This window comes from Apium graveolens, chromosome 11, assembly GCF_009905375.1.
Source record: "Apium graveolens cultivar Ventura chromosome 11, ASM990537v1, whole genome shotgun sequence".
NCBI classification, from domain to species: domain Eukaryota; kingdom Viridiplantae; phylum Streptophyta; class Magnoliopsida; order Apiales; family Apiaceae; genus Apium; species Apium graveolens.
In genome coordinates, this window is record NC_133657.1 from 39,943,662 (window position 1) to 40,087,840 (window position 144,179).

Genomic DNA, 144,179 nt, shown 5'->3' on the forward strand with positions numbered 1-144,179 from the left:
TAATGACTTATAATTGTGGAATAAAATGACTTGTGTTATTTTTGGTATTCATCTCTGAGACTATAACTTGTGGTGTGTGTGTGTATATTGTGGGGTCACAGTACGCAGTAGTTGGTTGACTGTTAAGATTAAGTATTGATAAGGGAAATGGAACTCGTGACAACCCGAATCCCCGACCCCGGATTTGGGGGTGTTACAGAAATGGTATCAAAGCTAAGCGTTATAAACCTCAGAGATGATATGACGTTAAAATAATAAGTTCACTAAGATAATAAGAACTCTTGCCAAGTTCATAGTCGGACTACCTAACGTAGTACTGACAGTTAAAACCCTTATGGGAACCCTTATAAATATCGTGATAGAAGCGTAGTTCGTTATCGTATATGGTAGCGGAACTCCAAACCCTGAGGTTGAGGAGCAACAGCACGATGATGTTTTATTACTTATTGGAGATCAGATTGTGGATCCAGTGGAGCACCCTAATGAGGGACCAAATGATGTTCATATTAAGGATCTAGCGGTTGAGGATGTTATCCCAGAAGGGATTGTTGCTGAGTAGGATCCCGTGGAGGATCTTGACAAGAATGAATAAAGGACCACTGAGGAATTGATGACTATGGTTAGGGCGACTACCAGAGGTAGGATTGGCCGGTTACTACCGGAGGTTCGTTCAAGTTCGTAAAGATAGTAGCCCCTTTAACGCGCTTACTCGTAAGACTGAGAAGTTCGAATGGACAGAGAAATACGAGAACAACTTTCAAAAACTGAAGCAAAGATTGGTGACGGCCCCTATGATGGCGTTGCCGGATGGAAAAGGAGATTTTGTGATGTGTAGTGACGCTTCGCATAAGGAATTAGGGTGCTTCTTATACAACATAACAAGGTAATCGCGTACGCGTCAAGACAATTAAGGGAATATAAAATTTGATATCCCCACCCATGAGCTTGGGCTCGTGGCAATAGTTTTGCCCTAAAGATTGGAGGCACTACTTGTATAGAGAAAAGTGCGAGATTTACATAAACCATAAGTTCTCTAGTACATTTTCATGCAGAAAGAGCTCAACATGCGCCAGAGGAGGTGGTTAGAGCTAATCAAGGATTACGATTATGAGATTCTTTATAATCCAAGAAAAGCCAATATGGTGGCTGACGCCCTTAGTAGAAAGGAGAGACTCAAGATGATAATGTCTTCGGAAGAATTGGTAAGAGATTACGAGAAAATGGAAATAAAAGTGAAGGTAACCAGAGCCAGTACCGAAAAGCTGTTTAAGATTGTACTGCAGCCCGAATTATCGAAAAAAAGATCATATTGTGCCAAGAAAAATTGATGTTTGAAGTAAATAATTAGTGGGTTCATGAAATGATTGTAAGAGGAGGGAAAATAAAAAGAAACTGAAGTGGAAAGGAATATAAAGGCAATATAGTTCGAGGTATGATAAGGGAGTTGGGTATGAGGAAACCCTAAAGACTCGTAGCAATAGAAATAGAAAAGTATGTAATCTTCAGGATGAGGGTGATTCACCATGAGTTAAAATTGATGGTTGAAGGCATAAGAGATACATATATTTTATTCCCTGTAAGTTGGGAGGATTCGAGGAAACCGTGAGATAGTTCGAAGGATAAATAATGAAACGCGGATAGACTGAGGGGACAAGGAAGTAAGAAATTAGGAAAATTGGATGAAGGAAGTGACCTTCAAGAATGTGAAGTGTAAGACCGGTGGCTTGATACCCAGAAAGGGAGACACCAGGTATAAAAGATATCCCAACATTAAGATGACTGTTGAGGTAGATAAAGAGGTAAATGAGTAGTTATAACTAAAAGGTTCACGTTGAACACGACCAATATCTTCTAGAACATCTCTGTTATCATTACTGAATCAGGCAAGAAAAGCGGATAACCGTTGTTATCTTTTGGAGGCCATATTGATTGACCTCATTTTGAATACATATGTTATTATGAAATTAGGCATATACTATCGAGGTGGGAATGATTGAATAAGACACTTTTATCAGGGATATATGACTTGATTTATCCATGGAAGAGTGTAAGTATCTTTTAAAGGTGGAATTAAGGATAAAACCCCGATAACTTGAAATGAATCCTAGGGGAATGCATAAAGGTTGGCATTTCACCCTTAATAGGGACAGCATGAGTTTTGACAGTATGAATTGGAAAGGATTAAGGTAACAACAACCTTTAAGGATTAGTGGAGAAATTTTTCAAAAGTATATAGACAATGGTTCTAGTATTAGTAAATGGTATTTTGATATGCCCTGTATCTAGGGAATACAGGAGGAACAATTCAAGGATAACCTTAGAGGTCTTACAAGGAGAAAAGGTAATATTCAAAGTTCTCAAGAATAGAAATTTTGATAAAGGAAATATGACGTAATTATAATAATGCCAGGTGGAGCACGTGTTGAACCATAAGAAAGTGTAGATCGACCCAATGAGGGTCGAGATTGGTGAAAACAAGAAGGACCCAAGATAAGAGACGTCCTAAGTATGATCGAGAGTTAGTCGTGGTAATGTTCACATCTAAAGACTAAGGCAATGACTTATGAAAAAAAATGGTGATTTTTTTTCTTCTCACCAGGACTTAAGAAAAGCATTTTCACACAAGCAGTGATTGAAATGAGGTAGAAAATTTATTTGGAGGTGGTTAAAAAATGACATTTATTGTAAGGAAATTTTACTATCAGGAAAGGTCAAAGAGGTGGCCGACACTTCAAGTGTAAGAGGACAATTATAAGCACACGTGCCAGAGGAATACAATGATGATGGTTAAAGCCGTGAATGTTGTATTATGGTTTGAAAGATTGACATTTTTTCTGATAATTGTATGATACTCAACCGTAATAGTAGTTTGGTAAAGATTTAATTCCTGTTAGCACTATGAGCGGGCTATCTATTTTAGAAGGTCCTATCTTGAGATAATCCAAGACCATGTTACGAGAGGACTAAATGAACCTTTGAGCTTCATGTCTCCTAATAAAGACATATGGTTAATAATGGTATTAACCTGCTATCGTTGCTTTCATTGAAACTCTTCTGAAATTTTATCTGCTTTATGTCATATGTGCGTCAAGTTCAGGAGTGTTCTTCATGAATCATGAGCGGTGATCATGTTACCTCCTTAGAAGAATTCGATACGACAGGTATGGACTCCGTATGGTTAGCTATTAAGATTTCAAGGAAAACGAATAACTACCATAGGTCCGTGGTGGACTATAGTAATGCATCAACGATTCTTTGAATAATGAGCCGATTACAACCGCGAGAGTTGTATGGTAATGAATGTTGAGATTAAGTACCACTAATCGGGTCGTGGTGGTGTATAAGTTATCATTTATAGGCTAATTAAGTCGATTATCTACCTATTGAATACTTATTCCTTCTTATCAATAGAGAGTCGTATTACTATACGAGGAAGGTTGCGGTGCAAGCATAGAATTCTAATAACGATGACGTCTAGAATGAAATCCCAGATTCGATTTTCGATGTCGAGGGAGTTTGAAAGGTGATTGTATATAAGCTCGAGCAAGAGCATAGGTCCATAGAATGATGGACAGAATAGAAAAAAATATTTAGGCATGTGAAATACGATGCTATAATACTTGATGTTGATTTATATACATATATGTTTTGTTCTCCAATGATAAACCTCTATAGTTCAGAGGTAGATTCCAAGCCAGATATTTTGTGGCAGTATATTTTTATATATACAATTCTCTTCAATTCGTTCTTTTCTCTCCTTTTCATTTCATGTAAGCTGAGAAGAACAACCCTTCCAGAAGGGGAGGTATTTCCGAATGACTATCTATATGTGTGATAGAAGCCTAGTAGGATACCACATGTTGTTTAATTGCTTGTCAAGTACTAAAGGCTGGCCACCTTCTGTACTAACTATGCGATATAACAAGTGTTCATGATTATAGTGATCTCTCAATAAATTAGTTTACTTCTACATGAAGGATAAAGCTTTTGAAGATGGAGGCAGCTAGAGATGAAGTGGTACCAAGTACGGTGGTATTCCGATTCTAACGCGTTCGTGATACTAAGGTTGACATGATTATTAAAAGGTTATAGAACGCTAACGAGCAAAAGTATAACCAGTATAATATTAGGAACGGAAGATAATAGCGATTATGAACTGGAAAAGAATGGGCATTGAGAAGCAAAAGCTATAATGCTAGAAGCTATGATGAGATTCTGTGCAATGGACTTGAAAGAATTTGGAATGATCACTTAGCACGTATCGAGTTTTCTTACGATAATAGATCGTATGTCAGTATCGAGATATCACCTTATGAGATCCTTGAGGGAAGACAATGTCGTTCTCCCTTATGTTAGGATAAAGTTGTAGAGCGCAAGATGCTCGGACCCGCAGTAGTCCAAAGGACCAAGGATATAATAGATCTAATTAGAGGACGGCTGGTAGTAGCCCAAGATGGACATAAGAAGTATGTTGATTTGACACGAAAGGATAAAGAATAGGAAGTAGGAGACCTAGTGCTGTTATAGGTATTCCCTTGGAAATGATGGATGTGGTTCGGAAAGAAAGGAAAGTTAAGCCCACGAATTGTTGGACCCTTGGATATATTAAGTCGTATTGGGAAGTTAACATATGAGCTAGCCTTACCTCGAACCTTAGCAAGTTCATAACGTGTTCCATGTATCAATGTTAAGGAAGTGTAATCCGGATTCCAGACAAATAGGGGCATATGAGCGCATAGACATGCAACCAGACGTAACCTATATGGAGCAACCAGGAAGGATTATAGATCAAAAATGGACAAGTGCTTAGAAGAAGGGTTATCATGCTTGTCAGGGTTTGTGACAGAACCACAATGTAGGAAAATTGACTTGAGAGTTAGAAAGTGCAATGCTAAGAAAGTATCCCTATTCATTTTCTATCTGATTCCGGGACGGAATCCTTTTAAGGAGGGGAGACTGTAATAACCCCAATTTTTGGAATTTTTGAAACACGGATGAATAGTAACTTTTGCTGATGATGCTGATTAAGTAAAATTATCAGACCACGCTATATAGGAGTACTGTTATGGAAATTCTAAGATCGTATTAGTATTCCATAAAGTAAATAAGTGTTTGTAAAGATCGTCAGAATCCAAATTCGAACACTTTGATTTTTCCCGAAAATCCACCAGATACTGAAAGAATTGAGTGTAAGGTAACATGATTAAAAGGATTTAATTCAAGGATTATAAGAGAGGATTATAAAAGGAATATAAAATATTGAGAAAGGTTTAGGGGAACCCAAGTAATAAGATCCCGGGTATGATCCCTCAAACGATAAACGTGAACGAAAGTTAAGCGAACCGTATAACAGATCAACGATCATTAGCCAAGTAATTAGGGGTTAATCAAAGAGGTTAATGGACAATGATGTCATCACACCAACAAGAGGAAGACAAGTGTAACAAGATGACATAAGCAGATGACATGAGCATGACAAAGTGGGAAGGATTGGTTGGTTGATTGTGAGCCACACAATTTTTACCATGGTAATAATTTAATTAACAAACAAAAGGTAGCAACCAAGCCAAGGCAAAACAAATCACAAAACACAAATTAGAAGTTGACTTTTGCTTTTCAAGAACAAAAGCTCTTGGCCAAAACCAGAGCAGCAACTTCAAACTACCATATCCCTTCAATACTCACTCAAATGTTGTGTTCTATAGCTCTCTGGAAAGGTATTAAGATAGCCTACAACTCTTGTTCACAAGTCTCGTCAAAATAAGCATGGTAAGACCCTCAGTTTTACAGTTCTTTAAATCGGACTTTTAGAAACTTCAAAACCTAACTTTGTGTTCTTGATTTCTTTGGAAAGATCAAGCTTGTAGGAGGTTAGATTAAGGCTCCCTAAGGCTTCCTAGCAACTTAACACCTACCAAGGAAGGTATCAACTTCAAACCCTAGCTTTGATTTTATGATTCCATTAAGTTTTATTGAAGCATTGTTAGTATTAAGGCTTGATCTTTGATTATAAGTAGTTTTGGTGGATTTGTATTGGTTTTGAATATTGGGTCTTTGATTGGTTGGATAAATTGGTAAAACTTGGAGTTGGGGACTGAGTTTGTATTATGATGGTTGAATATTGTTGTATTGGTGGTTGTGAGTGAATTGATGATAATTTAGAGTGTTAATTAAATTGGAAATCGCGTAAACATAAATGTCATAATGCCCGATTTTCCTTAACTGTTCTGTTCTTAACTTTAGGACCCGTAAACTCACTGAAAGATTCTAACCTTTGTCATGTTTAGATAGTTCATGTTACGAGCTTCGTTTTGATATGTGGTTCGCTTGATTCCGATGTACGGTTTAGGAGAAACGACCATTTTAAGTAACAACGTTTCGCGAACGAAACATTACCCCTGCCTTACTTTGAAACCTTGGTTAAGGCCCTTAAATGACTAATTGGAGTATGAAACATTTATGTAAAGTGGATTAGGCAGTTGGTAGGGTATTTGCGAAAGAATCGCCTTAAAATTCTTAATGGTCAATTTATTAAAAACGGTGGAGCCGAGGGTACTCGAATGACTTATGTGATTCGTTAAGCGTAGAAGTGACCATAAGCGAACGTTAGGGTCCAATTGGTTAAAGTCTAGTTTCTTAAGCGACCGGGGTTTAATTCCGACTTATGTTGTTGTTCATAGGTTATCGGACCCACTCTAAGCTTAAGTCTTTCCGGGAACACTCAGGCAAGTTTTCTACCTGTTATACTGTTGTTGTGATGTAAATATATGTATATGCATTATCTTGTGATAAGTGCATGATTGTTATTAGAAAATTTTACGATATATTGGAGCATGCTGATATGGTATATATGCATGCCTGTTTTGTAATGTTGATATCTAATTGTTGATTCAAATGCTTATAAGTTGCATAATACCTATGTCAGAGATAAGCAGTATTTGCGTATACCCTTAGTATAGGGGACCCAAAGGTGAACATTTTCTAAACCGGGAGTCGATGTTCCCGAGTATAATATATATATATATATATATATATATATATATACAGATATAGTTTTCAAAACTATTAATCGAATAAGGTTTATTCGATAACTTTATTTTATTTAATGAATATTATTTTGAATATTCATTCGAGGACTTATGACTCCACTTATTTTATTTAATGAATATTATTTTGAATATTCATTCGAGGACTTATGACTCCGCTTTTTTTATTAAATAATATTCTTAATTTTATTAAAGAATAATGTTTCGATTATCAAACTTATTTTCGATTATTCAAATAAAGATCGTACTTTCGTATAAGTATATCTTTCGTTATTTATTATTCATTTCAAGTATGAGTTTTAAAACTTCTACTTCAATTATTTTTATAAAGATTATCCTTTATGGGAATATTGTTTAAGTAATAATATTCAGATATTTTCTCCAATATATCGGGACTGATTTATTTTACTAAATCAGCGTTACTCTAAACATTCTTTAAAATGTTTTCGAGTCTTCAAAATGATTTTTAAAAGTTAGAGCGGATCCCAAAACTCATTTTTAGATTTAAGATCTTCCTTTCGAAGGGGATTTAAATACTCGCTCAAAATCTAAGGGATCCGGCTCTGTGGTGTATTTTATCTTCGCAACGAGGTTGCTGTTTTGAGAAAACATTTTGATTACTTGCCCAACGTTCGGGAAGTAAGTCCATCTATTTGAGTCGGCATAAGCAACATGGGCTCAGTGGGCGTCCATGAAAGTGTAAGTGGATCAGTGGGAGTCCATCAATGCGTAAGTGGCTGAGTGGCAGTCCAGCATAGGTCCTAATGCGGCCAGGGTGATGACCAGTGGGGAATTCGTCCATCTACTAGTAGAAAAGGTTACTTATTGGTATCTTTGCCTGATCAGCAAGATATCAGGTTTATGCCAAGGTTTTCGGTTTTCTTCTTTCCAAATTCATTGAATATTATAACTCTATTTATATTTTTTCATAACAGAGGTTTCCAAGGAAAGTATGAGATATATATATAGGTGTATATATATCGGGACTTAATGAAGTATCTCATAACTTCATTTCTTTTGAATGATATTTCAAAGATTGAATCTATTCATATCTTATCTTGTAGTCTCATCTATGTGATGAACTTTTGAACTGGTTATATCTTGAACGGTGGTAGTTCAAGTAGTATTTGGAAAAGATATAAGTATATTGGAGTATCTTGTAACTTCATATTTTCAACTTATATCTGGTTAATGATTATCTTATGCATGATAAAGATTTTCAGAAAAACGTTGAGACAAGGTTAGATATATGAGATCACCTTGAAACGATATTTTTATACAGTTATAAACTGGAACTCTGTGTACATTATACATGTCAGAGGATTTCAAAGATTTTGAGTAGTATATATGTATATATATACTGAATATTTTGTGACTTGTCGCGTTAAGCTATCAACTTGGTTCATTTCTTCTTGACCAAGACTTTCATGAGTACTATGAGAATGATCATATATTGTAAATTATTGTACATATTATTTCGGTGGGCTTGTTGCTCACCCTTGCTTTCTTCTTTAATCACAAAACAATAGATAGACAAGATGAACAGGATCAAGGTCCCAATTCGTGAGCGGATAGGAAACGCTCTGTAGTTTCCTGTAGGCGTTGATGCCGCCGTAGCTGAGGTAGGAACTACCAATAGGCTAGGTTTTCAACTATTGATGTACCAGACTTATGTATATTATGAATTGTAATAATGGCAAAGAATATGTAAATTTATTCAGAAACCCTTTTGAGGTGTAATGACTTATAATTGTGGAATAAAATGACTTGTGTTATTTTTGGTATTCATCTCTGAGACTATAACTTGTGGTGTGTGTGTGTATATTGTGGGGTCACAGTACGCAGTAGTTGGTTGACTGTTAAGATAAATTATTGATAAGGGAAATGGAACTCGTGACAACTCGAATCCCCGACCCCGGATTTGGGGGTGTTACAGCATTGGAGATACTCCGGCAAGAGAAGATGTATGCCAAGTTTTCTAAATGTGAGTTTTAGTTAAAGGAAGTTCAATTTTTGGGGCTTGTCATTGGAAATGAAGTAGTTAAAGTAGATCCGGAAAAGATTGAGGCGATTATGAGTTGGGAGAGGCCAAAGACACCTACGGAAGTGCGAAGTTTTCTAGGATTGGCAGGGTACTATAGAAGGTTTGTCAAGGATTTTTCGAAAATTGCCACGCCATTGACTAAGTTAACCAGGAAGAATCAGAAGTTCGAATGGAGTGCAGAATGTGAGGATAGCTTTCAAGAGTTGAAGCACAGATTGGTAACAGCTCCGGTGTTAGTACTATCAGATGACCAAGGAAACTTTGTGATATTCAGCGACGCTTCACATAAAGGATTGGGCTGTGTGTTAATGCAACACAGTAAGGTGATCGCGTATGCGTCAAGACAATTGAAACCGCATGAGTAGAAGTACCCGACGCATGACTTGGAGCTAGTCGCCATAGTGTTCGCACTTAAGATTTAGAGACATTACCTCTACGGAGAAAAGTGTGAAATCTACACAGATCACAAGAGTTTAAAGTACATTTTCACTCAGAAGGAGCTCAATATGAGGCAAAGGAGATGGTTGGAATTGATCAAGGACTACGATTGCTTGATAAATTACCATCCTGGAAAGGCGAATGTTGTGGCCGATGCATTAAGCAGGAAGGAGAGATTGAATATGAAGATAACACCAAAGGAATTGTCTGATGAGATTAAGAAATTTGGATTAGAACTTTGTAATTATGGAATAGTTGAAGAAGTTTGTCGTGCAATGACTTTTCAGCCAACACTAGTGGAAAGGTTAAGGAAATGTCAGGAAGATGTAATGGAGAAAGGGAAGAATCAGCTAACTAGAGAGGAGATTAGTACTCAAAAGGATGAGCAATGTATGCTAAGGTTTTCCTCAAGAATTTGGATTCCTCATGTACCTGAATTGAAGAATGAGATCCTACAAGAAGCCCATAATTCAAGATTTTCAATCCACCTGGGAAGCACCAAGATGTATCGGGACTTAAAGCAGAACTTTTGGTGGCCAAATATGAAGCGAGACGTAGCAGAATGGGTTGCAAAGTGTTATACTTGTCAGAAAGTGAAGGCAGAACATCAACGACCAAGCGGATTAACTCAGCCCCTAAAGATTCCAGAATGGAAATGGGAAAATATTGCTATGGACTTTATAGTGGGACTACCGCGAACAAAATCCGGACATGACACTATATGGGTTATAGTTGATCGCCTTACGAAGTCAGTGCATTTCCTTCCAATTAATGAGAAGTCGTCACTGGACAAATTGGTTCATCTGTACGTGCGTGAAATCGTACTAAGGCATGGAGTACCCGTATCAATAGTTTCAGACAGAGATCCCCGATTTAACTCGAGATTCTGGAAGCAATTTCAAGAAAGTCTTGGCACGAAGTTGAACATGAGTACGGCGTACCACCCGCAGATCGATGGTCAGAGCGAAAGGACAATTTAAACAATCGAGGACATATTGCGCAGTTGTGCAATCGATTTTGCAGGAAGTTGGGACGACCACTTGCCATTGATTGAATTCTCTTACAATAATAGCTATCACTCCAGTATTGGCATGCCACCATATGAAGCTTTGTACGGACGAAAATGTAGATCATCGACAAGTTGGGATGAGGTAGGAGAAGGAAGGATTCTAGGCTCGGAATTGGTACAACAGTTGCATGAGACAGTCAAGTTAATTCAGAGAAGGTTGCTTGCTGCTCAAGATAGGAAGAGGAAGTATGCAGATCCAGCGTGTAAGGATGTTAGATTCCAAGTAGGCGAAGCCGTTTTGTTGAAGGTGTCACCAAGAAAAGGGATGCTTAGATTTGGCAAGAAAGGGAAGTTAGCACCTAGATATATAGGTCCTTTTGAAATTTTGAGTCAAGTGGGGTAGGTGGCCTACGAGTTAGCCTTACCACCTCAGTATTAGCATGTGCATAACGTGTTCCATGTGTCATTGCTTAAGAAGTACAATCCTGACACCAGCCATGTGATAGAATATGAACCTGTAGAAATTCAGGCAGACCTGTTATTTGTGGAGCAACCTGGCAAGAAAAGAGTCTTAGAAACAAGTCGGTAAAGTTAGTGAAAGTACTTTGGAGGAACCCCAAGGTCGAAGAATCAACTTGGGAGTTAGAGTCTGATATGCGTTCCCGGTATCCTCATCTGTTCACTTAGATTCTGGGGACAGAATCCCTTAAGGGGGACAAGATGTTATGACCGGCATTTTATGTAATATTATCTGTAGATTTTGTGTGATATTAAAGCCGAAAGTAAATATACTTAATAGTTGTACCTTGTGTGAATGAAAATTTCTGCATTTTAAATTTGCTTTATGTAGTATATGATTTTTCAAAGCAAGAGTTTATTTATTTCCCTTATTTTTGATTTATAAGGAATATTCTAAACCTTGGAGAAATTTTCTTTTAAAAGTTATTTTGTTCACAAATTTCAAAAGTGATTTAATAAAATATCTAAAAATCCAAGTTATTTTATGGTATAAATTTTATAATTTCTGAACTTGTAATTTATTTTATAAAAATAAATCTTTACAAATTTTATTTATTATAATTAGCAAATTACATAGAAGACCTTGCATGCAAATCACCCTTCTATTCTCTCAAAGGGCAAATAAGACCTTTCCAACCCCACTAACTCATTTGTTGATTACCAAATTACCACACTAACCTTGCATGCAAAATGGCCTAACTTTAGCTAGAGGACATTTTTGTACATTCTCACTTCCACTCATCATTTTGTCAACCAAAAAGCATAAAACTAAAATCAAAGTGGGAGAAGTCATTCCACTCACTCCACACTCCAACACACCACATTTTTTTCTCTCCTCCCCCTCCCACCATTGTTCTCGGCCGAAGCCCCATTCCCCTACCCCCTTCCATTTTTCATTTCATTCTTCATCTTCCCAATTGTAAATCTTCTACCTACATTCATCTTATATACTTTCCAAGAGTTTTGTGACTTGGAAGTTGAAGTTCCATGGATGCATGTGTAGTTCTTATGTGATCTCCAAAGAGAAACTCTTGATTCTTGTGAATTCAAGAGCTCTCTATGAGATATATTTTATATATGTGCTAACTAAGTGTTTTATGGAGATATCATGCTTTAAAATCCTTTGCATGCTACTGAATTTTCATTATATATTTATGTTTAGCCATGCATGCTAGTTTTAAGATATTAAAATGATGATCAGCCATGTTTTTCATGCTACTCTTTTTGAAATCATGTTGCAAGCATTTAAACTTTATGCCTAGCCGAAATCTTGTTATGTGTTTTGCATGAGTTGCATGTTATATTTTTTAGTTGCATGTTGTTGATTCTTGGGCATGGATGATCTCCCCTTCTGTTGAGGCACTATTTTAGGACATTAAGATACTAGGTTTGCTTTGGAAAGAGTTGGATGCTTGGTTATTAAGTGGGAGTTAAGGTGGAAAGGGATTAGTTAGTGTTTGCATTTTTCCAGAGATGATGCACTGGTTATGGGGAAGTTTTGAATGAGAATTTGTTGTGCACTTTGAGACCCAAGCCACCAGAAGCTAGAACTAGGAGTATATAAAAGGTTTTAAGTGTTTGTTGGAGGTTTATAAGTCGTTTGGTTAGGTGCACGAGTGGAATCACAAAATTTGTCCAGCAGGGGACAGTTTTGTTGCAACTTAGAAATAGGAAGTTTTGACCATGTCATGGGTAGGCCCTCACTAGGCCCTATTGGGCCTTAGTTAGAGGGAATGTCAGAGGAGTTATTCCGGCCATATTTAATAGGATTTGATTTAGAACCATGTGTCACAAGTTAGTTCAAGTCAGGGCGTTTTCTGCCCAGAAAAACAGGGGAACCATAGACTTTAAGCTTAGGCCTAAGGAGGCCCAAGCTAGGCCCTTGAGCCACATCAAGTTTGGGAGATGCCTTAAGGTCAGAAGAGCCTATTGTAGAAGTTTTGGAGGTAAACTTGTAGTTTAAGAGTGTCTAATGCACTCAAGAAACCATAGATGTCATTCTGAAATTTTCCTTAGTGAGCACTTTCACTTATCACATAGTTTTAGAACACTTAGGAGTGAGACCTAGGTTGACCACTATGGTTGCAAGATAGTATAAAGCCATTAGAGTAAAATGCCCAAGTGAGGGTCAATAGGTTTTGGATAGTTAAGTAAAGGCACATTGAGTAAGGAAGCCAAAATTTGGAAACTTTATCTAGTTTAGCGACCAAGTGACTTAAGTTGGGGATCAAGATCATCCAAGCCTAGTGTTACATTATGGTGTGTGTGATATTATTTGGTATTAAAATATGATATGTGAGTATATGTGGCTATGTGTACAATTATATTTATAAGGTGAATATAAATTGCGTGCATATAGGCCTAAGTGCCATTTATGTTGTAAATAGGTTACGTTGGTGAGAATATATTATAATGAGGATTATTATTATTCATGTAGGATCTCGAGACGAGGGTAAACTTGTCATAAAGGTCGAGTGAAGCTTCCAGTTGCTCCTACCAGCCAGACCAGACCAGCCTTTCTCAAGGCAAGTGATTCAACCTGTATTTCATTTACACTGCAAATGTGTGATAATTAGTTCATATATATTGATGCGAGTATCCTGAGTTATCTTGATATACTTGAACCAAGCGATTCTTAAATCTATCTTTGTATTATATAGAAATGCCATGAACCCTCAAGTATATTGCAAGTAGATCAAAAGTCATATCACTCTAGTATATCAAAGTGATTGGAATGCCATGATAAAATAAAGATTTGATATAATACTTGATTGATCCTCTTGATTATCATGCTATTGATTCCTAAAATATTGACATCTCACCCTGATGCTTGAACCCCAATAGAAACTTTACCTTGTTACCTAAAAGCCAGATATTCTTTAAAGTTGTTCTTAATTGATTGATAACCCTTTTTCTTACCCTAAAGTTCAACAATCCTGATATACCTTAAGCTAAAGATCATTTTCTTCATACCTTAACACCCCTAGTATTCATGAAGCTTACCTTCTTGATGTTCTAGTACTTGTACCTTGTTGAAAACCATTGCTTTAAGCCTAGTTTGTCATTACTCTTTCATATTATCCAATAGCCTTGCTAAATCTCCTTGTCAAAGTTCTTGTATATGGAAACCTTTCAATTACCCTAATATAGTAAAGTCTAGTGGATCATGGCCCTGAAATTTGGTGACATATTTCCAGTATTTCAAAGATGATCTATAATCCCTTGATAAAAATGTTTACTACTTAAGAGATTTTATTATAAATCGGCATCAGTTTTTGAAATGATTAAAATGTGGATTTTCAGTCCCAAAGGGGGATAAATGTTTTCTTTGAATAGTGGATCTTGACTGAGATGCGAGTCCTTTCCACATTTATAATGTAGGGTTAAAAGTTGCCTAGGGATCCCATTAATGTTTTAGAACCCAGCGAGGTTCGGGATTACTTCGCGGCTGATCACCGGCTGTAATCCGTAGCGTCATAAAATGATTTTTGAATTAAGATATGATTTTGGAAATGTTTTGATACAAGCAAATGATGCCATCACCCAAAGTTTTATCTCTTATTATTATTGGTTATGTCTTCGCAATGTCATTCTTTTATATATATCTCGATTTATGTTTTGTATCATATTGTTTAGCACTTATTGAGCATTTGGCTCAGTCCTTGCTTTACCCTAATATTACAGGTAGCAGCTATGGTCAGGTTCAAGCAGATAGCACGTAAGACCTGTGACGCCGATGCGTATGTCCGAGCTCAGGTAGAATAAGAGATAGTTTTGTGTGAGGACTCGAATTTAAAATCAGTTGTAATAGATGGTAGTGTTGGGCTGTTCCAAACCCTAAACTGTAAGATCTTGGATTCGGTTATGTTTACTTTCTTCTAAATATTGTAATAGTTATATTTATTTTGTTTGTTAAGTTGGGGGTGTGACAGGAAAGGCTCATACAGTCTGATTCAGAGTCATCATATTCTGATGATGATGATTCAGAATCTAGAAATATATCTGAAGTGGATGTTGATGCAGAGATGATGTAACTGTGTGCTCTTATGGTGAAGGGTATCACAAAGATTGCCTACAAGAAATTCAAAAAAGGCAAGAAGTTTTCCAGGAAAGGTGGAAGTTCTGAAAAGAAAGGGTTCAGAAAGTCTGAAGGCAAAGGAGGAAAGTCTGACAGAGGAGACAACTTAAATGTCAAATGCTACAATTATGGTGAAAGAGGCCACATCTCTCCTGATTGCAAGAAAGGAAAAGGTGATAAAGGACAGGCACTTATCACAAAGAAGAAAAACTTGGCAGACACTTCAGATTCTGAAGATGAGGTGAACTATGCCTTAATGTAAAATGCTGATAGCAGTTCTGATGCTGCTGAATTGAAGGTACCTCATTCAACTCTTGCTTTTCATACTGATGATATTTATGAGCTAAGATTATATCTTAAAACCATGTTCATTAGTTTTAGAGATCAGACTTTAACAAATGAAAGATTAACATCTGAAAGTGTTGCTCTTAGAAACAGAAATGACTACTTAGAAAAAGAGTTGGTTATGTTTCATCAAACTCAGAAAAAAAAGAGATGAGGCTTTGTATGTTAGAGATGAACTGCTAAAATTGAGTAAATCTCTTAAATCTGAACTGGAAAAGGAAAAGGAGATAATCAAATCTTGGACTAACTCTGGAAGAACAACTCAGAAAACCTTAGAAAATGGAAATTGGAAAGAAGGACTAGGTTACCTAGATGATAAAGAAAAAAAGGAAACTGTGTCATCTAAACCAAACTTTACCAAGAAAGCTGAAAAGCCTAAAGTTCATCCTGTCAAGTTTGTGTCAAATTCTAACAAGTCAAAAACCGAAAAGATGAAAGACTCAAAAATAGAAGTTATAGAAAAGTCAACTTCTGAAAAATTAAAACAGGATAAACCAGCTGAAGTAAACATAGGTTTAATGACCAAGAAGCAGCTTAAGCATAAGCTGAAAGAGATTAGAAATGTGAACACGGTAAAGGAAGCTAGGAAAAATAGGAATGGAAAGGAAGGTGTGAATAAAAGTAATAATTATATGCCTGTTCCTAATGCTCCTAGAAAGAAATGTTATAATTATGGAAACTCTAACCATCTTGCTTCTTTTTGCATAAAAAATAAAGATATAAACTCTTTACCTCCTAGATCAGGAGTTAAGAGTCAGTATGTTAGGTTTAAACAATAAAATCCTTGTTTTCACTGTGGTAGTTTATGGCATTCTATTTATACTTGTAAGGAATATCATAGTTTGTACTATGATTATTATCAAATAAAACCTTCTTTGAAGAAAGTTAGTGTAATTCCTTCTAGTGTAAATTTTGATGCAAAATCTGATATAAAGTCTGATAAAAAGCATGTTAGCATAAACTCTGAAACTATGTCCGCTACAAATGCTAACAAACTTAAAAAGGCCAAAGGATCTAAGAAAGTTTGGGTCCTTTAAACTAACCAATAGTGGTCTTTGTGATTGCAGGGCAACAAGATAAACATCCTAGTTCTGGACAGTGGATGTTCAGGACATATGACTGGAAATAAATCCCTGCTATCAGACTTTATGGAGAAAGCTGGCCCAGGAGTTTCTTATGGAGATGGTAACATGGGAAAGACTCTGGGATATCGCAATATCAATCTTGGGAATGTCATAATTGAATTAGTAGCTCTTGTCTCAAGACTTAAACACAATCTGCTAAGTGTGAGTCAAATCTGTGACAGAGGTTATCATGTGGATTTCTTTAAAGAACACTGTGAAGTTGTAAGTAATTCTATAGGCAAAGTGGTTCTGAAAGGTTACAGACATGGTAACATATATGAAGCTAGACTTTCAACAAATTATGATGGTTCTGCAATCTGTCTGTTAAGCAGAACATTAATTGAAGAAAGCTGGAATTGGCACAAGAGACCCTCTCATTTGAATTTCAACAACATAAATGAGCTAGTAAAGAAAGATCTTGTGAGAGGACTGCCAAAATCAATATTTTCTCCTGATGGTCTATGTGACTCATGTCAAAAGGCAAAACAAAGAAAATCTTCATTCAAGAGCAAAACTGAATCCTCAATTCTTGAGCCTTATCACTTACTGCATGTTGATCTATTTGGTCCGGTCAATGTCATGTCCATTGCAAAGAAGAAATATGCTATGGTTATAGTGGATGAGTTCACAAGATACACTTAGGTGTATTTCTTGCATAAGAAGAATGAAACTGCATCTACTCTAACTGATCATGTCAGACAGCTGGATAAGTTGGTCAAAGATTCTATAATGGCACTGAGTTCAAGAATTCAATCATGGAAGAGTTCTGTAAAGAGCATGGAATAAAGCAAGAATTTTCTGCACCTGGAACTCCACAGCAGAATGGAGTTGTAGAAAGAAAGAACACGACTCTTACTGAAGTTGCACGAACTATGCTTGATGAAGCAAAGCTACCAACCTATTTTTGGGCTGAAGCTGTACAGACTGCTTATTTCACACAGAATGCTACACTCATAAACAAGCATGGAAGAACACCATATGAGATGGTGAAGAAAAAAAAAGCCAAATCTGAAATACTTTCATGTATTTGGATGCAAGTGTTTTGTTCTTAAGACTCATTCTGAACAGCTGTCAAAATTTGATCTAAAAGCTGATGAAAGAATTTTTGTTGGATATCCACTTTCCACAAAAGCCTTCAGAGTCTATAATTTAAGAACAAGGGTTGTCATGGAATCTATCAATGTATCTTTTGATGATAAAAAGATTACTGGACTTGAAGATTTCAATGATCATGATCAGCTGAGATTTGAAAATGAAGATTTAAATTCTGATTTTGTAAATTCTGATGACCTAAATCCTGATCCTGTAAGTTCTGACGGGTTAAATTCTGATGTCATTGAAACTATGGTAACTGCTCCAAGTGAAAATACACCAATTCAGGGGGAGCAAGCTGATGATCATACCACATCTCAATACTCTCAAGAAATATCAGAACCTGTCACTGGCTCTTCAAGTTCTGATTCATCAAGTTCTGATGAGCCAAATTTTGATAATTTTGGAAACTCTGATCCTTCAATTCCTGAAGGATCCAACTCAAATTCTGAAATTTCAAAGAGCATAACTTCAGGGGGAGCATCATAAAATACTGATGGAGACAACATGGATCATGGGGGAGAATCCAGTTCTAGAGATCAACTTCCATCTGCAAGGAAGTGGACTAAATCACACACACCTGACTTAATAATTGGAGATCCTGAAGCAGGTGTCAGAAGTAGAACATCAACATCAAATGAATGTCTCTATCACTCCTTTCTATCTCAAACTGAACCAAAGAGAGTGGAAGAAGCTCTTCAAGATACTGATTGGGTGCAAGCAATACAGGAAGAGTTAAATGAATTTGAAAGAAATAAAGTCTGGACCCTAGTACCAAGACCAAAGAACAGATCTATTGTTGGCACAAAATGGGTGTTCGGAAACAAAACTGACAGTGATGGCATAATTACAAGAAACAAAGCAAGTCTGGTTGCTAAAGGTTACTCTCAACAGAAGGGTATTGACTATGATAAAACATTTGCTCCAGTTGCTAGATTGGAAGCCATAGGAATCTTTTTGGCTTATGCTGCTCACAAGAAGTTTAAAGTCTTTCAAATGGATGTGAAAGGTGCTTTTCTCTATGGAGAATTGGAAGAAGAGGTATATGTTCAACAACCTCTAGGATTTGTAGATCCAAAATTTCCTAATCATATCTATAGACTTGATAAAGCACTTTATGGCCTTAAGCAAGCTCCAAGAGCATGGTATGAGACTTTAGCTCAATTTCTTTTGGAAAGTGGATTTACCAGAGGCACAATTGATAAAACCCTGTTCTACCTCAACCATGGAAAGGACTTACTTTTGGTACAGATATATGTTGATGATATCATCTTTGGTTCTACAAATGCCAAACTCTTTGAAAGGTTTGTAAAGCTAATGTGGTCAAGATATTAAATGAGTATGATGGGAGAACTTAGCTATTTTTTGGGACTTCAAGTCAAGCAAAATGAAGAAGGTACTTTCATAAATCAATCCAAGTACACCAGAAATTTACTCAAGAAATTTGGAATTCAAGATTGTTCAACTGCATCCACTCACTACAATCAAGTTAGATAAAGATACTGGAGCATCAGTCGATATTACTAACTACAGAGGTATGATTGGCTCTTTACTCTATTTAACTGCAGTTAGACCTGATATCATGTATGTTACCTATCTTTGTGCAAGATTTCAGGCTGATCCAAGAGAACCTCATCTAATAGCTGTGAAAAGAATTTTCAAGTACCTCAAGGGTACAGCTGATCTAAGATTGTGGTATCCTAGGGAATCAGATTTTAAGCTAATAGGTTACTCAGATGCAGATTTTGCAGGATGCAAAATAGACAGGAAAAACACTAGTGGAAGCTGCCAATTTCTTGGAGGCAGATTGGTTTCTTGGTTTAGCAAGAAATCAATTTCCACATCAACTGCAGAAGCAGAATATATTTCTGCAGGAAGCTGTTATGCACAGATTTTTTGGATGAAGAATCAGTTATTGGACTATGGGTTAGAATTTTCTAAAATACCCATTTACTGTGATAATCAAAGTGCTATTGCTATGATAGGAAATCCAGTTCAACACTCAATGACAAAGCACATCAGCATTAGATACCATTTCATAAGGGAACATGTGATGGAAGGTACAGTGGAATTGCATTATGTCCCAACAGATTAACAACTAGCAGATATCTTCACAAAACCACTATGTGAAGCTACTTTTACAAGACTAGTAAATGAACTTGGAATGGTTTCAGGTTCTTTCTCAAAATCTGTTTAGTTTTAGTTCTCATGCATCAGACTTTATGATCAGTGTTTACAGATTGTCTTATCTCAATGTAATATGTGCTTAAAATGTATCATATTAAATACTGATTGTTATATGATGTGATTCTATAAGCTCTGAAAGTGTTTTAAATGTTCTGTGACTATTCACTCCAATGAGGATTATTTGTTAGATGTTGACTTAGTAGTCTTTAACAAACTATATATCCCATGTTTGAATTAGTTGTTTATGTGGAAATCCATAACACAAGCAAACTCTGATTTTGATCTTAGTCAAATTTACTTCTTGTATCTTATTACTAAGTCACAAACTAGATTATTGTTTCTTATCTGTCAAATTCTGATGTCAGTAAATCTTAAGGATGAACTACATGCTTGATAAGCCTCACTTATCGGAAGAAAACAAAAGAAAAGCAAATTTGAAGTCAGGTACTCCTTTGAGATCTAGAGTAAATATGTGAAAGGGAAGACCCAAGTGCATTGCTGGTATTAAGTTATATGCATTAGAAAAGCAAATAAATTTTTCTTGGTGACTTTTCACATTCTCTGATTACTGGAGAAATATTCTGATAATAGCATAAATTCTGATAGCAGTTGTGACTCATTTACACTGAGAAGCCACTGTAAAAAGAATGTCAAAATATGCATAAAATGAGCACAAACAGTTGAGGTGGACTTTTGCATAAATTTATTCTATAGTAGACTTCAAAATTAAAGACAGATTTTAAGCATTTTTCTGAGTTATGCCTTATTTCTAAGATATATGAAGTTTATCAGACTTTAATCTTTATCTAGATCTTTTGCAAATGCACACACTCTCACTCCATATGAATGATGAAAATTACTGTGGTGATTAAGTTGTTTCTGACAAACAGTTAAGTATTATTTGCATAAATTCTGAGGACAAGTTCTGATGAAAGTTCTGATGATTAAACTCTGAAGAAACCAGTCAGTATTTGTGTGAAGAATCACGGGAACAGTCATTCACTTTTTGAGTACAGAAGCCATGTTTTGATGACCATTAAATTTTGATAATAGTCAAGTTCTGATGCAAATCCTGATGGAAACTCTGATTCTTACGTGGCATTATTTAATTACTTGACTTATTTTTGGTATTTACTGTAACGGTCATTTTTATCAGAAAATGATTAAGTGAGATAAAAACAGTGATAATCATTTGGTTAATGGGTTGCGTGTTTTTTTTGTAACAGCATGTGAGTAATAATTACTGCACGTTTATCGTGCTCACTCATTATTGTTTTGACTATTTCCATGCTGCCAGGTGTAAATAGTCTGTTCTGCTTCACAAAAATAAACGTTGTCACGTGGAGTGTATAAATAAGAGAGTTAAAATATTTTACAATCTTTTACCTACTATTCTTATTTTCTAATTTCTCTTATTCTCTCTCACTCTCTAATATTCTCTGAAGCTATTTCTTACAGGCATTTTATCAAACACCTTTCGTGCACACAACTTTTTACTTAATTTCTTATAGATATGGCACCCAAGGACATCATTTTTAATGGAGCCAAGTTCGTCCCCAATAACTACATGGCTATTCTAAGCAAGGATGATGCTCCATCAGATCTTCATTTAATTCAAGACTTTCTGGCTAACAGTGAGATTGGGTATGCTTTGACCCAACCACAATTACTCTCGGGAACACAGATACTGGAGTTTTGGAGGACTGGTGTTTATGATGATGGTGGTGAACATAGGTCCCCAAGCATTATTTTCACAACAGGGGAAGATGAGCATCTAGTTAACTTGTCAACTGTTCGACAAGCTCTACACTTGCCAGAAAATTGCACTTTCAATGCTCAGATTGAAGAACCACTTTTACAGGGTATGATGGCCAATCTTGGATATGAGAAAAGTCTGTCCAAGCTGGGACAGCTGAAGAGGCCATACATCAGAAGGGAGTTGAGCTACTTCTTTGACAGCATCACTAGAGCTTTTGCCAACAAATGCTCCAACTTTGATGCCATTCCCATTCTGAGTCAGCAAATAGGGTATGCACTTCTAAATCAAACTCACTTTGATTATGCTACTGCTATTTTGGGTTTTATTGGGGATAGGATGAATGAGGACCCAAATACTGTTTACTTTTCTAGATTTTGTCAACTCATTTACAGTTTTTATTGTCCTGATAAGTCACAAAACTTTAGTGAGACAATTCAACCTTTTAAACTTGCTAAAAGGGCCTTCACAGACTTGTTATCGACTGATAATAAGAAAGAGATACTAAGACCCCTTCAAATTCCTGACTCTGTAAAATAGTTCTTAGTAAACTCTGACCCAACATATACACACCCAAATTTCCTGAAGTTGCACCTTCTCAACCTCCACCAACGCAACCTTCCACTACTCAGAACCTATTTCTAACCAGCACAATCGTCTCAACTACAACCATCAGCACCTACTACCAAACCAACCTCTGGTACTTACCAAAAGGTGCCAATTTTAAGATCTGACACATCCTCTAAGCCCACAACCAAAAAAATTAAATCTGTTCCTAAATTTACGCCAAGGAGAAGAAGGATGATTCTTAGAGATGAATCAGATGAAGATGAGCAAGTCCAGGTTCATGCATCAGAACCTGTGACAGTAGCAGCTGAAGAATCAATTCTTCAGAATGAGATAGAAGCTGAAAAAGAAATTTTTCAGAAGGAGGTAGCAGCTGAAGAGGTAACTCCTCAGAAGGAGAATAAAGCTGAGGGTTCTGGTATTTTAAAAAGGAAAAGAACTTCAAGTTCTGATATTGCTCAAGCAACACCTTCACAACCAAAGTCCAGATCGAAGAAGATGAGAGCAGGAAGGCATATAGCACAACCTCAATCTGAGGATGCTAAAGAAGCTGAGGAAGGGGATCAGGAATCTATGATCTCATCAGAACCAATAGTGATTGAAGCTTTGCCACCTCCACCTCAATCTGAAGACACTGTTCAAAATACAGTGATCACACCTCATGTCACTCCAATAAAAGAAACTGTTACAGTTGAAGATTCAGGATTAAGTCCTGAAATTGACATTTATAGGCTGAACATTCCATCTGTCTTGTTTCTGGAACACCACAAGGACAAGTGACAACTCCACCTGGTTTCTCCATTAAATGCTGAAATACCAACTACTCCAATTCTGGATGTGGAAACAGATGAAGTTGTACCAGAATCTCCTACATCCACACACTCTTGTGTTGTCAGAAGATAATGAGTTTCTAGCAAGTTCTGTAGAGTCAGCTCCAGTAAACACCCCGGCTCAAATTCTTGGAAATGAGGCATTGCTTAAAAAGTTTGTTGAAGAAGATGTTCATGTTCCATGGGAAGAAACTCACAGAGGAGTTGAATGGACCAAGAAGTGGAATGAATCTGACTTCATTCCCAGCTCAAAAGTTCTGTCAGATCATATTGTAAAAGCTGATGAGTTGCTGACAAATTCTGATTTCAAAACTCCACTTAAAGTCACAGCTCTCAGTACTAAAAGTCACAGCTCTCAGTACTAAAAGTCTTTAAGGTCAACACTCCATTACTCATGCCAAGGTTGATAAACTACAGGAAAATGCTGATAAGCTGGACCTGATGCTCAAGCTAGACAAGAAGAGGTTTATCAGACCTATTCATGAAAAAGTATAGGCTATTGAGAAAGTTCAAGAAAAGCTACAGGCCCAACTGACTGAGGTCCTACAGAATCAAGCCTCTCAATAGACTCAACTGAATGAAATCCAATCTTTAGTGGAACTTCTTCTCTCACTACTCCTGCCAGATGATGCCAAAAAGGGGGAGAAGGTAGTTAAGTCCAAATGCTCTACTATTCGAACACTAAAGAAGAAGGATGATAAAGAAGATGACCAGGGACACCCTAGCAAGGGTAAAGGTCAAGGTCAAGGGCAAAACAGCAAAGTTTCTTCAAAGAAACTAATTTTTTATTCTAGCAAATCTTCTACACAGAAGAATACAAGTTCTGAAGTTGTGAATGCTCAAGTTCTGAAAGCAAGTTCTGATAATCAAAGTCTGATATCAAGTTCTGATATTCTCATTCAAGGAGGAAGTCAAGACTCTCAGAAGTTTTTACAAACTCTGAAGCTTAAGGGAAGGGAGACTACTGTCTACTATAAGGATCCCAAGATTCAGACACTTGATGAAGAGATTGCTAGAAGATTATTTCTCAAGCATAATCCTGGAATGGATTTAGAGACTCTAAAAGAGGAAGAAGCTAGATTTGCAGCTGAGAAGACAAATCTTAAATCTAAAGCTTCTAATGCAAAGAAACCTCCAAGGCCTAAGGCAAAAGGCATTGTGATCAAGGAAAGGTCAACTTCTGAGGCTTCAAAGCCCAAGACAAGATCACAAGTTGAGATTGATCCGAAAGCAAAAGGGAAAAAAAGGTTGATGAACCAAAAAAGAAGCAGGAGAAGAAGATTACTCAAATCCTGATGAAACCTGTATGCAAGTTGGTTCAGGTTTTTGATGATACAGCTGCTGAAGATGGAACTGTCGAAACTCTGAAAAGAAAGAAAATAACAGAAGAATCTAAGACAACCTCTAACATAGCTCAAGTTGATCTGAACAAGATGACAATTACTGATAAGAAGAAACTCCTATGGAAGAATGTTACACCATCAGATCCTAAGAAAAGTCAACTGCTATCTGATTTCATGACTGTTGGATTGAAAGCCACAGAAGTAAGAGACAGAGCTGTATTAGGTTTTGAAGAAGCCAAGATCAAAACAGGAGTTGAAGTATTTACTAGAGATCCATTCTTATTAACTGACAAACCTCTTGAGGAAGTTACACAGAAACACCTTGACAAGATTATATTCGTTAAAGTGTACTGGATGCTCATGATAAGAGTAATGTCAAAGAAAATCTGATTTTGTTTCTTGAAGATGGAAAAACATACAGAATGTCAGAATCAGATGTGCTAAACAAATCTCTGAAAGAACTTCAATTCTTTCATTATCTTTTGGAGATAAAGTCTAAGATTACCAGAAGATGGTCAAATTTCATCATGAAGACCATAAGGGATAAAGCCAGAATCTCTGGATCAAGGGTTACAGAATTTATTCCAAAGATAGTTGAAGATGATGGAAGTGAAATTCTAATGAAGAAAAATTCTGCTAAACTTGAGGTTATTCTGAAAGAGAAATGTTTGTGCTATAATGAAGACTCATCTCATCCAAGAGTAATCAGACTTGGTGATGGATTGGAAAGAAATCACATCTCAGTACTTAGGACTGCAATCTACCAGATTGGAAGTCAAGATGAAGAAATGAAGCAAGTCAAGGCTACATTAGCTCAAGTCCTGATAAATGCAGAAGAGAAGCTGATATCAAACTTTGTCAAGAATCACTTTGGATTCAGATTGACTCACTAAAATTGGTAAAAGCTACAAGGACTGTAAGTTATAGTTAGTTGTTTAAACAAACTCTCATTGCATTTTTACTTAAATGTTTTTGACATCATCAAATCTATTAACTTGTTAATTTTTCATAATTTACAAGTTGGGGGAGATTGTTAGATATATTTATGATGTCATGTCTAATCTGTTGTTTTTAGTTTCAGAACTTAATATCAGGACTTACTAGAAATCGGAACTTACTGAAGTCAGAACTTATATCAGAACTTAAGGCCATCGGGATTTATATCAAGACTTAAGTATGGGTACTTCAGATAAGGATGCAGCTGATTTACAGGAGAGGATCTGGACTAAAACAATAGAAGATATGCATGAAGAGTTGAACAGCTAGAAGACTTGTAGAAGATAATACCTGATTCATATATTTTAGGAGACAGGACTATATTCCATATCAATTAGAAGATATCTTGTAACTGTGTACTATATAAACACAGCTTAGGGTTTACACTATAAGTGTTATCATTCACGAGAAAGATTATACATTGTAACCTAGCAGCTCTTAGTGATATTATTCATCACTGAGAGAGTAGTTTAACCTACTTTGTAACAGAGCTTATTATATTGAATAAACTTGATTACTGTTACGTACTTGTGTTCTAAACCGATTTGATTGTATAAACACTATATTCAACCATCTTCTATAGTGTTGTGTGACCAAATAATATAAGTTGAAAAGTTAAAGTTACAAGATACTCCAATATACTTATATCTTTTCGGAATACTACTTGAACTACCATTGTTCAAGTTATAATCAGTTTCAAAAGTTCACCACATAGATGAGACTACAAGATAAGACTTGAATAGAATCAATCTTTGAAATATCATTCAAAATAAATGAAGTTACGAGATACTTTATTAAGTCCCGATATATATATACACCTATATACATATCTCTCATACACTCCTTGAAAACCTCTGTCATGAAAAGTATAAATAGAGTTGTAATATCCACTGAATTTGGAAAGAAAAAAACCTTGGCATAAACCTGATATCTTGCTGATCAGGAAAAGATACCAATTAAGTCACCTTTTCTACTAGTAGATGGATGAATCCCCCACCGGTCATCACCCTGGCCGCATTAGGACCTTGTGTTGGACCGCCACCCGGCCTCTTACATGTTAATGGACTGCCACCCATCCACTTACACGTTGTTAGACCGTACCCCAGCCTGTCGCTTATGCCGACTCATTTTGATTGGGCTTACTTCCCGAATGTTGGGCAAGTAATCAAACTCTTTTATCAAAATTAGCAACTTCGTTACGCCAAAAATATACCACGGAGCCGGATCCCTTAGGTTTTGAGCGAGTATTTAAATCCCCTTCGAAAGGAAGATCTTAGATTTGAAAATGAGTTTTGGGATCCGCTTTAACTTTTAAAATCATTTTGAAGACTCGAAAACATTTTTAAGAATGTTTGGAGTAATGATGATTTAATAAAATAAATCAGTCCTGATATGTTAGAAAATATCTGCATATTATTATTTAAATAGTATTCCCATAAAGGATAATCTTTATAAAAATAAATGAAGTAGACGTTTTAAAACTCATACTTGAAACGTATAATAAATAACAAAAGATATACTTATACGAAAATAAGATCTTTATTTGAATAATGGAAAATAAGTTTGATTATTATTCAAAACTATCGACATTTACTTTATTCGATTAATATTTATAGAAAACTATATAATATATACTCGAGAACCTCGCCTCCCGGTTTTAGGAAAATGTTCAACTTTGTGTAATAACCCCAAAAATTTTGAACTTTTTGTAACCCTTATGAATAGTGATTTTGCTGATTATGCTGAATAAGAAAACTTTTCATGCCACACTTTGTATGGGTTCTTTTATTGATATTCTGAGATCTTATTAGTACTCTATATGGTATATAAGTGTATGTAAAGATCGTCAGAATCCAAATTCGAACACTTTGATTTTTCCCGAAAATCCACCAGATATAGAAAGAATTGAGTATATGGTAACATGATTAAAAGTATTTTAATTCAAGGATTATAAGAGAGGATCATAAAAGGAATATAAAATATTGAGAAAGGTTTAGGGGAACCCAAGTAATAAGATCCCGGGTATGATCCCTCAAACGATAAACGAGAACGAAAGTTAAGCGAACCGTATAACAGATCAGCGGTCATTAGCCAAGTAATTAGGGGTTAATCAAAGAGGTTAATGGACGATGATGTCATCACACCAACAAGAGGAAGACAAGTGTAACAAGATGATATAAGCAGATGACATGAGCATGACAAAGTGGGAAGGATTGGTTGGTTGATTGTGAGCCACATAATTTTTACCATGGTAACAATTTAATTAACAAACAAAAGTTAGCAACCAAGCCAAGGCAAAACAAATCACAAAACACAAATTGACTTTTCATTTCCAAGCAAGAAGCTCTCGGCTTCTTTCTTTTTTCAAAGAAAACGAATTCCAAATTCAAGTTCCAAGCATTGTTAAATGGTGAGGTAATTATCCAAGGTTCCTTGTACATAGATATAGCTATCCTATGAATCTAAGCTTCCATTTCCTTCACAATCTCTTCCAATAATTCATGGAAGAAGAGGGTGAATAGTGTTTTCAAGATCTTGAAAAGTTTGATCTTATGTTTTTGTTTAGATATAGCTTTTGTAAGGATTTTCAAGGGCTGTTCCAAGCTCCTTAGTGCTCCTACTCACCAAGGAAGGTATAATCTTATAACCTAGCCTTACTTTTGAATGTTTAGAGCTTGTTATGTTTAGTATAGTTCATGAGAAGTATGATTCTTGTATATTTAGAGTTTGGATGGATTTGTAATGAGTTTGGAGTTGTAAATCTTGATTATTGATTAATGAACTTAAGTATAAGCTTTTAGTTCATGATTGAGAGTAGTATAAATTGGAAATCTTGAGATGTTGGGGCTGTTGTAGTAGATTATGGATGTAGTTTGGTTGTAGTAATGATTGTGGGTTGATCGTGGATTGATTTGGAGTGGTACAAATTTGGTAATCGCGTAAACATAGCCGTCGTAATGCCCGATTTATCTTAGATTGCTTTTGTTCTTAACATCAGGACCCGTGAAGTCACTGTTAGGTTTTGACCATTGCTATGATTAGATAGTTCATGTTACGAGCTTCGTTTTGATATGTGGTCGCTTGAATCCGATGTGCGGTTTAGGAGAAACGACTGTTTTAAGTAATGGCGTTTTGTGAACGAACCATTACCCCTCGCCTTACTTTGAAACCTTGGTTAAGTCCCTTAAATGACTAATTGGGGTATGAAACAATTATGTAGAGTGGATTAGGCAGTTGGTAGGGCACTCGCGAAAGAATCGCCTTAAAATTCTTAATGGTTAATTTATTAAAAATTGTGGAGCCGAGGGTGCTCGAGCGACTTAAGTGAATCGTTAAGCGCAAAACCTAACGTTAGGGTCTAATTGGTTAAAGTATAGATTCTTAAGCGACTTTGGTTTAATTCCAACTTATATGATGTTTATAGGTTACCAGACTCGCCCCAGGACTTTTATCACCCCCAGTCCCTCAGGCGAGTTTTCTATCCGTTATACTGTTGTTGTGATGTATATATGTGTATGCATTATCTTGCGATAAGTGTATGATTGTTATTAGTAAATTTTGCGATATATTGGAGCATGCTGATATGGTATATATGCAAGCCTGTTTCGTAATCTTGATATCTAATTGTTGATTCAAATGCTTATAAGTTGCATAATACCTATGCTAGAGATAAGTAGTAGTTGCATATACCCTTAGTATAGGGGACCCAAAGTTGAACATTTTCTAAAACCGGGAGCCGATGTTCCTGAGTATATTATATATATATATTTATATAGATATAGATATAGTTTTCAAAAATATTAATCGAATAAGTTTTATTTGATAAATTTATTTTAATTAATGAATATTATTTTGAATATTCATTCGAGGACTTATGACTCCGCTTATTTTATTTAATGAATATTATTTTGAATATTCATTCGAGGACTTATGACTCCGCTTATTTATTAAATAATATTCTTTATTTTATTAAAGAATAATGTTTCGATAATCAAACTCATTTTCGATTATTCAAATAAAGATCGTACTTTCGTATAAGTATATCTTTGGTTATTTATTATTCATTTCAAGTATGAGTTTTAAAACTTCTACTTCAATTATTTAATAGAGATTATCCTTTATGGGAATATTATTTAAATAACAATATTCAGATATCCTCCCACATATCGGGACTGATTTACTTTATTAAATCAGCATTACTCCAAACATTCTTAAAAATGTTTTCGAGTCTTCAAAATGATTTTAAAAGTTAGAGCGGATCCCAAAACTCGTTTTCAAATTTAAGATCTTCCTTTCGAAGGGGATTTAAATCTCGCTTAAAAATCTGAGGGATCCGGCTCTGTGGTGTATTTTATATTCGCAACGAGGTTGCTGTTTTGAGAAAACATTTTGATTACTTACCCAACGTTCGGGAAGTAAGTCCATCTATTTGAGTCGGCATAAGCAACATGGGCTCAGTGGGCGTACATGAAAGTGTAAGTGGCTCAGTGGGAGTCCATCAATGCGTAAGTAGCTGAGTGGCAGTCCAGCATAGGTCCTAATGCGGCCAGGGTGATGACCAGTGGGGAATTCGTCCATCTACTAGGAGAAAAGGTTACTTATTGGTATCTTTGCCTGATCAGCAAGATATCAGGTTTATGCCAAGGTTTTCTCCTTTCCAAATTCATTGGATATTGCAACTCTGTTTATAATTTTCATAACAGAGGTTTTCAAGGAGTGTATGAAATGTATATATATATATGTGTATATATATATATATCGGGACTTAATGAAATATCTCGTAACTTCATTTCTTTCAAATGATATTTCAAAGATTGAATCTATTCAAGTCTTATCTTGTAGTCTCATCAGTGTGATAAACTTTCGAAATTAATTATAACTTGAACGGTGGTAGTTCAAGTAGTATTCGAAAAAGATATAAGTATATTGGAGTATCTTGTAACTTCATCTTTTAAACTTATATCTAGTAAATGATTATCTTATGTATGTCAAAGATTTTCAGAAAAATGTTGAGACAAGGTTAGATATATGAGATTACCTTGCAACGATATTTTTATACAGTTATAAACTGGAACTCTGTGTATATTATACATATCAGAGGATTTCAAAGATTATGAAAAGTATATATATATACTGAATATTGTGCAACTTGGTCGTGTTAAGATATCAGCTTGGTTCATTTCTTTTTTACCAAGACTTTTATGAGTACTATGAGAATGCTCATATATTGTTAATTATTATACATATTGTTTCGGTGGGCTGGTTGCTCACCCTTGCTTTCTTCTTTCATCACACAACAACAGATAGACAAGATGAACAAGATCAAGCTCCCAATTCGTGAGCGGTTAGGAAATGTTCCGCAGTTTCCTGTAGGCGTTGATGCCGTTGTAGCTGAGGTAGGAACTACCAGTAGGCTAGGCTTTCAACTGTTGTTGTGCTAAACTTATGTATATTTATGAATTGTAATAATGGCAAAGAATATGTAAATTTATTCAGAACCCTTTGAGGTGTAATGACTTATAATTGTGGAATAAAATGACTTGTGTTATTTTTGGATATTCATCTCTAAGACTATAACTTGTGGTGTGTGTGTATATTGTGGGGTCACAGTACGCAGGAGTGGGTTGATTAGTAAGATTAAGTATTATTAAGGGAAATGGAACTCGTGACAACCCGGATTCCTGACCTCGGATTTGGGGGTGTTAGAGAAATGGTATCAGAGCCAAGCGTTATAAACCTCAGAGATGATGTGAAGTTAAAATAATAAGTTCACTAAGATAATAAGAACTCTTGCCAAGTTCATAGTCGGACTACCTAACATAGTACTGACAATTAAAACCCTTATGGGAACCCTCATAAATATCGTGATAGAAGCGTAGTTCGTTATCGTATATGGTAGCGGGACTCCGAACCCTGAGGTTTAGGAGCAACAGCGTGATGATGTTTTATTACTTATTGGAGATCAGATTGTGGATCCGATAGAGCGTCCTAACGCGGGACCGGATGATGTTCATATTGAGGATGTAGCGGTTGAGGATGTTGTCCTAGAAGGGATTGTTGCTGAGGAGGATCCCGTGGAGGATCCTGACAAGAATGAATAAAGGACCACTGAGGAATTGATGATCATGGTTAGGGCGACTACCTGAGGTAGGATTGGCCGGTCACTACCGGAGGTTCGTTGAAGTTTGTAAAGATAGTAGCCCCTTTAACGTGGCTTACTCGTAAGACTGAGGAGTTCAAATGGACAGAGAAATGCGAGAACAGCTTTTAAGAATTGAAGCAAAGGTTGGTGACGGCCCTATGTTGGCATTGCCTGATGGAAAAGGAGATTTTGTGATTTGTAGTGACGCTTCGCATAAGGAATTAGGGTGCTTCTTATACAGCACAGCAAGGTAATCGTGTACGGGTCAAGATAATTAAGGGAATATAAAATTCGATATCCCTACCCATGAGCTTAGGCTCGTGGCAATAGTTTTGCCCTAAAGATTGGAGGCACTACTTGTATGGAGAGAAGTGCGAGATTTACACAAGCCATAAGTGCTCTAGTGCATTTTCACGCAGAAAGAGCTCAACATGCACCAGAGGAGGTGGTTAGAGCTAATCAAGGATTACGATTATGAGATTCTTTATCATCCAGGGAAAGGCAAAATGGTGGCTAATGCCCTTAGTATAAAGGAGAGACTCAAGATGAAAATGTCTTTGGGAGGGTTGATAAGAGATTTTGAGAAAATGGAAATAGAAGTGAAAGTAACCGGAGCCGGTACCGAAACGCTGTTTGAGATTGCAATACAGCCCGAATTATTGGAAAAGATCATATTGTACCAAGAAAAAGTGATGAATGAAGGCAGAGAGCCAACAAATAGAGAAGAGATTAATACCGAGAAAGATGATAAGGGAATAATAAGGTATTCCTACAGAATTTGGGTTCCAAACGTTCAAGAGCTTAAGGAAGAGATCTTAGATGAAAGCCATAGTTCGAGGAATAAGATTGAGGGCAAACCCTGAATGTGATAGTCAGGGAGGTCGTCATTAAAAAAGAAGGAGCCCATAACATAATGAAGTGGAAAACAAGGATTTTAACGTATAAGATAACCCCAAGTATGGGAGAAGGATGAAACATTTCATACTAAGGAAACAGAAAGTCGAGTAAGGAAAGGAGACCCGAGACGGTACTCATATACGACAATTCATCGACCTGTCTAAAAAGAACTTAGACTATTATCCCCAACCACCACCCTGAGGAGACAATGTAGTGGGAAATTCTTTCAGGACCTTTAAGTCACTAAGCTCTCAGAGTTCCAAGGAACAAGTTGACCCAATCGAGGCAAGAGCCTGGCTAAAGGAAATAGAGGAATGGTTTTATATTCTAAATGATTGATGAAGCACAAAAGACTATTTTATCACTTACCTTCCTAAGAGAGAGGCCACCCGCTAGTGGAAGGCTAAGGAAGATAGAAATCTAGTGTAAAAGCTTTAGAGCCAGAACAAAGGCGGACGAGTATGATGGATTATGAATCTAAGTTGTAAAAGTTATAAAGATTCGTTCTGAGGACAAGAATCCCAGAATGACGTGATGTTTGAAGTCAATGATTAGTGGGTTCATGAAATGATTGTAAGAGAAAGGAAAATAAAGAGAAACTGAAGTGGAAAGAAATAAAAAGGCAATATAGTTTGAGGAATGATAAGGGAGTTGGGTATGAAGAAATCCTAAAGACTCGTAGCAATAGAAATAGAAAAGTATGTAATCATCAGGATGAGGGTGATTCACCATGAGTTAAGGTTGATGGTTGAAGGTATAAGAGATATATATGTATTGTAGCCCCTTTTAAATTGAGAGTATTCGATGAAACTTTGAGACAGACCGATGGATTAATAAGGAAACACATATGAGCTGAGGAGACAGGATAACAAGATATTAGGAAAATGGGATGAAGGAGGTGACCTTCAAGAATGTGAAGTGTATGTAAGACCAGGGGCATGATACCCAAAAGGGAGACACCAAGTATAGAAGATATCCCAACATTGAGATGACTGTTGAAATAAACAACAAGGGTAAATGAGGATTTAGTAAGAAGTTCATGTTGAACACGACCAATATCTTCCAGAACATCCCTGTTATCATTACCAAAGCAGGAAAGAAAAGCGGATAACCGTTGTTATCTTTTGGAGGCCATATTGATTGACCTCATTTCGAATAAGGATGCTATTGTGAAATTTGGTATAGACTATCGAGATGGGAATGATTAAATAAGATAATCTATCAAGGATATATGACTTGATTTATCCATGGAAGCATGCATGTACCTTTTTAAAGGTGGAATTAAGGATATAACCTCGGTAAATTAAAATGAATCCTAGGGGAATGCATAAAGGTTAGCATTTCACCCTTAATAGGGATAATATGAGTTTTGACAGTATGAATTGGAAAGGATTAAGGTAACAACAACCTTTAAGGATCAGTGGAGAAATTTTTTCAGAAGTATATAGACAATGATTCTGGTATTAGTAAATGGTATCTTGATATGCCCTGTGCCTAGGGTGTACCAGATGAAGGATTTAAGGATAACCTTAGAGGTTTTACAAGGAGAATGGTAACATTCAAAGTTCTCAAGAATAGAAATTTTTGATGAAGGAAATATGACGTAATTATAATAATGCCAGGTGGGGCACGTGTTGAACCATAAGAAAGTATAGATTGAGCCAATGAAGGTTGAGATTGGTGAACACAAGAAAGACCCAAGATAAGAGACGTCCTAAGTATGATCGAGAGTCAGTCGTGACAATGTTAGCCTCTAAAGACCGAGGCAATAACGTATGGAAAAATGGTGATATTTTTTTTCTCTCTCACCAAAGCTTAAGGAAGAGAATTTTCACACAAGCAGTGATTAAAAATGAGCTAGAAAATTTAGTTGGAGATCGTTCAAAAGATATTGATTGTAAGGAAATATTACTAATAGGAAAGGCCAATGAGGTGGCCGACCCTCTAAGTGTAAGAGAGCAATTATAGGCGCTCGTGCCAGAGGAATACAGTGATGATGGTTAAAGCTGTGAATGTTGTATTATGGTGTGAAAGATTGACATTCCTTCTGATGATTGTACGATACTCAATCGTAATAGTAGGTTGGTAAAGACTTAATCCATGTTAATCGCCGTGAGCGGGCTACATATCTTAGAAGGTCCTATCTTGAGATAAACCAGGACCATGTTATGAAAGGACTAAATGAACCTTTGAGCTTCATATCTCATAATAAATAATATGGTTAATAATGGTATAAGCCTGTTATCGTTGCTTTCATTGAGACTGTAACACCCCCAGATCCGGGGTCGGGGATCCGGGTCGTCACGGTCTTTCTTTCCACAATATCACTTCACTTAATTAATAATAAATAACCTTATGCTGTGACCCCACACTAACACACACCACAACCCGTTATAGTCTCAGAGATGAAATTTAAATAAGTACAAGTCTTTGAATCCACAATTTAAAAGTTATTACAACCCAAAATGATTACTTGATAAATTTACAGTTAATTGCCATTATCTGCCACAAGTTATAATTATACATAATTGATTCTCAAAAGTAGATGGTCTGATCTACAATAGATCTACCTCTGCAGCTATAGCAGCTACAACATCAACGGGAAGACGCGGGATGCTTCCCACGCGCTTGCGCTGGGTCTGCTGGAGTCTGGCCATCTTTCCTAACTGTTGTTGTGTGATGAAGAAATAAAGCAAGGGTGAGCAGCAAGCCCGCCAAAATAATATGTATAATGATTTACAATATATGAGCCTACTCATAATACTCATGAAAGTCTTGGTCAAAAGAAATGAACCAAGTTTGATATCTTAATGCGATGAAGTCGCAAAATATTCAGTATATATACATATATACTTTTCAAAATATTGGAAGTCCTCTTCCATGCATAATATACACAAAGTCCCAGTGTATAACTGTATATAAAAAAAATATCGTTGCAAGGTGATCTCATATATCTAACCTTGTCTCAACGTTTTTCCGAAAATCTTTGTCATTCATAAGACAATCATTAATTAGATATAAGTTTAAAAGATGAGGTTACCAAATACCCCAATATACTTATATCTTTCCTAATACTACTTGAACTACCACCGTTCAAGTTATAACCAGTTTCAAAAGTTCATCACATAGATGAGACTACAAGACAAGATTTGAATAGATTCAATCTTTGAAATATTATTGAATGAAATAAAGTTATGAGATACTTTATTTAGTCCCGATATATATATATCCACATATATATCTCTTTAAACATTTCCTGGAACCTCTGTTATGTAAAGAATGAACAGAGTTTGAAACATCCAATAAATTTTGGAAAGGAAAAGAATTTTGGCATAAACCAGATATCTTGCTGATCAGGCAAAGATACCAATAAGTAACCTTTTCTACTGTAGATGGATGAATTCCTCACCGGTCATCACCCTGGCCGCATTAGGACCTCGCGCTAGACCGTTACCCAGCCACTCACGCGTTGATGGACTGCCACCCAGCCACTTACACTTTCATAGACCGTACCCCGGCCTGTCGCTTATGCCGACTCAATCAGATGGACTTACTTCCCGAACATTGGGCAAGTAATCAAATTGTTTTCTCAAAACAGCAACCATGTTGCGAATATAAAATACACCACAGAGCCGGATCCCCAAGATTTTTGAGCGAATATTCAAGTCTCCTTCGAAAGGAAGATCTTAAATCGGAAAACGAGTTTTGGGATCCGCTCTAACTTTTAAAATCATTTTGAAGACTCGAAAACATTTTTAAGAATGTTTGGAGTAAAGCTGATTTAATGAAATAAATCAGTCCCGATATATTAGAAAATATCTGAATATTATTATTTAAATAATATTCCCATAAAGAATAATCTTTATAAAAATAATTGAAGTAGAAGTTTTAAAACTTATACTTGAAACGAGTATTAAATAACCAAAGATACACTTATATGAAAGTATTATCTTTATTTGAATAATCGAAAATAAGTTTGATTATCAAAACATTATTCTTTAATAAAATAAAGAATATATCTCAGCAAATAATCGGAGTCATAGATCCTCAAATGAATATTCAAATAATATTCATTAAATAATATAAACTGAGTCATAAGCCCTCGAATGAATATTCAAAATAATATTCAATAAATAATATAAAAGAGTCATAAGCCCTCGAATGAATATTCAAATAATATTCAAATAATAAAATAAAAGGAGTCATAAGCCCTCAAATGAATATTCGTAATAATATTCATTAAATAAAATAAAGTTATCGAATAAACCTTATTCGATTAATAGTTTTAAAAACTATATCAATATATATATATATATATATAAATATATATTATACTCGGGAGCCTCGCCTCCCGGTTTTAGAAAAAGTTCACCTTTTGATCCCCTATACTAAGGGTATACGCAAATACCGCTTATCTCTAGCATAGGTATTATGCAACGAATAAGCATTTGAACCAACAGATATATAAATCAAGAATACGAAATAGGCATGCATATATACCATATCACATGCTACAATATATCGCAAGAATTTGCTAAGTTAACCAACATGCATTTATCGCAAGATCATGCATATACAAATATATACATCACAACAACAGTATAACGGATAGAATACTTGCCTGAGCGACTGGGGGTTACGAATGGCTCGGGACGAGTCTGGTAACCTATAAGCAACAAGTAAGTTGGAATTAAACCAAAGTCACTTGTAAATCTATACCCTAACCAACTCAGACTCTAACGCTCGTTTTGCGCTCACTGATTCGCTTAAGTCACTCGGGTACCCTCGGCTCCACCATTTTTAATAATTTAACCTTTACGAGTTTTAAAGCGATTCCTTCGCGAGTGTCTTACCAACTGCCTAACACACTTACCATAAATGTTTCATACATTAATTAACCCTTTTTGGTCTTTAACCTATGTTTCAAAGTAAGGCGAGGGGAAAAGTTTCGTTCGCGAAACGCCGTTACTTAAAACGGTCGTTTCTCCTAAACCGTGCATCGGAATCGAACGAACTACATATCAAAACAAAGCTCGTAACATGATCTATCTAAACATGGCAATGGTCATAATCTAGCAGGGGGTTCTCGGGTCCTAATGCTATGCACAAAAACAGTCTAAAGAAAATCGGACGTTACGACGGCTATGTTTACGCGATTTCCAATATTTTAAACCATTCAAACCCATTCCAAATCAACCTCAAATCCAACCTCAAATCCATCATACAACAAACATCCATCCTTATCACATCATAACAACCCCAACCAATTCAATTTAATCATTCATACTTATGCCTAAACTTAACTTTAATCATACTTAAGTTCTTTTAATCAAAACCACAACATTTACCATTCCATTTCGCTACCATTTCAAATCCCAAACTCTAATCACAACAACAAGCTACCATAGCACCCTACTAATCAAAATCATCTTATATTATATAGGAATCTAGGGTTTGGAGATGGTATACCTTCCTTGAAGTGGTGGGAGGAGCTAGGAAGCCTTAAGAAGCTTTGAGAAGTCTTAAGAATGCTTGGATCTTCAAGATAAACAAGAAAAACTTCAAGTTAAAAACTTGAAAACACTATTCATAGTCTTCTTCTTTGATTAAATGAAGAAGATTGAGAAGGAATTAATGGCTTAAACTCATGATATAGTCCTAACTAAGCATGAAGATGATTAGGGAATTATCTTACCAATTTAGGAGGCTTGGATCTTGAGTTTTGAAATTCTTGCCCATTTGCAATAGTAAAAGCCGAGAGCATGATGAACCATGCCTTGGTTTCTTTTTGATTTTGATGAAAATGATTTTGCTTGGCTTGGTTGGCTTGATTTTTGTGTTTGATTTAGTAAATTACCTAGTTGCCCTTGATTTTGTGTGGTTAAAAAGTCACCACATCTCCTTCCTTTTTTGTCATGCCTATGTCACCTTGCACATGTCATAATGCTCCCACTTGTCCACACCTTGTGGTTTGATGATGTCACAGTCCCTGGCTTCTTGTACAAGCTTGTCTCTTGGTCACTTATTTGTTTTACGGTTCGCTTATCTTTCGTTCTCGTTTATCGTTTGAGGGATCATACCCGGGATCTTATTACTTAGGTTCCCTTAACCTTTCTCAATATATTGTATTCCTTTTATGATCCTCTCTTATAATCCTTTAATTTAAATCCTTTTTATCCTGTTACCTTATACTCAATTCTCTCCGTATCTTGTGGATTTCCGGGAAAAATCAAAGTGTTCGGAATTGGATTCTGACGATCTTTACATACACTTATATACCACATAGAGTACTAATAATATCCCATAAGATCAATAACAGAACCCCTACATAGCGTGGCATGAAAAGTTTTCTCGTTCAGCAAAAACACTATTCATAAGGGTTTCAAAAATTTCTCAAAAATTGGGGTTATTACAGTCTCCCCTCCTTAAAAGGATTCCGTCCCGGAATCAGATAGAAAACAAATGGGGATACTTTCTTAGCATTACACTTTCTAACTCTCGAGTCAATTTTCCCACATTGTGGTTCTACCACCAAACTCTGCCTAGTTTGATAATCCTTCTCCTAAGCACTTGTTCCTTTTCACTCTATAACCTTCATGGTTGCTCCATATAGGTTACGTTAGGTTGCATATCTATGCGCTCATATGCCTCTATTTATCTGGCATCTGAATTACACTTCCTTAACATTGATACGTGAAACACGTTACGACCTGCTACATGTTCGGGGTTAGGGCTAGCTCATATGCTAACTTCCCAAACGTCTTAATATATCCAAGGGTCCAACAAATTGTAGACTTAGCTTTCCTTTCTTTCCGAACCTCATCAATCCTTTCCAAGGGATACCTATAACATTACTAGGTCCCCTATTTCATCCTCTTTGTCCTTTCGTGTCATGTCCATCTTGGGCTACTACCAGCCGTCCTCTGATTAGATCTATCATATCCTTGGTCCTTTGGACTACTGCGGATCCGAGCATCTTGCGCTCTACAACTTCATCCTAACATAAGGGAGATCGACATTATCTTCCCTCAAGGATCTCACAAGGCGACATCTCGATAATGACAAATGATCTATTGTCGTAAGAAAACTTAATCCGTGTTAAGTGATCATTCCAATTTCTTTCAAGTCTATTGCACAGACTCTCATTATAGCTTTTAGCATTAGAGCTTCTGCTTCTCAATACCCATTCTTTTCGAGTTCGTAATCGCTACTACCTTTCGTTCCTAATATTATACTGGTTATACTTTTGCTCGTTAGCATTCTATAACCTTTTAATAACCACGTCAACCTTAGTATCACGAATGTGTTTCCATTCCGCATACTACCACCACTTTATTACTCCTTTTTCAGTTGCTTCTATTTTCCAAAATTTGATCAATCAAATAGAAGTAAAGGAATTTGTTGAGAGATCACTAAGATCATGAACACTTGTTATATCGCATAGTTAGTACAGAAGGTGGCCAGCCTTTAGTACCTGACAAGCAATTAAACAATAGCTGGTATCCTACTAGGCTTCTATCACACAGATAGATAGTCATTCGGCAATACCTCCCCTTTCTGGAAGGGTTGTTCTTCTCAGCTTACATGAAATGAAAAGAAGAGAAAAGAACGAACTGAAGAGAATTGTATATATGAAAAAATATACTGCCACAAAATATCTGGCTTGGAACCTACCTCTGAACTATAGAGGTTTGTCATAGGAGAACAAAACATATACGTATTTATATCAGCATCAAGCATTATAGCCTCGTATTTCCCATGCCTAAATATTTTCGCTATCCCGTCCATCATTCTATGGACCCACACTCTTCCTCGAGCTTATACATAATCACCTTTGAAACTCCCTCGACATCGAAAATTGAATCTGGGATCTCATTCTATACATCATCGTTACTAGAATTCTATGCTTGCACCGCAACCTTCCTCGTATAATAATACGACTGTCTATTGATAAGAAAGAATAATTATTCACTAGGTAGATACTCTATTTAATTAGTCTATCAATGATAACTTATACACTACCACGACCCGATTAGTGGTACTCAATCTCAACACCCATTCCAATACAACTCTCACGGTTGTAATCAGCTCAATACTCGCAGAATCATTACTGCCTTATTATGGTCCACCACTGACCTACTGTCGTCATTCATTTTTCCATAAAATCTTAATATCTAACCATACGGAGTCTATACATGTCGTATCAAATTCTCCTAAGGAGTTAACATAACCACCAATCACAATTCATGAAGAACACTCCAAACTCTGACGTACTTTCATGACATGAAGCAGATAAAATTGCAGAAGAGTTTCAATCAAAGCAACGATAACAGGTTAATACCATTTTTAATCATATGCCTTAAATAGAAGACTTAACTCAAAGGTTCGTCTAGTCCTTTTGGAAACATGGTCCTGGCTTATTCCAATATAGGACCTCCTAAGATAGATAGCCCGTTCATGGCGATTACACGAATTAAACTTTTACCAACTACTATTACGGTTGGATATTGCACAGTCATCAGAAGGAATGTCAATCTTCCAAACCATAATTCGACCTTCAAATTTTTAACCATCATCACTGTATTCTTTTGGCACACGCGCCTATAATTATCCTCTTACCTTTAAAGTGTCGGCCACCGCTTTGGCCTTTCCTGATAGTAAAATTTCCTTACAGTCAATGTCATTTTAACCACCTCCAAATAAATTTTCTACCTTATTTCCGATCACTGCTTGAGTGAAGATGTTTTCCTTAAAATCAGATGGGAAAAGAAAAAAAAATATCACCATTTTTCCATAAGTTATTGCCTCAGTCTTTAGAGGCTAATCACTGTCAAGACTGACTCTCAATCATACTTAGAACATTTTTTTTTTATCTTAAGTCCTAATTACCCTGAACAATTTCGACCATTACTGGTTCGATCCATACTTTTTCGTGGTTTAACACGTGCCCCACTTGGCATCATTATAATTACATCATATTTCCTTTATCCACATTTCTATTCTTGAGAATTTCGAATATTACCTTTTTCCTTATAAAACCTCTAAGGTTATCCTTCAATCGTTCCTCCTGTATTCCCTAGATACAGGGCATATCACAATACCATTTACTAATAGTAGAACCATTGTCTATATACTTCTGAAAAATTTCTCCACTGATCCTTAAAGGTTGTTGTTACCTTAACCCTTTCCAATTCATCCTGTCAAAACTCATACTGTCCCTATTAAGGGTGAAATGCCAACCTTTATGCATTCCCCTAGGATTCATTTTAAGTTACCGATGTTCTATCCTTAATTCCACCTTTAAAAGGTACCTGCATCCTTCCATGGATAAATCAAGTCATATATCCCTGATAAGGGTGTCTTATTCAATCATTCCCACCTCGATAGTATATGCCTAATTTCACAATAACATTTGTATACAACATGAGGTCAATCAATATGGCCTCCCAAAAGATAACAACGGTTATCCGCTTTTCTTGCCTAATTTGGTAACGATAACAAGGATGTTCTGGAAGATATTGGTCGTGTTCAACGTGAACTTCTTCTTAATAATTCCGTGTTTACTTTTGTTGTTTATCTCAACAGTCACCTCAATGTTGGGATATCTTTCATACCTGGCGTCTCCCTTTCTGGGTATCAAGCCACCGGTCTTACACTTCACATTCTTGAAGGTCACTTTCTTCATCCAATTTTCCTACCTTCTTACTTTCTTGTCTCCTTAGTTTATCCGCGTCTTATTATTTATCCTTCGAACTATCTCAAGGTTTCCTTGAATCCTCCCAACTTACTAGGGATAAAATATATGTATCTCTTATGCCTTCACCCAGCAATTTTAACTCATGGTGAATCACCCTCATCCTGACGATTACATACTTTTCTATTTCTATTGCTACGAGTCTTTAGGGTTTCCTCATACCCAATTCCTTTATCATTCCTCAAACTCTATTGCCTTTATATTCCTTTCCACTTCAGTTTCTTTTTATTTTCCTTTCTCTTATCGTTATTTCATGAACCAACACAACATAAGCATTGATTTCAAACATCCCGTCATTCTGGATTCGTGTCCTCAGAACGAATCTTGACAACTTTTATAACTTAGATTCATAATTTATCATACTCGTCTGCCTTTGTTCTGACTCTAAAGCTTTTACACTATCTCCTTATCTTTGGGAATTACTTTCCCGAAAACAATTGACTGGACTTAAATCAGTTTATTATAATCTCTTGCTCCGTGCCTTTCTTGGTCTTTCACCAGCGGGTGGTCTCTCTCTTAGGAGGGTAAGTGACAAAAACAGTCCTTTTGAGATTCGTCAATCATTTAGAATCTCAAATGATTCATATATTTCCTTTAGCCAGGCTCTTGCCTCGATTGGGTCAACCTGTTCCTTGGAACTCTGAGAGCTTAGAGACTTACAGGTCCTGAAAGAATTTCCTATCGCATTGTTTCCTCAAGGTGGTGGTTGGGGATAATAGTCTAAGTTCTGTCTAGAAAGGTCCATAAATTATCATATAGGAGTACCGTTTCGGGTCTCCTTTCCTTACTCGACTTTCCGTTTCCTTAGTATGAAATGTTTCATCCTTCTCCCATACTTGGGGTTATCTTATACGTTAAAATCCTCATTTTCCACTTCATTATGTTATGGGTTCCTTCTATCTTGATGGCGACCTCCCTGACTATCACGTTCAGGGTTTGCTCTAAATCTTATTCCTCAAACTAGCTTTCATCTAAGATCTCATCTTTAAGCTCTTGAACATTTGGAACCCAAATTCTGTAGGAATACCTCATTATTCCCTTCTCATCTTTCTCGGTATTAACCTCTTATCTATTTGTTGGCTCTCTGCCTTCATTCATCACTCTTTCTGGCACAATATGTTCTTTTCCAATAATTCGGGCTGTATTGCAATCTCAAACAGCTTTTCGGTACCGGCTCCGGTTACCTTCACTACTATTTCCAAAATCTCTTATAAACTCTCCCAAAGACATTATCATCTTGAGTCTCTCCTTTTTACTAAGGGCATCAGCCACCACATTGGCTTTCCCTCGAATGATAAAGAATCTCATAATCGTAGTCCTTGATTAGTTCTAACCATCTCCTCTGGCGCATGTTGAGCTTTTTCTTCGGGAAAATGTACTAGAGCACTTATGGCTTAGGTAATTCTCGCACTTCTCTCCATATAAGTAGTGCCTCCAATCTTTAGGGTAAAACTATTGCCACGAGTCTAAGCTCATGGGCGGGGATATCGAATTTCATATTACCTTAATTGTCTTTACATGTACGCGATTACCTTACTGTGCTGCATAAGCACGCACCCTAAGCCCTTGTGCGAAGCGTCACTACACTTCACAAAATCTCCTTTTCCATCCGGCAATGCCAGCATAGGGGCCATCACCAACCTCTGCTTCAGTTCTTGAAAGCTGTTCTCGCATTTCTCTGTCCATTCGAACTTCTCAGTCTTACGAGTAAGCCGCGTTAAAGGGGTTACTATCCTTACAAACTTGAACGAACCTCCGGTAGTGACCGGCCAATCCTACCTCTGGTAGTCGACCAAACCATGGTCATCAATTCATCAGTGGTCCTTTATCCAATCCTGTCAGGATCCTCCATGGGGTCCTCCTCAACAACTATCCCTACTAGGACAACATCCTCAATATCAACATCATCCGGTCCTGCATTAGGACATTCTATCGGATCCACAATCCGATCTCCAATTAGTAATAAAATATCATCACGATGTTGCTCCTCAACCTCAGGGTTCGGAGTCCCGCTACCATATACGATAACGAACTACGCTCCTATCACGATATTTATAAGGGTTCCCATAAGGGTTTTAACTGTCAGTGCTACGTTAGTTAGCCCGACTATGAACTTGGCAAGAGTTCTTATTATCTTAGTTAACTTATTATCTTAACGTCCCATCATCTCTGAGGTTTATAACGCTTGGCTCTGATACCATTTCTGTAACACCCCCAGATCCGGGGTCGGGGATCCGGGTCATCACGGTCTTTCTTTCCACAATATCACTTCACTTAATTAATAATAAATAACCTTATGCTGTGACCCCACACTAACACACACCACAACCCGTTATAGTCTCAGAGATGAAATTTAAATAAGTACAAGTCTTTGAATCCACAATTTAAAAGTTATTACAACCCAAAATGATTACTTGATAAATTTACAGTTAATTGCCATTATCTGCCACAAGTTATAATTATACATAATTGATTCTCAAAAGTAGATGGTCTGATCTACAATAGATCTACCTCTGCAGCTATAGCAGCTACAACATCAACGGGAAGACGCGGGACGCTTCCCATGCGCTTGCGCTGGGTCTGCTGGAGACTGGCCATCTTTCCTAACTGTTGTTGTGTGATGAAGAAATAAAGCAAGGGTGAGCAGCAAGCCCGCCAAAATAATATGTATAATGATTTACAATATATGAGCCTACTCATAATACTCATGAAAGTCTTGGTCAAAAGAAATGAACCAAGTTTGATATCTTAATGCGATGAAGTCGCAAAATATTCAGTATATATACATATATACTTTTCAAAATATTGGAAGTCCTCTTCCATGCATAATATACACAAAGTCCCAGTGTATAACTGTATATAAAAAAAATATCGTTGCAAGGTGATCTCATATATCTAACCTTGTCTCAACGTTTTTCCGAAAATCTTTGTCATTCATAAGACAATCATTAATTAGATATAAGTTTAAAAGATGAGGTTACCAAATACCCCAATATACTTATATCTTTCCCAATACTACTTGAACTACCACCGTTCAAGTTATAACCAGTTTCAAAAGTTCATCACATAGATGAGACTACAAGACAAGATTTGAATAGATTCAATCTTTGAAATATTATTGAATGAAATAAAGTTACGAGATACTTTATTTAGTCCCGATATATATATATATATATATATCCACATATATATCTCTTTAAACATTTCCTGGAACCTCTGTTATGTAAAGTATGAACAGAGTTTGAAACATCCAATAAATTTTGGAAAGAAAAAGAATTTTGGCATAAACCAGATATCTTGTTGATCAGGCAAAGATACCAATAAGTAACCTTTTCTACTGTAGATGGATGAATTCCTCACCGGTCATCACCCTGGCCGCATTAGGACCTCACGCTAGACCGTTACCCGGCCACTCACGCGTTGATGGACTGCCACCCAGCCACTTACACTTTCATAGACCGTACCCCGGCCTGTCGCTTATGCCGACTCAATCAGATGGACTTACTTCCCGAACATTGGGCAAGTAATCAAATTGTTTTCTCAAAACAGCAACCATGTTGCGAATATAAAATACACCACAGAGCCGGATCCCCGAGATTTTTGAGCGAATATTCAAGTCTCCATCGAAAGGAAGATCTTAAATCGGAAAACGAGTTTTGGGATCCGCTCTAACTTTTAAAATCATTTTGAAGACTCGAAAACATTTTTAAGAATGTTTGGAGTAAAGCTGATTTAATGAAATAAATCAGTCCCGATATATTAGAAAATATCTGAATATTATTATTTAAATAATATTCTCATAAAGAATAATCTTTATAAAAATAATTGAAGTAGAAGTTTTAAAACTTATACTTGAAACGAGTATTAAATAACCAAAGATACACTTATATGAAAGTATTATCTTTATTTGAATAATCGAAAATAAGTTTGATTATCAAAACATTATTCTTTAATAAAATAAAGAATATATCTCAGCAAATAATCGGAGTCATAGATCCTCAAATGAATATTCAAATAATATTCATTAAATAATATAAACTGAGTCATAAGCCCTCGAATGAATATTCAAAATAATATTCAATAAATATTATAAAAGAGTCATAAGCCCTCGAATGAATATTCAAATAATATTCAAATAATAAAATAAAAGGAGTCATAAGCCCTCAAATGAATATTCGTAATAATATTCATTAAATAAAATAAAGTTATCGAATAAACCTTATTCGATTAATAGTTTTAAAAACTATATCAATATATATATATAAATATATATTATACTCGGGAGCCTCGCCTCCCGGTTTTAGAAAAAGTTCACCTTTTGATCCCCTATACTAAGGGTATACGCAAATACCGCTTATCTCTAGCATAGGTATTATGCAACGAATAAGCATTTGAACCAACAGATATATAAATCAAGAATACGAAATAGGCATGCATATATACCATATCACATGCTACAATATATCGCAAGAATTTGCTAAGTTAACCAACATGCATTTATCGCAAGATCATGCATATACAAATGTATACATCACAACAACAGTATAACGGATAGAATACTTGCCTGAGCGACTGGGGGTTACGAATGGCTCGGGACGAGTCTGGTAACCTATAAGCAACAAGTAAGTTGGAATTAAACCAAAGTCACTTGTAAATCTATACCCTAACCAACTCAGACTCTAACGCTCGTTTTGCGCTCACTGATTCGCTTAAGTCACTCGGGTACCCTCGGCTCCACCATTTTTAATAATTTAACCTTTACGAGTTTTAAAGCGATTCCTTCGCGAGTGTCTTACCAACTGCCTAACACACTTACCATAAATGTTTCATACATTAATTAACCCTTTTTGGTCTTTAACCTATGTTTCAAAGTAAGGCGAGGGGAAAAGTTTCGTTCGCGAAACGCCGTTACTTAAAACGGTCGTTTCTCCTAAACCGTGCATCGGAATCGAACGAACTACATATCAAAACAAAGCTCGTAACATGATCTATCTAAACATGGCAATGGTCATAATCTAGCAGGGGGTTCTCGGGTCCTAATGCTATGCACAAAAACAGTCTAAAGAAAATCGGACGTTACGACGGCTATGTTTACGCGATTTCCAATATTTTAAACCATTCAAACCCATTCCAAATCAACCTCAAATCCAACCTCAAATCCATCATACAACAAACATCCATCCTTATCACATCATAACAACCCCAACCAATTCAATTTAATCATTCATACTTATGCCTAAACTTAACTTTAATCATACTTAAGTTCTTTTAATCAAAACCACAACATTTACCATTCCATTTCGCTACCATTTCAAATCCCAAACTCTAATCACAACAACAAGCTACCATAGCACCCTACTAATCAAAATCATCTTATATTATATAGGAATCTAGGGTTTGGAGATGGTATACCTTCCTTGAAGTGGTGGGAGGAGCTAGGAAGCCTTAAGAAGCTTTGAGAAGTCTTAAGAATGCTTGGATCTTCAAGATAAACAAGAAAAACTTCAAGTTAAAAACTTGAAAACACTATTCATAGTCTTCTTCTTTGATTAAATGAAGAAGATTGAGAAGGAATTAATGGCTTAAACTCATGATATAGTCCTAACTAAGCATGAAGATGATTAGGGAATTATCTTACCAATTTAGGAGGCTTGGATCTTGAGTTTTGAAATTCTTGCCCATTTGCAATAGTAAAAGCCGAGAGCATGATGAACCATGCCTTGGTTTCTTTTTGATTTTGATGAAAATGATTTTGCTTGGCTTGGTTGGCTTGATTTTTGTGTTTGATTTAGTAAATTACCTAGTTGCCCTTGATTTTGTGTAGTTAAAAAGTCACCACATCTCCTTCCTTTTTTGTCATGCCTATGTCACCTTGCACATGTCATAATGCTCCCACTTGTCCACACCTTGTGGTTTGATGATGTCACAGTCCCTGGCTTCTTGTACAAGCTTGTCTCTTGGTCACTTATTTGTTTTACGGTTCGCTTATCTTTCGTTCTCGTTTATCGTTTGAGGGATCATACCCGGGATCTTATTACTTAGGTTCCCTTAACCTTTCTCAATATATTGTATTCCTTTTATGATCCTCTCTTATAATCCTTTAATTTAAATCCTTTTTATCCTGTTACCTTATACTCAATTCTCTCCGTATCTTGTGGATTTCCGGGAAAAATCAAAGTGTTCGGAATTGGATTCTGACGATCTTTACATACACTTATATACCACATAGAGTACTAATAATATCCCATAAGATCAATAACAGAACCCCTACATAGCGTGGCATGAAAAGTTTTCTCGTTCAGCAAAAACACTATTCATAAGGGTTTCAAAAATTTCTCAAAAATTGGGGTTATTACAGAGACTCTTCTACAATTTTATCTGCTTCATGTCATGTATGTACGTCAGGATCAGGAGTGTTCTTCATGAATCATGAATGGTGATTATGTTACCTCCTTAGAAGGATTCGATACGATATGTATGGACTCCATATGGTTAACTATTAAGACTTCATGGAAAACGAATGACTACAGTAGGTCAACGGTGGGCCATAGTAATGCAGGAATGATTCTGCGAGTAATGAGCCGATTACTTACAACTGTGAGAGTTGTATTGGAATGGATGTTGAGAGTGAGTACCACTAATCGGGTCGTGGTGGTGTATAAGTTATCATTGATAGGCTAATTAAGTCGATTATCTACCTATTGAATACCTATTCCTTCTTACGAATAAAGAGTCGTATTACTATACGAGGAAGGTTGCGGTGCAAGCATAGAATTCTAGTAACAATGATGTCTAGAATGAAATCCCTTATTCGAGTTTCGATGACGAGGGAGTTTCAAAGGTGAGTGTTTATGAGCTCGAGCAAGAGCATGGATCCGTAGAATGATGGACGGAATAGCAAAAAAATCTTTAAGCACGTGAAATGCAATGCTATAATACTTGATGTTGATATATATACATATATATTTTGTTCTCCTATGACAAACCTCTATAGTTCAGAGGTAGACTCCAAGCCAGATATTTTGTGGTAGTATATTTTTTTCATATATACAATTCTCTTCAATTCGTTCTTTTCACTTCTTTTCATTTCATGTAAGCTGAGAATAACAACCCTTCCAGAAGGGGAGGTATTGTCGAATGACTATCTATCTGTGTGATAGAAGCCTAGTAGGATACCACATGTTGTTTAATTGCTTGTCAAGTACTAAATGTTGGCCACCTTCTGTACTAACTATGCAATAGAACAAGTGTTCATGATCATAGTGATCTCTCAATAAATTCTTTTACTTCTACACGAAGGACCAAGCTTTCGAAGATGGAGGCAGCTAGAGATGAAGTGGTACCAAGTATGGTGGTATTTGGAATGGAAACGCATTCGGGATACTAAGGTTGACGCGATTATTAAAAGGTTATAAAACTCTAGCGAGTAAAGGTATATCTAGAATAATATTATGTACGGAAGATAGTAATGATTACAAACTGGAAAAGAATGGGCATTGAGAAGCAAAAACTATAATGCTAGAAGCTATGAGGAGAGTCGGTGCAATAGACTTGAAAGAATTTGGAATGATCACTTAACGCGGATTGAGTTTTCTTACGATAATAGATTGTATGTCAATATCGAGGTATCGCCTTATGAGATCCTTGAGGGAAGACAATGTCGATCTCCCTTATGTTAGGATGAAGTTGTAGAGCGCAAGATGCTCGAACCCAAAGTAGTCCAAAGGACCAAGGATATAATAGATCTAATCAGAGGACGGCTGGTAGTAACCCAAGATGGACATAAGAAGTATGTTGATTTGACACGAAAGGACGAGGAGTATGAAATAGGGGACCTAGTAACGTTAAAGGTATCCCTTGGAAAGGATTGATGAGGTTCGGAAAGAAAGGAAAGCTAAGTCCACAATTTGTTGGACCCTTGGAGATATTAAGACGTATTGGGAAGTTAGCATATGAGCTAGCCCTACCCCCGAACCTGTGTCAAGTTCATAACGTGTTCCACGTATCAATGTTAAGGAAGTGTAATCCGGATGCCAGACAAATAGGGGCATATGAGCACATAGACATGCAACCAGATGTAACCTATATGGAGCAACCAGGAAGGGTTATAGATCGAAAAGAGACAAGTGCTTAGGAGAAGGGTTATCAAACTAGTCAGAGTTGGTGGTAGAGCCACAATATGGGAAAATTGACTTGAGAGTTAGAAAGTGCAATGCTAAGAAAGTATCCCTATTCATTTTTATCTGATTCCGGGACGGAATCCTTTTAAGGAGGGGAGACTGTAATAACCCCAAAAATTTTGAACTTTTTGTAACCCTTACGAATAGTGATTTTGCTGATTATGCTGAATAAGAAAACTTTTCATGCCACACTTTGTAGGGGTTCTTTTATTGATATTCTGAGATCTTATTAGTACTCTATATGGTATATAAGTTTATGTAAAGATCGTCAGAATCCAAATTCGAACACTTTGATTTTTCCCGAAAATCCACCATATACAGAAAGAATTGAGTATAAGGTAACATGATTAAAAGGATTTTAATTCAAGGATTATAAGAGAGGATCATAAAAGGAATATAAAATATTGAGAAAGGTTTAGGGGAACCCAAGTAATAAGATCCCGGGTATGATCCCTCAAACGATAAACGAGAACGAAAGTTAAGCGAACCGTATAACAGATCAGCCGTCATTAGCCAAGTAATTAGGGGTTAATCAAAGAGTTTGATGGACGATGATGTCATCACACCAACAAGAGGAAGACAAGTAAAATAAGATGACATAAGCAGATGACATGAGCATAACAAAGTGGGAAGGATTAGTTGGTTGATTGTGAGCCACACAATTTTTACCATGGTAACAATTTAATTAACAAACAAAAGGTATCAACCAAGCCAAGGCAAAACAAATTAAAAAACACAAATTGACTTTTCATTTCCAAGCAAGAAACTCTCGGCTTCTTCTTTTTTCAAAGAAAAGGAAATCCAAATTCAAGTTCCAAGCATTATTAAAAGGTGAGGTAATTATCCAAGGTTCCTTGTACATAGATATAGCTATCCTATGAATCTAAGCTTCCATTTCCTTCACAATCTTTTCCATAATTCGAAGAAGAGGGTGAATAGTGTTTCCAAGATCTTGAAAATTTTGATCTTATGTTTTTGTTTAGATATAGCTTTTGTAAGGATTTTCAAGGGTTGTTTCAAGCTCCTTAGTGCTCCTACTCACCAAGGAAGGTATAATCTTATAACCTAGCCTTACTTTTGAATGTTTAGAGCTTTTTATATTTAGTATAGTTCATGAGAAGTATGATTCTTGTATATTTAGAGTTTGGATGGATTTGTAATGAGTTTGGAGTTTAAATCTTGATTATTGATTAATGAACTTAAGTATAAGCTTTTTGTTCATGATTGAGAGTAGTATAAATAGGAAATCTTGAGATGTTGGGGCTGTTGTAGTAGAGTATGGATGGACTTTGGTTGTAGTAATGATTGTGGGTTGATTGTGGATTGATTTGGAGTGGTACAAATTTGGTAATCGCGTAAACATAGTCGTCGTAATGCCCGATTTACCTTAGACTGCTTTTGTTCTTAATATCAGGACCCGTGAACTCACTGTTAGGTTTTTACCATTGCCATGATTAGATAGTTCATGTTATGAGCTTCGTTTTGATATGTGGTTCGCTTGAATCCGATGTGCGGTTTAAGAGAAACGACCGTTTTAAGTAACGACATTTCGCGAACGAACCATTACCCCTCGCCTTACTTTGAAACCTTGGTTAAGTTAAATGACTAATTGGGGTATGAAACAATTATGTAGAGTGGATTAGGAAGTTGGTAGGGCACTCACGAAAGAATTGCCTTAAAATTCTTAATGGTTAATTTATTAAAAATAGTGGAGCCGAGGGTGCTCGAGTGACTTAAGTGAATCGTTAAGCGCAAAAGCGAACGTTAGGGTCTAATTAGTTAAAGTATAGATTCTTAAGCGACTTTGGTATAATTCCAACGTATATGATGTTTATAGGTTACCAGACTCGCCCCAGGCCTTTTATCACCCCCAGTCGCTCAGTCAAGTTTTCTACCCGTTATACTGTTGTTGTGATGTATATATGTGTATGCATTATCTTGCGATAAGTGCAAGATTGTTATTAGCAAATTTTGCGATATATTGGAGCATGCTGATAAGGTATATATGCATGCCTGTATCGTAATCTTGATATCTAATTGTTGATTCAAATGCTTATAAGTTGCATAATACCTATGCTAGAGATAAGCAGTAGTTGCGTATACCCTTAGTATAGGGGACCCAAAGGTGAATATTTTCTAAAACCGGGAGCCGATGTTCCCGAGTATATTATATATATATTTATATATATAGATATAGTTTTCAAAACTATTAATCGAATAAGGTTTATTCGATAACTTTATTTTAATTAATGAATATTATTTTGAATATTCATTCGAGGACTTATGACTCCGCTTATTTTATTTAATGAATATTATTTTGAATATTCATTCGAGGACTTATGACTCCGCTTATTTATTAAATAATATTCTTTATTTTATTAAAGAATAATGTTTCGATAATCAAACTCATTTTTGATTATTCAAATAAAGATCGTACTTTCGTATAAGTATATTTTTGGTTATTTATTATTCATTTCAAGTATGAGTTTTAAAACTTCTACTTCAATTATTTTATAGAGATTATCCTTTATGGGAATATTATTTAAATAATAATATTCAGATATCCTCCAACATATCGGGACTGATTTATTTTATTAAATCAGCATTACTCCAAACATTCTTAAAAATATTTTCGAGTCTTCAAAATGATTTTAAAAGTTAGAGCGGATCCCAAAACTCGTTTTTAAATTTAAGATCTTCCTTTCGAAGGGGATTTAAATACTCGCTTAAAAATTTGAGGGATCCGGCTCTGTGGTGTATTTTATATTCGCAACGAGGTTTCTGTTTTGAGAAAACATTTTGATTACTTGCCCAACGTTCGGGAAGTAAGTCCATCTATTTGAGTCGGCATAAGCAACATGGGCTCAGTGGGCGTCCATGAAAGTGTAAGTGGCTCAGTGGGAGTCCATCAATGCGTAAGTGGCTGAGTGGCAGTCCAGCATAGGTCCTAATGCGGCCAGGGTGATGACCAGTGGGGAATTGTCTATCTACTAGTAGAAAAGGTTACTTATTGGTATCTTTGCCTGATCAACAAGATATCAGGTTTATGCCAAGGTTTTTTCCTTTCCAAATTCATTGGATATTGCAACTCTGTTTATAATTTTCATAACAGAGGTTTTCAAGGAGTGTATGAAATGTATATATATAGGTGTATATATATCAGGACTTAATAAAGTATCTCGTAACTTCATTTCTTTCAAATGATATTTCAAAGATAGAATCTATTCAAGTCTTATCTTGTAGTCTCATCAGTGTGATGAACTTTTGAAACTAATTATAACTTGAACGGTGGTAGTTCTAGTAGTATTCGGAAAAGATATAAGTATATTGGAGTATCTTGTAACTTCATCTTTTAAACTTATATCTAGTAAATGATTATCTTATGCATGTCAAAGATTTTCAGAAAAACGTTGAGACAAGGTTAGATATATGAGATCACCTTGCAACGATATTTTTATACAGTTATAAACTGGAACTCTGTGTATATTATACATGTCAGAGGATTTCAAAGATTGTGAAAAGTATATATGTATATATATATATACTGAATATTTTGCGACTTGGTCGCGTTAAGATATCAGCTTGGTTCATTTCTTCTTGACCAAGACTTTTATGAGTACTATGAGAATGCTCATATATTGTTAATTATTATACATATTGTTTCGGTGGGCTGGTTGTTCACCCTTGTTTTCTTCTTTCATCACACAACAACAGATAGACAAGATGAACAGGATCAAGCTCCCAATTCGTGAGCGGTTGGAAAACGTTCTGCAGTTTCCTGTAGGCGTTGATGCCGTTGTAGCTGAGGTTGGAACTACCAGTAGGCTAGGCTTTCAACTTTTGTTGTGCCAGACTTATGTATATTTATGAATTGTAATAATGGCAAGGAATATGTAAATTTATTCACAACCCTTTGAGGTGTAATGACTTATAATTGTGGAATAAAATAATTTGTGTTATTTTTGGATATTCATCTCTGAGACTATAACTTGTGGTGTATGTATATATTGTGGGGTCACAGTACGCAGTAGTGGGTTGATTAGTAAGATTAAGTATTATTAAGAGAAATGGAACTCGTGACAATCCGGATCCCTGACCTCGGATTTGGGGGTGTTACACTTTGGGTCCCTTATACTAAAGGTATACGCAAATAGTGTCTATCTCTAGCATAGGTATTATGCAGTTTATAACAATTGAATCGACAATGAAATATCAATATAATGAACCAGGCATGCATATATATATATATATTATATCCACATGCTCAAATATATCGCAAGACTTGCTAATAATAACCATGCACTTATCTCAAGATAATGCATCAATATATTACATCACAACAACAATACAACGGGTAGAAAACTTGCTTGAGTGTTCCGGGGTAGGCTTAAGCTTAGAGTGGATCCGGTAACCTATGAATAACAAAATATGTTGGAATTAGACCATGGTCGCTTAAGAAACTAGTCAAAACTCACTCACACCCTAATGGTCGCTTACGGTCGCTTATACGCTTAACGATTTGCGTTAATCGCTCGCGTACCCTCGGCTCTACTAATTTTAATAAATTAACCGTTACAAATTTTAAGGCGACTCTTTCGCGAGAACTTTACTAACTGCCTTATTCACTTGACATAATTCTCTCGTATTTCAATTAATCATTTAAGGGTCTCAATTATGGTCTCAAAATTACTCGAGGTTTCGGGGTTCGCTCGCGAAATGCCGTTACTTAAAATGGTCGTTTCTCATCGCTCGTAACTCGGATTTAGGCGAACGACATATCAAAACCAAGCTCGTAACATGAATCTAAAAATAGCAAAGGTCATAATCTTACAGTGAGTTCACGGGTCCTAAAGTTAAGAACAAAAATAGTCTAAGATAAATCGGGCATTATGACGGCTATGTTTACGTGATTTCCTAAAAAATTTCCAAATCAATTCAACACCAAACCATCATCAATCAATCCCAATACAACCATATGACAATATCACTCATCAACCAACATTAAACCATTAAAATAAGCCCAAATCATACCAAGAATCATCAAGAACAACTAGTGTTACTCTTAACTCCCAAAATCAACAAAAACACTTAACAACTAAGATCTCAACATGACAAAACAACTACTATACTTGATCTATCATTCCATCATCATAACCATTTATACCAAACAACTTAATACTAAGATCATGAGGAGTTATACCTTTCTTGAAGCTTTTAATCAATGAAAGATCCTTGGAAAGACTATAGGAGACTAGATCCACCTTTAAACAACCTTGAGCTTTTAATCAAAATCAAGAAACATAAAGTTAGATCTTGAAGTTACTATTCACCCTAAACTTTTAGGAATTGTTTAACTAGGTAAACCTTGGAATCTTGGATCCAAACTTATAGCATAACTAAGTTATGAATTATGGAAGCTAAGGAAACAAACCTTACAATTTTTGAAGATGTGGAGCTTGGACTTTGAATTTCTAAACCTCCATTTTTCATGAAAAAGTCGAAGCTACAAGGTGGGGAGAGAAGAAAGGAGTTGCTTGGTTGATTACTTGGTTAAAAATATGATTAGAATACCTGGTGGAGGTTTAATCTTGGATAAATATCTTGATTAATGTTTGCATCACCATGCTTACCTCACCATCTAGCCACTTGTCTAATTCTAATGAGTGATGATATCATCTAGTTTCTACTCCACTTGATTAATCTCCTTGCTTCTTTTACAAGCTTGTCTCTTGGTCGCTTATTTATTTTACGGTTCGCTTAACTCTCGTTCTCGTTAATCGTTTGAGGGATCATATCCGGGATCTTGTTACTTGGGCTTCCATAAACCTTTCTTAATATTTTATACTCCTTTAATGATCCTCTCTTATAATATTTAAATTTAAATCCTTTTAATCATGTAACCTTATACTCAATTCTTTCGGTATCTGGTGGATTTTTGGGAAAAAATTAAAGTGTTCGAATTCGAATTCCGACGACCTTTACATAAACTTATTTACATTATGGAATACCAATATGATCTCAGAATATCCATAACAGTGCTCCTATATAGTGTGGTCTAATAATTTTACTCAATCAGCAAAAGTTACTATTCATCAGGGTTTCAAAAAATTTCAAAAATTGGGGTTATAACAGTCTCTGAGTTCTCTACAAGTGAACTTGACTTGTCGATTTCTCCAAATCTCTGCATGTAGAAATGACTTGTCGATATCTCTGAGATCTCTATAAGCATTTAGACTTGTCGATATCTCTGAGATCTCTAATGAGAAAATTGACTTGTCTATATCTCCAATCTTCATATCTTTATTTTGACTTGTCGATGTCTCTGAGTTCTCTAATGCAAAAATGACTTGTAAATATCTCAGAGATCTCTATATACATTTTGACTTATAGATATCTCTGAGATCTCTAATGATAATTTGACTTGTCGATATCTCCAATCTTCATGTCTTCATTTGGCTTGTTGATATCTCTGAGACTTCTCTATATGCTATTTTAGACTTCTCGATAAGTCATTCTGGAGTTCCCGAATGACTTCTCTATATGACTTGATCTGTGACTTGTAGATATCTTGACATATAATGTTTTTCCTAAAACATATTTATTCAACTTCAAACTTCTTCACAATTTCTCTGAGGTATGATCTTCTTGATCTTCTTCCAGAGTTTATTCTTAGGTTGGAGACTGTTTACATAAAATACTCCAGTCTAATCTTTCACATTTTTACAGACTCAAGTAATATAATATAAAATACAAATTAAGATTATCATACAACTAATTCTTAGGGTTGTCAATATGACTTAGTCTTGTTATAGTACAGGCATGTCTTGCACAACATGATTGTTCGCGATGGGACAGGATTGTATGTTCCACTATTGTTTCTGCTCGGTGTGTTCACCATGGTTGTTGTATTCTTCCCACAGACGGCGCCAAATGTTTTGAAATAAAAACTAGGGTGGGTTAGTAAATAATGCTAGGGTTTGTGAGTTTCAAGCTTTATTGGTTGTTCTCTTGTTTGGGACTGTCTATCCTCACTAGATGCCTACGTATCTTTGTGTTGTAGAGAGTCAAGCCAAAAATGTAGTTCTAGATTGAGGGGTAGAGCCCTTTATATAGAGATTAGTCTAGGGTTAGACTTGTATTGGGAGACTTCCAGCTTATATGGTAATTAGGATTCCTGTAAGGGAAGGAATTCCAAAACCTTCCTTGTAGGAGTTTGTGTTTGTTTTAGACACATGTCTCTGCTCTTCTAACAATTTATTTTACAAATCTGCTCAATATAACTAACAATAACTTACACCAAAGTTCAACATTTGACAACCTTGCTACACTTCATAATTTTCATGTTTAATTTTTATATTTTTTTGTGTTAATGAAATAAGAAGATCATTTTTTGATGTTTTTCATGTTTCTTATATGTATTTCGATGAATTCAAAAAAACACAAGATTTTTAATAGGCCAATTTTTTTTAAAAAAAAAGTAATGTGTGTTTTGGACTATATATATATAGGGTCACGCTCAAATGAGAAGCCTTATTATTATGAGATATAAGGTCCAATCATATCCATTCATTTCTATACCTTAAATATTTTATCATCATCTTCTTTCTAATTTCACAACTTACCACATCTAACCACCACTGAACTCCATTTCCGATCACCACCACTTGCAGTGACTACCAGTAATCATCACCGTTAAATAAAAATCACCACCGTCAAATCAAAAATCGCCACCGGGAAAATAAAAAATCATCCCACACAAATAAAAATTACCTCCATAATAGTAAAAATCACTAGATCTAACCATTATCTCTGCCCACCAAATCCAATTCGACAACCAACATTAAAACGAAAAATCACCAGAATTTGAACTACCTCCATCATATACTCGTGTCTCAAGTAAAAATCACCAAAATAACTAGTAGATCTGTGGCTGATTCACGGACACGCATCGATGACTCATGTATAAAGCGATGATCATTTGCATAACAGCGATGAGACAGGGAGAGTGGCGGGGATGGTCGACGAAGGGTAGGCAGCGCTGCGGTGATCCACGTCCAAAGATTGATGGTGACAAGAGAGAGAGAGAGAGATTATCCATGTCCAAAATTGATGGTGACAAGAGTCATGAAGAGAGAGAGAGAGAGAGAGAGAGAGAGAGAGAGAGAGAGAGAGAGAGAGAAAGAGAGAGAGAGAGAGAGAGTATATATGTTCGGCGTTCGGGGGGCGGAGGCTGAGGGTGGGTGGATTGTGTGTAGCCGATAGAAATAAAATATAAGGAAAAAAATTTAAAAATAAAAATTGTGTGGTTGTTATTTAATTTAGGGGTAAATAATGAAGGGATGAGATTGGGTCTTATATTTCACATTAGTAGGGGTTCCTCATTTGAGTAAGAGCATGCATATATATATATATATGTGTGTGTGTGTGTGTGTGATTACTCTAATTAGAACCCTCTTACATTGGGAATTGAGAACTAGCTTAATTAACCGTCAATAAGTAATGCCATTTTTTTAATTATACCAATATTATATCCATCTCGCTTTCAATTAATAGCCGTTATCTCTCATCATTAACACATCTTTTAATATATATTTTTTAAGTATTAACAAACTTATAAAAAATGATCTATTAATTAAGCAAATCTCCTACTCCCTCCGTCCCAATTTATCTGTCTTGTTTGACTTTTGATGGTCAAATTGACTCAACATTGACCGTAAAACGATCTATTAATTAAGCAAATCTCCTACTCCCTCTTTCCCAATTTATCTGTCTTGTTTGACTTTTGATGGTCAAATTGACTCAACTTTGACCGTAAATAAAAACTCATTCTTTCATTATTTTGAAAAATTAAATTATACATATAAAAGTAGATTAAATATACTTTGTAATTATATAAATTTTATAAGTATTTTCGATATTATACTATGTGAAATTTTCGGTCAAAGTTGAGTCAATTTGACCGTAAAAAGTCAAACAAGACAGATAAATTGGGACGGAGGGAGTAATTTGGAAGAAAATCGGCATATATTACACAAATCACCAATCCAAAATTTATGATACATCCTACTGGTCACCAAAACTAAAGTATAAATCATTAAGATTTCGACGTTAATCACCAAAGTTTGAAGTAAATTACCAATGCTTTGATATAAAGTACAAAAATTCCAAACATAAATCACTAAACCATATGCACCCAAACTTTGCAAAACAGTGATTCTCCACGTGATGAACCACCAAAAGCTATTAAATCATAAGCTTTGCTCAACTTACCATCTTCAGTGCCTTTTTCTCCCAAATATCTGACATGTTATTTATCAATAAATTCGTAATAAATAACAGAAATAACTAAATAATCGAAATGTTTGAAAAATATTATCGAAAACTAAACTGAAAGTTTATATTATGTTTAACCGAATCAAAATAATTTTGATTTTCGGTTTCGTTTTCGGTTAATCAAACCGAATGCACAGCCCTACTCGTGGGCCTATTTAGTTTCTCTAAATCAGACTGAACCTTTGACGCCACTTCACTTTAAATTTTTGATAATGTTGTTAGAGATTAGAGTAGTGTCTGATGAAATAAAAGAAATGGTAAAAAGAGAAATAAATCTGGTGAGAAAAAAGAGATTATGAAATGAGAAGAAGAGAGTGAAAAGGGAGATGGGTGAAAAGTTGAGAGAGAGACAAATAATTTATAAAAAAGAGGTAATAAGATGGGATCAAATAGATGAGTGGGTGGAAAAGACAGAGAAACAATAGTAATATATTATTGTGATTTTATCTTCAAAATTTAAATGAGTATATCTGGTTCAGATTACAAATCGTTTTAATAATGAGTGGCTAAGATTTAGTCTCAGTTCTCATTATAATATTGGTTCTCATTTGAGTACTTGCATATATATATATATATATATATATGTTAGATATATTTGATAATATCGTTACTAATATGATTTATGTTTAGTTTTCAGATCTTACTTAAACCGGACAAATCAATACTTAACTGAAATCAGCACTTATACTGAAGTCAGAACTTAAGTTATCAGTACTTAAGGTTCAAGAGATATTTATCAGGAGATAATATTAGGACTTAAAGGAAACGTTCAAATAAGGAAGGCTGGTCGAAAGGAAAGAAGATCGAGATAAGCGTAAGAAGAGATATGCATGAAGAAGGAATTCTATGAAGAATGAATTCTATGAAGAATGGAATATTTGGAAGAAAGGATATCTGATCGATATATTTTAGGAAGCAGCATTATATTCCATATCAATTAGCGATAATCTTGTAACTGTGTAGTATATAAACACAGACATAGGGTTTACACTATAAGTGTTATCATTATCGAGAATATTATTCATTGTAACCCTAGCAGCTCTCGTGATATTTGTTCATCACGGAGAGAGGACAGTTCCATATTGTAACAGAGTTTATTACTTTGAATAAAGTCTGCTTTCGGTTACTTGTGTTATTTGAATTCGATTTGATTGTGCTATACACTGTATTCAACCCCCTTCTACAGTGTGTGTGACCTGATAATATATATTATTGAGTGGCATTTATGACACTTTATAACGCTCCATTAAGCTTTAAATTGGTGTGTTTGTACTCAAGTTCTTGGGGTTTTAATGTGTTTTCTAGTATTTTTGCATTTCAGGCATTAATCCGGAATTCGGGTGAATTAACATTGATTTGATGCTAATATGGTGTTAGGATGGTGTCCAAAGAATAAAGTTCGGGAAGACCAACTCATTGCAGTAAGAAAAGAAGTAAATTGGAATTTTCTCCAGAAGGTCGACGCGCCCGTGCTGTCATAGCGCGCGCCCGCGCCCGAAGTACAGAGACACAGCGCGCCCGCGCTGATCAAGCGCGGCCCACGCCGGGTCGGGAAATTTAAATCCTCATTCTTGGGGTCTTTTGATTGGAGGACTTCTATTATGCATGGGCTGCTTTATATATATAAATAAAGATCATTTTTCAGAAGGAGACGTACCAGAGCACAAGGAGAAGGCCTAAGAAGACCGTTTTAGCACGATTCAATGAAGGCGAAGTAGATCTAGTTTATACTTGTGATTCTTTGTTCTAAGTTATAACTTTGGATACTAGTTTTCTTATTCGTGAACCTATACTCTTGTTTCGTACTTGGTTTATTATTTATTCAGTATAAAGTCTACATTTATTATACCATGCTTTCATCGGAACCCACGTTGATGATGAGTCTGATTATCGGTTAATCGTTATCGTGGGGTTCTAGCGGATTTATTTATGAATTTCTTTAGTTAATTTGTTTCGATGCCTTAGTGTGTGGTGATTGTATGATAACCTAGTATTGGTTGTGCTTATTCGTCTTATGAGCGTCACGAACTTATAAGATAGCATGTTAATCTTTAATGAAGTGACAGTAAATTTAAGGATTTAGAACTTGTCATGCTAGCATAGGTTCATGTGTTATTGTTATGTATGATTCGTAGGTAATTTTAACCATCTTACTTGCCCTATGTAATCATGATAGATAACTTGTGCATTAATCCATTATGTTGTCAAATTCTATAGACATATAGGGTCTCAATATAATTGGTGTCCCTTCAACTTCTATCTCTTTTGTGGATGTCTGGTAGTATGTTATTCGTGCAACGAAAGTTGTCGTTTGGCAGTTTCGTGTTATCTGATTAGTATCATCACCATTGCATGCTAAGGTTAAGATCAATAAGGCTATTGAATGAAGTATTTAATGAAGTTAGAATCCCATGTTTGTGTCTTATATTATTCGAATCTCTTTAATCTTTTAGCATAATTCTCAATAGTTAATCGTAGTTACAATCAACACCCAAATTGTTATTCGTCTTAGCATTGAATAATAGCCATATCATTGTTGCATAAATGCATAAATCACTAAGTTAACCTAAACCAGTCCTTGTGGGAATGAACTAGAAATAATTCTTTATTACTTGCGATCGCTTATACTTGCGTGAATTATTAGCGCGTGTTTAGCCCTAACAAGTTTTTGGCGCCGCTGCCGGGGAATTCCGAAAAAAAAATAAAAAGCTGGGAATAAAGAGAAAATCGGGGACTTCTTTTAAAAATCAATTCCTACCCGAATTTTACCCTTCCACATCCCAAATTTCCCTCTCCAAATCAAACCCAGTATTCCCACTATTCCCATAATCAATTCCCACTTCTATTCCATATCTAATTCTCTTCTCACCTCCTTTATATACATACACTTATACGCAAACTTCTCCACCACTTCTCAAATTCTCAAAACACAATTCTCTCTCAAACACTTATCTTTTATTCTCTCGTATTCAATCCCAATGTCACCCAAGAGACAAAGAACTCAAGTAAGCAGCAGCACCACCGATTCTTCGAGTGCAGGTGGTGTGAGGCCAAGGTTTTCAACTCCCGAGACTGAAGCAGAGTATACGAAGCTTCTCTCGAAGCCTATAGCCAAGGAGCGTGGTTTCCTGCCATCGGGGAAGGATGATAGGTTATTCGAGATGATCTTGGAGATGGGTTGGGTTGCTTTTTACGAGGCACCCGCTATTGTGCACATGAGTGTTGTTCGAGAGTTTTATGCTAATACGAAGGCGGAGAAGAAAGGTTTCACTGTGGTTAGGGGGATGACGGTGGAGTACAGTGCTGATGCGATAAGGAGGGTGATTGATCAGCCCACGAGGAAGTTCGGTCAGGACACCTGGAACGATAAGACTCCGGAGGACTTTGATTTGGATTGTATTGTTGCTACTCTATGTGTTCCTAAGACTCATTGGAAGTTCAAGATGGGCACGACTGATTATGCCACATTCCCTGCTTCGTGCATGAACAGGTTTGCACGCGCATGGAATTCTTTTATTTGTGCTAATATCATGCCATCTTCTCATATGCATGAGGTTACTGTGGAGCGTGCGTGTTTGTTGTGGGGTATTCTGCAGGGTGACTATGTGGACCTTGGTATGGTTATTCACCAAGGTATTCTGAGGTTTTTGTGAGGGAGTACTACGGGTTCTATAACGACTCGTATATTTTTATATTGTTTAAATGTGTAATTATTAAAAAAATGGCATAAATAAAATAATTTTGTAGGTTCTGTCAGCTGAATATTATTTTTGTTAATATTTTAATTAATTATGTGTGATTGTGGTGTTCGTGTATTAATTGTGTAATTCGTTGTGAAGCTGTGTTGTGTTACTTTTGTATGTAAAGGTGATTTTATTCAGGATTTATTTCCATAAATACTTGGGTTATCCCTAAAATAATTTTTATGGCTTCATAATTTTATTAATTATTTTTTTAGGAGTTTTTAAAATGGAGAAATCAATATTTTATTGATTATTTACCATTAAATGATTTTCTAATTATATTTAATTGTAAAATCAGTATTTAATTCTAGAATTCTTCAAAAAATACGAGACTCATATTTTATTAAGTTTGGAATATTACGAGAATTTTAAAATTTGTTTGGAGATTTTTGGGATCTATTCGCCCCGTGCGTTATTCCGTTTAACTGTAAAAATGCTGCTCCAGTGTACGTTTTAAAAATGATTTAAAAATCTTGAAAATCTTATTTTATTAATTCCTATTTATTTCGAGAAAATTTTTAGTTGTTCGGGGAATTTCCGGGTTATTTCTACCTGTAATTTTGTTCGTTAAATTGTTATATCGTGGAGTCGGGCTAGCTAGTAAAGGGAAATGGGACACGTGTTAATATTCTGGTTCTTTATTTTCTCAGGAGTCCAGCCCTTGTTTTTCAGTTTTATAAAACAAATTTTTTTTTTCTTAATCTCATTTATCTCCCTCAATCTCTCCAAAATTCTCTCCATGACTCTCAATCCCTCTCCTCTTCCCTGTCTCCTCTCTTCGATTGTCATCTCTGGTAATTCCCCTCCATCGCCGTTTTTTTTCTTCTTCTCCAGTGAGCTCCGCGATTCTGTTTTTCCGGCCTCCTGTTACTTGGTTCTCGTCTTGTCAGTTGTATATATATGCGTGCATATGTGCATGTTGTTATGTGTGTATCCCCTCTGTGTAGCCGTGTAATTTCTCGGCCCCTTTTCTATGTCTCTAGTTCTCTTCCTTTCCGGTTGCCGCCGGCTTCCCCTCTGGCGAGGTGACCGGGCTCGGATGTTACTTACGCCTGTGTGTATGTTATTGTTGTATCAGTTGAATTGGGTTGTGTATCTGTTGTGTTGGATTGTAATTCTGGATTGTTGTTGTTGAGTTTCAGTTTGAATTTTTGGAAATAAATTCGATGAGACTTTCGTGATTATCGATTTAATTATTTGGTTTTATAAATTATCGGTGAAACTCGTGATTGGAAACCCGATTCGGGTACCTCCGGGTTTTATTGCCGTCAGCAATGAATTTCGACGAGCTGACGGTGGACTATGATGATTCGATCTGAGTCCTACGATTTAAAAATACAAAATACGATATAAAACATAAAAACACGACTAATAATTAATAATTGAATTTAATTGAGAATTGAGAATTTTGGCACTGATATTGATGGCTGAAATCGGTGGTTGGGTTTGGATTGCGATTGATTGTAGTTGTGTTTGTTTGGACGTCGGGATGTTCGACGGGTTAGCGGATAATCAAAGGAGGTGCTGCCCGATTTCCGAAAAATTTAATTACGGAAATACGAGACCGTACTTAATGGCTATCGGAACGTCGATCGATTATATGTAATTATGTTGTACAAAATCTGATTAGGTGTTGTGATGAAATACTTTACGAAAATCGATAACCCTAATTTTATAAAAGAGATAAATATACCTATTTTCTGAAAATGAACACCGAACCGACTTTCGAAGACGTGAACCCTAATTGATATGTGTATTATTATATAAAGTATTACGAGTCGAATTTTGTTAACAATCGGGTAGATTGTTAGGGAGGATATGTCAAGCATAATCGAAAGTCTAAATTAGGGTATTTCGACTTTGTATGTGCTAGTTGGAAAGCCCAAGAATTGGCATTGGATAGCCTAGTGGACAACCGACGAGTTCAGTAAAGTTCCAATCGAAGGACCTGAGTGTTATAGTCAAATCCAGGGTAATCTAGTGGTTAGACGTTAAAGTCTGAGCGTCCGTGTCGGCTCAAGGTCAATCAATAATATTTGTAAAGCTCTGCAAGGCAAGTACCCCTGACCATATCTTTATGGTTCAGCATATATGAATATAATATTGTTTTATTCTCATAGTGGAACAGAACGATTTAAGTTACGTATCCCCTGGGTTTCAAATTATTTTATTCACTTGTGTTTTGGGGGAAAAGTAACTTCTGAAAATACCTATCTCTATGTTTTGAATAAAATGAAAATGTTTTGGAAAATGTGCTGTGTTATAATTGTTTTGACAAAAGATAGGTAAGTGATTTGGAAAACTGGATAAAAATGATCAAATAATTGGATGAGTGTGCGTAGAAGGCCCGTAACGACCTGGAAGTTAGCGTAAGAGGCGGAGTGGTTGCGCACCCTATTATAACCACCAGCCCAGCGTGACAGAGACCTAGCTAGTCTCTGAGTTCCGGAACAAGTTTCAGAGGATAGCCTGATCAGCTGTCTCACCAGGGATCATCCAATACTTTTATATCTGAGCAAGTGATTTTGAGGTTCCCGGAGAGGGACAAGTTTTCTAGGTCCTGTGATGGGACAAGTTTTATAGATCCTGTGATGGGATAAGTTTTATGGTTCCCGTAACGGAACAAATGATTTTGGGTCCCCGTAACGGGACAAATGGTTTTATGGTTCCTGCGATGGGACGAAAGGTTTGAAAATGAAAGAAGCATGCTAAAATTGAAACTGATATTTATGCACAGCACACAACTGATGGTTTGGTTTTATAGAGCATGCTAGTTTTGATATCCAGTTCATACATGTTTTACTTGTTTTCTAGCAAGTTATGATTTCTGTTCCTATAATTGTTTATCATAAACTGTTTTTGATTATTATTCATGTAGTGGTGCTGCTGGGCAATCTATTGCTCACCCTTGCAAAATATTTTAAATATGTATTGCAGATGCCTAGGGGATTCTTCCGCGATAGTCAGGGCAGGGTTCCATTTTCTTCCGTGTCAGGCTCCTCTGAGGTTGTTGTGTTGGACCAAAAGATGGTCTACTGAGTTGCTGTATTAAGTTAGTTGCGTCAGGATGGTTTGTTGTAAGTCAGTTTTGTAATAGTTGTGATCTAAATCATACTTAAACCTGGAAAAGGTCTTGGAAAGGAGTCGTGGTTATGTATTATTAATGAGTTGGACTGAATTATGATTGTTATTATTGTTGTTAATGACGTCAACTCCTGACCCCGGGGTTGAGGCCGTCACAGGTTCTATACCCTATGCGTCCATTGTGATGAAGTTGTGTGCGGCAGTTCGTGTCCGTTGGGCCGCACATGAGCAGCTTCAGCTTCCTAGTTCTGCTATCGATAGTTCGACAATATTAAATATGGTGGAGTGGTACGGTGTTAAGCCCGATACTAAGGGGTTTGGTTATTCATATTATCTTCTTTCGGGCAAGCGGCCATATGATCATATGTATGCTGGTGGTTCAAAGTATGCCCGCGAGGCGGGATGGAGAGCTCAGTTGGGTGAGGAAGTAGAAGCATCCCAATCATAGCAGCCATCGCAGCAGGAGCAGGAGGAAACAGGAGCGGATGTTGGAGTTGGTATGAGCATGGTGCAGTATAGGCGTCTAGCGAGGAGGATGGATGCGATGCATGACATCCATAGTCGGTTTGCACGTGATCTCACACAGGTGTTGGGGACAGTATTCAGAGCCACGGGTGTTGACATCCAGTGGCCAGTATTTGGTGAGGACTCCGTGTATCCACCTCCAGAAACGCCTGACACTCCACCCGTTGAGGGTGAGGATCCAGATTCTGAGTAGGTATGCCTGATTCCTTACTATAGGTTGCTTGAGTGCTAGATTATGGTTATGGTTTGTTTGTTTGTCGATGTTAATTCGCTTTTTTATACTTAAAATTTAGGATATTCTCTTAATGATAAAATAACATGGATTTTTAAAAATTGGAGAAAATTGGATTTATTTGCTAGTTGTTGTGGCTAGGTGTCAAATGTCTAGTAGCCGGCTCATATTTATATGAGTAATCTAGGGTTGAACGAGATGGAGCGAAACACACTCGTTCAGAAATTTGTGAAAAAAAAGAAAAAAAGAAAAAGAAAGAAAGAAAAAAAAAAGAAAAAAGAAGTGTTATGTATAATTGATCACGAGTGGGCTCTTTAGTACTCGATTATTAAGTTTTTAGGGGACTTTGTGTCTAGTGACTTAAGGCTTTTATAGTCTGGGATCCGCTAACCTAACGATCGCTACATGGGTACTATTGTATAAGTCTTTTATGAACCTCACTCATTGCATGGTCAAATAAGCATATTAGTGTTGTTTTGTTGTGAATAAAGGCATGAATCCATATAAAACTCCAATATAAAAATTGAAGTGTTATAAGTTATTTTGAGTCTAGGTTTTATTTTATTTATAACCTTGCGATTGCTTTGATAAGTAGTGAGTCATGATTAATGATCTAGTTACGATAGTATATCTGTAAGCATTTGCACACACGCACGTCTCTAGTTTGTAAGTTGATTTGTATGGTTTGATTGATCTTCATGCGAATAACTGTATTTGTTAAGAGGTCGTTTGTTGATTGGTTTAGTTATTCTATGGGGATCGTTACATTCATTTAGTTGCATTCATGCATTTTTATTTCTTGTTCTTTGAGTCTGTTTATGCTTGAGGACAAGCATCGATTCAAGTTAGGGGGTATGTTGAGTGGAATTTATGACAATTTATAACGATCCATTAAGTTTTTAATTGGTGTGTTTATACTCAAGTTGTTGGTGTTTTAATGTGTTTTATAGTATTTTTGCATTTCAGGCATTAATCCAGAATTCAGGTGAATTAGCATTGATTTGATGCTAATATGGTGTTAGGATGGTGTCCAAGGAATAAAGCTCGGGAAGACCAACTCATTGCAATAAGAAAAGAAGTAAATTGGAATTTTCTCCAAAAGGCCGGCGCGCCCGCGCTGTCATAGCGCGCGCCCGCGCCCGAAGTACAAAGACACAGCGCGCTCGTGCTGATCAAGCGCGGGCCCGCGCCGGGTCGGGAAATTTAAATCCTCATTCTTGTGGGCTTTTGATTGGAGGACTTCTATTATGCATGGGCTGCTATATATATATAAATAAAGGTCATTTTTCAGAAGGAGACGTACCAGAGCACAAGGAGAAGGTGTAAGAAGACCGTTTTAGCATGATTCAACGAAGGCAAAGAAGATCTAGTTTGTACTTGTGATTCTTTGTTCTAAGTTGTAACTTTGGATGCTAGTTTTCTTATTCGTGACCCTATACTCTTGTTTCGTACTTGGTTTATTATTTATTCAGTATAAAGACTATGTTTATTATACCATGCTTTCATCGGAACCCACATTGATTATGAGTCTGATTATGGGCTAATCGTTATCGTGGGGTTCTAGCGGATTTATTTATGGATTTCTTTAGTTAATTTGTTTCGATGCCTTAGGGTGTGGTGATTGCATGATAACCTAGTATTGGTTGTGCTTATTTGTCTTATAAGCATCGCGAACTTATAAGATAGCATGTTAATCTTTAATGAAGCGACAGTGAATTTAAGGATTTAGAACTTGTCATGCTAGCATAGGTTCATGTGTTATTGTTATGCATGATTTGTAGGTAATTTTAACCATCTTACTTGCCCTGTGTAATCATGATAGATAACTTGTGTATTAAGCCATTATGTTGTCAAATTCTATAGACATATAGGGTCCCAATATAATTGGTGTTTATTCAGCTTCTATCTCTTTTGTGGATGTCTGGTAGTATGTTGTTCGTGCAACGAAAGTTGACGTTTAGCAGTTTCGTGTTATCTGATTAGTATCGTCACGATTGCATGTTAAAGTTAGGATCAATAAGGATATTGAATGAAATATTTAATGAAGTTAAAATCTCATGTTTGTGTCATATATTATTCAAATCTCTTTAATCTTTTAGCATAATTCTCAATAGTTAATCGTAGTTATAATCAACACCCAAATTGTTATTCGTCTTAGCATTGAATAATAGCCATATCATTGTTGCATAAGTGCATAAATCACAAAGTTAACCTAAACCAGTCCCTGTGGGAACGAACTAGAAATAATTCTATATTACTTGTGATCGCGTATACTTGCGTGAATTATTAGCGCATCTTTATCCCTAACATATATATATATATATATACCCACCATCATCATCTCCCCATATCCACCGCCGCCCAGGCTACGTCTTCTTCGCGCTACTCCTCTCTCTCTCCATAGTAGTCAGATTTGGTGATTTTAATTTTTCGGGGGTGATTTTTCATTTTTTTGGTTGTGTTTTTTCTTTTTTCTGGTGGTGATTTTTGGTTTGACAATGGTGATTTTCTGGTGGTCACCGTAAATTGAGGTTGGCGGTAGTTGGAGGTTGAAGTTGGAGGTGGCAGGTGGTGGTGGTGATAAATATTGAAATATTAAAAATTAATTTGTGGTAACATTAATATAAGGTATAAAATGAGCGGTTAGGATTGAAACTCATATCTCACAATAACAGTGGTTTTTGTTTGAGTGTGACTATATATATATATATAGAAAGTTCTATGAAGACTGCTTTTTCATCGGAGATCTTGGAGACCACATATATTCTGCAATCAAAACACTTTAAAATATATTATTTTATGAAGTATGTTTTACAGGTATCATTAATTCATTAAAATTATTGAAACTCATTTAAGTTTAATAAGTAAAATTTGTATGTTCTGCAAGTTAAAGAAATGTTCTGCAAACTTAACATGTTTTGCAGAATAAAATATTTTTGTAATTTTTACATGCGGTACATATATGATATTCAAGATTTTGAATAAAATAAGGATCTTTGTAGAGCATGATTCGCAAAATAATATGTTTTGCAATATTTTTGTGCAATATTTTGCTTGCAGAACATAAGTGGTCTCCAAGGTCTCAAAAAAAAGTGGTTTCCGTAGAATTTAACTAATATATATATATATGAAAACTTTCAAATTAGTACTTATAAGTGGTAAAATTAGGCGAAAATGTCAAAATAGTAAATTCAAAAAATTTGTTTATAATGCTCTTTGTTGTAATTTTTGTGTGAATGCCATGCAAAACTATTTTGACAATTTCGCCAAATTTTACTACTTATAAGTACCAATTTGAAAGTTATCATTACATGACAAATTTAACTGGTGACCTGTCTGTTAAATATATTTAAATGTGTTCAAGCCATAAAACTAACAAAGTAAATGCATTTTTTATCAGTGTTTTTAATTTTAGATTTCCTAATTTAAGTACTTAAAAAGTACTATGCGTAAATATTGATCTTTTGTACCAATTTTTATGCTTGCACCTGTTTCTTAGATATATTGTAATTTGCTAATATCAATAAATGACAACAAAAATGCAACAACTGGCAAAAATAAATCTCTATTGTGTATTTTGGCTTTTTCGCCCAACTTGGCACAATTTTATACAATATCAGTTTTGTCTAATTTGAATCTCGATCATGTTTATCTTATATATTTGGATGTGTTCGTGCAAAAACATTTTAATACAATTTTCTTAACATGTTTTTCATTTTCAAGTGTTTCAGACATTTTTGCCCATACTAGCTCAAAACTACTTAAAGTTAAAAGTACCATTTTCAAAATTTAAGTTTTGATACCAATTTGAATGATTGTACATGTTACGTAAATATATGTAAATGTATACATATACAAATAACTGCACAAATTCATTATAAGATTTTATTTTTCTTTTTAATTTATTTTCTAGACCTTTGCCCCTTATTTATTTACTGACAATTTCCAGTTTTACAAATTTTGATTCTTAGCACCAATCTTAATGCTTGTAAATGTGTCTAAATTTAGGTGTAGATGTTTATTTAAAAAAATGACACATTTTCTTTTAACTAGACTTTTTTGGGTGTGTTCGCCCAATTTGGCTTTCCGGTATCAGTTGACAAATTTGTTTCTGGGAAACTTTAATTGCTCGAAAATGTTTCCTATGTATGTGCGTGCACAAATTGAGCACACAGATGTATTATAGGCATATGATTTTTTTTATTTTTTTTGTACATTTTCGCGTAATTTAGCTACATTTATGTGTACCGTGTAATTCTTAGACATTTTCCAATAATTAAGCATAATAATTGATTTTTAGACACTTTCTCATTATTAAGCATAAGAATCATGCATGCAATGTATGCTGTTGAACATGGTAGTTTTTATACAAGTCCCCTGACCCTGAGTGATAGAAATATAGAAATGAGCAATTAGTAAAAAAATGAGCAATTAGTGTTTTAAACTCAAATTGAAGCATTCAATTAAGCAAGAGCAAAAATTCTAACTATAAACTGACTTCACTAAAACACTAAAATATAACTTTGATTAATTACAGAGGGTAGTAAAGAAGAAGATACTCCATTACAATGAAGATGTAAACTTACTCCACATCACCAACTACTAGAGAGAATGTAACTAACCAAATGCATACTTACATCTGATGTGAATATTAGTTTGTTCAATTACACAACTAATCAATCGATATAATCTATACTAATACTAAAACAAACATGCTGACATCAGCAAACTACCGTATGGTGCTTTATAAATTTTTCCATCCACCTATCTTTGTCTCCACCTAACATTAATTACATATCTCTACCTCAGTCTATCATTAATTACTACTTCAAATAATTCATTCTCTTATCACTAACAAGTCTCCTCTCATTTTAAACTCCACTAATCTCTTTCTCCCGTGTTCTCGAATTTGGGAAAGAAAAAAAATTAGAAAATGATTAATTTCTCTTCAGTCCCAGTCTTCCCAAAATTGGAAGGAATGGTTTGGAGACAAATATAAAGAAAATTTCTTCCCTAATCTTTAGCTTTCTTTTCCCTTTTTTTTCAAAAAATATATTCTAGAACAAGTGGTGAAAAAATATTCTTCAACTTTTCATTTTTTCCTTTCTAAAATATGCTTCTGAAATCTTTTTCTTTTTTAATTTTAATAATATATATTACTAAATTTTTAAATATATATATACATATCTATCTATCGATATTATACTATTATAAGCAAAAGATAGGATAATTTGGTTGGTTGGGTAACATCTTCCAAAAAAGATTATTAACACTTTTAAAAAAATTGAAATATACATATAATTAATTTAAAAACACGTTAATTCCTTATAATTTAAGGTAAAATTACATATCCTACATAACTACAAGTACAATCCCATCATAGCCAAATTTTTACTAATGCAAGTCTTAGCACAAACCCTCCATATATTTAGCATGTTATTAATTAATATATTATAATTCAATTAAGTTACTATTATCAATCTCTTCACTATATTTCTTATATTTATTTTGTAGGAGAACTGTCTAGATGTTCATAAAGAAAAAAAAGGAGTAAACTTACTAAGTGAGGATATATAAACGAATTGTACATCTATACAAATTAAAGGGAAAATGAAAAAGAAATTCAAATTTAGTAAACTCAAATGTTGAGAATATATATGCCTTCTATAAGACTATACAACTATAAAAATGGAGTTTTTAGCAGGAAAAAACTAAAGCTTTTAAGAAAATAAAAAGTTTTGTTATTAACTTTTTTAATCTCTTAAGATAGAATAAAACAAATTAATTTTCAATCACAAATAACACAAAATGTCATTATAGTTGAAAAATTGAAATAAAAAAATTAAATATATAAAAAACAAACAATTTAATTTGAAAAAATTAAAAGACAAAAAATATTGATAGAGAAAAAAATATTGAAAGGGAGGCAGCAGTATTTTACCAATTTTATTGAAAGATAAGTTAACAAAAGTGTTTGTGACTCCTCCGAAGGTTAAGAAGTTTAACTCCAAATTATTGTCTATTAAAAAATATACAATTACATGTAATATTTTCATTTATGCAATTAAAGTTTGTAAAATATGTATTAAAAATTAAAGGCATTTTAAAATTAAACGCAACGAGTAATAACATTACACTTAAAAAGTTGAAAAAAGTTAAGGTAAATTGTGAAACCATTCTAACTTTTTTAGAATATTTTCAATGGAGTTGCTAAATTAAACTAACTTTATATCTTGTGTGATGCACGAGCATATTCTATTTTATGTGAATTGATGTTATTTTGATTATAATTATCGATGGTATATTCATGTTACTTCCTTATGGATCGGTTAATTAAATATCTCTTTTTATGAAATTGAGATCGATGACATATTTAACGTATTTTTTCTTAAAATGAATTGAATATGCGGTAATGAAATTGAAATATACGATTAAAATATAATACAAATGAAAACACACATTTCTCGTAAAACTAATTACAACTTATAAGAATGAAATATTATGGAGTTAATTAAAAAGTTACTATAGTTGTTTAAATGGTAAATTAGTGATACAAAATACAATGAAAATGAGATAATTCTTACTTTTTGTATTGTAGAAAATGTAATGATTGAATCTGAAAATCAACATATTGAATATAATATTGTACCATTGACAATATTAATACATTTTTCAATATACATTGTAACGACCGAGAAATTACGCTTGTATTATATTATAATAAAGATAAATTATGTGTTATTATGTGATTAAATGTGTTGAGTCATTAAAGCCTAATTGTTATGTGCTACGTGTTGTCTCTTTTGATCCGAACGTGTTTTGGATATTTATTGAATGTTTTATCGTAAGTTATATATTTTATATCAAAACTCGTACAACTCAAACAATGTTTTAAAAGCCCGTATTTCAAACAAAATCATTGGCCCTATTTTATCAAAAACAACATATACCATATCGCTATTTTGAACCCCTGCACGTTTTACAAATTTACCATTTTCGTGAAAAATGACTTTTTCGGACCCCTTCGAGTACCAAAAACCCCACAAAAATCACATTTTTATTTTTATATGATCATGAAATTGTCATACATCAATTTTATTTGCATTTTTGTAATATTCACAATTTTTGGGAATTTTTGACATTTATTTTGTATATATTGGATATTTAAAAATTCATTATTAATACCCAAAAATTATAAAAATTGGGGCCAAATATTTTTATTAGGAGTGTAATTAGCCCCTTAATTTTATTTGGGGGTATTATTTTGCATAAATATAAATAGCTAATTATTAGTAATTAATTAGTCAATTAATCATAAAAAAATCAGAAAATTAGGAATTAGGGTTTGTGGGTGAAGAACAGGGCAGAGAATCAAAGCACAAATTCGAAGTGATTCCGGCATCCAAATCGATCATGTAAGTAACCATTTTGAAGCTTATGAATCGTAGTTTCTGATAATGTAATCATTTTTGTTGATTGATATCTCGATTTTAATTTTGTGATTTTCGGATTTATACTCGAATTGGGGGTTCTTATTTGGTTGATTATTTGATGTTGTTGTTGATGGGAAAGTGTAGATCGTAGTGTTTGCAGTCGATTCATGTAGGTTTCGTAATTCTTGGGCTTCGTTTTGAGGTTGGCCGGAAAGCGGCGACGCCGCCGCTGTTCTTCGCGATTCCGGCAGGGTGGTCGACGATGACGAAGGAGAAAAGAAGGAGAACGTCGTGTGGCTGATGGTGGAACAAGAACGTGAAGAAACGAGGCAGAAATTGAGGTGTCGTTGGGTTCGTGGTCGATTCGAAGTTCGCCGGAATTTCCCCCCCGGTGTCGAGTTCCGTCCAGGCGGCCGTGTTCTTGGACGACCCGGAGTCAACCCGATTTCCAACCCGGTTTCGATCCAAAAACCCTGAAACCCTTCCTTGTTTTTGTGTTTCTGATTTTCTATTAATTTCTTTTATTTTATAAAATCAAAAATCGGATTTTAATAATTCTAAAAATCAATTTAAATTCTGAAAAATATTATAATTAATTTCTAAATTATTTTATTAATTTAGAAATTCGAATTTAATTATTTATTTAATTATTTAATTATTTATCTAATTATTTATTAGTTATTTAATTAATTAATAATTAGGTAATTAATTAATAAATAAGGATTAAAAGTAATTGATTAATATGAATAATAATTCATTAATTAGTTGAATATTGCGAGTAACTCGTACCTATACGAGTAGTATTTCGATAAGTTGAGATTAGTATTCGAGCGATAATTTTTCAAAGAGTGTCGTACTAATTATTCGTATCGATTAATTAAATACAGATAATTAATTAATTAATCGTATAAGATATAATAATAATAATAATAATAATAATAATAATAATAATAATAATAATAATAATAATAATAATAATAATAATAATAATAATAATAGAATGATAGTTATACGAAGATTGTGAGTAGCTCGTATTTATACGAGTAGTTAATCATTGAGTTAGATTATGGTGCGAATAATAATGATTTATTCGATAAATAGCATATCAATTAATTATATCGATTGGTTATTTATAAATAATCGATCTAATCGAGTAAGTGAGAATAATTTGTAAATAATTGTAATAAATTATAATTAATCCTAATAATTAGGGATTAATTATTTTAAATACAATAATTATTAATTAATTATTTAAAAATATAATTAAGGATTATTTAATTATAATTAATTAAATCTTGTTTAATTCGTAATAATTAAACCGTTAGTCCGATTTGAGTAAAACGAAGACCCCTAGACTCAGAAAAGTGAAACGAATCCAATAAAATTAATTGTAGGTCATAATTTCTTCTGAAAGAGAGTGGTCTTGTGTTAGTTAATTGTTTATATGCCCTAATAGGGGTAGAATCGAGTCAAATAAATCCCGAAAAATTATAATAAAATCATATAAGGTTAGTTAATACAGGTATGAGTCTAGTATCGATTCTAAAAATATTTATAAGTCCAAAAAAATCAATTATGTGCTTTATGTGCTATGTGCTTTATGTGGTTACGTGAACCTTATGTGCTATATAATTATATGTGTATATTTGCGAGTTAGATGAGAACGCATGGGTAGATTGATAGGGCTGTGTAGGATCAATTCGAGATAGGCGTATGTAATAAGTTATCTAAACGACTATCTTTCTATGATTGATTCAGTATCAGCAAGGCAGATCAAGCAGGAGACCGAAGGCGGTGAGTTAAACCAGGTTAAGTACGCGCAAGGCAAGTTTTTCCCCTATTCTAAATTTAGAATAGTGAATTAAACCCCATTTTCCATATTAGTTATACTTTGATAATTCTTGTTCATATACACTGTTACCCAAATATTGATTCTTGTTTCTATTTCATTTCGATTCTTAATTTCTCTCAATTTATTGAATCCCTATTCATATCCCAATACTTTTACCCTTGTTACATATACTCTGATATATCCTGATGTTGGGATACATCAAGAACATTCTGATTGTTCCGGATGCTAAACCTTGGACTGGATGGTTACGATACGGGCTGGGTTTTACTCAGACCTTTAATTAATAGGCCATAGTTGCCTGAGTACTCCTTATATTGGTTGGGTCTATGCAGTTGGGTATAGATCCGCACTGTATCCTGACTGATCAGCAGGTTATAGGGCATATGTTGGTTCTTATTTCTAGACTTGTTCATTTGGCACTCGCCAGTAATGGCAAATTATTATTCTTTACAAAAATAGATGGTTGTTCAAACCAACAGATTATCGGTTCATTTATTCTTCTCTCTTTATACTATATATTGTTGCAGGCTTGTTGAGCAATTTTGACTCATCCCCTTTTATTGTTATTCCTATTGTTTTACAGTTAAAATAGAGAATGAAACCCATCAGGACCTGCATAGTCAAGAAGCGATTCAAGCAGCGGGACCCTCTTATACCGAGAGTGTTCCTCCCTATCCCCGAAGAGAGTTTTGAGTTACCAGATCAAGTGTAACAGGATAAGTAGTATTATCATTTGAATAAAAGTTGTATGGTGAGAATGTAGATAGAATAAAGATTTGTAATAAAGAGAGTTCTTGAGACTGATTATTTTTAAATAAGTTTATAATAAAGTTAGTGTGTCATTCTTGTTTTCAACTCTTAACCTTAAAAGATCCTGAGTAGCAGTAGTTCATGGTAATTATTATATTTATATTCCGCTTGTGCAGGTTTAGTTTATAGTTGATATTAATAATGCCCCAAATCTATACCCCAGATTTGGAGGGTGTTATATACATCATTTTTTATGATAAATATATTAATCATCAGGTCAGTAATCCATGGCTATGGAAATTGAAAATAGGACTAAATCAGTTGAACTACCGATTTGCGATTTATCAAAATTCAGGAATTTATCGAAATGTTAAATCAAAATAAAATTGGACATATTTTTTTATATTCTTTTTAAAATATGTAAGTAAAATAATTTATAATTGAGATGTGTAAAATTGTCATGTTGTCATTTGTACATCCATACCAAGTTATAACATTATTTTGTGTGCATTATTTATTAAAATAATATGAGTCTTAATCATCTTTACGCATCTCTCTTCTTCTTCCCTTATATTTCCAGTTTTCATTCGGCGGTCGTCTGATTTCTTCATTTAAAATCGTCGTTCTTCACCAACTAGTATATTTCTTCTTCTTTTTCTTCTTTTTAGAGTCTCAAATCGTGTGTTTGATTCATCGAATTTTGATCGGAAAATCATCGATTTTGACCAAAAATGGGTTGTATGCTCCGGTTTTACTCTATAATATCGTTTGGTTGTCTTCAAGCAATTTATCGGTGAAATTGTCGATTTATGTAACACTGCAGTAATCTTATAACTCTTTTACTTATACCTTTGAAAAAATCTTTAAACTGATTTATGTAAGAAAAATGTTCATCTTACTATTGTAAAACTTTGATGTAACCGCAATGAACTTAATATTTTAATATTTGATCATATATATTCAAAATCTTCGAACCAATATTAGTTTATATTCGATTTAGCCATATAATAAGAATCTCAACTTTATTATACAAAGCCCTCATAACCCACTCATTTATTAGTATACAAAGTGAATATCTCTTATATTTCTTGGGTTTAATGCTTGATACACTTACATTGTTATTTTTAGATTAGCTAACATATTAAATTTATTTGCTGAAAATAAATTTATTTTATATAAAGTCTTCAAAAAAACAAGAATTTAGTATAGATATAGGAAAATATTATTAAATTTTAGATATCTAATTATAGCTTGTTAATATTCAATGATAAATGATAACATATATAAAATTAGTAGTATTAATGATAGATAACTTGTGTATTAAGCCATTATGTTGTCAAATTCTATAGACATATAGGGTCCCAATATAATTGGTGTTTATTCAGCTTCTATCTCTTTTGTGGATGTCTGGTAGTATGTTGTTCGTGCAACGAAAGTTGACGTTTAGCAGTTTCGTGTTATCTGATTAGTATCGTCACGATTGCATGTTAAAGTTAGGATCAATAAGGATATTGAATGAAATATTTAATGAAGTTAAAATCTCATGTTTGTGTCATATATTATTCAAATCTCTTTAATCTTTTAGCATAATTCTCAATAGTTAATCGTAGTTATAATCAACACCCAAATTGTTATTCGTCTTAGCATTGAATAATAGCCATATCATTGTTGCATAAGTGCATAAATCACAAAGTTAACCTAAACCAGTCTCTGTGGGAACGAACTAGAAATAATTCTATATTACTTGTGATCGCGTATACTTGCGTGAATTATTAGCGCATCTTTATCCCTAACATATATATATATATATACCCACCATCATCATCTCCCCATATCCACCGCCGCCCAGGCTACGTCTTCTTCGCGCTACTCCTCTCTCTCTCCATAGTAGTCAGATTTGGTGATTTTAATTTTTCGGGGGTGATTTTTCATTTTTTTGGTTGTGTTTTTTCTTTTTTCTGGTGGTGATTTTTGGTTTGACAATGGTGATTTTCTGGTGGTCACCGTAAATTGAGGTTGGCGGTAGTTGGAGGTTGAAGTTGGAGGTGGCAGGTGGTGGTGGTGATAAATATTGAAATATTAAAAATTAATTTGTGGTAACATTAATATAAGGTATAAAATGAGCGGTTAGGATTGAAACTCATATCTCACAATAACAGTGGTTTTTGTTTGAGTGTGACTATATATATATATATAGAAAGTTCTATGAAGACTGCTTTTTCATCGGAGATCTTGGAGACCACATATATTCTGCAATCAAAACACTTTAAAATATATTATTTTATGAAGTATGTTTTACAGGTATCATTAATTCATTAAAATTATTGAAACTCATTTAAGTTTAATAAGTAAAATTTGTATGTTCTGCAAGTTAAAGAAATGTTCTGCAAACTTAACATGTTTTGCAGAATAAAATATTTTTGTAATTTTTACATGCGGTACATATATGATATTCAAGATTTTGAATAAAATAAGGATCTTTGTAGAGCATGATTCGCAAAATAATATGTTTTGCAATATTTTTGTGCAATATTTTGCTTGCAGAACATAAGTGGTCTCCAAGGTCTCAAAAAAAAGTGGTTTCCGTAGAATTTAACTAATATATATATATATGAAAACTTTCAAATTAGTACTTATAAGTGGTAAAATTAGGCGAAAATGTCAAAATAGTAAATTCAAAAAATTTGTTTATAATGCTCTTTGTTGTAATTTTTGTGTGAATGCCATGCAAAACTATTTTGACAATTTCGCCAAATTTTACTACTTATAAGTACCAATTTGAAAGTTATCATTACATGACAAATTTAACTGGTGACCTGTCTGTTAAATATATTTAAATGTGTTCAAGCCATAAAACTAACAAAGTAAATGCATTTTTTATCAGTGTTTTTAATTTTAGATTTCCTAATTTAAGTACTTAAAAAGTACTATGCGTAAATATTGATCTTTTGTACCAATTTTTATGCTTGCACCTGTTTCTTAGATATATTGTAATTTGCTAATATCAATAAATGACAACAAAAATGCAACAACTGGCAAAAATAAATCTCTATTGTGTATTTTGGCTTTTTCGCCCAACTTGGCACAATTTTATACAATATCAGTTTTGTCTAATTTGAATCTCGATCATGTTTATCTTATATATTTGGATGTGTTCGTGCAAAAACATTTTAATACAATTTTCTTAACATGTTTTTCATTTTCAAGTGTTTCAGACATTTTTGCCCATACTAGCTCAAAACTACTTAAAGTTAAAAGTACCATTTTCAAAATTTAAGTTTTGATACCAATTTGAATGATTGTACATGTTACGTAAATATATGTAAATGTATACATATACAAATAACTGCACAAATTCATTATAAGATTTTATTTTTCTTTTTAATTTATTTTCTAGACCTTTGCCCCTTATTTATTTACTGACAATTTCCAGTTTTACAAATTTTGATTCTTAGCACCAATCTTAATGCTTGTAAATGTGTCTAAATTTAGGTGTAGATGTTTATTTAAAAAAATGACACATTGTCTTTTAACTAGACTTTTTTGGGTGTGTTCGCCCAATTTGGCTTTCCGGTATCAGTTGACAAATTTGTTTCTGGGAAACTTTAATTGCTCGAAAATGTTTCCTATGTATGTGCGTGCACAAATTGAGCACACAGATGTATTATAGGCATATGATTTTTTTTATTTTTTTTGTACATTTTCGCGTAATTTAGCTACATTTATGTGTACCGTGTAATTCTTAGACATTTTCCAATAATTAAGCATAATAATTGATTTTTAGACACTTTCTCATTATTAAGCATAAGAATCATGCATGCAATGTATGCTGTTGAACATGGTAGTTTTTATACAAGTCCCCTGACCCTGAGTGATAGAAATATAGAAATGAGCAATTAGTAAAAAAATGAGCAATTAGTGTTTTAAACTCAAATTGAAGCATTCAATTAAGCAAGAGCAAAAATTCTAACTATAAACTGACTTCACTAAAACACTAAAATATAACTTTGATTAATTACAGAGGGTAGTAAAGAAGAAGATACTCCATTACAATGAAGATGTAAACTTACTCCACATCACCAACTACTAGAGAGAATGTAACTAACCAAATGCATACTTACATCTGATGTGAATATTAGTTTGTTCAATTACACAACTAATCAATCGATATAATCTATACTAATACTAAAACAAACATGCTGACATCAGCAAACTACCGTATGGTGCTTTATAAATTTTTCCATCCACCTATCTTTGTCTCCACCTAACATTAATTACATATCTCTACCTCAGTCTATCATTAATTACTACTTCAAATAATTCATTCTCTTATCACTAACAAGTCTCCTCTCATTTTAAACTCCACTAATCTCTTTCTCCCGTGTTCTCGAATTTGGGAAAGAAAAAAAATTAGAAAATGATTAATTTCTCTTCAGTCCCAGTCTTCCCAAAATTGGAAGGAATGGTTTGGAGACAAATATAAAGAAAATTTCTTCCCTAATCTTTAGCTTTCTTTTCCCTTTTTTTTCAAAAAATATATTCTAGAACAAGTGGTGAAAAAATATTCTTCAACTTTTCATTTTTTCCTTTCTAAAATATGCTTCTGAAATCTTTTTCTTTTTTAATTTTAATAATATATATTACTAAATTTTTAAATATATATATACATATCTATCTATCGATATTATACTATTATAAGCAAAAGATAGGATAATTTGGTTGGTTGGGTAACATCTTCCAAAAAAGATTATTAACACTTTTAAAAAAATTGAAATATACATATAATTAATTTAAAAACACGTTAATTCCTTATAATTTAAGGTAAAATTACATATCCTACATAACTACAAGTACAATCCCATCATAGCCAAATTTTTACTAATGCAAGTCTTAGCACAAACCCTCCATATATTTAGCATGTTATTAATTAATATATTATAATTCAATTAAGTTACTATTATCAATCTCTTCACTATATTTCTTATATTTATTTTGTAGGAGAACTGTCTAGATGTTCATAAAGAAAAAAAAGGAGTAAACTTACTAAGTGAGGATATATAAACGAATTGTACATCTATACAAATTAAAGGGAAAATGAAAAAGAAATTCAAATTTAGTAAACTCAAATGTTGAGAATATATATGCCTTCTATAAGACTATACAACTATAAAAATGGAGTTTTTAGCAGGAAAAAACTAAAGCTTTTAAGAAAATAAAAAGTTTTGTTATTAACTTTTTTAATCTCTTAAGATAGAATAAAACAAATTAATTTTCAATCACAAATAACACAAAATGTCATTATAGTTGAAAAATTGAAATAAAAAAATTAAATATATAAAAAACAAACAATTTAATTTGAAAAAATTAAAAGACAAAAAATATTGATAGAGAAAAAAATATTGAAAGGGAGGCAGCAGTATTTTACCAATTTTATTGAAAGATAAGTTAACAAAAGTGTTTGTGACTCCTCCGAAGGTTAAGAAGTTTAACTCCAAATTATTGTCTATTAAAAAATATACAATTACATGTAATATTTTCATTTATGCAATTAAAGTTTGTAAAATATGTATTAAAAATTAAAGGCATTTTAAAATTAAACGCAACGAGTAATAACATTACACTTAAAAAGTTGAAAAAAGTTAAGGTAAATTGTGAAACCATTCTAACTTTTTTAGAATATTTTCAATGGAGTTGCTAAATTAAACTAACTTTATATCTTGTGTGATGCACGAGCATATTCTATTTTATGTGAATTGATGTTATTTTGATTATAATTATCGATGGTATATTCATGTTACTTCCTTATGGATCGGTTAATTAAATATCTCTTTTTATGAAATTGAGATCGATGACATATTTAACGTATTTTTTCTTAAAATGAATTGAATATGCGGTAATGAAATTGAAATATACGATTAAAATATAATACAAATGAAAACACACATTTCTCGTAAAACTAATTACAACTTATAAGAATGAAATATTATGGAGTTAATTAAAAAGTTACTATAGTTGTTTAAATGGTAAATTAGTGATACAAAATACAATGAAAATGAGATAATTCTTACTTTTTGTATTGTAGAAAATGTAATGATTGAATCTGAAAATCAACATATTGAATATAATATTGTACCATTGACAATATTAATACATTTTTCAATATACATTGTAACGACCGAGAAATTACGCTTGTATTATATTATAATAAAGATAAATTATGTGTTATTATGTGATTAAATGTGTTGAGTCATTAAAGCCTAATTGTTATGTGCTACGTGTTGTCTCTTTTGATCCGAACATGTTTTGGATATTTATTGAATGTTTTATCGTAAGTTATATATTTTATATCAAAACTCGTACAACTCAAACAATGTTTTAAAAGCCCGTATTTCAAACAAAATCATTGGCCCTATTTTATCAAAAACAACATATACCATATCGCTATTTTGAACCCCTGCACGTTTTACAAATTTACCATTTTCGTGAAAAATGACTTTTTCGGACCCCTTCGAGTACCAAAAACCCCACAAAAATCACATTTTTATTTTTATATGATCATGAAATTATCATACATCAATTTTATTTGCATTTTTGTAATATTCACAATTTTTGGGAATTTTTGACATTTATTTTGTATTTATTGGATATTTAAAAATTCATTATTAATACCCAAAAATTATAAAAATTGGGGCCAAATATTTTTATTAGGAGTGTAATTAGCCCCTTAATTTTATTTGGGGGTATTATTTTGCATAAATATAAATAGCTAATTATTAGTAATTAATTAGTCAATTAATCATAAAAAAATCAGAAAATTAGGAATTAGGGTTTGTGGGTGAAGAACAGGGCAGAGAATCAAAGCACAAATTCGAAGTGATTCCGGCATCCAAATCGATCATGTAAGTAACCATTTTGAAGCTTATGAATCGTAGTTTCTGATAATGTAATCATTTTTGTTGATTGATATCTCGATTTTAATTTTGTGATTTTCGAATTTATACTCGAATTGGGGGTTCTTATTTGGTTGATTATTTGATGTTGTTGTTGATGGGAAAGTGTAGATCGTAGTGTTTGCAGTCGATTCATGTAGGTTTCGTAATTCTTGGGCTTCGTTTTGAGGTTGGCCGGAAAGCGGCGACGCCGCCGCTGTTCTTCGCGATTCCGGCAGGGTGGTCGACGATGACGAAGGAGAAAAGAAGGAGAACGTCGTGTGGCTGATGGTGGAACAAGAACGTGAAGAAACGAGGCAGAAATTGAGGTGTCGTTGGGTTCGTGGTCGATTCGAAGTTCGCCGGAATTTCCCCCCCGGTGTCGAGTTCCGTCCAGGCGGCCGTGTTCTTGGACGACCCGGAGTCAACCCGATTTCCAACCCGGTTTCGATCCAAAAACCCTGAAACCCTTCCTTGTTTTTGTGTTTCTGATTTTCTATTAATTTCTTTTATTTTATAAAATCAAAAATCGGATTTTAATAATTCTAAAAATCAATTTAAATTCTGAAAAATATTATAATTAATTTCTAAATTATTTTATTAATTTAGAAATTTGAATTTAATTATTTATTTAATTATTTAATTATTTATCTAATTATTTATTAGTTATTTAATTAATTAATAATTAGGTAATTAATTAATAAATAAGGATTAGAAGTAATTGATTAATATGAATAATAATTCATTAATTAGTTGAATATTGCGAGTAACTCGTACCTATACGAGTAGTATTTCAATAAGTTGAGATTAGTATTCGAGCGATAATTTTTCAAAGAGTGTCGTACTAATTATTCGTATCGATTAATTAAATACAGATAATTAATTAATTAATCGTATAAGATATAATAATAATAATAATAATAATAATAATAATAATAATAATAATAATAATAATAATAATAATAATAATAGAATGATAGTTATACGAAGATTGTGAGTAGCTCGTATTTATACGAGTAGTTAATCATTGAGTTAGATTATGGTGCGAATAATAATGATTTATTCGATAAATAGCATATCAATTAATTATATCGATTGGTTATTTATAAATAATCGATCTAATCGAGTAAGTGAGAATAATTTGTAAATAATTGTAATAAATTGTAATTAATCCTAATAATTAGGGATTAATTATTTTAAATACAATAATTATTAATTAATTATTTAAAAATATAATTAAGGATTATTTAATTATAATTAATTAAATCTTGTTTAATTCGTAATAATTAAACCGTTAGTCCGATTTGAGTAAAACGAAGACCCCTAGACTCAGAAAAGTGAAACGAATCCAATAAAATTAATTGTAGGTCATAATTTCTTCTGAAAGAGAGTGGTCTTGTGTTAGTTAATTGTTTATATGCCCTAATAGGGGTAGAATCGAGTCAAATAAATCCCGAAAAATTATAATAAAATCATATAAGGTTAGTTAATACAGGTATGAGTCTAGTATCGATTCTAAAAATATTTATAAGTCCAAAAAAATCAATTATGTGCTTTATGTGCTATGTGCTTTATGTGGTTACGTGAACCTTATGTGCTATATAATTATATGTGTATATTTGCGAGTTAGATGAGAACGCATGGGTAGATTGATAGGGCTGTGTAGGATCAATTCGAGATAGGCGTATGTAATAAGTTATCTAAACGACTATCTTTCTATGATTGATTCAGTATCAGCAAGGCAGATCAAGCAGGAGACCGAAGGCGGTGAGTTAAACCAGGTTAAGTACGCGCAAGGCAAGTTTTTCCCCTATTCTAAATTTAGAATAGTGAATTAAACCCCATTTTCCATATTAGTTATACTTTGATAATTCTTGTTCATATACACTGTTACCCAAATATTGATTCTTGTTTCTATTTCATTTCGATTCTTAATTTCTCTCAATTTATTGAATCCCTATTCATATCCCAATACTTTTACCCTTGTTACATATACTCTGATATATCCTGATGTTGGGATACATCAAGAACATTCTGATTGTTCCGGATGCTAAACCTTGGACTGGATGGTTACGATACGGGCTGGGTTTTACTCAGACCTTTAATTAATAGGCCATAGTTGCCTGAGTACTCCTTATATTGGTTGGGTCTATGCAGTTGGGTATAGATCCGCACTGTATCCTGACTGATCAGCAGGTTATAGGGCATATGTTGGTTCTTATTTCTAGACTTGTTCATTTGGCACTCGCCAGTAATGGCAAATTATTATTCTTTACAAAAATAGATGGTTGTTCAAACCAACAGATTATCGGTTCATTTATTCTTCTCTCTTTATACTATATATATTGTTGCAGGCTTGTTGAGCAATTTTGACTCATCCCCTTTTATTGTTATTCCTATTGTTTTACAGTTAAAATAGAGAATGAAACCCATCAGGACCTGCATAGTCAAGAAGCGATTCAAGCAGCGGGACCCTCTTATACCGAGAGTGTTCCTCCCTATCCCCGAAGAGAGTTTTGAGTTACCAGATCAAGTGTAACAGGATAAGTAGTATTATCATTTGAATAAAAGTTGTATGGTGAGAATGTAGATAGAATAAAGATTTGTAATAAAGAGAGTTCTTGAGACTGATTATTTTTAAATAAGTTTATAATAAAGTTAGTGTGTCATTCTTGTTTTCAACTCTTAACCTTAAAAGATCCTGAGTAGCAGTAGTTCATGGTAATTATTATATTTATATTCCGCTTGTGCAGGTTTAGTTTATAGTTGATATTAATAATGCCCCAAATCTATACCCCAGATTTGGAGGGTGTTATATACATCATTTTTTATGATAAATATATTAATCATCAGGTCAGTAATCCATGGCTATGGAAATTGAAAATAGGACTAAATCAGTTGAACTACCGATTTGCGATTTATCAAAATTCAGGAATTTATCGAAATGTTAAATCAAAATAAAATTGGACATATTTTTTTATATTCTTTTTAAAATATGTAAGTAAAATAATTTATAATTGAGATGTGTAAAATTGTCATGTTGTCATTTGTACATCCATACCAAGTTATAACATTATTTTGTGTGCATTATTTATTAAAATAATATGAGTCTTAATCATCTTTACGCATCTCTCTTCTTCTTCCCTTATATTTCCAGTTTTCATTCGGCGGTCGTCTGATTTCTTCATTTAAAATCGTCGTTCTTCACCAACTAGTATATTTCTTCTTCTTTTTCTTCTTTTTAGAGTCTCAAATCGTGTGTTTGATTCATCGAATTTTGATCGGAAAATCATCGATTTTGACCAAAAATGGGTTGTATGCTCCGGTTTTACTCTATAATATCGTTTGGTTGTCTTCAAGCAATTTATCGGTGAAATTGTCGATTTATGTAACACTGCAGTAATCTTATAACTCTTTTACTTATACCTTTGAAAAAATCTTTAAACTGATTTATGTAAGAAAAATGTTCATCTTACTATTGTAAAACTTTGATGTAACCGCAATGAACTTAATATTTTAATATTTGATCATATATATTCAAAATCTTCGAACCAATATTAGTTTATATTCGATTTAGCCATATAATAAGAATCTCAACTTTATTATACAAAGCCCTCATAACCCACTCATTTATTAGTATACAAAGTGAATATCTCTTATATTTCTTGGGTTTAATGCTTGATACACTTACATTGTTATTTTTAGATTAGCTAACATATTAAATTTATTTGCTGAAAATAAATTTATTTTATATAAAGTCTTCAAAAAAACAAGAATTTAGTATAGATATAGGAAAATATTATTAAATTTTAGATATCTAATTATAGCTTGTTAATATTCAATGATAAATGATAACATATATAAAATTAGTAGTATTAATGAGTTAGGTGTAATTATCATATGTTATTGAATATGACATTTATCTATACTATTATATCAAAGACAAAACATTAAAAGTTTGGTTGTTGGTCCTTAGTTACCTTTATTTTGATAACTCTAAATCTGTAATTATATTTAACATAAAACACCCTATTTAAGCCCGCAAGGGTTGGCTTAGTTGGTTAAAGAGGGGATAACTATCATTTTGGTCACATGTTCGAATCCCACGGGAGGAGAATTTATGATTATGCCTCATGAGTCAGAGTTTGTCGCTTAAATGCGGTTTACCTTGGTTCACGCGGTTTGCAGGAGTGCGCACCCAAAAGGTAGCAGTTGCGGGTTACCTACGATAAAAAAAAGTTTGGTTGGTAGTCGGTCTGGTCACCGTAATTATAATAATATTTAAAATAAAACACTTCCATAAACAGATAAATATTCATAACAGAATTATAATATGTCTAATAGTTTTTGTTAAAACAAAAATAATATATAAAATTCACCGGGACAGTCTAAACAAAATTATGCTATTGATCCAATTTATATAATAAATTAAAAAAAATATTATATATAGTTGGATTTGAAGAATCGGGCTAAAATAATAAATATTATTGATCCCTCTATAAATATTATATTATTGAACCGAACTATAACTGTAATATCCGGGATATATCGTGTAATTATTTTTGATATTAAATAATTATTATGTGTGTTCAGTATCTATTCTGTGAGTTAATTGTTAAGTGTTATCTGTACTTGGATATTCAAAAATAATATTAATTGAGTATTTTAATTTTATATGTCCAAAATAAAACATAGATAATTGTCATATCTTCCTAATTATTTTTATGCTGATTTATGGATTTATAAGGATCATATGAAATTTATAAAATCTTTTTCCGAGTATTTAAAATCTATTTTATAAAAACGGGAACCAACCGACGTCAACCGTTGTTACATTTTTGGAACCCGAAACTCTTCCGAGAACTCCTTCCTAACTTAATTGTAATATTCCGAGCATATTCCATGTTTCGACTTTTTCGATCCGGCGTACGGTTTGTCATGCGCGGGTCCCGGCGCAACATTTTCGATACAATATTCGTTTCGGTAAATCAATAAAACCTATATTTTCGATAAACGGGAGCTTTTTATTAAACTATCCCAATTATCACTTCGTAATACGTGTAACCAGGCGCTGAGACCAAGACCGTAGTACAAATTGTACTGGTTTGGATAATTATCCCGAAAACTGATACCGTTTGGGATCAGTTTTTACAAATAAACATACCGTTTTATATCCGGAATGATCCAACGGGATACTAATTCTCCGTAATTATAAATAGCCTCTTACCGTATTTTATTTCGTATCAAAATCATTTGCAGACCGATAAATATATAATTTTACAAAGAAAAATCATATATTCATAAACTATTCCAAGAATCAAACCAACTTTTGAAGGTGTTATTGATCTTTGTTTGAAAAGCTCGAGTACTGGATTTGAAGGTCTTGAGAAGCTCTATCAGAATCTGTAATCCATACACCTGCAGAATCAAAGGTTTAATTTCTAAAAATTTATTTATTTTCAAATTATTTTTATGAAAAATATGAAATTTTGTTCGGATGATTGTTTGTATGATTTGATGATTGCATGTTATAGAGCTTGTTTTCCTGATGATTTTGGTATATTATACGTCTGATTTGGAGTTCAATAACATGTTCAAATTTGAGTTTGATTTTCGAATTTTAAAATTAGGGTTTATAACCCGTATGAATGTTTTCAATTGAAATTTGGGGGTTTTTGATTCAGGGGTTATTAGCTGTTGATTTATAGTGGGTTGTGTTCCTTATGAAATTTGAAATCGATTGATATATAGCTCGTTAACAGAGGATTCTTGAATCGTAGGGAGTTGTGATTTTAAAATTCCCGATGTTCGCCGGAAACCGGCGATGTTCTTGGCCAATTTCCGGCCAGAACATGGATGATTAGAATGATTTGTTTGCATGGATATGTTCCTGGTAATCTGTAGTTTAATTCTGGAGGTGATGGTGGTGGGAGGATGCCGGAGGTGAGTTCTCCGGCCACCCCCGATTTTCCGGCGATTAGAACTGCAAAATTACAGTTTGGTCCCTGTACTTTTGAAAACGATGAAGTTTGGTCCCCCAGGTTTCCAGACTTTGCAAAAATAGGATTCCTGTTTATAAAATATTTAAAAATCATATTTCCTATTTATTTTTATTATAAAAATTCATTTTTAATTTCTGAAAATTCTGAAAATTATTATTTTAATTCTGAAAATTATTTTTAATTCCAAAATAAATTTAAATTAATTAGTTAATTAATTTCAGTTAATTTTTAATTAATTAATTGGTCAATTAATTCGAAAATTAATTGATTAATTGATTTAATTAATTATTAATTGATTTTAATCAATTATTTAATTAGATTTAATCATTTAAAAATGATTTAAAAATTCCGAAAAATAGTTTCGAGCTTTAAAATATTATTCTAAATTATTTCCAAGGCTCGATAATTATTCTAAAATTATTTCAGAGCCAGAATTGGTCAACCGAACCCTGTTTATTAATCCAAAATTGATCCAAAGACCCGTTTTAATTCCGAAAAATGTTTTAAAAATCATTTTAAATACCAGAAAGCCTATTTATGACCCGAAATGTCTTTATAAATGATATGTCATTGATTATGTGACGTATTATGTGTTATATGTGATATGTTGATTGACTGTCAGGTTGTATATTCGATGTTTACTGTTTATTACGTAACCTTCAATCCGTTAATCGGATTTGGGTAAAACGAAGGGTAGATAGAAGTATGTGTTGAATAGAATCCTATGAGTTGATGATTCATAGATGCTTATGATATGTGAGCAGAAGAGGCCAGATGTAGGAAAGGGAAACAGGTAGTTGAGGAGTAAGACGATTGTGATTGGAAGCGAGTGCAAAATAGTAAGCTAGTATCAGGCAAGTGTTCTGAACTTTCTCGAGATATTGTAGTACTTGATAATCCTGTGATATTGCAAGTGCTTTAAAGCACAAAAACCTAAACCCTGATTCCAATTATTGTTCTTGAGCCAGGAACCATATTCTTATTAAGCCACTGATTATTGTATACCCAAACACGAACCACAAATCTACGATACTACTCCACAAATATATACAAACTAAATACCAAACACTGAACTGAATTACTTATATAATCAACCCATGATATCTTATGCTTTGAAAGACCAAATCCTTGAAACCCTGAAATGTTGATTCCTTTGTTATCCAATTCTTTTATTACCAAGCATCCAAGCTTTGAAATTACCTTGTTGATTCATACAAGTATTGAAATCCTTTCATTGTTAAGTACTCACTGTTATTAATGATTCTGGTTATTATTTATTATTGTTCATTCTGTTATTATGTTAGAATTGGATTGTTTTTATAAAATTGTGGACCAGATTCGTGGTCAGACCATATAATGGTCAAGTTAGGCCAATGTGTGCCTTGGATCCAGTAGTTAGAACAATGATGTGTGCCTTGCTCGGGGTTAGTGCGTGACTGATCAGTAGCCTAACCTTGGTTTTTAAATTAAAAGTATAATATCCAATTCTAAATCATAATCCATTGTTCACTTGATATCATAATCATGTGCACCTGATGATCATTATTCTCAGTTTTGTCATTTGACTTGCTGAGCTAGTTAGCTCATTTGTGCGATATTGTTACTGTTCTTTTCCAGTTAAAAAGGAACCGGTTGGTATTGAGGATCCCCGATCCAGCGCGAGAGCTAGGGGTTCTGGTTGATTGAGCTGAGCTTGTAGGCTTCTTTTGGAACAATTTAAGTCTGTAAAAGTTTGTGATAATGTTTAATACTCAGTTATGAGTTTGGAATAGTTGGGATTTGAACGGTATGTAATATAAGTAGATGTGTGGCTTGTGTGCATACTTTAACCTGTTGCGATCCGTGGTAGGTTGTAAATAGGGTCACTGCATATTATTGTTATCTTTATTATTGTTATAAGCAGGTTATAAATAAGGCGTGTGTGTGTGTGGACCCCAAACTTCTGACCCGGGTTTGGAGGGCGCCACAGGTTTGGTATCAGAGCTACAGGTTATAAGTCACTGACACAAGCCTAGGTTGACGGGAATGGGTAGAGGGTTAGGATTAGAAGTAAGGAATAGAAAGATAGAACGTCGAGAGGTTAAGTGCTTCGGTATATCAGGTATTAGTGTAATTCACGTTATGGTACGAGATTCTTATATTGCGATATGATTTCAGATAGTAGTGATGGCCGACTCTTTTATCCCCGTATCAGCTGATCACTCAGAGCCTTCAGTTGGAGTGCCGTCTTCGGATCCACGTCCTGTTGTTCCACCAGTGTTGGCTATACTACCTCCACCTGTGTTGCAGCCCGTACCATTGCAGGCTATTCCACCTCCAGGCGTGAGGCCACCTGTCAAAGGACCCCCACGTGCTGATTCAGGCTTTACTAGTCATTCAGTCACAGGAGTACCTTTCCAGTTCTCTTCCTATCATGTCCCATATCATCAGTTTGAGGCTTGCCTTATGGAGCAGCGATTCCTACAGGGTCAGATCCAGGAGTTATTGCATATCATGCGTACCAGAGAGATGGGGAGTGGTGAGAGACAACTTAGGGAGAGGCTCCAGGCATTTCGTAGAGCAGCTGCTATGAGGATTGTTGAGGCTACACATGAGGACATTACCCCTGATTTCTTAAGTGGAGTGGGCTAAGTGGGTTCTAGAGGAGCTTGAAAAGATAGGAGGTCCAGATTTGCCATGAGCCAGAGATTCAGAGATGGAGATGCCGAGCAGTGTTGTTATGGTTGTATAGTATGTGTAGTAGTGTGTAGTGTGTATTAGTAGACTTTTGAGTTGTATTTATAGACTAGCTATGCTGACTAGTGAGTAGGTTGTTGTACCCTTTTTGCTTTCACTTCTGAAGCATCTTTACGCTTGTACTACCTAAAACTTTTGATCTATATATATCAGCACCTTTTTCCTTTCCATTATTGTCATTTATTTTATTGCACCTGTTTTATCTTACCTTATCTATTGCACCAGTTATACTCTGTGATACCATGTACCCTATTTTCCATAACTGTTTATATTCTGTAAAGAAGCATGCAATTTACTTAGTTACAACTGTTTTCAAAAAGAGATACCTCTGTTTTACAAAACTTTTCTTTTATACAAAGATTTGATTCAAAATCTGAATAAGTTGTTTGATTCTTTACAGAAAATGCCTCCCAAAAGAAATACCCGCACCAACACCCAGAATGAAGAAACCAACAATAACAACAACCAAGATGATACAAATCCAAATGTGAACCCAGGACCCATGGACCCAGCAATAGCCCAGATTCTTCAAATCTTGGCCCAACAAACAGTTCACCTGGCACAACAACAACAAAGACAGACCAACCCCCAGGTAACTTTTAAAACTTTTCAGGCAGTAAACCCACCAGAATTCAAGGGTTCCTTAGAGCCAATTGAAGCAAATGTTTGGTTAAAGGAAATAGAGAAGGCATTTGCCTTAGTGAAAGTAAAGGAAGAACAGAAGGTTGAGTTTGCAAGTTACTATCTGAAGAATGAGGCCACCTATTGGTGGGAAATGGTGAAGACATTGGAAGGCACAGATGTTATTACTTGGGAAAGGTTTAAGGAATTGTTTTTAGAAAAGTATTTTCCTCAGTTTGTTCAGGATCAAATGGAGCTGAAGTTTTTAGAATTAAAGCAAGGGAACATGTCGGTAACAGATTATGAGGGTAAGTTTGAGGAATTGTCAAGGTACGTACCGTCGTATGTGGATACTGACAGGAAGAAAGCTAAAAGATTTCAGCAAGGTTTGAAACCATGGATCAGAGGGAAGGTAGCCATTTTTGAATTGGATACCTATGCAGGAGTAGTACAGAAGGCTATGATCGTAGAGACAGAGAGTGAGATGTTCCAGAAGGAAAAGGAAAGCAAGAAGAGGAAAGTTGAGGGAAGTGAGGGTCAGTCACAAACAGGGAAGTTTCCAAATTTAAAGAAGGGTAAGTTTCAGCCAGGGAGAAATTTTAATTTCAGGAGACAGAATGCAGGAGACGGAGGCCAGAGCAACCGTCCAGTTAATACAAATCAGCCAAATCAGTTGAGACTAACTTTTCCAGATTGTCAAGTATGTGGAAAGAAGCATGGAGAGTTTGTAACAAGTTGAATGTGGTATTTTTAAATGCAACCAGAAAGGGCACTATTCGAGGGAGTGCCGAAATCAGCCAGCAAGAGAGCCAGCAAATAAGGATCAGCCTATCCGGAATCCAGCAGTGAAGGTTCCAGCCATTGGATTTACATGCTTTAAATGTGGGAAGCCAGGACATATGGCCAGGGATTGTAAGACACCAGCCACAGTCAGTAATGCATTGAGGATTATGGGATCTACCCCAACAATGAATGAGACTCCAAGGGCTAGAGTTTTTGATATGTCTGTGAAGGATGCTATTCAGGATACAGATGTCGTAGCAGGTATGCTTAATGTGAATTCTCTATATGCCAAAGTATTAATAGATTCGGGAGCAACTCGATCATTTGTTTCACAAGATTTTGTTAGTAAGTTAAATTGTCCAGTTGAATGTTTAAATGAAATAATGACTGTGAAATTAGCAAATCAAGAACGTGTAACTGTTAACCAAGTTTGTGGGAATTGTGAGATTGAGATCTCTGGTAGTAAATTTTGTGTAGATTTGATACCATTTAAATTTGGAGAATTTGATGTTATATTAGGGATGGATTGGTTATCTAAGCATGATGCTCAGATAGATTGTCGAAATAAGAAAGTAATGGTGAAAATGCCAGACGAAAGAATAGTAACGTTCAAAGGTCAGAAACAAGTAAAGAAGTTCTTAACGATGATTCAAGCCAAGAAGTTACTACGACAAGGATGTGAGCATTTCGTAGCATATGTGATCGACAGAAGTCAGGAGTCAGCAAAACTTGAAGATATTCCAGTTGTAAATGAATTTCCAGACGTATTTCCCGACGAATTACCAGGACTTCCTCCAGATAGAGAAATTGAATTTGTGATCAACTTAGCACCTGGAACAGAACCAGTATCCAAGGCCCCGTACAGAATGGCGCCTGTTGAGATGAAAGAGCTAGCGAAGCAATTACAAGAGAAAGGAGTAATCAGACCCAGTGTGTCCCCGTGGGGTGCACCGGTATTATTTGTCAAGAAGAAAGATGGAAGCATGAGACTATGTATCGACTATAGGGAGCTCAACAAGCTTACAATCAAGAATAAGTATCCGTTACCTAGAATTGATGATTTGTTTGACCAATTGAAGGGAGCCAAGTATTTCTCCAAGATCGATTTAAGATCGGGATATCATCAACTGAAGATCAAGCCAGAAGATATACCAAAGACAGCTTTCAGAACAAGGTATGGACATTATTAGTTTTTAGTGATGTCTTTTGGATTGACCAATGCCCCGGCAGCGTTTATGGACCTGATGAACAGAATTTTTAAGGAATATTTGGATAAGTTTGTTATTGTGTTTATAGACGATATTTTAATCTATTCAAAGACGGAAGAGGATCATGCGGAACATGTGAGAACGGCTTTGGAGATTTTGAGGAAAAAGAAGTTATATGCTAAGTTCTCGAAGTGTGAGTTTTGGCTACAGGAAGTTCAATTCTTAGGACACATAGTCAGTAACGAAGGGATCAAAGTGGACCCGGCAAAGATCGAGGCAATTACGAATTGGGAGAGACCGAGAACACCCACCGAGGTAAGAAGTTTCTTGGGATTGGCGGGATATTATCGACGATTCGTTCAGAATTTCTCAAGGATTGCAACACCATTGACAAAGCTTACACGAAAGAATGAAAATTTTATATGGAACGACAAGTGCGAAGAAAGTTTTCAGGAGTTGAAGCGGAGATTAATCACGACACCTGTTTTGTCACTTCCAGACGATCAAGGGAATTTCGTAATTTATAGCGATGCTTCTCACAAAGGACTAGGATGTGTTTTAATGCAGCATGAAAAGGTGATTGTGTATGCGTCAAGGCAATTGAAACCACACGAACAGAAGTATCCTACTCATGATTTGGAGCTAGCAGCCATAGTTTTCGCTTTGAAGATTTGGAGATATTATTTGTATGGAGAAAAGTGCGAGATTTTCACGGATCACAAAAGCCTAAAGTACATATTCACACAGAAGGAACTTAATATGAGGCAAAGGAGATGGTTAGAGTTAATCAAAGACTATGATTGCTCGATTAATTATCATCCCGGTAAGGCGAACGTGGTGGCAGACGCGTTAAGTCGGAAGGAAAGGTTAAATGAGTTATCAGTACCTGAAGATATATATAAGGAATTTCAGAAATTGGAATTGGAAATTAGAGTTTGCAAACCTGAGGAAGCAAAAGTGTACAGTATGACTTTCCAGCCGGAGTTGTTGGAGAAAATAAAAAAATGTCAGGAAGATGTAATGAATCAAGATATAAATTGTTTGGTAGGTGAAGAATTATGCACGCAGAAGGATGATCAAGGCATTTGGAGATTTTTATGTAGAATCTGGATTCCACCGGGGACGGAGTTAAAGAATGAAATTTTACAAGAAGCACATAGTTCAAGATATTCCATCCATCCAGGGAGTACCAAAATGTACAGAGATTTAAAGAAGAATTATTGGTGGCCAGACATGAAGAGGGAAATTGCGGAATGGATTAGCAAATGTTATACCTATCAGAGAGTTAAAGCAGAGCATCAGAGACCAAGTGGATTGTTACAGCCATTGGAGATTCCGGGGTGGAAGTGGGAATATATTGCTATGGATTTCATAGTTGGATTACCAAGGACAAGGGCTAATCATGATGCCATTTGGGTTATAGTGGATAGACTTACCAAGTCAGCTCATTTTCTGCCTATAAATGAAAGATTTTCGCTCGACAAGTTAGTCCATATGTACCTAAAGGAAATTGTAGTTCGTCATGGAGTTCCAGTGTCTATTATATCTGATCGAGATCCAAGATTTAATTCAAGATTTTGGAAGAGTTTTCAAGAATGTTTAGGAACAAAATTGAATATGAGTACGGCCTATCACCCGCAGACGAACGGCCAAAGTGAAAGAACGATCCAGACAATCGAGGACATGTTACGTGTTTGTGCTATTGATTTCAAAGGAAGTTGGGATGAGCATTTACCCCTGGTAGAGTTTGCTTATAACAACAGCTATCACGCCAGCATTGGGATGCCACCCTATGAAGCCCTTTATGGACGCAAATGTAGATCTCCAGTATATTGGGACGAAGTAGGAGAACACAAAATACTCGGACCTGAATGGGTGCAGCAGACAAAGGAAGTTGTTGAGATTATCCAGAAGGGATTAATAGCCGCACAAGATCGTCAGAGGAAGTATGCAGACCAGTCAAGGAAGAACATGGAATTTGAAGAAGGGAGCTTGGTATTATTGAAAGTATCACCATGGAAAGGACTAACGAGGTTTGGGAAGAAAGGAAAGCTAAGCCCAAGATATGTCGGACCTTTTGAGATTTTAAAGAGCGTTGGCAAAGTAGCTTATGAGTTGGCGTTACCACCGCACATGGAGCACATTCACAATGTATTTCACGTATCAATGATTAAGAAATACAATCCAGACTCCAGGCATGTAATAGAATATGAGCCAATAAGAGCTTCAGGCAGATTTGTCATATGTAGAGAGTCCGATAGAGATTGTGGAGGAGAGAGAGAAAGTATTGACAAATAAAGTGGTAAAGTTAGTAAGAGTATTGTGGAGAAACCCAAAGGTTGAAGAGTCAACCTGGGAGTTAGAAAGTGATATGAGAGAAAAGTACCCTCATTTGTTTTCTTAGGAGATTCTGAGGACAGAATCCTTTTAAGGGGGGGAGGATGTAATATCCGGGATATATCGTGTAATTATTTTTGATATTAAATAATTATTATGTGTGTTCAGTATCTATTCTGTGAGTTAATTAATAAGTGTTATCTGTACTTGGATATTCAAAAATAATATTAATTGAGTATTTTAATTTTATATGTCCAAAATAAAACATAGATAATTGTCATATCTTCCTAATTATTTTTATGTTGATTTATGGATTTATAAAGATCATAAGAAATTTATAAAATCTTTTTCCGAGTATTTAAAATCTATTTTATAAAAACGGGAACCAATCGACGTCAACTGTTGTTACGTTTTTGGAACCCGAAACTCTTCCGAGAACTCCTTCCTAACCTAATTGTAATATTCCGAGCATATTCCATGTTTCGACTTTTTCGATCCGGCGTACGGTTTGTCCTGCGCGGGTCCCGGCGCAACATTTTCGATACAATATTCCTTTCAGTAAATCAATAAAACCCGTATTTTCGATAAACGGGAGCTTTTTATTAAACTATCCCAATTATCACTTCGTAATACGTGTAACCAGGCGCTGAGACCAAGACCGTAGTATAAAATGTACTGGTTTGGATAATTATCCCGAAAACCGATACCGTTTGGGATCAGTTTTTACAAATAAACGTACTGTTTTATATCCGGAATGATCCAACGGGATACTAATTCTCCATAATTATAAATTGCCTCTTACCGTATTTTATTTCGTATCAAAATCATTTGCAGACAGATAAATATATAATTTTACAAAGAAAAATCATATATTCATAAACTATTCCAAGAATCAAACCAACTTTTGAAGGTGTTATTGATCTTTGTTTGAAAAGCTCGAGTACTGGATTTGAAGGTCTTGAGAAGCTCTATCAGAATCTGTAATCCATACACCTGCAGAATCAAAGGTTTAATTTCTAAAAATTTATTTATTTTCAAATTATTTTTATGAAAAATATGAAATTTTGTTCGGATGATTGTTTGTATGATTTGATGATTGCATGTTATAGAGCTTGTTTTCCTGATGATTTTGGTATATTATACGTCTGATTTGGAGTTCAATAACATGTTCAAATTTGAGTTTGATTTTCGAATTTTAAAATTAGGGTTTATAACCCGTATGAATGTTTTCAATTGAAATTTGGGGGTTTTTGATTCAGGGGTTATTAGCTGTTGATTTATAGTGGGTTGTGTTCGTTATGAAATTTGCAATCGATTGATATATAGCTCGTTAACAGAGGATGCTTGAATCGTAGGGAGTTGTGATTTTAAAATTCCCGATGTTTACCGGAAACCGGCGATGTTCTTGGCCAATTTCCGGCCAGAACAGGGATGATTAGAATTATTTGTTTGCATGGATATGTTCCTGGTAATCTGTAGTTTAATTCTGGAGGTGATGGTGGTGCGAGGATGCCGGAGGTGAGTTCTCCGGCCACCCCCGATTTTCCGGCGACTAGAATTGCAAAATTGCAGTTTGGTCCCTGTACTTTTGAAAACGATGAAGTTTGGTCCCCCAGGTTTCCAGACTTTGCAAAAATAGGATTCCTGTTTATAAAATGTTTAAAAATCATATTTCCTATTTATTTTTATTATAAAAATTCATTTTTAATTTCTGAAAATTCTGAAAATTATTATTTTAATTCTGAAAATTATTTTTAATTCCAAAATAAATCTAAATTAATTAGTTAATTAATTTCAGTTAATTTTTAATTAATTAATTGGTCAATTAATTCGAAAATTAATTGATTAATTGATTTAATTAATTATTAATTGATTTTAATCAATTATTTAATTACATTTAATTATTTAAAAATGATTTAAAAATTCCGAAAAATAGTTTCGAGCTTTAAAATATTATTCTAAATTATTTCCAAGGCTCGATAATTATTCTAAAATTATTTCGGAGCCAGAATTGGCCAACGGAACCCTGTTTATTAATCCAAAATTGATCCAACGACCCGTTTTAATTCTGAAAAATGTTTTAAAAATCATTTTAAATACCAGAAAGCCTATTTATGACCCGAAATGTCTTTATAAATGATATGTCATTGATTATGTGACGTATTATGTGTTATATGTGATATGTTGATTGACTGTTAGGTTGTATATTCGATGTTTACTGTTTATTGCGTAACCTTCAATCCGTTAATCGGATTTGGGTAAAACGAAGGGTAGATAGAAGTGTTAGGTCCCAATGTGTTTGTAGAAGGGGGGTTGAATACAAACAGTACCAAATAATCGAATAAATGCGGAATAAAAAATGTGAAACAAAATTTAAGTTAAATAAAAATATTATTAAACTTGAAAGGTGTTACAACAACTGTATCGATTACAAGGTATTAATCTCAAATCAATTATCACAAATCTAGAATAAATTCGACATGAACTTTTTCTATTTTTGCAATAATTAGAATCAAATGCTAAACGCGATTTGAGATTAAGTTCTAGGGATTTTGATCCGCTAGATTGTTACACAAGAACAAGATAGAGATTTCTAGTTGATTGGATTTAACTTTGCAATCTAGAAATTGATCTTTGAAATAAGCAGATGAAAAATGAAATATTTGATGCGGCTGCTGTGTTCTTGTTTTTTTTGTTTGTTGGATGATTGAGTTGTAGTTAACTGATGCTTGTCTGCTTCTTTTTAATCAACAGAATAGAATTGACCTGGCAAGACAATCCTGAGCTCAGCAAGACAATCGGTAGGACTATCCTTAGAACTAGCAAGACAATCAGAATGAACTAGCAAGACTTTCGGTATGACAATCAATTGTCATACCGATTGTCATAGTAGTTCAAGCAGATTGTTTTTGCTGAATTAATAAGTGATTTTAATCTAATAATAATTCCGGTAAGACAATCAACTGAATTAGCATGACTTTCGGTATGACTATTGATTGTCATACCGATTGTCATACTAATACAATCAGTTGTCTTTTTGGAATTAAAACAGATTTTAACCAATTAAAAATTCTGAAAATTCTAAATATTAATTCAGAATTAATTAATCAATTAATTTAATTAATCAATAAATTAATCTTTGCAGATATAATTTATTTTCTTAATTAAATTATATGACTTAATTAATTAATAGAGAATTAATACTAATCCTGAGCAGCAACCAATCTTCTGAATATCTTCTGAAAATGATTGAAATTATGAATCAATTCCATCACTTCAATGTTGACACTCGATGTACTGTCTGGTTCATGAGTGACTAACTTTCGTGATGTTTCTTCATGTCTTGACTTTGACGCTTTGATTTTCTTCAGATTAAATCCTTGTAATTAATGATACTCTGACGAGATCTCTGTCATTTGATTAAATACACGATCTTGATTTATATCACTGAGGCATGATCAATTTCTTGAACTTCTTCCAGTGAATTAACTCCTCAAGTCTGTAGATGAACCTTGTTTCTGAATCCTTTGACAGATATTACTTTGCGAGATCTCTCTGACGGTCGATCCACTATTTACTTATTACATTCTTATTTGAGTTGAGTTGAATCCTCGAATATACAAATAGGCTATGACATATGACTTACAATCTCCCCCTATTTGTTTGTTAGACAATAACACACAAATACCTAGAGGATAACTCAACTAACAAATAAGAAAAAGATATAAACATACATGCAAAGTAAATAGCAGAAAAGTTCTGGATGAGATTTAACATTTTCCAGATTCCAAGTAGATGTTCCTCTAGACTGAACATATCTTCAAGTAGTTCCATTTTCATTTGTACAACCACATTTCCTATTGAGAAGCCCATATCTCTTGCTTCTCCCCCTATGAGAATCAACTGATTAAAGAAGATCACCTTCGTTTTACCACCTCTCCTGTACAATAGGATCCGCAGATAAAAACCAATGGTACTCCCCTAACAGCTTCTTCCCTTACTAGGAAATCACCTTGTGTTTACCACCTCTCCCGTATAATAGGATCCGTAGTTAAAAACAACAATGGTGTGGTGTAGTGTACATTTTTAGGATCTTTTTCTTCCTCCCTGCTATTTCTCCCCCTTAGTTGAGGAATCCTCCAAACTATTACTTAAGCTTTTATCTCCCCCTTAAAGAAAGAATGTATGCCGTCGTCTGAAGGAGTTCTCATATTTCACTTGGTTGGAAAAGAAATAACAAGTAGTTTCTTTTTCTACCTCACTGTGAGTGTGTGATTCTGTTTAAGTGTACCTCACATGTGTTTCACTCTTCTCTCCACTCGTGTTTACACTCATTCTCACAAGTGTATCACTCTTCTCTCATAGCTCCAAAAATCAGTTGTACCTGCAAGGAAAATCACCTTAGCCATCCTTAAGGAGGTCACAGGTGGTGCAATGGGAGTTCACAAATCCCCATCCTTGTTAAACTCGTCAGATGAATCTGAGTCATAATTTACAAGTTGCTAGTTTCCCTTTTAGGGTTCCAGATTTGAATTCTGGGAAGGTAAACAATGATCCAACAAATTTAGCATAAAGATCAAAGTTCCCTTCTAATGTCTGTGAAGACATTTCCTTGTGACTTATCAGGTAATATCTGAATCATTGTCAACAAGTTGCCGATCTGCGCCTATGTCAGATCCACTATCCGCAGATGCATCCAGGGGATTTAAGCCTGGGGAGGTAGATACTGACCACTGACATATGGCTTTTGGATCAGTATCCTCTCCTAACACCTGTAAAGGCAATTGGTCCACTAACGAACCTTGAACAATCGAATCTGACCTTCAAATGGTCGAAACTCTTGTTTCCGTCAACTCATCCTTTGTGTGTGTAACCTTTCCTTGTGCATCAAGAATTGTTTATGTTTGAGGTGGTGACACTACATAGGATACCTTGGCCGACAGGCAAATTTCAATAGACGCACCCTGTTGAGAGAATGAATCTAGTAACTGTTTTTGTGCCTTTTTAGCCATTACATCTTTTTGAGAAGATGTATGGGGGCTAGCAGTTGTCTCGGTTTTAAATACTACTCATCTTTGTAGGAGACAGAGCTACTGGGTTGACTTCAGAACCTTCCTTATGTGGTGCACTAAGGCACTATCTTCCTCACGCTCATTCATACTATATTTTGTGGTAAGAGAGTGTTGGTTGGTTCTGTTTTTGTGTTTGTCTTTACAGTCTGGGATAGACATTGTGGGTTTTCAACCTCATGACTGTCAATGAAAGAAAGTCAATGGAGACTGAACCTGTATCATAGAATATATGGTAATAGAGAGAAAATGATTTACAATAGTGATTTTAAAAGATTTTACATGAAATAAGAAATCACTAATGTAGAAAGAAGTTTGATTTTGTTTTTCAATATGAATGAGTTTTTGATAAAACATTGATCACTTAGGGTAAAGTCTAAGTAATTCCCATTCATGTCAAAAGCTTAAAAATATCTGCAACATAATGTTAACAACATATCATTGACCGATACTTGTCAAGTACTTTAGATACTAATTGTTATGTTGCATAAACAATATACCACTGCACATATAAAACAATATGATTGTGCTTAGTGATAAGATAGTTATAAATATGACGACTCTACTAGTTCATATACAACTGTAACTGCAGTTAGAGTGCCATACCATGTCCTTGACGATTGCTTGAGCAGTATACTAGTTCATACCAACCTGAAGTGAGACTGTGAAGAAGAGATTGCATAGTCCAATAGATCTGCAGCTGCAAAGTCCATGAACTGTGGTGCATTGACTTCCTCTTTTGACTCACCAACCAGGAGTACACTTGTACACATCTTACTAGAGTCCAATTCCAAGTGTAATGTGCAGCAGGTGCCTGATATGTCGTAATATTCTCAAGTCTCGTCACTGGTGCTATATGTTAGATATTGCTTCCTGATAATAACCTAGCACACTATACAAAATTTCACTGATAACATTCCCAGCTTGCAAACAGCCATATCCCTCAGATAAACCTTTGCTGTTATCTCCAAAGGTAACCAGGGGGCCAGCTTTCTCAATCCACATTTGATAGCAGGGCTCTATCTCCGGTCATATGTCTTGATGATCCACTGTCAAGAATCCACACTACCGGTTACACCTGTTTAATGCCCTGCACTACAAATGGATTAGACCTTCTTCGGAACCCAAACTTGGTTGGGCCCGGCATACTTGTAGAACTGTCCTTTGTCAGGCAAAACAACATTTTTAATTTTAATTGTCTCAACTTTCTCAATGACTGAACATTTGACCTTGTAAACAGCCTTAACAAATTTCCGTTTAAGCTTAGGCACAAATGTCTCCTTTCTAGCCTTAGAAGGACTGGCAGTCTTAGACCTATCATGCTTCTTGTTATTCATATGCTGATGAGGAGTAGTCTTATCATTAGACACATGCTTACCATTAAAATAAGCATACATCATATTAAAAGCACAAGACATACAATTAGCAACACCACATGCTTTATGAGAGTGATTAACAGCAGGCAATTTATGCATGGTAGACATGGCATTATTGTTATCCAACTCATGTGTGTCTGAGTTAGTCTCAGTTGCTTTCACAACTTTGACTAGAACTTTCGACTCACTTGACTTGGAAACAATCTTCTCATTAGCATGATCCTCAGCACGTATTTCTTCTTGAATAACAGAAGAGGTCGCATCAAATGGTTCAGCAATTGATGCTTTATAGAGGGGTTCATCAACACCCTTAAGCACATGTGGTACTTCCCTCCCTTTAGCACAGACATGAGGAGGGGAGTTTATGCCTAATTCTCCAATAGCAGCATTGTAATCATAACCTATTCCAGATGTTTGATTAACAGCTTGCTTACTGTAGAACTCTTTAGCCTTCGAACAAGAATTGAAGTAGGCTCTAACCTTAGTCTCAAGACCGGTGATCTTGTCTTTGAGAATAGTTTCGAGTTTTCTATAACAGTCAACTCTATTCTCTAGAAAAGATACCTGTTCTTTTAATTTGTCTTGATTAATATGCACAAGTCTTAATTCATTGACCTCTTTCTCAAGGTCTGTGATCTTTAAACTTAACAGTTCATTATCACAACGTGCACAATCTAAATTACCTCTTAGATGATAAACCATTTCAGCATCAGAAAGTTTTACCTCTATTCTTGACGATGAAGCTTTTCCATCAATAGCCATAAGAGCAAGATTTCCTTCATCTTCATCTTCACTGTCAGTATCATCCCAGCTTCTTCCCTTTGCCAGATAAGCCCTTTCAGAGTTCTTTCTTACTTGCTTTGGCTTCCTACATTCTGTGGCAAAGTGTCCCAACTCATTGCAGTTATAGCATCTAATGGTGCTTCGATCAACCATCCCTGTTTTGTACCCACCACTGCTGGTGTTAGAGGATGAAGATCCACCTTTCTGGAATTTGTTGTAGTTGGACTTGTACTTAAGCTTGGGATTCCTCCTGAATCTGACATGGGAGAATCTCTTGACAATTTGGGCCATTGATTCATCTTCCAATTGCTCCAGCTCTTCCAAGGAATAAAAATCATCACTTGATTGATTTGTAGTAGGAGGATCATATTCTGCTACTAACTCATTTTCCTCACCCTTGGAAAACTGTACCATTCTTTCTACCTGTTGAGATTGTTGTTGTTGTTGACCTTCAGCTACAAGTGCAGTAGATGTGCTGACCATTCTATCCTTCCCGTAGACTTCCTTCTGTTGAATCTGCTCCAACTCATAGGTTTTTAACACTCCATAGAGCCTGTCCAAAGAAATCTCACTCAGATCTCTAGTTTCTCTAATGGCAGTGATTCTAAGTTCAAGATGAGCTGGGAGTGTTAAAAGGAACTTTTTGTTGACCTCCCTGATTGAATAATACTTTCCATTGATGTTCAGGTTGTTGATCAACGCATTGTACCTCTCAAACACTTCAGTAATTCCTTCTCCTGGATTTGATTTGAAATGTTCATATACAGAGGTTAGGATTTCCAACTTGTCCTCCCTAACTTCCTCTGTGCCTTCATTAATCACCTTAATAGTTTCCCACATGTGTTTGGAATTTTTACAGTTCATCACATGTCTGTTCATCAAGGGATCAAGGGAATCAATTAATATTAATTAAAGGCTAGCATCCAAGGAGGCTTCTTCCTTCTCAGCAGGAGTAAAATCTTCAGGCTCTTTTGGATAGGTTCTAGCTTCAGTAGTCACCACACCATCTATTATTACCTCCGGTTCAATAACCATCGGAGTTTTTATACCCTTCTTTAACAAGTTTGAATATTTGGGATTTGCAACTTGTAAAAATAATAGCATCTTCTTCTTCCACATGATATAATTCTCTTTATCAAATTGTGGAATTTTAGCGGTTCCAACTTTATGTGAAGTCATTATGAATTTTTGAATAAATAAAAATTCAAGGAGTTGAAAAATCACAAAAGTCTAGGATCTTGATGTGTTCATTAATCAGAAGGCTCTGATACCAATTGTTAGGTCCCAATGTGTTTGTAGAAGGGGGGTTGAATACAAACAGTACCAAATAATCGAATAAATGCGGAATAAAAAATGTGAAACAAAATTCAAGTTAAATAAAAATATTATTAAACTTGAAAGGTGTTACAACAACTGTATCGATTACAAGGTATTAATCTCAAATCAATTATCACAAATCTAGAATAAATTCGACATGAACTTTTACTATTTTTGCAATAATTAGAATCAAATGCTAAACGCGATTTGAGATTAAGTTTTAGGGATTTTGATCCGCTAGATTGTTACACAAGAACAAGATAGAGATTTCTAGTTGATTGGATTTAACTTTGCAATCTAGAAATTGATCTTTGAAATAAGCAGATGAAAAATGAAATATTTGCTGCGGCTGTTGTGTTCTTGTTTTTTTTGTTTGTTGGATGATTGAGTTGTAGTTAACTGCTGCTTGTCTGCTTCTTTTTAATCAACAGAATAGAATTGACCTGGCAAGACAATCCTGAGCTCAGCAAGACAATCGGTAGGACTATCCTTAGAACTAGCAAGACAATCAGAATGAACTAGCAAGACTTTCGGTATGACAATCAATTGTCATACCGATTGTCATAGTAGTTCAAGCAGGTTGTTTTTGCTGAATTAATAAGTGATTTTAATGTAATAATAATTCCGGTAAGACAATCAACTGAATTAGCATGACTTTCGGTATGACTATTGATTGTCATACCGATTGTCATACTAATACAATCAGTTGTCTTTTTGGAATTAAAACAGATTTTAACCAATTAAAAATTCTGAAAATTCTAAATATTAATTCAGAATTAATTAATCAATTAATTTAATTAATCAATAAATTAATCTTTGCAGATATAATTTATTTTCTTAATTAAATTATATGACTTAATTAATTAATAGAGAATTAATACTAATCCTGAGCAGCAACCAATCTTCTGAATATCTTCTGAAAATGATTGAAATTATGAATCAATTCCATCACTTCAATGTTGACACTCGATGTACTGTCTGGTTCATGAGTGACTAACTTCCGTGACGTTTCTTCATGTCTTGACTTTGACGCTTTGATTTTCTTCAGATTAAATCCTTGTAATTAATGATACTCTGACGAGATCTCTGTCATTTGATTAAATCCACGATCTTGATTTATATCACTGAGGCATGATCAACTTCTTGAACTTCTTCCAGTGAATTAACTCCTCAAGTCTGTAGATGAACCTTGTTTCTGAATCCTTTGACAGATATTACTTTGCGAGATCTCCCTGACGGTCAATCCACTATTTACTTATTACATTCTTATTTGAGTTGAGTTGAATCCTCGAATATACAAATAGGCTATGACATATGACTTACAAGAAGTATGTGTTGAATAGAATCCTATGAGTTGATGATTGATAGATGCTTATGATATGTGAGCAGAAGAGGCCAGATGTAGGAAAGGGAAACAGGTAGTTGAGGAGTAAGACGATTGTGATTGGAAGCGAGTGCAAAATAGTAAGCTAGTACCAGGCAAGTGTTCTGAACTTTCTCGAGATATTGTAGTACTTGATAATCCTGTGATATTGCAAGTGCTTTGAAGCACAGAAACCTAAACCCTGATTCCAATTATTGTTCTTGAGCCAGGACCATATTCTTTTTAAGCCATTGATTATTGTATACCCAAACATGAACCACAAATCTACGATACTACTCCACAAATACATACAAACTAAATACCTAACGCTGAACTGAATTACTTATATAATCAACCCATGATATCTTATGCTTTGAAAGACCAAATCCTTGAAACCCTGAAATGTTGATTCCTTTGTTATCCAATTCTTTTATTACCCAGCATCCAAGCTTTGAAATTACCTTGTTGATCCATACAAGTATTGAAATCTTTTCATTGTTAAGTACTCACTGTTGTTTATGATTCTGGTTATTGTTTATTATTGTTCATTCTGTTATTATGTTAGAATTGGATTGTTTTTATAAAATTGTGGACCAGATTCGTGGTCAGACCATATAATGGTCAAGTTAGGCCAATGTGTGCCTTGGATCCAGTAGTTAGAGCAATGTTGTGTGCCTTGCTCGGGGTTAGTGCGTGACTGATCAGCAGCCTAACCTTGGTTTTTAAATTAAAAGTATAATATCCAATTCTAAATCATAATCCATTGTTCACTTGGTATCATAATCATGTGCACCTGATGATCATTATTCTCAGTTTTGTCATTTGACTTGCTGAGCTAGTTAGCTCATTTGTGCGATATTGTTTCTGTTCTTTTCCAGTTAAAAAGGAACCGGTTGGTATTGAGGATCCCCGGTCCAGCGCGAGAGCTAGGGGTTCAGGTTTATTGAGCTGAGCTTGTAGGCTTCTTTTGGAATAATTTAAGTCTGTAAAAGTTTATAATAATGTTTAATACTCAGTTATGAGTTTGGAATAGTTGGGATTTGAACGGTATGTAATATAAGTAGATGTGTGGCTTGTGTGCATACTTTAACCTGTTGCGATCCGTGGTAGTTGGTAAATAGGGTCACTGCATATTATTGTTATCTTTATTATTGTTATAAGCAGGTTATAAATAAGGAATGTGTGTGTGGACCCCAAACTTCTGACCCGGGTTTGGAGGGCGCCACAATAACAAAATAAAAATTTGAAAGAAAATTTGTCGGGTCGTATAATGTCATCAAAGTAAAACAAAATAATACATATTACTCATTCGGTCTAAAATAAAATAATAATCACCCCGGGTTAAAAAAAATTAAACAAAATAGTAAGTATAATTAGCTGGATTTGGTTGATATGACAGGTCTCAAGCTAACATAATTTTTTTGCCATTTACACATAAAATTTTACTCACCCAAGTCTGGTTAAACAAAATTATACTATTGATCCAACCTTAAATATGAATCAAAAATTAACTGCATACACTTAGCTGGATTTGCAGTCTTGGACTAAAACGAATTAATAATGACTGATAAGAATTTGAAGAAAATTCATTTGATCGATATAATGTCATCAGGTTAAAATAAAATAATACATATTATCCATTCGGAATAAAATAAAATAATATCACCCCGAGCTAAAATAAAATTAACAAAATAGTAAGTATAATTATATGGATTTTGTTGATATAACGGGTCTCAAGCTAACATAATTTTTTTACCATTGACACATAAAATTTTACCATTGATTCGGATTTAAACAAATTAAACTGACATAAATCTGAATATATTTAGTTGGATTTGGTCGGTTAACAGACTACTGACAATTCGTATAGTATTGATCTCAGCTAAAAGTTACTTTTTAATTAAATATAATAATATTTCGTAAACACATCTATAAATATCAATAAAAATATAAATTTCAATCATTACATTATTTTTTAAAACTGTATTATCACAAACTTATATATCTATGTGTATATTAATAAGTATATCCAAATATATTATTAAAATTTCAAATAAATAAGTTTTATAACTTAAAATTTTTACTTTAAATTAAATTCAAAAAAAAATGTAATATTAAAAATAATTCGTGCATCGCACGGGATTTAGGCTAGTATATATAATAATAAAAAATTTAATAAAACGATGCATAACACGGTAACTAATCTAGTTGAATTTACATAACTGATCCTGTATCAACTGCTATTAACTAATTACGGGAAAATTTAATAGAAAAGTCTCACAAATTACAGGAAAATTTAATTAAAAAGTCAAATGTGAGACAGTTAAACAGTGGGGCAACAGACCAGAAGAGCGAACCTAAAGAGTAAGAGAATGTTGAACAAATACAAAGAGCACCATTCTCATCCCGATCCCTGTCTCAATTCCCATCCACATAATTTAGGGAATTATGTTAAATTTTATCAAAATATCATCCACATCTAGATCCCTAAAATAGTGTATAATTTTAGGAACTAAAACCAAATCCCCGTATTTGGGACTTCACTATTCATTCCCCATTTCATTTCTCACCTTATTAAATTATTTTTATCTCAAATATACATAATTTTAACATTTCACATATATAAATATTTTAAATAAATAATATTTATTGAATATTTTGAATTTTTCTTAAAATTTTATACCAATTTTTTTTAAAAAGAATATAAGTATACTCTTTATAATCATGAAAAATTCAAATGTGTTAACAAATAATGGCATTAAAGGATATATAAAATTAAATTAAATTGAAAGTTAAAATTATAAATGAAAGAAAATAAAAATTAATACAAAAAGGAAGTAGGAATAAATACGGGGAATGAGGGGAATGAGATGTAGAAAGTTTTTAAAAGATGAATAAAATTTGAGGAAAATTTGAGGTAATTAGCATTTTTAGTAAATTTTTGGGGAAGGAGATGGGGCTGGATGCTCTAAAGAAGATAACACTTTCCTTGATAAAAAAAATCACATAATTGACATTAATATTGATTTAGAATCATCTGCAGCTCCTTTTCCCCCTTCTTCCATTTCCTATACCTCCGGTACCAGTAACACCAGAAAATACCAACTGCAAGCATCAATCCAACAAACATGAAGATTAACCTCAGCAACCAAATGTGACCCATGTTCTTTCCTCTAGCCCTACAATAAAATAAAATAAATGTACTTTAGGGTTCCCCAATAAGCTAACGGTGTCACGAGGTAGATCCAAAAACTCGGCTGGAACTTCTCTTGATAAGTTGTTGTAATTGAGATTAAGACGAGTCAAGCTCCTGCATTTGGCCAGCGCTACTGGAACTGCACCAGAAAAGTTATTGAGCATCACCAAAATCCTGTCTAAAACACCATTTGCACACAACCTCTCTAGAAGTTTCCACAAAACTGATTTTTTTTTTACACATCAATCCACAACAAATGCGAGTTTTTACCAAGTTCATCAGATAGTTCCCCATAAGATGATTAGAAAACAATTTTAATTCAAATAAATTGGGAAAGTTGGCAATGCTTTTTGGTACCTCTCTTTCAAAATATATATCAAATGGCCTTAGTGCCTTCATATGAAACCGTTCAAATCTTGGTAACTCACTTAATAAGAAGTTATTTTCAAGATAAAACTCAGTCACGTGAGTCACGTTGGTAAAATAAGTCTGAAATAACCCCGGTTAAGTTATTATTAGACAAGTCCAGATGAACTAAGTTACTGAGTCGAGCCAGTGAGTCATGAATTTCACCTATTAAATTACCACTAAAAAGCAAAATAAACTTCAAAAATTTCCAGGTTCTCAAATCCTGGCAGAATATGACTTGGTAAAACTGGTTAAATGACAAATCCAATTGCTTCAAACTTGAAATATTACTCCAAAACTCTGGGACGACACCCTCTAGAAAAATCAAAGAAAGCAAGATTTTTTCGATGGTCTAAAACATTCCAAAATTCGAACCACAGGGGCCGTGCTAGGATAGTGCTGAGGTGAGTGACCGTACAGAGGCCAAAAAAATAGGGCCCCAAAATTGATATCTATTTATAGATATTACTGATACATATTCAAATTTAACAAAAAAAAATTAATTAGTAAAGAAAAATCAATTTTAACAAACAATTATGTCATAAGAAAGTCATGAACTTGATTTGTGAGAAATTTGAAAGTGATATTTTGGTTGATTTTAAAGTTAAAAGTATGGTAGATAATTTTGTTACAAAATATCAAAATGCAAGAAGTAAAGATTTTTCTGAAATAAATTTTGTTAGGTCATATACACTGTAGAAGCGGGTTGAATACAGTGTTTAATACAATCAAATCGAATATAAGAACTCAAGTAACAGAAAACAGATTTTATTCAACACAATAAACTCTGTTACAAAGAACTGTCCTCTCTCAGTGATGAACAAATTATCACGAGAGCTGCTAGGGTTACAATGAATAATAAACTCGATTATGATAACACATATAGTGTAAACCCTATGCCTGTGTTTATATACTACACAGTTACAAGATAATCTTCTAATTGATATCGAATACAATTCTGCTTCTTAATATATATCAATCAGTTATCTTTTCTTCCAAGTATTCTATTCTTTATAGAATTCTTCTCCATACATATTTCTTCTTATGTTTGTCTTGATCTTCATTCCTTTCAATCAGCCGCCTTCCTTATCTGAACGTCTCCTTAAGTCCTGATATTATCTCCTAATAAATATCTCCTGATAACTTAAGTTCTGATATCTTAAGTCCTGACTTCAATATAAGTACTAATTTCCAGTTAAGTACTGATTTGTCCTGTTAAGTAAGATCTGAAAACTAAACACAAATCATATTAGACATGATATCACAAATATATCTAACAATCTCCCCCAACTTGTAAATTAGCATTATACAAGTTTAACAGATATTTGATGATGTCAAAAATATTAAGTACAAATGCATGAGAATTTGACTAGATAACTACAACTAACAGTCCTTATAGCTTTACCATCCTCAAGGTCTGATAACAGCTTCAGTCTGTATACACTTCAGAATTTAAGCAGTTGTAGATCTTTGACTTGGCTTCAATTTCTGATCTCTTTGATGTCAGGAGTTGTCCTGAGATAGTTCTTGTTAGGTCACACACACTGTAGAGGGGGGTGAATAGAGTGTATACCACAATCAAATCGAACTTTAATAACTCAAGTAACAGAAAACAAACTTTATTCAAAATGATAAACTCTGTTACAGTATGGAACTGTCCTCTCTCAGTGATGAACAAATATCAGGGTTACAATAAATAATCTTCTCGATAATGATAACACTTATAGTGTAAACCCTATGTCTGTGTTTATATACTACTCAGTTACAAGATAATCGCTAATTGATATGGAATATAATTCTGCTTCCTAAAATATATCAATCAGATATCTTTTCTTCCAAGTATTCTATTCTTCATAGAATTCCATCTTCATGCATATCTCTTCTTATGTTTTATCTCGATCTTCTCTTCCTGTAAATCAGCTGCTTTCCTTATCTGAACGTTTCCTTTAAGTCCTGATATTATCTTCTGATAGATATCTTCTGAACCTTAAGTACTGATGACTTAAGTTCTGACTTCAGTATAAGTGCTGATTTCAGTTAAGTACCGATTTGTCCTGTTTAAGTAAGATCTGAAAACTAAACATGAATCATATTAGACATGACATTATCAAATATATCTAACAATCTCCCCCAACTTGTAAATTAGCATAATATACAAGTTAACAGATATTTGATGATGTCAAAAACATTAAGTACAGATGCATGAGAATTTGACTAGATAACTACAACTTACAGTCCTTAAAGCTTTACCAACTTTATCTTCTGATAACAACTTCAGTCTGTATTCATATCAGAATTTGAGCAGTTGTAGATCTTGACTTGGCTTCATCTTCTGATCTCTCTGATGTCAGGAGTTGTTCTGAGATAGTTCTTCAACAAACATCTCTCAGCATATCTGAGTTCATCAACCATCCTCCTTTTAGCATCTTTAAGTTCTGCAGAATCTTCACCAGTTTGAAAGATTGCAGTCCTGAGATCATTAATTTTAGCTTTCCTTATGTCTTGATCCAGTCTGATCAAATATGCCTTATCGGACTCAAGATTGAATTCCACAGCCTTGTAACCCAGAAAGGTAGTTATAATCTTAGCAGAGTTAGGCTTCATCTCAACAATATCACCCTTGTGATCTCTGTACTTTGGAAGATATGTGATGTCAGACTTAACAGAATAAAGCCTTTTCTGTTTCTGAATTTGACTCTTCAAAAAGTTTGCAGCACTTTCTGTTATTTTGTCATTCACTTGAAGTAAGAATAATACATGTTCCAGTTCTTCAAAACACTTCAGTGGAATGGCATTTTCCCTTATATGATAAACCCTACCATCTGTCATGAAGTACAACAAGATGTGTTCTTTCAAGTAGGTATGGTAAATCATCTGTACAGATTCTAGTTGATTCAATCTTTCAGGAGTTGCTCCAATACCTAGTTCACTTAAGAAAGTTGGATCATTGGTTGTGTTCTGTATTCTTCTTTCATCAGCACTTCCCAATCTAGTTTTATCTCTTGCTTCCTTTTCAGTAACCACTCTTGCTTCAAACCACTTGCAGCAGTCTTCAAAGGTTGAGTCTGTTTGGCTTTGGTGAATCCTGGTAGGAGTATCTTTGAAGGTTTAACATGAGCAGTGTCAGAGGTTTCCTTTGATTTATCTTCTGATATCAATTTAACTTGAGCTATATCAGAGGTTACTTGCTTCTTTGAGATATCAGAACTAACTATCTCTTGACTCTGAACAACTTGAGCCATGTCAGAGGTTGTCTTAGAAATTTTTCTTGAAGTCAGAGCAAGATCAGCATCTTCATCAGTAATTTCTTCATCCACAGGAGGCACATAAACCTTGATAGGTTCACCAACTTTCTCTTTGCCCTTGGACCTTGGATCTATCTGCAATTGTGATTTAGCTTTGGTTGCTTTAGGATTTGTCCTTTCTTTTATCACAATGCCTTTGAGTTTTGGAAGTTTCTTTTTACCAACAGAAGCTTCAGATTTAGATTTGACTTTTTCTGACTTAGGTCTAGCTTCTTCTTCCATCAGACTCTCCAAGTCCATTCCTTGATTTTCCTTAAGAAATAATTGTCTTGACATTTCTTCATCAAGATCCAAAAGTTCATCAGAACTTATCCTTTTACCAGTAGCAGAAGTAATTCTTTTTCCAGCATCAAAACTTGTCCTGTGACTTGTAATTCCAGCTCTTCTTGATGAGAAACTTCTACCTTGACCATGACCTCCACCCATTCCAGAGTTTCCCTGGTCATCTTTTTCATCATCCTTCCTCTTCAGTGTCTTAACAGTTTTGCATTTGGACTTAATTACTTTCTCCCCCTTTTTGGCATCAGCAGGTAAGAGAAGAGAGACAAGCAATTTCACTGAGGCTTGGATTTCATCAAGTTGAGATTGCTGAGAAGCTTGATTTTTCACAATATCATCAATCTGAGACTGTTGCTTCTCTTGGGTCTTCTCAATGTAAGCAACTCTGTCAAAGGTAGGTTGGAAAAACTTTTTCTTATCAATTTTCTGAGTCGTTTCTTGCTTGAGCAATTCTTCCTGAATTTTATGTAACTCTGCATGAGTTGTTGAATGGAGACCTTGAAGATGTCTAGTACTCAATGCAGTGACCCGAAACTGTATCTTGAAATCATCATTAATGAACATCTCATCAGCTTTTGCCAAGTGCTCAGCAAGAATCTTTTCAGATGGAACAAAGGTAATTGAGTTCCATTCCTTAGTCCACTCCTATCCTCTAGGAGTTTCACTCCAAGGTACTGGTGCTTCTCTTGTAACAAACTTCTTAACTAGTTCAGATTTATGAATAGTTTGTTGAGTTGCATGTCCTGAAGGACCATCTGTATCAGCATCTGCATTAATAGCAGCATCACCAGTAGGATCAGCATTTGAAGCATCAGAACTAACAGAATTAGCATCTTCTGATAAAACAACAGTATGAGAAGCAATTGAGGCTTCAGCATCATCCTCTAAGTGCTGATCTGGTTCCAAGTTCTGATCAACAGCCATATCCTGATGCTCACCTATATTCTGATCATCAACATCTAGATGCAGAGAAGGTGTAGTAGACAATTCTGTAGTTTGAGTAGCATTAGTAACAGGTGTTGTTGATGGATGAATTGTTGTTGGAGCTTCTAAGTAGAGAACCTCAGGCACAACCAGGTTGTGAATATCAATTTCAACACTTGTGCCTGGGTCTACAGGAGATACAGTTTCATGTACAGGAGACACGGATGGTGTGTTTGCCTTGTCTGTAGCAGCTTCCTGAGTTGGGGTCAATGGAGAAGGAGATGCAGTAGCTTCAGCAAATTCTGGTTCTTATGAGATCAGAGATTCCTGATCTCCTTCCTTAGCTGCTGCTTCCTCATCATCTGAAGCTGGCCTTTTAGCTCTCTATTTCTTGTATCTCTTTGAAGGTGGGGATTCCTTGGGAGGTTCAGCAGAAGTAATTCTTCTAAGCCTTTTGAGAAGCTTAGATCCCCCAATTCCAGAATCCTTCTGAGAAGGAACCTTCTCAGCTTCTGTAACAACAGGTTCTGATGCAGAAACCTGTTCCTCACTATCAGACTCATCTCTCAGAACAATCCTCCTTCTCTTCTGTGGTGTTTGAGGAACAGTCTTTGTCCTCTTGGGCTTGGAAGATGAAGGCTTCACAGTTGGTGCTGAGGATGAAGGTTGAGCTGTCTGTGAAGGTGTGAGATATGATTTGAGATATGTTCTGAGGGAGGGTTGAGGTATAGATGTATGAGTGGTATGTTCTGATGGTTGATGTGGTGTTTGTGATGTGGTGGTGGGTTGTACATCAGGATAAACAGATCTATAGGTTTGAGGATCAGCATTTACCAGGATCTGTGTAACAGACTGAGGAATCTGTAAAGGTCTAACCACCATTTTCTTAAGATCAGCATTTACCAAGTCATTAAAGGCTCGTTTTGCAATTTTGAAAGGTGGATATAAGTCAGTAGTAGGTTGGGGTTCATCAGCACAACAGAAATTATATATAAGCTGACAGAATCTAGCAAAGTAGACAACATTCCTATCCTCTGTCATCCTATCCCCAATAAAACCTATCACAGCACTTGCAAAATCAAAATGAGTTTGGTTAATAATAGCATACCCGATGTGCTGACTCATTATAGGAATGGCATCAAAGTTAGAACACTTATTCCCGAAGGCTTTAGTGATGCAGTCGAAGAAGAAGCTCCATTCCTTTCTGATATGTGCCCGTTTCAACTGTCCAAGCTTAGCCAAACTCCTTTCATACCCCAAACTGTCCATTAACTCTTGTAGAGTTGATTCCTCCGATGTTGAAAAAATACAGCCTTCTGGTAAATGTAAGGCCTTACGAAATGTACCAGGAGTTACCACATGTTCAGAATCATCCACTTCAAAAACAATACTGGGAGTACCAGTTGCACCACCATTATCAAAATGCCCAGTCCGCCAAAACGTCAGAACTTGTTGGCTTGAAAAGACTGAAGGCTGGGTCAATGCATACCCAATTTCACTGTGTGCAAGAAGATCTTGCACAAAATGCAACTCAGATGGAGCTTCATCATGATTGAGAATTGCAGCATAGTTATTTGGAACGAACTTAGCTCCATCAATGATCAAATCCTTAGGTGCCATGAGAAAAATTGAAAATTGAGAGTGCCTGTAAGGTGTTTGATAAAATGTCTGTATGAAAAATAACTTCAGGAGATGAGAGATAGTAAAAGTGAAGAAAGAGAGATAAAGTGTAAAAGTAAATAAAAGATTGTATAATCTTCTCTCTCTCTTACTTATACATGGTTAAAACAATATAACCGTTGGACACCTGTCAGACATGCAGCAATAATGAATAGTTAATGGGCACGGGAAAACAGTAATCATTACTTATCACATGTAGTTTTTCAAGGAAAAACCGTTCCACTTACCCAGTAATCCCATTAATTGAGGTAAGTCAGTTTTAATTCAAAATTTAAAATGTTCCCACTTATTCAATTATTTTCACTGCAAAACCAATATTCTGTAAAAAATTTAAGTGTGAGAATGACCAAAATAAAGCAAGTAAACTAGTACTGATATTTTAAAATCAGAATTTAATTTAAATCAATAATTAAAATGGTCATCAGAATATTGATATATCAGGATTTAACAGTGCAGTAAAATTACAAACATCTCAGAGACAAAATCTTGCAAAAATCAGAAATTCCATTAATATATTAAGAGAATACATTCATGAAATTTAAATTACATCAGAGCATTACAAGATTGTCCTAAGCTTCTAAACCTAACATCAACAGCTTTTGTCCTTGGCTAAAAAGCCGGACAAAGCTGACGATGAAGAAAAATGGGAAGAAGAAAATAAATTATTTCTTCTTCCGACTCTCTACAAAAAGAATAGTGAGTCGAATGATTCGCTCTTGTTGGCGGAGAGCTTCCAGCTGTTCTTCCTCCAATCGCTCCAGATGGCGATGGTAATCCATGTAAAAGAACAGGAGGTGTGTGAGAACCTCCTGGGGAACCGAGTCCCAAATCTCATCAGGAATGACAGTTACGTGCCATTCCTGCTGCCAGGCCTCACAACTCAGCTCCATGTTGAAGGTCTCATAGTTCAAAAACATATTGTAGTTGACCATGTTTGTGTTGGTATGAAGGAAAGGAGATTGAGTATGTGAGAAAAGAAATGATGTGTAGGCTGATGTGAAGTGTTGGTTTATATAGGCAAGAGAATGCCAGGAGACGCAAGGAAATTTAATGCTGACAGGTAGAAATAATTCTAACTCGTCTCCCTAGACTGGGAAGAGGAAAAACAGTCATTGGAAGTGTAAAACGAGGTTTAATGCGCACAAGAAACAAGTAAAAATTACTGTGCATGTACGTGTACCACTATCCCTAATTATATTGACTGTTAATATTCCGCCCAAACATATTCTGATTTAAAATGAGACTGTTTCATATTTTAACCACAAATAAGTCAAGTAAAGGATCGGAATTTAATATCAGAACTTAGACTTATATCAGAACTTAACAGTCATCAGAACATGATTTCTTAACTCGAAAAATGAATGCCTATCTCCGTAATTCTTCACCCAAATTCTGATATCGATTCTTCAGAACTTAATCATCAGAACGTTCAACAGAACCTATCCTCAGAATTTATGCAATCTGACACATAAACTGTTCATCTACAACAACATGGATCACCACAGTAATTTTCATCATTCATATGGAGTGTTAGTGTGTGCATTAAGCTCAATATCAGAGAAAGAGTAAAGTCTGATTCACTTCAGTACATCTTAGAAATAAGGCATAACTAAAACTTTACTTAAAATCTGTCATTATTCTGAAGCCTACTACTGAATGAGTTCATGCATGAGTCCACCTCAACTGTCTTGTGCTAATTTTGTGCATCTTTTTAAATTCCATTTTGCAGTGGCTTCTCAGTGTAAGTGAGTCACGACTGCTTATCAGAATTTATGCTATTATCAGAGTATTTCTCCAGTAATCATAGAGTGTGAAAAGTCACCAAGAAAAATATTTTGCTTTTCTGATGCATATTACTTAATACCAGCAATGCACTTGGGTCGTCCCTTCCACATTTTTACTCTAGACCTCAAAAGAGTACCTGATTTTTATTTCTTTTTCTTTTCCTTTTTCTTTTGATAAGAGAGGTTTATCAGCACTTAGTACATTCAATAGATTTACTAATATCAGAACTTAACAGATGAGAAGCATTCTTCTAGTTTTTGACTTAGTAATAAGATAGACAAAGTAAACTTAACTAAGCTCAATATCAGAATTTGCTTGTGTCAATGGATTTCCACATAAATAATTACTTTTAACATGAGATCTCTAGTATATTGAAGACTACTAGGTCAGCATCTAGCACAGTTATTCTCATAGGATTGAATAGTCACAGAAACAGTCATATCACTATCAGAGTTTATAAATTCATATCAGATAATAATCAGTACTTAAGCAATTTTCAATTAAATACAGAATACACAGAGAGAGTAATATCTGTAAATACTGATCATAAAGTCTGATGCATCAAAACAAAAACTAAGCAGATTTAGAGAAAGAACCTGAAACCATTCCAAGTTCATTTACCAATCTTGTAAACGTAGCTTCACACAGTGGTTTTGTGAAGATATCTGCTAGTTGTTGATCTGTTGGAACAAAGTGCAATTCCACTGTACCTTCATCCACATGTTCCCTTATGAAGTGGTACCTAATGCTGATGTGCTTTGTCATTGAGTGTTGAACCGGATTACCTGTCATAGCAATAGCACTTTGATTATCACAGTAAATAGGGATTTTAAAATATGTTAACCCATAATCCAGTAACTGATTCTTCATCCAAAGAATCTGTGCACAACAGCTTCCTACAGCAATGTACTCTGCTTCTGCAGTTGATGTGGAAATTGACTTTTGTTTCTTGATAAACCAAGAAACCAATCTGCCTTCAAGAAATTGGCAGCTTCCACTTGTGTTTTTCCTGTCAATTTTGCAACCTGCAAAATCTGCATCTGAGTAACCTATTAGTTTAAAATCTGATTCTTTGGGATACCACAATCCCAGATCAGCTGTTCACTTAAGATACTTGAAAATCCTTTTCACAACTGTTAAGTGAGGTTATCTTGGATCTGCTTGAAATCTTACACAAAGACATGTAGCATACATGATATCAGGTCTACTAGCAGTTAGATAGAGTAAAGAGCCAATCATACCTCTGTAACCAGTAATATCTACTGATTTACTAGTATCCTTATCCAGTTTTATTGCAGTGGCCATGGGAGTGGATGCACTTGAACAATCTTGCATCCCAAATTTCTTCAGCAAATTTCTGGTGTACTTGGTTTGACAAATAAAAGTGCCTTCTTCATTCTGCTTGACTTGAAGGCCCAGAAAATAGCTAAGTTCCCCCATCATACTCATTTGATATCTTGACTGCATCAGTTTGGCAAACTTCTTGCAAAGTCTGTCATTTGTAGAACCAAAAATGATATCATCAACATATATCTGAACCAGAAATAAGTCCTTTCCATGGTTGAGGTAGAACAATGTTTTGTCTATAGTTCCTCTGTTAAATCCACTTTCCAGAAGAAACTGAGCTAAAGTCTCATACCATGCTCTTGGAGCTTGCTTAAGGCCATAGAGTGCTTTATCAAGCCTGTAGACATAATCTGGATATTTGGAATCTACAAAGCCTAGAGGTTGTTCAACATATACTTCCTCCTCCAATTCTCCATTGAGAAAAGCACTTTTCACATCCATTTGAAAGACAGTAAACTTTTGTGAGCATCATAAGCCAAAAATATCCTTATGGCTTCCAGTCTAGCAACTGATGTTAATGTTTCATCATAATCAATTCCCTCCTGTTGAGAATATCCTTTTGCAACCAACCTTGCCTTATTCCTTGTAATTATGCCTTCACTATCAGTTTTGTTTCTGAATACCCACTTTGTGCCAACAACAGATCTGTTCTTTGGTCTTGGCACTAGGGTCCAGACTTTATTTCTTTCAAATTCATTTAACTCTTCCTGCATTGCTTGCACCCAATCAGCATCTTGAAGAGCTTCTTCCACATTCTTTGGTTCAGTCTGAGAAAGAAAAGAATTGTAAAGACATTCACTTGAAGTAGCTGTTCTAGTTCTGACTCCTGCATCAGGATTTCCAATTATTAAGTCAGGTGTATGTGATTTAGTCCACTTCCTTGCAGATGGAAGGTTTTCTCTAGAACTGGATGCTCCCCCATGATCCATGCTATCTTCATCAACATTTTATGATGCTCCCCCTGAAAATATGCTCTTTGAGTTAGATCCTTCAGAATTTAGATTTTCAGAACTATCAGAACTTGGCTTATCAGAACTTGATGAATCAGAACTTGAAGAGCCAGTTGTCTGTTCTGATGCTTCTTGAGATGTGGTTGTATCTTCAGTATGCTCCCCCTACACAGGTGCATCTTTCTTTGGCGTAGTCATCACAGTTTCAATAACATCATAGTTTAATCTATCAGAGTTTGCGGTATCAGGATTTAGACTGTCAGGTTTTTCAGTATCAGAATTTAAGTCTTCATTTTCAAATCTCAGCTGATCATGATCATTGAAATCTTCAAGTCCAGTAATCTTCTTATCATTAAAAGAGACATTGATAGATTCCATGACCACTCTTGTTCTCAAGTTATAGACTCTGAAGGCTTTTGTGGAAAGTGGATATCCAACAAAGATTCCTTCATCAGCTTTTAGATCAAATTTGGATAGTTGTTCAGGATAAGTCTTAAGAACAAAACACTTGCATCTAAATACATGAAAATACTTCAGATTTGGCTTCTTTTTCTTCACCATTTCATATGGTGTCTTTCCTTGCTTGTTAATGAGTGTTGCATTCTGAGTAAAACAAGCAGTCTGCACAGCTTCAGCCCAGAAATAGGTTGGAAGCTTTGCTTCATCAAGCATTGTACGTGCAGCTTCAATGAGAGTTCTATTCTTTCTTTCAACAACTCCATTTTGCTGTGAAGTTCTAGGAGCAGAGAATTCCTGCTTGATTCCATGGTTTTTGCAGAACTCTTCCATTATCAAATTCTTGAACTCAGTACCATTATCACTTCTTATTTTCTTCACAGAATCTTTGACCAACTTATCCAGTTGCCTGACATGATCAATCAAGATAGATGCAGTTTCACATTTTGTGTGCAAGAAATACACCCATGTGTAACTGGTGAACTCATCCACTATGACCATAGCATATTTCTTCTTTGCAATAGACATGACATTTACTGGACCAAATAGATCAATATGTAGTAAGTGATAAGGCTCAAGAATTGATGATTCAGTCTTGCTCTTGAATGAGGATTTCCTTTGTTTAGCCTTCTGACAAGAATTACAAAGGCCATCTGGAGCAAATACTGACTTTGGCAGTCCTCTCACAAGATCTTTCTTGACTAGTTCATTTATATTGTTGAAATTTAAATGAGAGAGTTTCTTGTGCCAATTCCAGCTTTCTTCAATTGATTCTCTACTCAACAGACAAGTTGCAGAACCATCATTACTTGTTGAAAGCTTGGCTTCATAGATGTTATCACGCTTGTATCCTTGCTGAACAACTTTGCCTGTTGATTTACTTACTACTTCACAGTGTTCTTCAAAGAAATCCACATGATACCCTCTGTCACAGATTTGACTAACACTCAGCAGATGGTGTTTAAGTCCTGAGACCAGAGCTACTTCCTTAATGATGACATTCCCAAGATTGATATTGCCATATCCCAATGTTTTTCCAATGTTGCCATCTCCATAAGAAACACTTGGACCAGCCTTCTCCACAAAGTCTGATAGCAGGGCTTTATTTCCTGTCATATGTCCTAAACATCCACTATCCAGAACTAGGATGTTTTTCCTGTTGCCCTGCAATCACAAAGACCACTAATGATTAGTTTTAAGGACCCAAACAAGCTTGGATCCTTTGGCCTTATTAAGTCTGTTAACATTTGCAGCGGATTTAGCATCAGAGTTTATGTTAACATTTTTCTTATCAGAATTTATACTATCAGACTTTGAATCAGAACTTACACTAGAAGGAACAATGGTAACTTTCTTTAAAGAAGGTTTTATTTGATAATAATCATAGTACAAACTATGATATTCCTTACAAGTATAAATGGAATGCCATAAACTACCACAATGAAAACAAGGATTTTGTGGTTTATATCTAACAGACTGACTCTTAACTCCTGACTTTGAAGGTAAGGAGTTTATGTTCTTATTCTTCCTGCAAAAAGAAGCCAGATGGTTAGAACTTCCACAGTTATGACATGTTTTTCTAGGAGCATAGGGACCAGACTTATAATCATTGCTTTTATTCACACCTTCCTTTCCATTCCTATTTTTCCTAGGTGATTTTACCTTGTTTGCATTCTTAACATCTTTCAGCTTATGCTTAAGCTGCTTCTTAGTCATTAAGCCTACGTTTACTTCAGTTATCTTTTCCTGTTTTAGTTTGTCAGAAGTTAATTCTTTTTTAACTTCTGATTTCTCAGTATTAGACTTTACAACTACAAACTTAACAGGTTTTAACTTTGGCTTTTGTTTAACAACTATAGGCTTAATATCTACAGTTCCTTTATCATTCTTATCATCTCCATAACCTAAGCCCTCTTTCCAGTTTTCACTACTTAACAAATTCTGAGTTGTTCTGCCAGAGTTAGTCCAAGTCCTGATAATCTCTCTTTCCTTTTCTAACTCAACTTTTAGAGATTCATTCATTTTAAGCACTTCATCCCTAACATAGAAAGCATCATCTCTATCTTTCTGAGTTTGATGGAACATGACTAACTCTTTTTCTAAATAATCATTCCTCTTTTTGCAAGCAAGATTTTCAGAAGTTAATCTTTCACATGTTAAAGTTTGACCTCTATAACTAATGAACATGGTTTTAAGATATCTTCTCAACTCATTAATATCATCAGTATGAAAGGCATAAGTAGTTTGAGGTACCTTTAATTCAGCAGCTTCAGAACTGCTTTCAGCACTTGCCTTATCAGCATTTTCCATCAGGGCATAATTCTCCTCACTTTCAGAATCTGAAGTGTCTGTCCAGCTTTTCTTCTTTGTGACAAGAGCCTTGCCTTTGTCACTCTTCACTTTCTTGCAATCAGGAGATAAGTGGCCTTTCTCACCACAGTTGTAGCATTTGACATTTGTATAATCTCCTCTATCAGACTTTCCTCCTCTGCCCTCAGATTTTCTGAAATTCTTCTTATCAGAACTTGCACCTTTCCTGGAAAACTTCTTTCCCTTCCTGAACTTCCTGTATGCAATCTTTGTGATTCCTTTCACCATAAGAGCACACAGCTTCATCATCTCTTCATCAACATCCATCTCATGCAAGCTTTCAGATTCTGAGTCATCATCACTTTCAGAACTTGATGACTCAGTATCAGACTTTGTGAAGATAGCTTTACCCTTGTCTTTCCTTGAGGTAGCTGCCTTGGGGGATTCTTCTTCAGCCTTAAGAGCAACTGTCCTTGACTTTCCTCCTTTCCTCTTGCTTCTTTGTTCCATCTCAAGTTCATGAGTCTTGAGCATCCCATAAATTTCATCAAGAGTTGTTTCATCAAGATTATAGTTGTCTCTTATTATTGTTGCCTTCAAATCCCAGCTTTCAGGAAGAGCCAACAGGAATTTAAGGTTTGAATCTTTAAGATCATACTCCTTATCAATCAGTGACAAATCATTCAAGAGTTTGACAAATCTATCATATAAATCAGTCAATGACTCATTAGCTTTTGAGTCAAAGTGTTCATACTCTTGAGTGAGTATAGTCTTCCTGTTCTTCTTAATCGTATCAGTTCCCTGACATCTTGTTTCCAAGGCATCCCATATCTCCTTTGCAGTCTTGCAGTTTATTACCCTGTTTGACATTACATTATCAATAGCACTATACAGTAAGTGTCGTACCTTAGCATCCTTAGCAATTGATGCGATATCTTCAGCAGTGTAGTCACTCTTTTCTTTTGGTACTGACTTTGCTGCTTCACCAGCAACTGCAACAGCGAGCTTGGTTGGTTTGTGAGGCCCTTCCTTGATTCTATCAAGATATTCTGGATCTGTAGCTTCCAGAAACATGGTCATCCTCACCTTCCATATGGGATATTCAGATGGTCTCAATATGGGAACTCTAATAGTTTCATATTGGCTTTGAATTTGTGTCTTTGGAGGTTCCTCAGTTTTGGTGGGCTTAGTTAGAGTTTCTACTTCAGACATGATTATTTTTGGATCTTAAACTGTTTGTGTGTTAACAGATAGGCTCTGATACCACTTGTTAGGTCACACACACTGTAGAGGGGGGTGAATATAGTGTATAGCACAATCAAATCGAACTTTAATAACTCAAGTAACAGAAAACAAACTTTATTCAAAACGATAAACTCTATTACATATGGAACTGTCCTCTCTTAGTGATAAATAAATATCACGAGAGCTGCTAGGGTTATAATGAATAATCTTCTCGATAATGATAACACTTATAGTGTAAACCCTATGTCTGTGTTTATATACTACACAGTTACAAGATAATCGCTAATTGATATGGAATATAATTCTGCTTCCTAAAATATATCAATCAGATATCTTTTCTTCCAAGTATTCTATTCTTCATAGAATTCCATCTTCATGCATATCTCTTCTTATGTTTTGTGTAATAACCAAAAAATTTGGACTTTTTATAAACCTTATGAATAGTGATTTTGCTGATTATACTGAATAAAAAAACTTTTCATGCCACACAATGTAGCAGTTCTTTTATTGATATTCTGAGGTCTTATTAGTACTCTATAGGTATATAAGTATATGTAAAGATCGTCAGAATCCAAATCCGAACACTTTGATTTTTCCCGAAAATCCACCAGATACCGAAAGAATTGAGTATAAGGTAACATGATAAAAAGGATTTAAATTCAAGGATTTTTAGAGAGGATCATAAAAGGAATATAAAATATAGAGAAAGGTTTAGGGGAACCTAAGTAATAAGATCCCAGTTATGATCCCTCAAATGATAAACGAGAACGAAAGTTGAGCGAACCGTATAACAGATAAGCGGTCATTAGCCAAGTAATTAGGGGTTAATCAAAGAGGTTAGTGGATGATGATGTCATCACACCAACAAGAAGAAGACAAGTGTAAGAGGATGGCATGAGAAAGATGACATAGGCATGGTGACATAAGCATGACAAATGGAGGGATTGGTTGGTTGATTGTGAGCCACACAATTTTTACCATGGTAACAATCTAATTAACAACAAAAGGAAGTAACCAAGCTAAACACCACACAAATAATTTAATCAAACTAGAAACATTTTTACTTCACTTTTTCTTCCCTTGCTCTCGGCCAAAACCAGAGCAGCAACTTAAAACTACCATATCTCCTTCAATACTCACTCAAATGTTATGTTCTATAGCTCGTTGGAAAGGTATTGAGATGGCCTACAACTCTTGTTCACAAGTCTCGTCCAAATAAGCATGGTAAAACCCTGATTTTTAGAAACTTCAAAACCTAACTTTGTGTTCTTGATTTCTTTGGAAAGATCAAGCTTGTAGGAGGTTAGATTAAGGCTCCCTAAGGCTTCCTAGAAACTTAACACCTACCAAGGAAGGTATTAACTTCAAACCCTAGCTTTGATTTTATGATTCCATTAAGTTTTATTGAAGCATTGTTAGTATTAAGGCTTGATCTTTGATTATAAGTAGTTTTGGTGGATTTGTATTGGTTTTTAATATTGGGTCTTTGATTGGTTGGATAAATTGGTAAAACTTGGAGTTGGGGACTGAGTTTGTAGTATGATGGTTGAATATTGTTGTATTGGTGGTTGCGAGTGAATTGATGATAATTTAGAGTGTTAATTAAATTGGAAATCACGTAAACATAAACGTCATAATGCCCGATTTTCCTTAACTTTTCAGTTCTTAACTTTAGGACCCGTCAACTTACTGAAAGATTCTAACCTTTGCCATGTTTAGATAGTTCATGTTACGAGCTTCATTTTGATATGTGCTTTGCTCGAATCCGATGCACGGTTTAGGAGAAACAACTGTTTTAAGTAACGGCGTTTCGCGAACCAACCATTACCCCTCGCCTTACTTTGAAACCTTGGTTAAGGCCCTTAAATGACTAATTGGAGTATGAAAAAATTATGTAAAGTGGATTAGGCAGTTGGTAGGGTACTCGCGAAAGAATTGCCTTAAAATTCTTAATGGTTAATTTATTAAAAATGGTGGAGCCGAGGGTACTCAAACGACTTATGTTATTCGTTAGGCGTAGAAGTGACCATCAGCGAACATTAGGGTTCAATTGGTTAAAGTCTAGTTTCTTAAGCGACCGGGGTTTAATTCCGACTTATGTTGTTGTTCATAGGTAATTGGACCCACTCTAAGCTTAAGTCTATCCGGGAACACTCAGGCAAGTTTTCTACCTGTTATACTGTTGTTGTGATGTAAATATATGTAGATGCATTATCTTGTGATAAGTGCATGATTGTTATTAGCAAATTTTGCGATATATTGGAGCATGCTGATATGGTATATATGCATGTCTATTTCATAATCTTGATATCTAATTTTTGATTCAAATGCTTATAAGTTGCATAATATCTATGCTAGAGATAAGCAGTAGTTGCGTATACCCTTAGTATAGGGGACCCAAAGGTGAATATTTTCTAAACCGGGAGTCGATGTTCCCGAGTATAATATATATATTAATATATATATATATATATATATATATTGATATAGTTTTCAAAACTATTAATCGAATAAGGTTTATTCGATAACTTTATTTTATTTAATGAATATTATTTTGAATATTCATTCGAGGACTTATGACTCCGCTTACTTTATTTAATGAATATTATTTTTAAATATTCATTCGAGGACTTATGACTCCGTTTATTTTATTTAATGAATATTATTTTGAATATTCATTCGAGGACTTATGACTCCGCTTATTTTGTTAAATAATACTCTTTATTTTATTAAAGAATAATGTTTCGATAATCAAACTTATTTTCGATTATTCAAATAAAGATCGTACTTTCGCATAAGTATATCTTTGGTTATTTATTATTCATTTCAAGTTTGAGTTTTAAAACTTCTACTTCAATTATTTTTATAGAGATTATCCTTTATGGGAATATTATTTAAATAATAATATTAAGATATTTTCTAATATATCGGGACTGATTTATTTCATTAAATTAACATTACTCCAAACATTCTTAAAAATGTTTTCGGGTCTTCAAAGTGATTTTTAAAGGTTAGAGCGGATCCCAAAACTCGTTTTCAAATTTAAGATCTTCCTTTTTGAAGGGGACTTGAATACTCGCTCAAAAATGTAAGGGATCCGGCTCTGTGGTGTACTTTATATTCACAATGAGGTTGCTGTTTTGATAAATGAATTGATTACTTACCCAATGTTCGGGAAGTAAGTCCATCTATTTGAGTCGGTATAAGCAACATGGGCTCAGTGGGCGTCCATGAAAGTATAAGTGGCTCAGTGGGAGTCCATCAATGCATAAGTGGTTGAGTGGCAGTCCAGCATAGGTCCTAATACGGCCAGGGTGATGACCAGTGGGGAATTCGTCCATCTACTAGTAGAAAAGGTTACTTATTGGTATTTTTGCCTGATCAGCAAGATATCAGGTTTATGCCAAGGTTTTCTCCTTTTCAAATTCATTGGATATTGCAACTCTGTTTATAAATTTTCATAACAGAGGTTTTCAAGGAGTGTATGAAATATATATATATATATAGGTGTATATATATATCGGGACTTAATGAAGTATCTCGTAACTTCATTTCTTTCAAATGATATTTCAAAGATTGAATATATTCAAGTCTTATCTTGTAGTCTCATCAGTGTGATGAACTTTTGAAACTGATTATAACTTGAACGGTGGTAGTTCAAGTAGTATTTGGAAAAGATATAAGTATATTAGAGTATCTTGTAACTTCATCTATTAAACTTATATCTAGTAAATGATTATCTTATGCATGTCAAAGATTTTCAGAAAAACGTTGAGACAAGGTTAGATATATGAGATCACCTTGCAACAATATTTTTGTACAGTTATAAACTGGAACTCTGTGTATATTATACATGTCAGAGGATTTCAAAGATTGTGAAAAGTATATATGTATATATACTGAATATTTTGCGACTTGGTCGCGTTAAGATAACAAACTTGGTTCATTTCTTTTTGACCAAGACTTTTATGAGTACTATGAGAATGCTCATATATTGTTAATTATTATACATATTATTTTGGTGGGCTTGTTGCTCACCCTTGTTTTCTTCTTTCATCACACAATAATAGATAGACAAGATGAACAGGATCAATCTCCCAATTCGTGAGCGGTTAAGAAACGTTCCACAGTTTCCTGTAGGCATTGATGCCGTTGTAGCTGAGGTAGGAGCTACCAGTAGTCTAGGCTTTCAACTTTTGTTATGGCAGACTTATGTATATTTATGAATTATAATAATGGCAAAGAATTTGTAAATTATTCAGAAACCCTTTTTATGGTGAAATGGTTTATAATTGTGGAATAAAATGACTTGTGTTATTTTTGGTATTCATCTCTGAGACTATAACTTGTGGTGTGTGTGTGTATATTGTGGGGTCACAGTACGCAGTAGTTGGTTGACTGTTAAGATTAAGTATTGATAAGGGAAATGGAACTCGTGACAACCCGAATCCCTGACCCCGGATTTGGGGGTGTTACAGAAATGGTATCAGAGCTAAGCGTTATAAACCTCAGAGATGATATGACGTTAAAATAATAAGTTCACTAAGATAATAAGAACTCTTGCCAAGTTCATAGTCGGACTACGTAACGTAGTACTGACAGTTAAAACCCTTATGGGAACCCTTATAAATATCGTGATAGAAGCATAGTTCGTTATCGTATATGGTAGCAGGACTCCGAACCCTGAGGTTGAGGAGCAACAACGCGATGATGTGTTATTACTTATTGGAGATCAGATTATGGATCCGATAGAGCGTCCTAACACGGGACCGGATGATGTTCATATTGAGGATGTAGCGGTTGAGGATGTTGTCCTAGAAGGGATTGTTGCTGAGAAGAATCCCGTGGAGGATCCTGACAAGAATGAATAAAGGACCACTGAGGAATTGATGACTATGGTTAGGGCGACTACCAGAGGTAGGATTGGACGGTTACTATCGGAGGTTCGTTCAAGTTCATAAAGATAGTAGCCCCTTTAACGCGCTTACTCGTAAGACTGAGAAGTTCGAATGGACAGAGAAATACGAGAACAACTTTCAAGAACTGAAGCAAAGATTGGTGACGGCCCCTATGATGGCGTTGCCGGATGGAAAAGGAGATTTTGTGATGTGTAGTGAAGCTTCGCATAAGGAATTAGGGTGCTTCTTATACAACACAACAAGGTAATCGCGTACGCGTCAAGGCAATTAAGGGAATATAAAATTCGATATCCCCACCCATGAGCTTGGGCTCGTGGTAATAGTTTTTCCCTAAAGATTGGAGGCTCTACTTTTATGGAGAGAAGTGCAAGATTTACATAAACCATAGGAGCTCTAGTATATTTTTACGTAGAAAGAGCTCAACATACGCCAGAGGAGGCGGTTAGAGCTAATCAAGAATTATGATTGGGAGATTCTTTATCATTCGGGGAAAGCCAATGTGGTGGCTGATGCCTTTAGTAAAAAGGAGAGACTCAAGATGATAATGTCTTTGGGAGAGTTTATAAGAGATTTTGAGAAAATGGAAATAGAAGTGAAGGTAACCGGAGCCGATACAGAAAAGCTGTTTGAGATTGCAATACAGCCCAAATTATTGGAAAAGAACATATTGTGCTAGAAAAAATGATGAATGAAGGCAGAGAGCCAACAAATAGATAAGAGATTAATACCGAGAAAGATGATAAGGGAATAATGAGGTATTCCTACAGAATTTGGGTTCCAAATGTTCAAGAGATTATGAATGAACAGAAACCTTCTATTAAATACTTTCATGTATTTGGTGCCAGATGCTTTGTGCTCAAGGATGGAGATGATCGTCGTGGTAAATTCAAGGCAAAGGCATATGAGGTTATTTTTGTTGGATATGGAAGGAGATCATACAGGGTGTATATCATTGATCAACTCAAAGTAACTGAAAGTGTCAATGTTACATTTGATGACACTAAACTCCCTAGTATCCAAACTGAAGATCCTTCTGAGAAACTGAAGTTTGATGATATGTCAGATTCAGAATCAGAACATGATCAAGAACCTGAGGTTGTTGCTGGTGAAGAACCTGTTAATCATGATGATACTCAAGGTAATGGTGATGGAAACTTTGGCAACAATGGAGATACCACTGCTACTGACGGAGAATCTTCAAGTCAATATGGAAACAACTCAGGGGGAGATGCTGAAGGATCAACTAGTAGGACACAACATCCCAATGAATTTCAAGGCGAATCATCAAAATCAAATCTTCCAAGACAGACTGTCTGGAATAAAGCTCATCCTTTTGAGTTGATTATTGGTGATCCAGATGTTGGAGTCAGAACTAGACGTGCTACTCAAAATGAGTGTTTGTTCTCAGGATTTCTTTCTGAGGTGGAACCTAAGAAGATTGAGGAAGCACTGACTGATCCAGATTGGGTGATTGCTATGCAAGATGAACTCAATCAGTTTGAACATCAACAAGTCTGGAAACTGGTACCTAGACCTACACACAAGAAAGCTGTTGGTACTCGGTGGGTATTTAGGAATAAACTAGATGAAGATGGTGTGGTTACAAGAAACAAAGCAAAACTGGTAGCTAAAGGGTATTCTCAAGCTGAAGGAATTGATTATGATGAAACCTATGCTCCAGTGGCTAGACTAGAGGCCATCAGGATATTTCTGGCATTTGCAGCATTCTCTAACTTTAAAGTTTATCAAATGGATGTCATGAGTGCCTTTCTGAATGGAAAGCTGGATGAAGAGGTATATGTAGAGCAACCTCCTGGTTTTGAAGATCCAGATCATTTGAATTTTGTCTACTTTCTTTTCAAGGCTATCTATGGACTCAAACAGTCTCCGAGAAAATGGTATGACACTCTCTCTGAATTTCTTATTGAAAATAGCTTTATTAGAGGTGTCATAGACAAAACTCTCTTTTCTAAAAAGCATAAGAATGATACTATATTAGTCCAAGTCTATGTGGATGATATAATATTTGGGTCTAGTAATGATAATCTCTGTAAGAGATTCGCTAAGTTAATGCACAGCAGATTTGAAATGAGCATGATGGGAGAGCTGAAGTTCTTTCTTGGATTACAAGTAAATCAAAGGTTAGATGGAACTTTTATTTGTCAATCTAAGTATCTCAAGGAACTCCTCAAAAAGTACAATCTAGAGGATTCTGCATCAGCAAGGACTCCGTCAACTACAGCTGTCAAGCTTGGACCATGTGAAAACTCCATTAAGGTAGTTGTCACAAGCTACAGAGGTATGATTAGCTCGTTACTCTATCTTACTGCAAGTAGACCAGATATTATGTATGCTACATGCTTATGTGCAAGGTTCCAAGCGGATCCTAGAGATATTCATCTCGTTGCTGTTAAACGAATCTTGAGATATCTTAAGGGAACACCAAATCTAGGTATTTGGTACCCTAAAGAATCTGGTTTTAACCTTGTTGGATATACAGATTCAGATTACGCAGGAAGTGTTGTTGATAGGAAAAGCACCTCAGGGAGTTGTCAATTCCTAGGTAGCAGACTAGTCTCATGGTACAGCAAGAAACAGCAAACAGTTTCAAATTCAACGGTCGAGGCTGGATATATTGCTGCTGGAAGCTGCTGTGCTCAGATCTTGTGGATTAGGAATCAGCTACGGGACTATGGCTCTGTATTGAACAAAATACCTGTTCTATGTGACAATACAAGTGCAATAGCCATCACCAACAACCCTGTGCAGCATACAAGGACCAAGCACATTGACATCAGGTATCATTTTATTAGAGAGCACGTCATGAATGGTACTGTTGAACTATTTTTTGTTCCAACAGAAGAACAAATAGCAGATATTTTTACTAAACCTCTTGATGAATCCACGTTTACCAGATTAGTTGGTAAATTGGGGATGTTGAATAGCTTTAGTGATTAAACTTGTGAATATCTGAAATTTGTTCTTGAGTGAATTTACAAATGAATTTTTTATAAATGAAAAATTCATTTGCAAATTTATTTTATCATATTTTCCATAATTTCTTGCTTATTTCTATGTAATTTTTATTATCTTATCTTATTTATTTATTCAACTTGTTAATTTTAATGTCTCAAAATATCTTATTTTCTCTAAAAATATTTTTCTATGAATTTTATTTGCTAAAATTCAAAAGAAATTTATTTTTGGACTGAAAATATAATTATCTCTGAAATATTTTAATTTTTTAAATATTCTCTGCAATTTTATTTTTATTATTTTATATCAGTCTTTATTTCAGTTTTCTATAACTGTTTATTATATATCTTTGTGTTTGTATGTCTTTTATATCTGCAATGATAATCGGCAAGACAATCAATTGTCTTGGTGAAAGTCATTCCAGTATTATGTCTGTGCATAAGTTTAATTTATACTAGAATGACAATCGGCAAGATAATTGAAATTGTCTTGCTGAAAGTCATTCTGGTACATATATGTGTTTAATTTTAATTCAGTTTAATTTTATAACTGGCAAGACAATCGGTATGACTATTGATTGTTATGCCAGTAATAAAATTTATATTTGTTTTTATTTTATACTGGTATGACAATCGGTATGACTATCAGATTGTCATACCAGTTATATTATTACTACTTTTGTTTTCTCAAATTTCCTGGTATGACAATCGGGAAGACAATCGGTATGACTTTCCTCGATTGTCATACCAGTTGTCTACTTAACATTTTTTTGTTTTGTAAAATCATTCAGTTCTCTTGTTTTTTAAATTCCAACAGTTTTTTTTCTCTCTTATTTCACTTTCTCTCTCTCATTTCGAACAGATCAAAACCGCCTCCATTGATACTTCTTGCTCGAGTTTTTACTCAGCAAACAAAACTTCACTCCTGTTATATATACATGCACGTATATACATACAGAAGTGCTGCCCATTTTTTTTGTTTTTATACTTCAATTCGATTTTTCCCCAAAATTAGTTTTTTTGTGTATTTCAATTTGGTTTTGTGTCTTGTGATTTTGCATATCTGCTTTTGTGAGTTAAGAACATTAACGAGATACATTACTTTATAAATTTTTCGGATATAATTTATTTAATTCGAATTATTAATTTAATTTAATTAATTCAAATTTTCTTAATATTACTCTTAAAATTCTAAAAGTGTGTGTCTTATTATAAGTTTTAAATGGCTCTCAATTTCCAAATTGTTTCGCATAATCTTGTTGGTTATTTTAATCCAGATAAATGTGATGTGGAAAAATTTAAGCTGTGGATTAGATTTTTAAATGACCATTCGATTGTTAGCTCTGCTATTAAATCAAATGTGATTTTAAATGTCGATCTGCTCAGACTGATTTGCACAACCTCTACTGTGGCCGATGATTTTAAATCTTTTTCATTCACCGTGGCAAACACACAGTATGTGGTTGATGAAACAGTCGTCAATCGAGCGTTAAATTTTCCATTGGACAATTTCTGTAATTTGCCCTCTGAAAATGATATTTCAAACTTTTTCCATGCTATTCACTATCAGGGGGTGATTAACTTAACCAAGTTGTCTAAATCCAATTTGGTTTCTGAATGGGACATTTTCTTCGATACTCTTTCTAAAGTGTTTGCCAACTGCACTAAATCCAACTTTCACAACATCACTTCCACTCTACAGTATATTGGTCTTGCGGTTGTTTTCAATCAAAGGATCAATTTTGGCAAACTACTTTTACCCATTCTTCTGAGACGTCTCACTACTGCTTTACATGATCATTCTACTAATCGTAGGGTTTCGTGCTACTACGCTCGTTTCTCATGCTCATAGCAGAACATCTTCTCTCACCTGAGCATAAGCTCTTTTTGCTAACTCTTCAGTAACCGAACCCCCTCAAGTAAGCAAAAAGATTCACACTCGCAAAGACACAACCTTCAAATTCATGCAAGTTCCAGTACTTGTATCTGCTTTCATGGCCACTTATATTCCTTTACCTATCTTCAATCTTCCCAGTCATGAACAGCAAGCTCAACCTCCAGTGGTTCAAACCACCCAGGCTCAAACATCAGATGCTCTTCCTCTGCAGGAAATAATTCCTCAAACTCAAACTATTCCTCCTTCTGTTGAAAGACCCCCAGTGGTTGGTAGGACTGACCATGAAGTTGTAGAACCACAGCTTCAATCCCAGGTCATAGAGCCAAACACAGAGTCACAACCTATCTCAACCTCTCCCCCACTGTCTAAAATGTTGCCTAGAAGGTTAGTAGGATGTAGTATGTTGTTGGATGTGAATGAACCCTCAGCTCTGCCTCCACCCAAGAAAAGAAGAACATTTATTGAGGCATCTGAAAGCCCATCCTTGTCCTCCCAACAGGACATGGACTTTGAAATGGCCAATGAACAATTACTAGAGACATTCTCTCAACAGGATGAATCTATTGAAATTCGCCATAGGGCCATGGCATCCTGTACTGAGTCAAGCAAACTTCCATTACTCACAATGGAAGCATACAGACCAATAGATGATACTCAGGACACGGAGCGAGGAGTGCACATTGAGTCGGTTACAGTGCCTGCCATAGTTACGGCAGAAGAGCAGTCACATGCTTCTGAGGGAAAATCTGACTCTCAGCCACCTTTAATAGAGTCATTTTCTCCACTCCCAGATCCAACACCTCTGGCTCCCTCACGGGATTCTCCACTCGTAGATTTATCTGGAGAAAGTGGAGGGCAACTCGGTCAATCTATCCCTGAAGCAATTCAGACATCTATTTCACATGAAAAGATAGGTTTGACTGAGGATCGGGACTCGCGAATTCCCATTGCACCACCACTGACCTCTCTTGAAGAGGCTAGGGTGTTTTTAAATGCAGGTACAGAAGATCAACATCAGGAGGACTCCTCACGAGCAATTATATTGAGAGATACACAAGCACGTGAGTTGAGTGAATCAAACAGGAGAGATATTCAGGTGAGCGCACACCAGACACAAACACTGAAAATCTGTTAGCTCAAATTGCTGAACTGAAAGAACAACTTGCAAAAAGTCAAGCTGAGGCTCAATCATTCAAAGCACAAGTGGTTGAACGGTCTTCTTCTTCCACCTCTGTCAATAATCAGCTGGCTCTCATCAGGACTGAAATATCAGATTTGAAGACATCTGTTGTACCAAAGCTTAACTCAATCCAGGCATCTCCAACGTTATCAGCTGAAGATATTTCAAACTTCTGCTCTCTCCATACAAGAATGACTTCTCTTGAAGACTTGGTTGAAATGAATTATTCACTGGATTCCTCCAGATTTTTGAAGATAGAGACGGGCATGGAACATCTCAATGAAGGGATGAAGCACTTGTACTTCATGATAAAAAATTCTCACTGCCCTAATGAAGAACAAAGGACTTTCTTTGAAGGGCCGTCCGGTGGAGGCTCAGGCTCTGGAGGTGATGGAGGTCATGGAGGATCTAAGGGAAAGTCTGTAGAGGATTCCTCAACCAAGGGGGAGAAGAAAGGGAGAAGTGAAAAGGGAAAAGAAAAAGATTCGTCTGCTGGAGGCACAGGGAAGCCTGATGATATCTACTATAGTGGAGAACATGATGACTTTGATATTTGTGACGTTCCCACTGAACCAGTCTTGGAAGATAAAGATGATTTCTTTGAAGCTGAGGAGGAAAGTGATTTTGGAGAATGGGAAGAGGAAGCGCAAGTGGATCCTGTTTTTGAGAAAGAGTTTCAGCAGCAGCAATCAGAGTTGAAAAGAAAAGAAGCTGAACTCAAAAAGGTATCCCAGATCATTGACATGAGGAAAGACATCTAAAGAACAGAAACTCTTCAAAAGCAACATCTTCATGACATTAAAGCTAAAGAAAGGAGAAGAGATGTCAGACTGAAGATTGGTGAAAAATGGGATGAAGCTAGGAGAGTACTTGATATGCCTCAGCTGAGCACAAACAATGATAGGCAGTTTCTACATCTTCTGGACAAGCTGGAGATCTCTAATCCAAACAATGACGTGTACATGAATGCTATAAAGACTGAAGTCTCGAGGATCACAGCTGCCTTTGACAAGTCTCTAAATGTAATGAGCATATTTGTATATTGTCAGAGCGAAGGATCTTTCAAGGTATCACTTCATCTGTTTGAGAATCGTTCTTTATCAGAGATTTGGGTTCTTCTCAACAAAGTCAAAAGAAGCTCAGAATTGAATGAAGTTCTTCGAGAAAGGCTCAAAGAGTTTGCCAGCAGGGCTAGTCCTCAAGTGGTCAACAATCCTCATCAGGTAAGATTCTTTAAGTGTGACTGTCTTCAAATCTGCCAGCTCGATTCACAATCTCTTAAAGACTACTCAGCTAAGCATCTTGTCTGGATGGAACATCACTTAAGAACTGCTGGATATTCATTCATGTTGAAAACTCAAACAGCTGATCTAATTCAAGCTTATTGTGAAAAGAATATTAAAAGGTATGACCGGTTCAAGAATAAGCTAAAGTTAGTTGGAGTTCAACCAGTCAGACCAGCCAGCTTCACTTCTGAAAAGGATCGTGTCTTTGACAAGGAGTTGCTTCAAGATTTGGAAGAAGGTGAATTCGGAAGAGAAGACAACTGAATTCAATTAGCTCAAAACTCAATGTAATATGATTAGAGCTTTATGAATCAAGATAGACTAATGTAGTTATATGTTCAGACTAGAGGAACATCTATCTTGTATTCACATGTAAATTTATTTTGGAATCTGGAAAATGTTAAATATAATCCAGAACTTTTCTGCTGTTTACTTTGCATTACTGTTTATATCTTTTTCTTATTTGTTAGTTGAGTTATCCTCTAGGTATTTATTATTATTGTCTAACAAACAAATATGGGGAGATTGAAAGGCATATATCATAGCCTATTTGTTTATTCGAGGATTTAACTCAACTCAAATAAGGATGTAACTAGTAAATAGTGGTTATATCGTCATAGAGATCTCTCAAAGTAACATATGTCAAAGGATTAAGCAACATTGTTCTTCTACAGACTTGATGACTTAATTCACTGGAAGAAGCTCAAGAAATTGATCAAGCCTCAGTGATATAAATCAAGATTGTGGATTTAATCAAGTGACAGAGATCTCGTCAGGGTATCAATTAATTATAAGGATTTAGTCTGAAGAAAATCAAGAGTATCAAAGTCAAGGCATGAAGAAACGTCACGGAAGTTAGTCACTCATGAACCAAACAGTACATCGAGTGTCAACATTAAAGTGTGGAATTGATTCATAATTATCAGAAGATTTTCAGAAGAATGGTTGCTGTTCATGAGTAGTATTAATTCTCTATTAATTAATTAAGTCGTATAATTTAATTAAAAAAATAAATTATATCTGCAAAGATTAATTTATTGATTAATTGAATTAATTGATTAATTAGTTCTGAATTAATATTATGTATTTTCAGAATTGATTTTGAATTAATATTCTATATTAATTCAGCAAGACTATCTTTTGTATTAGCAAGACAATCGGTATGACAATCAATAGTCATACCGAAAGTCATGCCAGTTCATTTGATTGTCTTGCCAGTTCAAATGGATTGTCTTGCCGAAAGTCTTTCTAGTTCAAATGAATTGTCTTGCCGAAAGTCTTTCTGGATCAAGTGGATTGTTTTGTTTACTTAACAACAGCAGCTGATTTTCAACAGAATGAATTGAATACAGCTAACTACTCAAGAACACAAAAAGAAAAACAGAAAGCAGTGAACTTATTATTCTCAACTGCAATATCTCAGGACATTCATTTCTAGTATTTATTGTTAAATCTTAACCACTAGAAATCATTTTCTTGTTCTTGTGTAACTATCTAGCAGATCAAAATCCCTAGAACTTAATCTCAAATTGCATTTAGCATTTGATCCTTTTTATTACAAAAATAGAAAAAGTTCATGTCGAATTTATTCTAGATTTGAAATAATTTATTTGAGATTAATCCCTTGTAAACGATACCGTTGTTGTAACACCTTTCAAGTTTAATAATAGTTTTATTTAACTTGAATTTTGTTTCACTTTTTTATTCCGCATTATATTCGATTAAACGGTATTGTTTGTATTCAACCCCCCTTCTACAAACATATTGAGACCTAACAGTAAATATTCAGATACGTGAAATACGATGCTATAATACTTGATGTTGATATATATACGTATATGTTTTGTTCTCCTATGACAAACCTCTATAGTTCAGAGGTAGATTCCAAGCCAGATATTTTGTGGTAGTATATTTTATATATATACAATTCTCTTCAATTCGTTCTTTTCTCTCCTTTTCATTTCATATAAGCTGAGAAGAACAACCCTTCCAGAAGGGGAGGTATTGTCGAATGACTATCTATCTGTGTGATAGAAGCCTAGTAGGATACGATCTATTGTTTAATTTCTTGTCATGTACTAAAGGTTGGCCACCTTCTGTACTAACTATGCAATGTAAAAAGTGTTCATGATCATAGTGATCTCTCAATATATTCTTTTACTTCTATATGAAGGACGAAGCTTTCGAAGATGGAGGCAGCTAGAGATGAAGTGGTACCAAGTATGGTAGTATTCCGATTCTAATGCGTTCGTGATACTAAGGTTGACGTGATTATTAAAAGGTTATAGAACGCTAACGAGAAAAAGTGTAATCAGTATAAAATTTGGTACGGAAGATAGTAACGATTACGAACTGGAAAAGAGTGGGTATTGAGAAGCAAAAGCTGTAGATCTAGATGAGATAATGAGAGTCTGTACAATAGACTTGAAAGAAATTTGGAATGATCACTTAACGCGGATTGAGTTTTCTTATGATAATCGATCGTATGTCAGTATCGAGGTATCGCCTTATGAGATCCTTGAGGGAAGACAATGTCGATCTCCCTTATGTTAGGATGAAGTTGTAGAGCGCAAGATGCTCGGACCCGCAGTAGTCCAAAGGACCAAGGATATAATAGATCTAATCAAAGGACGGCTGGTAGCAGCCCAAGATGGACATAAGAAGTATGTTGATTTGACACGAAAGGATAAAGAATAGGAAGTAGGGGACCTAGTGCTGTTATAGGTATTCCCTTGGAAAGGATGGATGTGGTTCGAAAAGAAAGGAAAACTAAGCCCACGAATTGTTGGACCCTTGGATATATTAAGTCGTATTGGGAAGTTAACATATGAGCTAGCCTTACCCCGAACCTTAGCAAGTTCATAACGTGTTCCATGTATCAATGTTAAGGAAGTGTAATCCGGATGCCAGACAAATAGGCGCATATGAGCGCATAGACATGCAACCAGACGTAACCTATATGGAGCAATTAGGAAGGGTTATAATTAAAAATGGACAAGTGCTTAGAAGAAGGGTTATCATGCTAGTCAGGGTTTGTGGCAAAACCACAATGTGGGAAAATTGACTTGAGAGTTAGAAAGTGCAATGCTAAGAAAGTATCCCTATTCATTTTCTATCTGATTCCGGGACGAAATCCTTTTAAGGAGGGCAGACTGTAATAACCCCAAAAATTTTGGACTTTTTGTAAACCTTATGAATATTGATTTTGCTGATTATGCTGAATAAGAAAACTTTTCATGCCACACAATGTAGCAGTTCTTTTATTGATATTCTGAGGTCTTATTAGTACTCTATATGGTATATAAGTGTATGTAAAGATCGTCAGAATCCAAATCCGAACACTTTGATTTTTCCCGAAAATCCACCAGATACCGAAAGAATTGAGTATAAGGTAACATGATAAAAAAGATTTAAATTCAAGGATTTTTAGAGAGTATCATAAAAGGAATATAAAATATTGAGAAAGGTTTAGGGGAACCTAAGTAATAAGATCCCAGTTATGATCCCTCAAATGATAAACGAGAACGAAAGTTAAGCGAACCGTATAACAGATAAGCGGTCATTAGCCAAGTAATTAGGGGTTAATCAAAGAGGTTAGTGGATGACGGTGTCATCACACCAACAAGAAGAAGACAAGTGTAAGAGGATGACATGAGAAAGGTGACATAGGTATGGTGACATAAGCATGACAAATGGAGGGATTGGTTGGTTGATTGTGAGCCACACAATTTTTACCATGGTAACAATATAATTAACAATAAAAGGAAGTAACCAAGCTAAACACCACACAAATCATTTATTCAAACTAGAAACATTTTTACTTCACTTTTTCTTCCCTTGCTCTCGGCCAAAACCAGAGCAGCAACTTAAAACTACCATATCTCCTTCAATACTCACTCAAATGTTGTGTTCTATAGCTCGTTGGAAAGGTATTGAGATGGCCTACAACTCTTGTTCAAAAGTCTCGTCCAAATAAGCAAGGTAAGACCCTCATTTTTACAGTTCTTTAAATAGGACTTTTAGAAACTTCAAAACCTAACTTTGTGTTCTTGATTTCTTTGGAAAGATCAAGCTTGTAGGAGGTTAAAGGCTCCCTAAGGCTTCCTAGAAACTTAACACCTACCAAGGAAGGTATCAACTTCAAACCCTAGCTTTTATTTTATGATTCCATTAAGTTTTATTGAAGCATTGTTAGTATTAAGGCTTGATCTTTGATTATAAGTAGTTTTGGTGGATTTGTATTGGTTTTGAATATTGGGTCTTTGATTGGTTGGATAAATTGGTAAAACTTGGAGTTGGGGACTGAGTTTGTATTATGATGGTTGAATATTATTGTATTGGTGGTTGTGAGTGAATTGATGATAATTTAGAGTGTTAATTAAATTGGAAATCGCGTAAACATAAACGTCATAATGCCCGATTTTCCTTAACTGTTCAGTTCTTAACTTTAGGACCCGTCAACACACTGAAAGATTCTAACCTTTGCCATGTTTAGATAGTTCATGTTACGAGTTTTGTTTTGATATGTGGTTTGCTCGAATCTGATGCACGGTTTAGGAGAAACAATCGTTTTAAGTAACGGCGTTTCGCGAACCAACCATTACCCCTCGCCTTACTTTGAAACCTTGGTTAAGGTCCTTAAATGACTAATTGGAGTATGAAACAATTATGTAAAGTGGATTAGGCAGTTGGTAGGGTACTCACGAAAGAATCGCCTTAAAATTCTTAATGGTTAATTTATTAAAAATGGTGGAGCCGAGGGTACTCGAACGACTTATGTGATTCGTTAGGCGTAGAAGTGACCATCAGCGAACGTTAGGGTTCAATTGGTTAAAGTCTAGTTTCTTAAGCAACCGGGGTTTAATTCCGACTTATGTTGTTGTTCATAGGTTATCGGATCCACTCTAAGCTTAAGTCTATCCGGGAACACTCAGGCAAGTTTTCTACCTGTTATACTGTTGTTGTGATGTAAATATATGTAGATGCATTATCTTGTGATAAGTGCATGATTGTTATTAGCAAATTTTGCGATATATTGGAGCATGCTGATATGGTATATATGCATGTCTATTTCATAATCTTGATTTCTAATTTTTGATTCAAATGCTTATAAGTTGCATCATACCTATGCTAGAGATAAGCAGCAGTTGCGTATACCCTTAGTATAGGGGACCCAAAGGTGAACATTTTCTAAACCGGGAGTCGATGTTCCCGAGTATATTATATATATATATATTAATATATATATATATTGATATAGTTTTCAAAACTTTTATTCGATAACTTTATTTTATTTAATGAATATTATTTTGAATATTCATTCGAGGACTTATGACTCCGCTTACTTTATTTAATGAATATTATTTTTAAATATTCATTCGAGGACTTATGACTCCGTTTATTTTATTTAATGAATATTATTTTGAATATTCATTCAAGGACTTATGACTCCGCTTATTTTGTTAAATAATATTCTTTATTTTATTAAAGAATAATGTTTCGATAATCAAACTTATTTTCGATTATTCAAATAAAGATCGTACTTTCGTATAAGTATATCTTTGGTTATTTATTATTCATTTCAAGTATGAGTTTTAAAACTTCTACTTCAATTATTTTTATAGAGATTATCCTTTATGGGAATATTATTTAAATAATAATATTCAGATATTTTCTAATATATCGGGACTGATTTATTTCATTAAATCAGCATTACTCCAAACATTCTTAAAAATGTTTTCGAGTCTTCAAAGTCATTTTTAAAGGTTAGAGCGGATCCCAAAACTCGTTTTCAAATTTAAGATCTTCCTTTTTGAAGGGGACTTGAATACTCGCTCAAAAATGTAAGGGATCCGGCTCTGTGGTGTACTTTATATTCGCAACGAGGTTGCTGTTTTGATAAATAAATTGATTACTTACCCAATGTTCGGGAAGTAAGTCCATCTATTTGAGTCGGCATAAGCAACATGGGCTCAGTGGGTGTCCATGAAAGTATAAGTGGCTCAGTGGGAGTCCATCAATGCGTAAGTGGCTGAGTGGCAGTCCAACATAGGTCCTAATGCGGCCAGGGTGATGACCAGTGGGGAATTCGTCCATCTACTAGTAGAAAAGGTTACTTATTGGTATCTTTGCCTGATCAGCAAGATATCAGGTTTATGCCAAGGTTTTCTCCTTTCCAAATTCATTGGATATTGCAACTCTGTTTATAAATTTT